General features: G+C 40.0%; 2 protein-coding genes across 3 annotated transcripts; both read left to right on the top strand.

Moving 5' to 3' along the window:
• The first annotated feature begins 4,385 nt into the window (after window positions 1-4,385).
• Window positions 4,386-21,285, top strand: MYOZ1 (myozenin 1). 2 transcript variants are annotated; one of them, XM_082486584.1, is made up of 6 exons: window positions 4,386-4,563; window positions 6,695-6,796; window positions 8,398-8,579; window positions 17,123-17,357; window positions 19,714-19,873; window positions 20,729-21,285. In XM_082486584.1, the coding sequence occupies exons 2-6, from the start codon at window positions 6,721-6,723 to the stop codon at window positions 20,958-20,960; spliced, it is 885 nt and encodes a 294-aa protein (XP_082342710.1). In that variant the 5' UTR covers window positions 4,386-4,563; window positions 6,695-6,720; the 3' UTR covers window positions 20,961-21,285. The 2 variants fall into 2 exon arrangements, with proteins under 2 accessions (XP_082342710.1, XP_082342711.1); XM_082486585.1 differs by lacking the exon at window positions 6,695-6,796.
• Window positions 21,286-80,251: 58,966 nt separating this feature from the next.
• USP54 (ubiquitin specific peptidase 54) lies at window positions 80,252-134,147 on the top strand (the record flags this gene model as incomplete). The annotated part of the gene is made up of 22 exons (XM_082486360.1): window positions 80,252-80,398; window positions 83,055-83,147; window positions 93,512-93,646; window positions 96,013-96,126; window positions 96,289-96,371; window positions 98,761-98,866; window positions 102,255-102,401; window positions 103,661-103,810; window positions 105,094-105,262; window positions 108,283-108,453; window positions 112,577-112,708; window positions 113,001-113,381; window positions 114,877-115,111; window positions 115,952-116,091; window positions 117,173-117,346; window positions 120,713-120,832; window positions 121,987-122,179; window positions 124,407-125,863; window positions 128,247-128,365; window positions 129,439-129,579; window positions 131,118-131,304; window positions 131,994-134,147. The coding sequence occupies 22 exons, from the start codon at window positions 80,252-80,254 to the stop codon at window positions 132,650-132,652; spliced, it is 5,253 nt and encodes a 1,750-aa protein (XP_082342486.1). The 3' UTR covers window positions 132,653-134,147.
• Between the last annotated feature and the right edge of the window lie 213 nt (window positions 134,148-134,360).

Here is a 134,360-nt window from a genome sequence, read left to right as displayed (position 1 = left end):
TATGAAATATTTTAAAATAACAAATATGATATATGATGTATTTCAAAATAAAAAAGAACCAGAAAAAAAGAAGCCAAATCAAGAGTTTTTCAACTTATTTTCAGAACAGATTGAAACATGTTGAAATCTGCTGCAGCACAGATCAGTCCTGGGCTACAGGGAAAAAGGGAGCAGGGTCAAGCTTTAATTCTTTACCTTTGGGAAAATAAAATGGTAAAGGCTATTTGCCAGACTGATACTGTTTGCCAGACTTCCACATGATCAAAATGTGCTCAGGAGGGAGCCCTACTGACGAACGACGGCTGTCTTAGCTACTGCTTATGTCCATCTAGCATTGTGTAATGAGGCAGATCTCATCTGCTGCTCTTGAAATGATTTTGCAGACATCAATAATTTCAAGTTAGACCATTTGAAATTAGATGAACAAGAATGTAGTGCAAAAATTAATTAATTTTGAAGATACAAGTCAGAGAAAGCAAAGGTCTGTGCAGGTTGTTCCTAAGGCCACTTAAGCAAACAGTATATTTGGAAAAAGGGAAGTGGTCACAGTAAGATGCAGACAGATCCTTCTGTGATTAAAACTCCTCCCTGAAGTGCTGAAATGTCCTACAGGCAGCACGTGTATTACCTCACTGACCTAAGTGGAAACTCCATGTACTCAAGCAAAGATTGAATTTAGCCACCAAACCTCACCACACTCCAGGTACATCCCACCCCCTGCAAACCAAAACTAAACCAGCTCATCAAGCAAGGTCTGTAATGATTTAAAACCTTGAGCATTGAGTAGCATGAGCAGGTAAGATAACAGTAAGAACCCTACATAACTTCCTATCATCTGTGCTGAGTGCATCATATTTACTTATGGCAGTTATGAGATTGGTACAATATTCCCAGCAGAAAAAGCCACTGAGCTGCTGAACCTGGCACCATGGCAGGTCACAAGTGAAGTCTCTGCTAGACCCACCATTGACTTTTCTAGACTAGTGAACTACACACTTCTACCTCTCAGGAGAAACTGTGCATAGAGAGGAGAAAGGAGCAGGATTTAGTTCTCAGCCTGGTAAATGAAAATGGAGACGTATGATTTTATTTGAAGGCAGAGTAGGAGGTGAGAATCCAGTTAAAGATGTGCCTTGGTGCATAAGTGTCAGACACAAGACTGCTTTATCCAAATCACCCTATAAATCCTGGTGGCATACTAATAGGATAAACCCTGTCTTACATTCCTTCTGAGTTCAAGGCTCGGGCTCTGTGCAGCACACTCCAGCTGTACTCTTAGATCTTGTGTCTCACCCAGTGTATGTATATATGCACATGCAGATGAAAATAACCTCTGGAGGATCACGGTTGCAAGGACATAACAGGACTTCACATAGCACTGAATGAGGGCTATGGATCATCTTTCAAAGTGGAGGTGGCCAAGGTCTCTTCAGAATTTGAGCCTGATGACAGCCACAGGCACAACAGCACTGAAAAACTTGGACAAGAGGCTGGTCAAAACCTTGGATTTTGCTACTGGAGTTTCTGAGGAGTCTGGTGATTGGTTGATGAACCTAAATACTACCCACCAGCATCTAGGGAATAAAGGAACCTCCCCATTTGATCATTTCAGCTTCCAGATACTATTTCTGAGCCCTGCATAATGATCCTACCCTGTACTCTTTACTCCTGGGTTACTTTCTTTCATAAGCCTGTTCAACCTGTCTTGTTTCTGGACTTCAAGGTCCTTAGCCTTGCCCCTAACCCTGCTTTCCTCTTGCCCTTTGGGCTGGGCATCCCCAGAGAAGTCTTGTCTCCTGAAGTTGGCTCACCCTGAATTGTTGTCAGTGCCTTGTTCCTGGTCCTAATTGCTGGGCATGCCTGCTCATAACCCAATTGAAATCCTTACACACCATGCTAGACATGCCTTCTTTTCATCTCCTTGCTATTGCTTTTCCCTATTCTCTCTTGAGTTTTCTAAGAGGGCTCACATCAGTTTTCTGCTCACCTCCAATTACCAGCTAGCCATGGGGCACTCTCTTCCCTTCCAGCAGCTGTGAACCTCTGGGGTGGGAAGAAGGGGAGCAGCAGGTCATGCTGGTGGCAGGGAAGAGCAACCACACACTTCCCTGCAACATCATCTTTTGGAGCTACACCATGCCTGAAAATCCAGCAGGTTTCCACATAATATCCATCTGGCACAAACTGTTCCCCTAAGGTGTAATTTGTGCTCAGAAAGGCACAGGAGATGACTGGAGAAATAATACAGCACCGATAAATTGGTCTGAAAACAACTGCTGAAAGCAAGTAGAGAGGAGGCAGAGTTCAGCATCACTCTAGTGACTGCAAGCAGATGCCATATAGTGGCAGCTGCATTTCTCAGCTTCTCACCCCATAATATAAATCACATTCATTTCTTAGATGATTATCAAAATGGAGATAGAAACTTCTTAAAATTAAGAGGTAACTGTACCTCATGCCTTTGGGAAAGGAGAGGCAAAGGGCTGCTGATTTTAAGCAATATAGCAGCACATTGTGTCTGTTCTCACTATGCCTCCCCCTACATGCCATCACCTTGTGACAGGCAATAGCTCCCTTAATAAATACGATTTAGAATGCAGGGAACTTGAATAGGAGAGCAGCACCTCAAAGAGCACAGCTGAACTTCACAGTAGGCACCATGGGCAAATGTCCAGCAGTGCTAAACCAATCCAAGAGAAATAAACATGATGAAAAAATACTCCTCTTTGTACAGCCTGCAGTGAGCAGGGCTTGGCTAACACCAAGAGACCTGTTCCTCTGTGGCCACCTGCACTTGCGCAAAGTGGGTGTGAAGTGTGGACAGATGGTTATTTGTCAGAGTAGTATTTGACACCCTCCAGCTTTGTGCAGATGTAAATGCCTTCACCAGGCGTGAAGCTCTGTGATGGTGCCCAGAGCAGGCAGTGGGTGTTTACAGTTCAATTGTGCTATCCCCTACACCTCTTTTACACTGGCACAGCCTGGGGGAGTTACTTCCAAATCACCATCATGGGAGTGTGGGGGCAGGATCTGGGCTGTCCAGCCCTCATGAATCACTCTGGCGTATCTGCTGAGCTCAGTGAAGGACACAGCACTCTTTTGGATACTGGAAAGCTTAGAGCATGGCGTTCCATTAGATGAAAATGAGGGAGAATAAGAGCTGTGCTATAGTCACAATGTAAGGTATACATAGTGGTTAGATGGAAGCAAGCAAGAAGAAAATGGGAAACTTTAGGCCAGGAGATTGCCATACATGCCCTGATTCCAAGCAGCATATAAAGGCTGATTATTGCTCATTAGGTATGTTACAGCACTCTTATACAGGATCTTCCAAACAGTTCTGGGAGTTACTGCTTTCTGCTTTCAACCCACTTATCACACTGGAAAATTTGGTGCAGGCAAAACCAACTGGAAAAAGGGAAAGTAACTGTCTCCTGATGTTCCTTTGTATCAACTTTGCTTGCAATTCTCTGTGTGACGGATTTTCTACTAAAATCACAGCTGTGTTTTGGGGGATTTTCTCCCATGAGACTTTAGGTTTATTCAGTGGACAACTTGATTTTGATCCAATGTGAAATAGGAAGACGATGTTTTCTGCAGGATTTCTGACTTACGTAGAAGCTGAAAGGTATGTGCATCTTTGAGTAATCCAGTAAAATAAGATATGTCCCCTTCATCCTAGAACTAGAACCCAACTGGGTATGGGGGAAAAAACAGGGAGAGTTGCCTCATAATGAACAGGGGCTAAAGAAGAATTTGTATGTACAAAGCTGCACCAAATGCTGGCAATCAACCACATATACGAATCAGGAAATTAGTATCCTTGCTATTTGATTCTGCTGGGTTTCCCCCACACTCTACACAGCTACTGCCTAGAACTCTGTAAATAGGTTTCCAGACCTTGTGGTTTTCCTACTACTTCTTGCTTCATGCATACAATTATTTTTTTTCTGTGCTTTCTGATGTATTATTTGAATGCCTGGCATTTTAGGAATTATATATGAGAGCCTAGAGGACACTGGGTTGAATGATGGAGTGAGGAGGGGGCAGAAGGAGGGTGTAAAACACAGCAAGACCCAAGAAAGCTTTTGAGGCATTACTGACAAACAGGGTATTGAGAAGGTTTTATGAATTGCATTAAAATGCAATAAGAGGAGGAAGGGGAACAGCATGTTGATTTGAACAGAGAGGAAGAAGTGAGGCACCTATGGAGTGCTTGGTCTTACTGGGAACCAAGACGGTGACTGCAGGAGGCCTGAGGAGCAACCTTTTCTTTTCCCCTCTCCTCGGGGCTGGTGGTGGTGCTATCTGAGACTCTGCCCTCTGGGCCATTGGCTATTAATAACCACAGGATGCCTGTGCGAGCAGCCTTCAGGAGTCAAATTCACAGCACTTCGCATCAGCACTTTGTGCTGGGCAGAGCTTGCCTGCGCCCAGGCACCCTGGGTGAGTGGGGCTGCTGGACAAGCCTCCCCAGCAGCACCCAGAGACGGGCTGGGAGGAAGCAGCCCACTGCCGAACTCTGGGGCAGCTGCGTGAGCTGGTCTGAGCTACAAGCCTGAGGTGAGTTGACTGGGCAGCAAAGTAGTTTAGAGCAGGTGCTGGAGAGGGTAAAGACTGGTGTAGTTTGCAGCCAAACCAAGGAGATGACTGCTGCAAAGACCGATGCAGAAAAAGGCAGAGAAATTGCATCAAGGGATAGAGCTCAGCAGAGAAAAGGATAATTGTGGCCCTGGCTTTATGTACAGGATAATGGGGAGGATAGGGACAAAGGCTCCAGCAGCCTCCCTGCGGTGGGGTGGCTGAAAGAGCAGTAGTGCCAGTGTAGCTCTGGACCCTGTCCATCGTGAAAGACTGCTGCCCCTTTCTTTACGCTAGACCAATTGCATGCAGCAGGTTTTCCACTCCCCAATCCTGCTGGATTAGTAAAGGCGGACAGCAGAATGAGACGGACTTGCCTTCACTGCTCCTTGGGAATGGGTGTGCTAGAGGAGCATGGTTCCCCACTAGGGCCAGCCCTTTCTGCCTTGACCCAGCGAGTCCATGTTTGGGGCATACAGATGATTTCCCTCTGTTTTGCTGGTCTTATGACCCATCAGATGGGCCATAACCTCCCACCCCCCCTGCTTCCTGGCAGCATTGCCCCTTTCCTGTCAAGCAGGGCCTGCTTCTTTTATATAGCCAAGCAGATGTCCAGCTGCTCGGGGAGAATGTGGAGTGCGTGCTTTATGGCTGCACCTGCTCACGCTTGCTTTAGGAATACACCAGGATGGGCTCTTTTATGATGTGAACTACACAGGCAGCATCTCAGTAAAAAGAAAAGCTTGAAAATCTGAAAGAAAAGCGAATCCAAAATAGTATCTGCCAATGCGATTAGAGCTGGTTTGCTGTGGATGGGCTTCTTTTAGCAGTTATCATCACATGAAAATCATGTTGCAAAAGGAGCAATGGTGCAATGAAACTGCAAAACGCATAGGAGATAAAAATGTCTTGATCACAACAAAGGTGGTGTACAAACTCCTAAAGCCAGCTATTTGCTTTCTAGTTTTAAAATATAACTTATAGTTCAATGTCTTCTGAAATTTTAAGCAACTAAAGTGCAAAGAAGCACAGGGACAGAGATGGTTAGTTATTGCTATTGCTGAAGACAATGGGTCTTTGCTCATTTTTCTTTGTATTGTATTGTATTACGTGAGGGTCTGTCCTCACCTATATGCTGTTGTTTGCGCATGAACAGTGTTGAAGTGAAGGCAAGACATTTGCCCTGCTTACATTTATGTGTGACAACCCCCAAGGACTCTGAGAAGCTGCCTGAAGTGGAATTGCTGAGATTTCTCCTAACATTCCCTGACTTTGCAGTACAGATCTCTCATCCTATCTGGGGACAGAGATGGGGAACACTGTACCAGAAGAAATCTCCCTCTTCACCCCACCCCCCACACCGATATGCGATAAGATCAATACATAAGATACAGGTGCAAGTGACTTCAAACAAATTGGGCAAACAACTTTTCCTTTAACAAGCTTGCACGTGCCTTCTTCTTCCAGCCCTTCTGTAACAAAACAGTAGCAGTCATAAAAGATGGAATTACTTAGGGTTTTGTTTCTTTTTTTTTCTGAACTTGCAGTCTAGTAGTTTTCTGAATACCTATTCTATTTCTAATAGGACTATCTAAATATCCAAACCAAAAGTGCACATTTTTCAAAATGCTCCCAAATAACTCATGGACAGACCCATAATCTTTATTAAAAAAAAAATTACAATCTAAAGATAACTGCATGGTATTATAGTGTGGTATGAGAGAACAAATTTTCAAACTGACATTCTGTTGCTGCAGCACAAGATGATAATAGAGTACCACAGTGGCACCCATAGGTGCTGGGAGAGTGCAATGTTGCAATTAAAATGCCTATTTTGGATGACAATGCTGTATGGCATCTTGCCAATGCTTCTGCTGTGATCTACGGCCATATTTTGTGCCATAAGGCTAAGTCCTCAGAGAACACCACAATGGCCTGCTGATAATATTCTGTATGGGATGATACCATTCACTAGCTCCTTCATGTGGAAAGGATAGAAAAGAACCTGTGTGTGAAATGAAGGCTGTGTATCTCTTAAATGTAGATGGCAACTAAAAAAAGAGCCAAGAAATACCTTTCCAGTGTTTCATTCTCCATTTCCTTGTGTGTTTAGAGCAAAGCAGAGAACCCTTTGTGGGAATGCCCCTTGCAGGGACTCCTGCTCCTGTTAAAAGGAAAAAGTCCACTAAACTCATTGGGAAGCTGACACACGAAGGTAAGATATGCAAAACTGCACACATGAGAATTGTTTGGATTTCAACCTGAATTTCAGCCTTTAAAATTTCACACCCTGTCTGACCGAACTCCCAGAGCAAGACATTCAGTGAACATACCAGGCGGCAGAGCCACAAATATTACTAAAGCTCAGCCTTCAACCACATCACATTTTCTGTCACTATTCAAAAGCATTGCACACACACTCAGGTCAAATGTTGACCTAGATTACACTTTGTAAACCCATATTCTCCTGCAGCATTAATTTGGATGCACACCAGAGTGAATGGAAAGAGAACATGATCTTTTATGGGTATCAATATTGCAGTGCCTAGTTATATTCTATGTTGTTCTTTCTCTTATAACCTTTGTCTCTAATCTGGTTTTCCTCTATGCGAGAGAATTCCTTTGATTCCAGCACTCATTAATTGAAAAAGTCTAAGTCTCTTAGAGGGGGTAATACAGCAGGAAGAATATAACTTGCAACACTACCTGTGTATTGGGTAGGGTGACTTTTAACTAAATGCGCCATCCTCGTTTTCTCTTTACTTTTGACAGCATGGGGAAGGTTTTTAGAGGTTTTGAAAAGTAGTAATTCAGTGCTGTCCCTTTCTTCAGCCCCCCAAAAGGGTACAGGTATATATTTTTCTGTTTGTCCCTAGTCCTTTATTCAAATAAACAAGTATGTAAAAATCTGATTTTCAGTGAAATGACATTTCCTCCTGTGCTATGAAATAGTGCTATATAAAATTGGCTTGTTACAAAAGATAATAATTTCTTCGGAGAATGTCTAATAAAATGAATGGGCTTATACCAATTTTATACCAGTTTAAGGATGGAGATGCATTCTCTGTTGTCAATGAGATGTAGAGGTGGGAAGTGATCTTAACCTTGCTTAATACAGAAAAAAGAAAGCTTATGAAAAGTTGCTTCTTTCTGAATGAAAAGCTTTAACTGCATTTCTGCAAGATTTTTACATTGAAAATGTTTGAATCCATTGCTTTGATGGAGAGTTGGTGCTACCAAATTAAATGGAAAAGGACTTATCGAGTAACCAGCATATTAAGACTTGAAGAGAACTTCAAGAATTTTTCCCTTTAAAAATTCTCCTTAAAACAAAAACCCAAAAAGATATGGTAACATTGAATCTTGTCATGGTTTCAGGGTAATGTTTAAACCAAAGCACGCCAAAGTTGTCTTTATTTACTATATGTCAGCCCAATCCCAAGAGTTGACTGCTCAACTCAATTCCAGAGGAGGGGACACGGGTGTAGGGCAGTAACCAGACAAGGCAGTGGTGCATTTTGAGGCAGTACTAAGGAATACTGCTGCACTGCTTGAGGTGCTTCAGATGTGGGACACATGCATCTAGCTCCACCCTTATGCAGCTCTTCCCTGTACAGGTTTGCTGTGGTTGCAATCCAGAGTAAATTCCACCCATCTATATCCAAAGCATCATCAATGTAAAAATTTGGTGCATAGGTTATTTCCTAGAAACTTAATTAAGAAGAGAATTTGGCAGCACTACTGATGCTGGGAAGCAATGGACAAGAGACTGGACCAAAGCACTTCCTAAAGCATCCCATTTTATATGCTTTGTAGTCATGCCACAAGAGGTGTCCAAGCTGAACTTGGGGAAGAAGATCAGCATCCCCAGAGATGTGATGCTAGAAGAGCTTTCTCTCCTCACTAACAAAGGATCCAAGATGTTCAAATTACGTCAGCTGAGGGTGGAGAAGTTCATTTATGAGAATAACCCTGATGCCTTCACCGACAATTCTGTGGTAAGTCATCAAAGATTAAAACTAAAAAGCTGCTCCATACACCCAGAGGAAACAGGAACAGAGTGTGCCCAAGCCCTCCTCTGTCTGTATGTGCATGGTTCGGGGGTAGGGTGGTGGGGATCTACTAGCAAAGAAGTGCAGGAAGAAGCCAAAATTACATAAACACACAAGTTTTATACCCTTTCAGCAGCACCCTTAGTTTCCTTTGGCAAATACTTGGTATCACACACGCAGAAGCATGAGAAAATTCAGTACTGAGTGACAAGGGAGGACTGCATGTTTGGCAGGTGTTCAGAGCTGTGCAGGGCAGGACTAATTGGTTTTGTACCCATTCAATTTCTTCATTGCAAGATGGAAATGATCCATCCAGGTCTGACTTCAGCTCGAGTAGGTGTGGTTCTATTTTAGCCTTGGATACACTTTTATGGTTCTGGCTGGACAGAGTCCTCTGCGCATTCTGCAAGAAGTTCCATAAATGAAAATTCAGACAGAAATCTCTAACCTGACACTGCAATATCTTCAGTTTATTTGCTAGAAGCTACATTTGTTTTATTCTAAAGTATTTTCCTATCAGATATGGTGTATAAATTCAGACATTCTTTCTTTTTTTCTTTTTCCTTTCCCATGAGTTAGTACTGTTATTTAATCTTTGAACTTCTCTCTACAGTTAGCTGCTGGTATAAAGTCTTCTGAACTTAAATTTTACAAGTGAAACTCTCCTTTTACATCATTGTCAGCAGTTCAGTGAAACAAATAGAAAATGTTTCAGGTTCATATGCATTTTGATGTAGCATCTCATCTTCTGATGTTCTTTAAAATTTATTTGGTGTCATTTTATCCCTTTATGGCATCTATTTTCCAGTCCAAGGTAATGCAAGCAAAATAATAAAAATCAAGCTGAAGAAAATGTTCTGACAAACAAAACCATGCTATTTTTTAGCCCTCTGATGTTTTCAAAAGCAGCAATAAGTAAAACTTTGTAGTTCACTTTTCAAAATGACAATTTGGGTAGCAGGATGTGGAAAGATGCATGAAAAAAAAAAAGTCATTAAAATTGCAACAGTAGGTCAGATTACACATCAGGGATGACAGACCAGAGATATGGCAAGCATATCCGGTGTTGTTAGACTTCAGGCAGTTTCTTAATCTCTTTTTGCTTTCGGTAGTTCATCTCTTCAGTGAGCTATATCCTAGAAAGGATGTGAGAATGAATGGTGTGTTGAACTTTGAACTCTTCAGATGAAAATCCTAGAGAAATGCAAGCTGTTTTTACAAATACTCAGCAATCTCAGGGCTCCTAAAACATATGAGAGCCAAGTTCATTTGTCAGAATCTGCTGCAGTGAGGAGGAGTAAGAAAACAATACGATGAGGGATTAAAAGGCTGAAGTCCAAACTTCCAAAAATTTGAGGGTGCCACTTAAGGGAGTCCAATCAAAGAAACACAAAGTGAGTGAGTTGTGACAAACTGACTCAAAAATGGACATGCACAGAGTCCCATCAAGACTGACATGACAAAGGCTTCTTTTTTGCTAGCTGTTTTTCCTACTTTGTTTATTCATCTGTGCCTGACTTTGACTCCATACCCTTTCTGTAGTGAATCTCTTCCTCTGTTCTGTAAGAACAACCCGTCTCCCAAGCTCTTTGAGCAAGACTGTAAGATACTGTGCTGTGGAGAAATGTATTTGTGGGTTAGACAAGACCCTAACAAGCCCAGGGTTTCTTTAAGGCTTTGCTATATGAGAACAATGGTGTGGTCCCCAAACAGCAGCTGGTACTCTGCTTTTAAATTCTCCATGATTCACTTCCAGGGCTATCTTTTCTCCACATTCATGGTACAGATAACAAATCTCCATTGGTCAGTGCAGGAAGACTTCAGTTTGCCGTAGAGCCCTCGCTCGGGGCCAGCTTAGCAGGATCACAAACGTAATTGTTACCATTTGCTGGCTGCCTTGTGGGCTCTGTGCAATGACCCTGCCATCTACTGCCTCCGTGGATAACTATTCTCATCACCACGGCCAGCACAAGTTAGCACCTTTGCTGGCAACCAGAGCAATGAGAAAAAAAGCTGAGTGATCGCAGCAACTGAGCCATACTCTTGGAGAGCTGGTGCTCTTGGGCAGGTAAAGGAAACAGATCTATGGCCTCACTGTTATCTTCCAAACCATCAGGACAGTGCCTGACCTTAGCACCAAATAACTTTCATCAAAAAGCTCTTTTGACTGCAATATTTGATTAGCTTTCTGTTCCTTTCCTTCTTGCTCCTGGCTCTGCTCAAAGGTGGATTCAGAAAAGAAGACTTAAACAAAAGGGAACTGTGGGAGGAATATAATGGGAGAGTAAAGAATTCCTACTGCTGCTTCCAGTTACTTCCCCCTCCCAGTTAATAGTAATGTCCTTTGTTTCCCATCCCAGAGAAGTCCTTGTGCCTTTAAGGCTGTGGGACAGAGAAAGGATTTAAAGCTGCTGGTGTGTTTTCTGGTTTTACATTATAGATTTCTTAACTGTCTTAGGATGTTCTCAGGACACACTTAGCAAAGCAGGGCAATAAAGTTCTGGGATGGAGTACAGATTGTTTCTTTCGCCCAAAAAAAGTTCAACAGCAAGGTAATGTAATATAAAAACACACAAAGAGAAAGGTTATTAAAAATAAATCCAAACCATATAAGGGGTCCCAGAATAGTCTGTGCTGTAGCCATAAACCTTCCACACAAGGGAGAAGATCTCAGCCAGTCACGTGTCATTGATCCACCCTCCTGCTTCTCTCCTCCTCCTTCTCCTCCAGCCGAACAGCCACACTTGACAATCAGATCACTCTCCTTCTGGAGAGTTTTCTCCTTGGTGGAGAAAACATATATTGTGTGTGCGTGAACGTCAGACAGCTCCATGCAAAAGTGAGAACATGCCACTGTCTCTATGCTCCACCCATCCAGTTAAAGGCAAACCCTCAGTTAAAAGGACTGACCATTCCCAACATGAGCAAAATGAAATGCACTACCTATTGTATAGCTGTTTTCAATACTGTGACCCTCTTCTCTTGCAAATATACAGTACAAGGCAATGTTTTTAGGGAGGGACGAGTTTGATACTTTCAGCACATTGATACCCTGCCAAACATGGAGGGTTCATGTGACATCCTCCTTGTTTGGTGCTGTGCTGGAGAAGCTGGGCTCTGCTGAGCTCTGTCTAGTAAATCAGAAGAAGGTTTTCTTCTCCTCGCCCCAGACTGTGCCACCCTGTCACAGGAACTGTGGTTCTCTCCATGTCTCAGAGGATATTATCAACCTCACTGTGGAGCTGCAAGATGCAAATTACTACTGACTAAAGACTATGATGAAATCCTATCTTGCTATGTGCTCTACTAGTGTAGCATCTGACCAACTATAGCATGAAGGAAATTACTACATTTATTTTTTTAATGGTGAAACTGAACCATGGGGTAGATTAATGAATCACCCAAAATCATAGGGAGGCTCTCAGTCTTATCTCTGGGTCTTCTAAATCCCACTTCACTGTTCAGCAATTAATAGATCAGCAGTTCACAGGCCTTTTCTCCACTTCATATTGCTAAATTTGTTTGGCCTCATACACATCAACATCACGTGAAACTGTGTTTCTTAGCCTTACAGCCCCACTCATTATTGCCCTAACTCATTTCAAAGTTGCACCTCCACTTTGGGAACCTCTTTGTAAGACCTTGTTGCTATCATCAGGTGGAAACTGAAAACACAACCATAGTTATGCTTTTTGGATGTTGCTGTTATGCTCCTTTTCTTCCAATGAGGATCCTTAAAAATAGGTTTTCTGCTAGTCAAAACCTGTGGCCTGATTTGGGTTACATGCAGTTTATAGAAAGACTTGAATTGCCTCTTTTTTCTTTCCTTTTTCTGTGTTACCTACCAGATCATAAATTAAAACCATTAGGAAGGTAGAATAACCAATATTTGAGTAGACAATTAGCAGCAGCAGCAGATCAAAAAAACCCAGACCCACAAACAAAAACCCCACCTTGATACTTTCTCAGACTCACCCACAAGTTAAAATAGTTTCCACATTCTGGCAAAGGAAAACATGCTGAATATGTGTTGGCAAGTAATTTCTGCTGGACTTCAGGTCTCTTCAGATAAGCCAAGACACCAACTGTGAAACAAAACATGAGAAGTGAAAAAGGGTTAGAGACTTGGATTACTGTTTTTCTGGATAATGGCAAGAGTTACCCTGTATTTCTTTTGCTGCTGAACAATGAGGAATAAGCAGAGGTGGCAGGAAGAAAATGGAAGTGGTTATGTTAAAAGTGGTATTGCCAAAAGTGGTGCTTTACAGCAGACAGAACAGACAAACAACCTGCCTCAGAGATCTTACATGTTAAATAGCCAGACATGACACAGTGTGTGAAGGAAAGCATAACCAATATTTGGTTTAATGCACAAGCATGCACTGATGGCTCTGTTTACCCCTTAATGTACTTAGAAGAATTCCAGTAAAGATTACTGGAGGTAGGTTTAAAGGGAAAATGTTAGGAAAAGCATTCTTTCTAGGAAGTCTGTGCTGCAGGGAATATTAAATCTCTTGAACGAACGTTAGAAGATAACCGCAAGCTGAGATACAAAAGAGTCCCAGGTTATGACCTAAGTGGAGTAAGCCAGATGAGATGTAACTTTTTTTTCTAACAAAATGAGCTTTGCTGTGTTGGATTTGGATTGTTGCAGAAGACCTAGAGATCCCAACTATACCCAAAGCTGTGTCAGAGTGAACATGAAGTCTGATGTCTTCTTACTCAAGAAGTGACTGATGTTGAAACAGCAGAATGACAGAGACGAAGGGCCTTTTATTTTCCACAGCAGTTTGTTGGGGCACTGTGCAAAAACTTTGAACTGAAATTCTGAAACTCGATTTCTTTCATCCGCAAAGAAAATGTGGCAAGGATGATATAAAATATGCAAATAAGATATAAATAATTTGGGGTAGTATTAGATAAAAATACCCATTACTTAGATCGGTAAATTCAGGCAGAGAAGCAAAAAATAATTTGTCTAAGATTAAATAGCAAGTCAGAAGTAGACCTGGAAATAGAAATCAAGAGCTTAACCTGCTGTGCTTCTTGGGGGAGCGTGTTTAAAAAAAAAATTAGCTTAAGACACTTTAACAGCTGAAGTTTCATCCTTTTTTTTTAAAGTGAATCATAGTTTTAAAGCTATGCAACTCCAAATTAAGGACCAAGGCACACATTTCAATAAAAACAGCAGGCAGTCTGTAAGACTCTCCACGCGTCTGAATTTTAAATCTCCCATGCCACCATTAAGGAGCATTTGACTGGCTGCCACTGAGAGGACGCAGTCACAGTAACTTCAGAAGTGTTAGTAACCACATAGGCATCAAACCTTTGGGAAGCTCTTTATCAGTGAGGTGGAAATAGAAACACATTTGGTGGCCTCAATCATTCTCTTTAGGGCACAGCAAGGAGCTGACAGGGAGCACACAGTGTTTCCTCCCGGGGACTGCCTGCAGTGACATCAGGGCCTTGAGATACTTAGAGATCTCAGTTCCATTAGTTGGATCATCTTTCATTATCTATTTTTCATGAGGGACATACAGTGGCTCTAGAGAGTTCAGAATTCATCCATGTAGGCACTCAGCCTGCAGGGTCAGACTCTTGCTAGCACTAAGGACTTCAAAGACCAATGAGGCCAATTTGTTTAGCAAACCCAGGGGACTACACACCAGATGAACTTGCCACAATTGTTCTCTTGTTAGAGTGGATTTAGGGACAGCCAGGGACTAACAACATCCACTACGTCCTGCAACACACAGACAGGGCGGACCCTACCAGGGAGGGACTTTGTGATCTGCCCCCAGAGCCAACAGGAGATGGTTATCAGCCTTCTCAATTGACACTCCTGAGCTTCTCTCCTGGGACTTCCACCCACAGGGTCAATCAATCCTAACCCAGAGGTCAGTTTTGTGATGTGAATATGCATATATGTAAAAGCTCCACATGCTGTTAGCAATGGCTGAAGATGCACTCCCCTCAAGTGTAAGCCATATTTCACTCCAAACATCCTGACCAGAGGCATGCTGTAAGTACCGGAGACAAAGCTGCACCAACCCAGCTTTGACTCTGCTGAGACTCCTGCTTGAGGCTGCCCTTCCTGAGCTCAGCACTCTTGGAATGAGCTCATTTGAGTACACCAAGGGTCAAGATTTCAAAAAGATGAATTTGCCTTTTCCGCCTTTTAATTTAAGACTATCTATTGTGGTGGCCAAAACTAAAGAAAATTATATTTTTATTCTAGCAGGTAAGTAGACCAGGGTATTGCACGGAAAATGGCCCTTTCCTATCTGAATGGAGATGTCTGCAGAATATAGGATGTTTTTCCAGTGGATCCATGAAGAATCATGAACTAGCCTGAGACCAATCAAACTAATTTCATTTGCAGCTAAATAAGATTTAGGTATGGCTTTCCTGAGGCAGACCTTGTGTTTCAGAGAAACATCTCTCCTGCTTAGTGGTAATACTGCAATTTAAAATAACACCAGATGACAATGATGCCCCTTCCTGGTCACATCAAATATTGCTGTACACAAAATTAAATCAGCCTTTACTGTAGCTCACATTATGCTGATGTTTTGTGACTTTTTTTTTTTTGCAGGAGAGTGCATGTAAGTAATCAGAGGAAAAGAGAAATAAGCATTTAATTCTCAGGAAGGGCACACAGCATGGGTGAAGCTTGAAGGAAAACAGATGCAAATCCTGTTTTGAAATTACTGAGCAAACCAGTAGAAGAATTAACCTTGCATATGTATTAACGTTTAGAGAATAACCTCATTCCGACCCCTAGCCCTCAAAATACCCTTTTTTCAGTTTGCCTTTTTACAGCTACATAGCTCCCACACATAATTGAACAGATTGCCCTGCTAGCTCCTCTGTACAGCTTAATGGTCACAATCCTCTCCCCTCTCAGTGCTTCCTGACATTCGGGGGAACATTATCTCCTCTGTTCCTAAAAAGGGAATTCCCTACAGCTAGGAGAAGGACAGACAGTCCCTAAAGGCCCTGGGGGCACCAGCTCTGCCACTTCAGCCTGCAGCTGGCTGCCTGCCTGGGTTGCAGCCTGGCGACCTGCTGTGAAACCCTGGACACTGTTGCTCGAGACATAGGGAGCGGAGGGTTAGATAATTCTGCCTTGAGCCTTGTGGGGTTTTCACTTCTCATCTATTTTTAGCTGACCGAACAGCTGGCCTTAGAAGCCTGTTTACAGCCTGGAAAGCTTCTTTTTGCTAAACTGTACTAGGTGTAAGAGCCCTGAGAAAGCCTTAACCCTTTGAGAGCCAGCCCTGAGGTTGGCACACTTGTCTCCCATTGACTGCCTGAGATGAATTTATACAAGCAGAATTGCAGCATGAGGAACCACAGATTCATTCACTTCAGCTGTATTTGTTACATCTTTGCACATCTATAGCCAATCCCCTAGTCCAACAGGAAAGACCACATCTGATATACAAGCCAGGTTACTTGTATTATACAGCTGTGTGGGCTGTAATACACAAGAGACACTTTTTTACATGTTAGGACTCAAGCTTTGATCAAGCTTTATGACCCATACATAAAACATTTTCCCAAACATATTCTATCAGTTTCTCTTCCACACAAATATTTATTAAAATTGCTGTGTGCAAAGACAGGACCTTGGGCGGGCACCACAGGGTCTATAAATCCTGCATGGACTGTTTGTTCTTTCACTGTGTACTGCAAGGATTGCGCCTTCAACTGGGATGGCCTGGAAAATAAGACCAACTTGATTTTACTGGTGGATACAGCTTGCTTTCTTGCCTTGTTGCTATTTAGGTTTGGTTTGTTAATGCACATATTGCTACAAACAAAACTCCTCCTTTTTGTCATTTTCATCTTGTGGTCTCCAGGAAGTCTTTCATGTTTTCCCAGACTGCTATCTCTTCAGTCTTTCTCAATGCAGACCTCCCCACGCAGACCTTCATATATGGAAAAGAGACATACAGGCAGTCATCTTTCAGGTTTTTATGTTGTCACAGGTACCCTACTGTTCTGGTGCCCTGTAACACTTAGCTCCCACACTGTAATCAAGCTGACTTTGCTGGGCTATCTTAACCTCGACATGAAACACTTCCTATTTCTTGTCCAGCTTGCTTTCCCACAGGTTAGCCAATGTATCTCTGTCTGGACCTTTACCTGCTCTGGCAAAAGCTGTATTCCTTTTCCATTCCTTCTGTATTTCATACTGATCACTGTTGGGGACAACACACAGATCCCTCTCTTCTCACCATAAATGACTATGAGGTGTCCATGAAAAGGTGTGCTTCCATTGCCCTTGCTGCTGTTCTACAACTGCTCCTATACTGAATGTACAGAATAACTCACACAAAGTTCTGCCGCTGGTTTTGTAACTGAGACATAAAACTGGTCACATCATGGTGACTCAGGAATTCACATTCTGGGACCCAGGCCTGCAAGTGTGAATGGACCATTTCCTGTCACAGGCATTCCTACTCTCTTTTCTTCTGCCCTAGGATCACTTTCAGAAGTTCATCCCACCAGGAGGACATTATGGGGAAGATGCTCATGGCTATGCCCATGGGCGGATGGTAGGAGGAGTGACAGCTGGGCAGCATGGCTCCAGCAAGCAGCAGTATCCCGCTGTTCCTCCTAGGCCTGGAAGCAAAGGAGGCCCTGGGGACAGTGAAGGGGAGCGTGCGGGGGAATCGGCTGGAAGTGGTGGAGAAGGAGGCGATGGTACTGAGAAAGGCAAGTATCTCTCTGCAAGAGCAAGAAATAGCTAAATTTATAAGAGCTCGTGCCAACCTTATGCTTAGGGACACGTAAATTAATTTGACTAAAACCTGGATTCTTCCAAACTAAGTTCCACTGCAAAGTGTAGAAAAGTTGAGCTGCCTTTATCTTGATAGTTTTGTTTGCATACTTCTATGTTGCTCAGTCACATGCAAGAACCAGAAATACCTGCCTTGGCTGGACCAAAGAAATGATAGGAAATTTAAGTACTGAGCTCTTAAGGTTGATACTGAAGTATGCGGTATGGCATACCCTTTCCTTTCAAAGGTTTCACGCTGACCACTACTGCAGATAATAGTATCGGCTCTTTAGTTCAGTAGCCTGACAAGACACATCAGTCTTGAGTATAACAGCCCTGATTTCAAATCAAAGTTTTCACCTTTCAACAACGCTTTTTGGATAATCTTCAGAAAGGAACAGCGATATTTCTAAAAGTTATCTGGTAATCACCACCAGTCTAGTGAAGCAATATCTTTACAAGTAAAAGTATTTTTCATTGAATTTAGTCCTTGTTTTATTTTATCCTCTGTTTAGTTTGGCCAGAAACCTCTAGAACCAAATCCCTTGTACACAAATTAGCAGGTAAAATCATTATTTTAACAGGCCCTATGAGATTTTACAACAAAAAGCAAATTTGCTTGGAAAACAGGAACGGCTGTTGTAAATTACCAAATGAGTGATTTGTAAAATCCAAGGGTTTTCATTTATGTTCTGGAAGAATGCGCATTTTATATGAAAATCAACTTTTATATTCTGGGCATTCCTGTGAAAAAGAAATCTGTGTAGACTCTCTGTCTTCTTATAGGAGATTTTTCTCCATTGTTATCCTATTTCTGTGTACTGGGAGGAGGAGGATTAACATCATCCCATAGCTTTTACTGCAGAGATGGATCCCAATTGCTTTTATTTTTCAACACTAGCAATCAATTTACTCCTAAACTACTTAGTTTAAGTCCTTCACACAGAAAGAGGAGGGCAGTTGTTTTTATTTTTTTAAAGAAAACAAGATTCTTGTACATGTCTACAATTCTCTGAAACCAGGAAAGCCCAGGATTTGGCCAGGTTTGAAGGAAATAATAAGCAAGACAATGAAAGAAGGTGTAATAAAGAAGAAAGTTTCAGATAAGAGTAATAGTGTTCATTCTTTGCCATTTACTTCAAAAGGATTTATGTTTTCTACACAAACTATAGCACCATGAAAGCACCAGATTGTCTAACTCCATTCATCTATCATTCCCATCTGCCCTAATCAAGGTTAGTAGAAGTCATTGCTCAGGAGTTTTAAGGTTTCTGAAGGTTGAGGTTGCTACATATCAATATACAACCAATGCTCTTATTAGCAAGGTGGTATTAGACACAACTGGAACAAAAAAAAAAAAGAAAAAAAAAGAAGAGGTCCACAGACTGAAAACCTCTGTCTAGGCTCATTTGCTTGTTGAGCAGCCAGAAGCTAACCTAAAATTTCTGGCAATCAAGTATCTGACTTAACAGCAAAGTGTAGCTCTGTCATTGACAGGATTTTAACTTCCAGAGAGATAGCCCATCATATTTTCAAACTAATTTTAGCCATCCTGAAATGTTTAAGCCAGACTTGTCTCTAACATCCTAGCTCAGGAGGGGGAAAATATGAATGTCTGTTCATGTAAACACGAAGAAAATGCCAACCTATAAAAATACTGAGACAAGAGAGATGGTAATTTTAGAACATTCAAGAATAGACTACTGAGGAAGATGTTAGTAAAGATGATTGTGGGTTGCCAAGACGCTGAAATATGATGGTTAAAGGTTTTTGGTCAGTCAGAGCTAACTTCAAAGTTTGAGCCTAGTTTTGGAGTTTACAGTCAGAGCTTTGTTTGTTGCATATGATGATGATGATGATGATGATGTTTATGTGGAGGGGTTACATCTGCTATGATCAGAGAGGGAAGAAAGAAATAAATTACGAAATTACCTTCCCCTGAGGTAGTGAAAGAGATGATGGGGTAAGGACATTGGTTCTTGGGGTAAGAGGTTTCTATTTGATTGACCAGAGAGAACAATGAAAAAATAGCTTTAAAATATATGCTCTAATGCAAATGCCTGGATGAGTGGCTCTTAGACTGTGGTACACCTGCTTTTGTAGGAAGGACGGAAGTAGCGTATGACAGTCTTCTTTAAGAGAAATCTAACCAGAAAATCTCAGACTTGATCTAGGAGTTACGGAATCTGGAAACCACACTGTTGTCTCAACTTCAGTAGCAGAATACAGAAAGCCAATGTATTTACAGTAAGTGTCATCTAACTAGAGTGTTCTACCTTCCTCTGTTTACAGATGGAAAGCCAGGAGGCAAAAAAATCACTATGTTTAAAACTTACATCTCCCCCTGGGAACGAGCAATGGGTATCAGCCCTGAGGACAAAAGTCAGTTCACCATTGACTTACTGTCATATAGCCCCAAAGCTGATTTCCCCCACTACAAGTCTTTTAACCGGTAAGTCTTCTTGAATATTCAATTCAGTTTATTCAGCATGAGAAATAACCCTGGCCATAGCCCTCCTGTCTTGTGCAATGTAAATAAGTTTTAGTTGCATGTCATGTTGCTTAGCACAGTCTCCTGTGGATAAAACATTTGGAGGCCTACAAAGAGATGATACATTAAGAGCTAGAGATTTTAATTCGGTTTATGGACAGAAAACCTACGCAGCAGGATAAGAGGACTTTAATCCAATTTCCCGTTCTTTCTCACCCCATTTGACTAGGGAGATTTAGCTTGCCACTGTTTATTACTGCAGCCATTTAAAGTTCAAGAGTGCAGGAAAAATATTTAACGATCAGAAGCCATATACTTCACAGAAGCCATATTCTTCAGATAAGAATCCGGATCTTCCTTCTTCTGATAAACACTGAAAGTTTTACAAATATTTCCAGGGTAGCAACAATTTTCTATTAACCTCTCTATACAATTTTGCCACTCATTTCCATAGCCTCAGGACATCAGTACCCAGGACAAACCCAAATCCCACTCATTTCTTCAATAACACAGCCCCTGCCTCCTACATGTACAGGGTACCAACAGGTGTGAAAGGTGTACAGTTTGATGGAGATCAATGCAACAGGGGTGAAGGAAGTACACAGGAGCAGGAGGGTGTGTGTGTGTTTTTAAATCTTTTTTAGTACTGTTGTGGTTTGGGCAACAGATACATATATGTTCTTGGGAAAGATTTGTTGGCCAGTCAGCTGCAACAGTGGTAAAATTTACAATCTCGATAACTCTGATTCTTTATTTTCTAAATCCCGTTGTTGACCTATGCTCTGTTTGTTAACTGCATGTATTCCCCTATGCCAGGACTGCCATGCCTTACGGGGGTTATGAGAAAGCAGCCAAACGGATGACCTTCAAAGTGCCTCAGTTTGATATTTGCCCTTTGCTTCCAGAATCTCTCATGATATATAATCAAAATTTCAGCAACAGACCCTCCTTCAACAGAACCCCAATACCTTGGATGCCTTCAGGAGACTCCTCCGAGTACCATACTGAGGTCAATGTGCCAAGGAGTGGTGAAACAGAAGAGCTGTAAATCCCCACTGCCAAGGCCTTCCTTTTTTCTCAGCCCTTTCTATTTGCAAGTTGATAGTAAGGAGCTGAAAGCGCAACTCTAGTTCTGTCAGCCCTATCTTTCTTTTCCCCTTAGCCCAGACAAGTTCCTAGCAGGTTCTAAACTTATCTTCACTGTGGTGTTAATCCATAGCAGAAACAGTTTGAGGGAAAGGAGCTTTTTATTCACCAGGGCATAAAAGGGCAAAACTAGGAAGTGATTTTCTGTTTAGCAATGCTAAATGCTGCCTGTCTGCTCTGTAATAGATCTGTTTTGTCATATATTAACAAGTAATAAAACACCAAAAGGAAGAAAAGCCTTTGTGTTTTCTCTTTTAAAAATGCTGCTGAATCAATTTGGGGATTAGCAATAACAAAAGTTTCAATCTCACATTAGGTGTTAGCAGGGGAAGTGAGATCAAGTGAGATAAGATAGATATACATCAAGGTGACTTGGATAAATACTTCAAAACTGATGGTTAAGAATGATGACTTTAAGAGGAAACGATACAGGTAATCATAACACCATCAGAGATAAAATAGCAAGTCAGCCTGTCAGTGTAACAGACAGATTAGAGTATTTCACTGTCACCTAAGATTCCCCGATTCTCCAGAATATAAAATAGGTGATAGCTTAACCAGTTTTTTTGTCCCCACTGAGAGACCAAGAAGGCAATAGGTCAGGAAGGAACAGAGGCACACCCAAGTGAGATGACTTGCTCATAATTACAGTGCAAGAAAGAAAAAGCTTTAATTACAACAAAAATAATTTGACACCTGCCGCTGTGCATTACCTAAGTGAACAGCATCAAAGTCTATTCTATTTCTGGTAACAGTTTTACCAATGCCGCACATATAGGAAGAAAGGCAGGCACTGTGGAAACCAATAAAGAACTTTATTTTTTCTACATGAAATACCTTCTGTTTCATGGACATTTGCACTCTGACACATAACATACAAGACTGCCATTGCACTACCATTCCCTAGCTCAGCCTGCATGGAGACTGGTTTGGAGTTCTCTGTCCTGGTGCCTTCTTTAGATCAACATTTCCTCTTATAAACAGGGCTAAACAGCTTATATACAGGGACAGCTTCCACTGAAGCACTTTTAATTTACAAGTTTTTCCTCCTTGTCTAGAAATCCCTGCAACCATATATTTCGTTGTTTGGATAGTTATGAGGTTGGCATTATTACAGTCCTCTAAAAGGCTAGTGCCAGGGCTACACTGAGATCTCTTAAAAATTGTGCTAATAATAACAAGCTGCAGAAGTAATGAATGTGTAGTTTCCTAACCTTTCTGCTGAAATGGCTAAAGAACTTTTATTATATGTCCTATTAAATGATTAAGAAGTATCCATTACTCAGTTTTGTGACTAAACTTAAAAACATTAAGGTAGTACTTTGATCTTCTGAAGAGCATTTCAACAAAAATGAAAAAGGTTGTCTTTTTTGACATGTTCCTACAAAGTATTTGAAGTTTGAGTTGAAAACAAATCCTCAGAAAAACTTATTTTGGATCTTAACTTAAAATGGATCCAGGAATTACTTGAAAAGACATTTCCCACACTGATTTCCTTTTACATAAATACATGCAAACTTCACTGGTGAAAGACATTTAAATGGGAAATTCTCACATACTACTAAACTATTAGTTTATTCCATATTTGATCTCTTTCTGGAGATAAGGTTGCCATGGGTTGTCCAACATTTTTAATAAGCCCAGCTTTTTCAACTGCATTGTAATTAAGGGGGAGGGATTTCTTTTCCTGTTTGAGAAGTATTATAACTGTATTACAAGAATTCAGGCTACAAAGAGAACGACAGAAGTTCAGAAAGACAGAGGAAATTTCAGAGAAAACCAGCAAAATATTTTCCCAACAAATATGGCATGTATTGTCTCCCCTTTTCTGAAAAGCATTTTAGACTCATGTAATAAAGAATTACATGATTTTTTTTACTGTGAAATACATGATGCTTTCATGGTAAACACGTCAAGAGCAGCAGAAACAAGACAGTTTGCTACCTGAATGCCATGGTCTATTTTCAGTAGCAGGTGTTCCAGATCAGGGGCCAGTTAAACATGTCAAGGTAGAGAGAGGGCTGGCTGCTCTGAGGAGGGATGAGCCCCAGGTAAGTCCAGCACAGGCAGTGCCCTCACCAACTAACACACAAGCCCACCAGTGCCCTCACCAACTAACACACAAGCCCACCACATCTGATCATGTCAGGCAGAGCTGAGCGCTGGTGACAGGGTCCATCACTCATACCAGACATGGTGAGGGGATAAATCAGGCAAGGGGCCTTCCAGGGAGTCTGGTCAGGAGCAACAGGAGACAGGGCCGGACACAAACTACACTGTGGGTCTAAAGTCCATCTAGGAGACAGGCTAGCTATAGCACAGGTCTCAGGTCCAGCCAGGAGACAAGTGTGCAGGCCAGCATCCCTACAACATAGCTCAGACAAGGGCCCCAGGCTCAGAACTGAGCTTCAATGGTGTTTCTGGGCCATAAGTGGAGTGAAGGTCCCAGGTGAGGCTGGTCGGAGCAACTAAGGGCTGTCGGTGCACACAGGGCAATGATACCAAAGTGTTTGGGAATTCCAATATAATCACAACAATCATTTGAGCTCTACTGAAGCATGGGGGGGAAAAAGGACTAAATAAAATAGGTCTTTAAACATGCAGGGAAAGGTAAGAAATACTGTGCAGAAATAGCACAGTGCTCTCTGGTGGTGTATTTTCAAAGTCCCCACGTACAAGGAAGGCAGCATCATTTAGCAAGTAGGTCAAAGGACTGGGTATATGCCCAAAGCTCTTGCTGGTTCATAATGTACTGTTGGACAAAAGTTTTTCTCTGTGAGCTCCATTATCCCAAACCGTAAACGGGGATAAAAAGTTGCAATGTGCTTGGAATTAGTATTGTATCATTGCAAATTATTAATAATATTGCTATAATCCATACTTGCAAGCTAAGAGGATCCTTCAGTTTTGGTAAATCTGCTTAATGAGGCATATAGCTATTCTTTTGCTGGTACAGTTTCAATCTCAAATCCTGTCAAGCAGGATTTATGTGCTTTTGTTTCTAGTACAAAATGGGAAATACAACACTACATTTTGTAGAACAATTCACACTATTATCTTGCTGTTTACATAGTTTAAAATACATGCTAGTTTAGTCATTATGCAAAGTAACATTAAAAGTGAGAAAAATCAGTAATCCAAATTCTGTCTCCAAAATAATTAATTTCAGTTAGGCTTGCAGCTACTGTAATCAGGGCAGAAGTTTGTCCAAAATGATCAAATATTTAAGAGGAAGTAAGTAACTGTTCCTGCTCTTTGTTTTCCTTGGGCTATGATGTAGACTCAGGAGAATCGCCTGTGTCAAAGAATTATTTATATTGGGAATAAGGGGATTTTATAAGATTTAATTATAGTGAATTTCCCCCACATACTAGGAGTCACAGAATGAAAACTCAGTCATCTGCCTTTAAGCAGGATCATCATAGTTAGAGATAAAAAAGAACTAACAAATCGTTCAGCCCATGCTCTTGTAAAGGCAGGCTACAGTTCCCTCATAGAGGATGTACTGGATATTAAGCTTATACTCCATGGAACAGCAGCCAAAAATGCATTTAATAGAGTGAGGCTATCCCATGAAAAACAGATTAGATAGAATTTTGTGACATTCAGATCTTTCATTCAGAACAAAAAGTTCTTATATTTTTAGTTATTTATAGTGTTATTTCTAGGAATATTTTACAGTTTCCAAGCTTTGAAATATTTCTCATGTAAGGCAATTTCTATGATTAAGAATCCAAGCCATACTGAAAATGTGTAAAAAATAGTGCCCACGTCTTAACATAAAAGAATGGTGTTGAAGTAATCTCAGCAACGCTGTCCATAAATATGGACTTACATGTTTTAAAATCTTGCCTGAAGTTATAGATGATGGCATAAATATCTGGCAGGTAGTAGCACAATTGGTATGCTTCTCTGTGTTGTGCAGATCTTCCACTTGACTGCAATGTACTCCCTAATCAAAGGGTTTGCATCACATAATTGTCTCTCTCATGTGAGCAGCTTGTCATTAGTGATGATGATGATATAATTCATACAACTAACATCTGGGTATTACATTTGATGTTGTTATTGACAGAGCATTAGAGGAGGTGGCTTTGTCATTAGACTTAGTGACTCTCTGAAATAAAATTTGGAAGAGTTTCAGGCTGTTAGGAGAATATGGGCTTTGTCTTGTTTGACTTTTTTGTTTAAATCATACTGTGAATACATAAAATGTATTCACTTCTCCTACAAAAGATGGCAGCCACCAAACAGCCAAGAGCCTGAGCACAATCGTTCTGCTATGGAGCAGAGGTCTGCATGTGGCTGTCTCTCCATGGGAAGCGCTGACTTGTGGAGCAAGGCTTGAACATTCACTGCACTGAGGTTTTAAATCCTGCCTAGCTTGTCAGCAAGTATATGTTCTCTTCCACAGAACACTGCCACAGGTGCGATCATCTGGCAAACACCCCACTTCCAACACTACCCCTTGGCACAACAAGCTGTTGTTAGCTCTTCTCTGGCAACTTACGCAGTCCACCGCTGCCCATCAGCAGTACACATGTCAATTCCTCTTGAAAGAGTATTAGGAAAGTTTGCAAACCAGCCTGCTGGCTCACAGCACATTAATACATTTATATGCAATCTCATCTATGCCCAAACCCTCAAATTACAGGTAACAAACCAGTTTAGACAAGTTCCCTATTCTGTCTTGGAGATGTGCCTGACCAGGACCACAGATAACCAAGCAGAATTTGCTGACACAGGCAGAAGCAAGATTGCACACATTTTGTGGAACCCTACAACTTTTGGGAACTGCTGAGTATATGGGATTTGAGACGCTATTAATTATATTCATGGCATCATGTATCTACTAGTAAAAGTCTCTTCACCTAATGCAATTAATTAGCAGTGCCTTTATGCCGTACCTCTTGCTTTCTATGTATTTAACACACAGTAAGTGTCATCTCTCTGATGATCATCGGCTTGCAGTACAGCTTACATGATGCTTTAATGAGCGCAAGTACTTGCTCAGATATATATTGTGTTAATTAACACACACAGTAAAGGAAAGAGAACTACATAAACCACTCTGAAGCAATGCTCTTCAACGCAACCTAACCTCCAGTCAGCTTAATAAACAAATTCTCAAATATAAACGCTTCCTTTAATTTTCAATTATACTTTTTAGAAAAATTATTTAAATCAAAAATTTTAATGAGCCTTTTCCAATTGTTTTTAAGAAAACCTGCAGGCTTGTTTGTTTGTTTGTTTTGACCTTTTGATTAACAACAAAAAAAACACTAAATATTTTGTGAAAAAAAAAATTTAGGTTTGTTTTCCATTTAAAGAAAATTCCATCTGATGTACTTTCAGAGAGAACTGACACAAATAAATTTGCAGACAGAGACCACCACCCTCAAAAAATAGGAAGAAGTTATAGATATAGCTCTAGCCAGAGTCATAATGAACATTTGCCTTTCAAAAACCCACAGTGAACAAATAAATGCATAAATAAGGCGGTATTAATTTATGACTAGAAGTTCTTCTTCTAGTGCCGAACCAAAATAGTTATTGTTCTTTGTTCATCTAACCAGGCTTACTGGAAACACTTATTTTTGGGAAATTTGGACAGGGAATGCACAACCATGCTACAAAAGGCTGACAAAGGTCTCAACTCTTCTCAGGCTCAGACATGAGCCAAGGGCAGCACCACTATTTTACCCCAGGTCCCTGTGTTTGTAGCTGAGGAGAAAAAAAACATAAAAGGAGGGCACTAACAACAGTGAAAAAGGCTAGCCACTAAGCAATGCTTTACTTGTACTCCAAACATTCCTCTACACAAAAGGGTAAATAAGGACTCTGCAGAATTCCCCTTGTTACTGAGGGAAGTTCCTGCCTTAAGCAACAATCTCATTATACATCATTCACTGCAGGGAAAACAAAGTGGCCACTGGAAGGAGGAACAAACAAATGAGAAACTTTCTGCTAGCCAGCCTAAGGACAACCTATGGGCCTTATCACACAGGACCTCTCCTGCTCACAGATGCTATACAAATTCAATTACACTGAAGAGCGCTTTGGTCAAACTCCACAGTGCCTGGCTCAGATGAGTAATTACTTCCATATTCTATTATAAAAACAGCCATACTTTAATGGGCCTGAAGCTAGCATGGATTCAGGGCTTCATTATCTCTACTATCTCTAAATGTTTCTCTTAATTATCTTTGGTCCCTAAGAGAGGCTTGAGGCCTGCCTCATTTGCTCTCTCTCCCAGTTTGATTGGCTTGATTCCCAAAGCAAAAGACTGAAATGGGATGGGAAGCCATAGCAAGTAAACAAGCATTCTTCCAAATGCACAAACTTTTTTTTTGTATCATTTTAGTGGTGTTAGAAATGCTATATTAACAGCAGCAGTACAAACAGTATTGCAGACACCTCTATATACAAACAGAATGCTTTAAGTGTTTGCTCTGGGCAGAACAAAAGGTAGTCCCAGTCCCTCAGGCATACTCTGTGCATCTGTTACACCACTGACAGTATACCTGAATTATCATAAATACATCTTTCAGATACAGAACATTATGCATCAACTTACTTATATGTAAACATGGGGTTCAACAACTGGATAAAAAGAACTTCCTCCACAACTTATGGAGTTGGTGGCACTCCTTTGAGGACTGTTACAAAAGACATATCTCTAACTGGGAACACTGAAATACAAGGGCAGAAAAGAAAGTGTATTAGCCCTCACATCTTCATTGTTCAGCCTGAGTAATTAATTACATTGTTTACCCAGGGCGCTAGCACTGAGATACCAGCTGCTTGTGGAAATGGCAGTCTCCCCAGTCATCTGCAGACTCTCGCTCTACATGCATGATCCTGAATTCATAGGAAGGGACCCCTTTATTTCAGTGGGCTTGAAAAGTGTTTCCTGGATATCATCACAAATCCTACTATGCCAGAGTTAATATGATTACCAGCAATCTGCACTGGTGACAGGAAAACCACATACTGCAATGTGCAGCTGATGCAATTCAGGGAATGTGAGCTTGCTATTAATTTTACGCATTGCCTAGTAGTCAGAAAAGCAAATGTAAGTTTGTAACAGATCTTATCCAAATTTTCCCAGATCTTGAGATGGTCTAATTCACACCTGAGATACTTGGACAGATGATGTTTAACTTATGATGTTATGGCTCTAACCTGTGAGGAAACCCAGCTCTCACATAAACTACTAGTAAACTTTGCTACACATTAACGTGTTGGACTGTTATTTGGCTCCAGTCATATCCCACAGCTATCACAGCTCATACTTTGCAATTGTTAGAAATTAGATACACTTTTGCAAGCACACCTATTCCTTTTCTGGCAAGAAAAGGCTATTTCTATCCAGGCAGCTCTATCCAGCAAGCTTTGCTGCACCGGCTTGAGGTGCTGAACCTGTGGTAAGCCGCTCCGGGCGAAGCAAGCCTCGGCACTGCCACCAGCGAGCGCCTTGTGAGGCCGGGCCGGGCTTCCGACCCGGCGACCTCCGACCCCCGAGCGCTGCCACCTCCGCAGAGCCAGGCGGTTCACCGGGATTCAGTCAGCCCCTCACACATCTGAAATTATTCGTAGCTACGGCCTGGCTTCGGGCCGGCTCTGGGGGAGAGCTCTACGGGCTGCCTCCCGACGAGGGGGTTGGTTAAACACAGCGGAGGACTCTCGCCTCTTCTGGGACGGGCCTAACCCGCTGTCCTCCGAAACGCCCCGACCCGGGGGAGGGCTGCCCTGGGCTGAGGGAATAAGAAATGGCGGTGATAAAACCGCGCCAGACCGAGCCGCACCGCGCTGGACTGCACTGGGCTCCCTCAGCCCTCTCGCGAGAGGCGGCGCCCGCCGCCGCCAGCGCAGCCCGCGGCTCTCGCGGGAAGATGGCGCCTCTCGCGAGAGGTGGCGGCCGCGGCTCCCCGTAGCTATAGCAGCGGGGGATGAGGGCGGCCGAGGGGAGGGGATGTTGCGCGCCGCGGCGGGACCCGACGCCGGCAGGTAGGGACTTACCGTACAACCGCCCTGGGGAGGGGCTGGCGCCCGTCGCCGTGTTCCTTCTCAGCGGAGTCCCGTTGCGACTGTCCAGAGCTGTCCTGACCCGGGCGGCAGCGGGGCCGTGGCTTTGGCTTCGGCTCCGGCGGCGGGGCGGGAGGAGTCGTTCCCCTCAGCGGCACGGGCGGGCTGGGTGAGGGGCCGAGGCAGCCCGTACCGCCGTGCCGGCAGCGGCCGCGTCCCCGCGGGGAGCGGCGGGAACTACAGATCCACCGCTCTAGGGAATACTTGAGGGTTTCTTTCCTCCTGTCCCGTCCCCTCAGGAAAACCCACCAACCCGACCGCTGACTGGTTGCTCCTTCCGTGGGCCTGGAGACCCGCCGGGGACTCTCGCAGCCCTGTAAAGCAGTGCAGCCCCGTGTGCCCGCACGGCCCGGCCCCGATCGCGCCAGCCCACGCGTGGGTAGGCTGCGGTCAGCGGGGCTGCGGCGCTGAGGCTGCCCCGGGGCACGGCCTCCGGCGTGGTTGTGAGCGGAGGGTCCCCCTGCCTGCCCAGAGCCGGTCGGCTTCGGGAGAGGGAGGGAGTGGCAGGTACGCGGAAAGGGACACTGGAGGCTAAAAGGGTCTCTTGTCAGCAGCGATCTTTGAAATTAGTATCGCTGACGTTGCGTTATGTTGGTTAATAACTCGGACATGATCAACTGCCATTAAAAGTTAAACTTGCATAGAAGCTGTTGGTTAGAAGGAGCTGCTCAGTTACAGTATGATATTTACTGTGTTGGTCCAAGGTAGGCAAAAGCATGTGCTTCCCCCCCCCCCCCCCCCCCCCCGCCTTTTAAAGAAAAGCAGGTTTGCTTTTCCAGGACCTGATTTTGCTTGAGACCCTTCGTTCAGTGGGAGGATTATGTGTGAGGATTCATGAGGATTACAGCTTTAAATAGAAACCATAACAATATACACCTTCTGCTTTCAAAAAGTTGCAGGCACAATGGCTTTCTGGTCTTTCAGCTGAGTGAAGTTGTTGTGAGTATTGTAGTGGCTGATGGTGTGTGTGAAAAGAATTCGAAGAGCTTTTCAGATTTCAGAACAGATTCTGAGTGCTATAATCCTGGAAAAAATATGCATGTGAAATGGGAGGGAAAATAGTTGTGTTAATTTCTCATGCAGTTTGAAAGAAATGTGTGTACTGAAAACAAACCTCTAAGCTTGTGCTACTCTTCAGACTTGGAAATCTATGACTGAAAGGTTTTGTGCTGCAGTATACTTGACATTGAATAGCAGTTTTGGAAAACAATAGCAACATAGATAGTCTTGTCTTTATTTCCAGAGGGAAAGAAAACTGGTGAGGTAATACATAACTTGAACATGACAGCTTTTAAAAATAATTACCCAAAATGTATTATGGGCTTAAAAAAATTTGAGTCTTTTGAAATCTGTTCGCATTTAGGAAGCGATAGAAGTAATGATAATTTCACTAGACAGGATACTCTTTAAATTCTATTCCAGTGCCTAATCAAGAGTATATCTAATCAAGTATGCTGCATATCATTCAGACTGAATTAAATAGGAGCCTTTTCTTTTTTTTTTTTTTTTTCTTCTCACCGGGGTGATGCCAGCCAGGAAGCCTTTTGCCACAGTGTTCTTGGGTTGAGGGGGAAGGTTGTGCTTGATTTGTCCAGTACAGACAAACTTACAGTTATCCCAGAGAAATTAGAAATTTTGCTTTCTGTATGCTAGTGACAGCTGTAAAATCATTTCAGTTCATTTCTTTCAATTATTGCAGGTAAAAATTATGTCAGTTCTTCTCTGTGTTCTGGGTTAACAGTCTATTTTGAGAATGTAGTCACAAGTTCATTAAAAAGGATAATGGGAATTTAAATCCTTCTTTATCCAGTCCTGGTGATGTTATTAGGCGCTAAGCCTTCTTACGTGAATTTTCATGGAGAGTACACAGAAGAGAAAGTGTGTTTATTTCCCAATCTGTAGAGCTTCAAAAACCTTGCTACCTAGAGATGAAAGAATAGTGGCAGAGCTCTTAGGTATCACATTATTGTAGTTATAGTAGGTTCTATCCACACTAATCAGAATTTAGCCTCCATTGTGCTTGTGTGCTCTATAAACATATTTATATAAAGAACAGTTGGAGCTATCCCGAATAACTTTGGTGCAACTATGAAAAATGCAGCAGGTGATACAAAAAGGAAACTGATGTAGGAGAATGAAAGAATAATAAAAAGTCACAGTTATTCTTTTAAATCTGCTTAACTTGCTGTTCAGAACCAATAAAAGTCTTACAATAAACATGCCTATTGGCACCTGTAGAACTTATCAGTCTTTTCATTTTTCCCATGCAACCTTCTAAAATTTAAATCCTTTACACATCCTTCAGTTTCCTAACATACGTTCCACCCACGTTTATTCAGTTTATTTTAATTTGTTCTGTGAAATATTCCACTTCTTTCCTTTGTCTAAATTTTGTCTTTTAATTTCTTTTTTTTCTATCTGTAGTGGCTGCAGTCACCATTCCAAAGTTATTGTGTATGTCTGTCACGGAAGGTCAAGGTCATTCCCTAGCACAGGTAGTCAGTGTTTGATGGCAGAGAGGAGCAGCAAGAAATCTTGTTACTGACTGACAGGGAATTTTGATCATCTTGCATGGATCTCTCTATTGTTCCTGTTAACCGCATGTTAAGTAACAGGCGGTCTTTAGTCGTTAAGATTTTGCCTTTATCTGTAGGCAGCCCCCTTCCCCCTTTTCCTAGGCTTGCACCCGGTATGGGAGACTGCTAGAAGGAACCACCTTCTGGCTGCAGCCCGGACACTTTCTAAGGCAAGTGACACAATATATAGGTCTCTTACCATGTCTTTTGACACACAAGTTTACCATGCAGTTTATTCCTCCTTTTCTGTACGTTATGTCACTTGATGCACGGGGTTTCCTCTTCTGTGACCTGAGAAAGTTAAAAAGTTTGGGTGGATCTCACCAATCAGTGTCTGTGGGACACAGGACTGGTGTTTGGATAAACTAGGGTATCACTTGGCTATGCTCCTTTGATTTTATAGCAATAAAATACCTGCCAGCTCAATCGTTCAGCTTGCTGAACTTACGTGCAATCATTCAGTTGGGAAGTTAACCTGTTGTGGCTTTCCTAAAGTTACAGTAAGTGTTCTATTTCTGTAGTTGTTGGAAAAGGAAGGAAAAACTTCAGTATGTTATCAACACCTTAGTAAAACCCAAGAAACCTGCAAGGAAGGCAGGCGGCTGTTACTTAAGTTATTTTTTCCACACTTCCCAAACCATGACAGTGAGTTGTATGTATTCTGTTATATTCTTAAATGTTAGAAGTCATGTTTTGTGTTGACAGAATGTAAAACTTTCAGTAGTTTTTGTTTTCTAGTGCCGTAAATATGTGAAGTAAAGGTGATCTTAAATATGCTATTAAAACTTGGTGTCTGTATTCACTTCTGTAGCAGTTATAACTTGGTAAAATGGAGAACTGTGGTACCTGCAGAATATTTGCTGTGATTGTTGCCAAACTATTAAGAGGCAACGGAAGAGGTTAGACTTATGGTTTTGAGGCTTGAAACCATTTTTGTTCAAATTATGAAAGCATGCAGACTGTTATGTGCTGTTATGGACTAATCTGTACATTTTCTGTCTAACATTTATGAAGAAATACTGTAAAAACATGACTTCTGTAGTCATTCATAGTAACTTGTAAATAAATCCGTTTCTGAGTGAAACACATCTGCAGGGAATACAATTCTTAAGTGTTGCTGCTACAAGTGTTGTTTAAACATTTTGGCTACAAATATATCAGAAGAAAATGGATATTAAATTTTAAATTCCTTTTATAGAGCACTGTGACAATTTGCTTCAAAACCTGCAGCCTTATGAAATGCATCTTTGAACAAGATATCCAAAGAAATCTTTAAGCAGCACTGTGAAATTTCAGTTTTAAAACCTGCATATTGGTGTCTCTTCTTTCTTCTCTTCTTTCTTTAGTAATAAAAAATCTGAAAGCTTTGTACTGGTACAGAAGTAATTATAATCTGAGAGGTGGAAGTAATCTTTATGCACAGAATGATGTGCTGTGCTACTGGTGATGCAATTTTCACTGTTCCTCTGGCACTGTCACTAGGTCCTGGTCTGGAGATGGCGCCCGAGGAGGAAGAGATTACTTCTGTCTCAGTTCAATTTTTTGTTACTTTGCTCAGGTGAAGTTGTTTTCAGGAATGCAAATTGTGATGGTGAATTTTGAGTTTGATGGGAACTGGACTGAGCCTGACAAATCAATTTGCAAAGGCCAGAGCTGTCAGATGATAATAGCTTGCCTTCATTACCAACCAGTTTAGATGTGAACCAATGACCTAGAGGTGAAAAGCTCAGTATTGCATTACCAATCCTCTGATCTATCCATATGTTCTCTTGCTTAAAGTCCCTGTAGTCCTCTTAAACAGAACATGCAGTAAATATTGAGCATCATTTGCACTTGTAAATACTAGAACAGTGTCCATTCCAATTGTCTGCTGTGCCTTTGAGGACACTGAAGTTAAATATAGCAACAATTTCTTACACTCTCTGGCTTTCCATGAGAAACCCTCATACAAATCCAACCATATGGCAAAACCCAGCATTATCTTAAAACCATTAACGAAGAACCTATTGCTACCATTAACAGGAACATGAATCCACAGCTCGAAGTAGCATACTGGGAGTTATTAATAACCTCAGGCTGCTGCTAAGAAAATGAACTTAAATGAAATATCATTAGGCACTGAGTCATCCCACCAACACTTCTGGTTTGTATTTATCTATGGAAGCCTTTTCAGAGTATATTATCATTATTGCACGTCTACTTCATTTGCTCTTCATTGAGTATCTTCATTGTGCTCAATGCTGTAAAAACATGATGGAAAATTATTTCCATGGATTTCATAAATTAGATTCAACAAAATATTTGAAATACGCAGATAGGAGCGCCTAATCCATTTTCCCATTCATTCTGAGGTAGGATGTTTCTAGGCAACCTACTTAGCAGGAGGAGGTCAAGAAATGTAAATACTTGTCCAAGTTATTCTCAGTTTGTAAGGCTATTAAAACAAGTTACTGTCTGCAGGTCATAGTTTCTGTGAGCTGCAGAAATAACAAAATTTGTATTTGTATGTATTTGGATTGTCTTTTTATCCCCTTATTCCTTCTCCTCCAATCCTTGATCCCATTCTCCTCCATAACAAGGGACAGTGCTGTTGATAGTCTGTACTGATTGCCAAATCAAATATATGAGAGATGAATTTTCCTACTTCCCCCTCACTAAAAGTGCAAATTGGATATTTTTCCTCTACCTGACTATCAATTTTCATGTAGTCTGTAGGAACAATTCTTTTTGAGATCTCTGTTTTTATTTCAGAATGTTGGAAATTGGCCAACTGATTCAAAAGGTGTTGGAAGAAAACTGATTTTGGTCAGATGCTTCTGCGGGCAATAAAAATAATTTGCTGCCTAGTTACTAATGAAATGAGGCTTATGATCATGTTGTCTGATGTATCCTCCATTCCATTTGTTTTCTCCCCCTTTTTCAGTTAGAGCATCCCACTTAGAGCAGTATCTTCCTTTTTAGCACAGCATTTCTACTATACAGGATGTGATCCGTATCTGTTTTGTCATTTTTTCCTCACTCCTTTGATTGCACTGCACTAATTTCCCAGTGGTTCTGTCATTAAAAGCAAAATGTCTGAATTCTTGGGGTTTTTTTTGAGAATTAGAGAAATCAGTTTTTAAAAACTCATAGATATAAATTGTTAATGTTTCCTTTCTTTTCCTTTTGAACATCTCTCCAAGCCTGAAACGATACCATTTTATGTTGCAGATAAGATTTCACTGAATTGTGATTGGCTGTAAAAGTGTGACAGGAGATGAACCCTGGTGATCTTTTGCTTAATTATTTTGCAATAGGTCCTGACTTGTTACATTCTGCTGTAGTTGATTTGATGTGTGGATTTGGTCAAGCTTGCAGTCCTTAAATTTGAAGGCTAGAAGCCTGGCTTTTGGAATTGCTTTCCCCTGTCGTCTTTTACAGCTCCAAAAATTCAGACAGTTAAAGCTCAGATGCTTTCCTATCCTGTTTAAATCGGAACAGTTAATGCAGGTTTATTGTACACACCTATTTTTAAAATGTAGTCAAGCTTACAAAATGGTATAAACACTTCTTGGCACAAAGGTAGTTTTTTATGAGTATGTACACTGCAAATAAGCAGTAAGTAATTGCTGGTTCAAAGGTCAATGACGCTAAAGGCAGAAGTAGGTAGGGTGAACTGTAATAATGATCGCATATAATGTCTTGTGTAGAATTCTTTTTTATGGTAGTTTGTCTCACTACAATTTATCACAGTATCACAGTATGCTAGGGATTGGAAGGGACCTCAAAAGATCATCTAGTCCAATCCCCCTGTCGGAGCAGGAACACCTAGATGAGGTTGCACAGGAAGGCGTCCAGGCGAGTTTTGAATGTCTCCAGAGAAGGAGACTCCGCAACCTCCCTGGGCAGCCTGTTCCAGTGCTCTGTCACCCTCACTGAGAAGAAGTTTCTTCTCAAATTTAAGTGGAACCTCTTGTGTTCCAGCTTGAATCCATTACCCCTTGTCCTATCACTGGTCGCTACTGAGAAGAGCCTGGCTCCATCCTCATGACATTCCCCCTTTATATATTTATAAACGCTAATAAGATCACCCCTCAGTCTCCTCTTCTCCAAACTAAAGAGACCCAGCTCCCTCAGTCTTTCCTCATAAGGGAGATGCAGAAGTACACACTGTATACTGTGTGTGTGGGAAACAGTTTGCATATGAGAAGCCTGTAGGGAACCAAGGGGAAATAAGCTTTTTTTTTTGCCTTTTTTTTTTCTTCTGTCTGCATGAAACTTGTTTTAGCATTTTACACTCTTGAGTAAAGACCAGCTAGCTTGTTCATTTCTAATAGTTGGTAAAATGTAAATCAGTATTTGTAGTAGATAATGTTTGGTGCATGTAATTCTTATGTTTTTATTTTTAAAAAATGGTATGTGATTTATTACATTTTGATTTTTGAAAATAATGAATGGACTAAAAATATGTAAGAGTGATTCAGACGTGGGAGACTGTTTGAAGAGGAGGAATCTTCTGTAAGTATTTCCACAAAATGTTAAAATGAATGTATTCTGGGAAATAGTTAGTCAGTAAAGTGTGTCACAAAGCAGAGGATAGCAAAAGACTATTCCCAGTAGAATGAACTTATAAATGGATCAATAAACAACAGCTAATGCATCTCAGCACATTGGTACATGAGCTGTACTGTGACATAGAAACAGGTTAATGTCCTCTCTAGGTCTGCATGTTATTCAAGAAAATAGGTCATGGTGAGGGAAAGGGAGGGGAAAATAAAAAAAAAAGTGTTAGTTTTATACTTTGCCCGTGCCCTAAAACTTTTTCCATTATACTGTACCTGAGGCATGCTTAATAAATAGACAGCAAAGCTTCATGAAACTTGTGATTAGTAAACTGCAGTATTCTCTGTGATGTCTATTATGGACATTGTTATGCAGAGCAAATCTATACAGTACTGCTGTTGTAATAGATGATATCTGGGGTGTTTATATAAATATTTTTGAATTATGTTAAAAAAGGCATCACCAACAAAAACTTTAGGGTCCTTTGATTATGGATGCCTCATAGATTTTAATTTTAGATTTATTTATTTTTCTCAAAGAGAACCAGGAAAGAATGCGGCAGTGTAAGCTGCAAGATGAACAACAGTTTTCACTGAAAGTGCTGGTTTTAAGGTGCTTCTAATTTGTTTAAATTCTTGAAGCTAGACAACTTCCACGCATTTTTCAGGAAAGCTTTTTAAAACATTGGTTTAGACGTTTCTCTTGAAATGCAGTTTCACGAGAGGATGGGCAAGGAGAGAATATAACTTTCCTGTTAGCAAAAAGGTATTTATATAATCTTTTTCTAGATAGCTGGATTTAAGACTGTTGGTTTGATATGGAAATAGCAATCTTTTGAGAAGAAATATCATCTGTTGTGCAAATGTATTTTCTTAAAGGGCTCTTCCTTTTTGGGAGAGAGAGAAAGGTAGTTTAATTATTTTAGTAATGTATTTCTTCAATAAGTCCATTTACTGTTGTTAATAATTATAGCAGTCATATTCAGCAGTATAATTATCACATAAATTAAGCTCTTTACCATTTCTCTGTTGTGTTTTTCTATGTTCAATTTTTGCTTCTGATGGGTTCTCCTCTGCCTGTTGGTCGGGTATCGCAGCTGCAGCCTGCAAGGATACCTGGGCAATTCCACTGTATTCGATTCTCGCTTGGTAGGAACCAGCAGTGTTCACAGACAGAAGATGGTAGAGTCTTGTCATCTCTACCAGAAGAGAGAGCTTCTCGGGCTTAAGAGTGACATTTTCAAGTTGAAGTTGAAGTTGCTTTTTCTGACTGTGTAGCTCCGGGAATGTTTCTATACAGAAGCAGCAGTACTAGCAAGATCTTATTTTTCAGGATTATTCTGCAAAGAAATATGTGAGGTTTGGGGAGAGAAAGTGTGGAAAATGTATGACTGTTGCAGTGTTGTGCCCAACTGAATTGCTTAATTCTGCTGTGAAAAATATTACTTCAAGCGGCAATTACAAAATTATATTGCTTTTTTTCCTCTGATAAGGAGTGTATGTACTGTTTGTACAGGAGTTAGGATTGATATGTCATTTATCAATAAATTTTAACCCTTGAGATATTTTATCTCATTTATGCATAGTAAATAATAATAAAATAAAATAAAAATGTTTGAACAAGAATCCAAAGCCTAAAATAAAGTTTCTAATTAATCCTAAACTCTGTAAACATCTTTGGATATTTTTTTATTTGAATTTTCACAGCAGAAAACATTAAATACTCATTTGCTTTAGTATTGTTTTATTTCAAATTTAGCTGTCTCAGGCAGGTCTGAAAATGGTTATGCTAGCTGTAGTGCTTCTTTCCTCATGTTTCTGTCCTCCCACTTTATTTTGATGGTATCAGTAAAAAATTGCAACAATATTCCAGGTTCTTCCTGGATTTCTCTTCCTCTTCTTATTCCAGCTTGTCTGGAATTCATTTGAGTAATGACATGAATGCTAAATGCCAAGGGCCCATATTGTTATCCAAAGATGTGAATGAATTATGATATTCATCTTGGCTGTAATTGCAAACAGCCCTGAGTATTAATAGCACTCAAATTTCGATAATTACTTCAATGGAAATGCTGTTCTTGAGGTGAACTGTGAGAATTTTCAGTGGCAATTCCTTGTTTTCCACATAGTAGATTTTCACTACTTCTTTATGATGCTGGCCTATTGAGCTGATATGGAAGTGCCAATAAGTCTGTGTTTTTATACAGGACATAATGTCTTTGTCTGTCCAGTCATACTAATGTCCTCATTTGGTTTGTGAAAATCACTCATAAGCAATAGGAACTTTCATCAGTAAGCATGTGAAGTATGTTACGAATTTATGGACATAAATTAAAATAAGAAAGGTTCCAAGTGGTTGTAAGGAAGACTTTTTTCCTCCATCAGGACAGTCGTGCATTTGAATGAGAGGCTGTACAGCCTCCATCCTTAGAGGATTTTAAGACCCAAATGGATGAAGCCCTGAGCAACCTGATCTGACCTCTTGGTCATGCTTTGAGCATGAGGTTAGACTGGTAACCTCCTCTGGGGTTCTTTCTAGCCTCAGCTATTCTGTGATTCCGAGTTACTTGTTGATCACAGTCATCTTCAGCATTCTTTGTTCTTAACTGCATGAGCTGATCATTTGGAGCGCTCAGTAAATTCCTTCAGTAAAAGTGGCATCACATGAGACTGAAGAATTAGAGGCATCAGCTGTGGAAGAAGAGGAGTGCTGAGAAATTGTCCATCTGTCCTGAGAAGTGGCTGAGGCCAGATTAACTCCTACTTTGAAGAATATTTCTGTGAGGATTTAATGTAGATCAAGCCATTTTCCTAAGAGGACTTAACCAAACTATGAAATACTGTGTTGCAGGTTTTAATAAATTATGGAGGAACTTGACTAAGTAAACACTAATTTTTGAACAAGTAGAGGATTCTGACGCATATTACAAAATATTCAGAACAAATTCTAGCTATTGGTCTGGCATAGCATAACTTAGATATAATGCATACAAGAAGAATTAGAGCAAGGGAGCCAGCATGTTTTTTCTCCTAATAAAACTGAGACAAAACTTCAGACCTACCAGATGAGTTTAGCATGGCTTTTACACAAGGAGGTCATCAAGGCAATGTATAATGTGCCTGTTGCTGAGCTTGTTGCTTCAACTAAACTTTTTTTTCTTGTATTTTTTTTTCTGTTGTTACTGATATAAACAAAGAGAGAAAGCAGCCAAAAATAAATTTTATTTAATTGTAATCAGCTGTTAAGCAGAGTGAACTGCATGAACGTTTTTAAAAGAATAGCATTGTTCATTACTTTTTAGTCTTTTAGAAGAAAGAAAAGATGCATTTGGATTAAAAGAAAAATCTCTTCAGGAGAATTTTTTTGAGACTATAAAAATATCTTTTTGTCTTAAGCATCAGAGTGATGTCATGAGAAAGGAAAAATATAGAAAATGTAATAACTAATGCCTTTATTGTATAATTAGTATATTTTTATGAAGAGGTTAATACCTGATTAAAGTTACAATGGGGAGGAAGAAATCTTATCTTTCTAGTAGTAGTATTTTTTTGATGAAGCTGGTCCTAGACTTAACTGAGGTCGGTTTTGTTTTAAATACCCATTTTACATTTCAGTGTTATCCTTTGGTGTTGGACGAAGATCAAATAGTTGATTTTTGTTTACGTATTTTTTTTTAAGGACAGCTTCAGGTTCTGGGCCTGACTGCTGCAGCAGGGCTGCTGGTGCTGCATAGTGGTGTTCTGCATGGCCGCTCCAGTTTGCCAGATTACTTTGATATGAGGTAGGTGCTGGCGATGCTTTCCAGTGTGAATGCCAAAGTGAGATCCAGCTGCTTGTTTTGGACTGCACACAGTTGGTAACAACTGAAAAGCAGTTCAAGAAATAGCTTGCCCCTCACTTTCCCCCGCAATGATCTTATATCTGTCCTCCCCCATGATGACTGTAGGCAATAAATAGAATTTTAGCACATAAATTAATGTTTGAATTTTCCTTTCTCTGCCCGTTCCCATTATTTAGGTGTGTAGTCATGCAGTTTTAATTCTGCCAACATTCTTTGTTCTTTAAAAAAACAAAACAAAAAAAGCCCGAATGACTACTGAATACAGAGGAAAGCGATGTCAAATGAAATGAAGGGTCTTCCACTCCCCCCCTTTTTATGAGGATTAACCTGTTTGGTTAGTGTGGGTTTTTTAATTTGTTTATATTTTCTTTGTCAAAGTGGGGAAATATTGCCTTACCAAAGGAATTTCTGTTGACTGATAATATTATCACATTAATCAGAAGCAGTGGTGATTTTGAGTCCATTAAGCACTGCTGAAGGCCAACTCTGGGCTGCTGAAAAGAGGTTGTGGAAAAGCTGTTGACCTTCAGGAGGGTGATAAACCCTCAGTCCCTTTTAATGAAAGCCAGGATTCTTACCTTATCATCCATAGGTGCCCTAGCTCAGGACATCATGAAGGCTCTCAGTCACTAGTTCTGTCTTTAATAGTGCTGTCCTTAATCCTTCATCTCACAAGCAGTTTATCTCCTCGGAAGGAAAAGAAATAGTAGCACAATATACTCCTTGAACAAAAAGTATGTTTGCAACAGTAGCTGATGTGTAGGACTTTCCATTACCCTACGGAGGATTTCTCTTCTGTCTGTGCACTTCTGTAAAACCATTCTTTGTGGTTTTCCAATCAGCTTTCACAGAGGATTTTATTATTGATCTTGTAAAAGCATAATAGTACTAATGGAGCACTACAGGTATCGGTCTAGACAAAGTCAATCACTTGAATTCTGGCTTTTGAAACATGGACACTTGTAACTTTCTGTATTAGTAGGAACTTCCTGGAAACGCTAATGGTCAAACAGGTGTATGCATCAATTTCTTTTCTCCTATTTGGGCTTTACAAAATAAATGACACACCTGTGAAGTCTAATTACTTAATAGTTTCTTCAAGTGTTCAGCAATGTTTGCAGGCTATAATTATCCAAATGACTTTAGAGAGGGGAACATGATAATCTTTTGCTTCAATAGCATTCACTTAAATGTCTTGATTTCTGAATTTGGGGGCAGACGGGGAAGCATGTGTATGTGTTTGGCTGTCATCTGCATATTCCTTGGGAGATGCAATGCCAAGTCCAGTACCTTCCTCTAAGCTTCCTTGGACTTAATGTCACAACTTGTTTATCTACTTGTCCTGCTGGCAGTGGTTGAGATCATTGAAATCATGGTTTTGAAAACTGGAAGTTGGAATAAGAAAACTATATCACTGCCAAAAATCCATTTGACATTTTTATTAAAAAGAACCTATCTTCCTGGAGGAAATACCGTAATCTTTGTGTACTTTCAAGGCAAAATCGCTTTGGAGATTCTTTAATCATTAGGGAAATTTTTTCTCTGTTGCATTTTATCAACGCATACTGGTACTGTGGAAATTATTTGGAATTTAGACTACGATAATGTAGAGCAACATTTGTCTTCTTTTTAATGATGTCTGTTCTCCTGCTTTCACAGCTAGAGTAACCTCTCTCTTGCAGACAGAATTTTCTCCCAGGAGAGAGTTTCTATGACTTTGGTGGCTGCTGCCAACCTGGGGTTGGATATACAGACATTTTTACAGCTGGAATCAGTCCCGTTTTCTTATGCTGTTTAAATTTCAGCCTTGTGAGTCTTTTGTTCCCATTGAATGAAGTAACAGGAAAATATGTTTGCTGGTACCTTCAGACTGTTAGGCAAAGTATTAGAATGCTTTTTTGAAATGGTGTAAATTTGTAAGATGTACTAATAAAAAGCAACGATATATATTTTGTAAGTAATTGGGAAATGAATTGATGTGCCTTGCATATTTACAGTTATGCTAGATCTGCCTCTTTATGAAGTCCAGTGGCATTGCTCGCTTACTCAGCTCTTTCAGATCCTTTGCAGTAAGGAGAAAAAAAATACCTGAGTATAATGTAGAAGAACTTGAGTCTGCTGTTTTGGTTTCAAACATTTGTGAGCCCTGATACTGATTATTACTGATTATAATTGCTTATTACATTGGGTCTTCCTGGCCATCTCAGTGAAAAACATGAGAGCTACCATGCTGAGTTAGACCGAGAATCTGCTTAGCCCAGTTTCTTATTCTGGTCATAATAGGTGAGGGGGTGCTGTGTTTGGCATTCCTCTCCATTTTATATTTCTGAATCTTTTTACTTTTCCCACCCCATTATTTAAGTTGGTTGCTCCCCAGAATCACTTGTTTTTTCAGCTTTATGGGATTTGCTCCTCCTCCTTGCCCTCAATTTTATGGGCAGGGTTGTAGGTGGTCATTCTTTCAGTTTAGGCTTATACCTGTTGCTACCGGGGTTCACGTATTTGAAGTTACTATCATACCTCCTTTATTGTCTTTCTGTGTTGGTAGACTGGTACTTGACAACAGGGAGAATGGTTAATAAAGGAAAGAACTTTGCTCGGTGCCCCTCTCTGGTTGCCTCATTTAAAATTTATTCTTCGAGTCGACTTTTTGTTATTCTTTGTCCCCAGCGATGAATTGGTAATTAGCTGTCTTTGGTTTTATGGCTTTTTATTTGTTCCATGTTGGTTTTTTGTTTATGTGGTCTCTTTGTTTGGTGTGGGTTTTAGCGTTTGTTTCTTTTATTAATTATTTTGATTTTTTAGGAAGGGCTTTTGGCTAGGGTCACATCGTTTCTATTGGTCAAGCAGTGTGAACTGTGGCCTAAGAAAATGCGTAGAGAAAGACTATGAAAAAAGAAGGCAGGTCTAAAACGGGTCTTCCCTTGCTTGTTTATTATCTTTCCAACTGTCAGTGGTTTAGGGGTATCCTGAACTGGATCTAGATAATAATCTGTATCAACCTGTCCTCTGTTAATGTCTAGTCTTTTTGAACCAAATTGTATTTTGACATAGGCAACATTCTGTGGTATTCCACAGTTCATGTCATGTATAGCAAATTTGTATCTCTATATTCGTTTTTAAAACTGTTGCCTCATAATTTCTTTTCTTTCCAGATTATAGTGTTGTGAAATAATGCATAATCACTTGTGATATAAAGACCTCTATTGCAGTCCCCTTGTTCTCTTCCTGACTATCTACTCTCCTTCTCTTCTTTTGCTATATCTTTTGTGTTCTACCTTCAAATTTCAGGGATGTGGTGGCAGGAATTATATATAATAGTCAAGCTTTAGAAGCACAATGGATTTACACATAAAATATTTGTTAATTTTATGTGCCTTAGGAAGATCTCAGTGAAGTCTATGTACAGGATCATGTGGTCTACAGTCCTCCATACAAATTTTTAACGCTTTTATCCAAAGTGTTTGACTGCAGCTTTGCTCTTTGGGGGGGGCTTTAGCCCTTGCTGGGAGTATATTTGTGTTTAATGATCCCACTGTGTTGTATGCAATTGCACAGCTTTTTAGGTTGCTTGTGGAAGGCGTTTTTAGTGAGACAACATGTTGTCTCATCTTCTTCTGTCTTTGCCCTGGCTCTAGACTAATTCTCGCTGTGCCAAATTAAGCAGGGATAACAAACATCTGTGTCTGCAGAAGTAATAATGTTGGCAAAAGTTATGTCTACTCAGTAAAATATCAGCATGTTTTTAAACAGAGCTATGGACATGATCTAATTTTAAAAAAATGTAATCAGTTTAAACTTTGCTGTTTCAAAGTAGCCACTTTTTAAGTTGCAAAACTGTTGACCCATCAAACGGGAAGTAAATGTAAAGGAGAGAAGGCTGGTGGGCTCAGTTTATTGGTAAATACTTAAGAAAGGAATAAGCACAACGTTTTTGCTTCAATAATGTCTTTGGGTTTAGCTAGTCCATTCAAATAATAACCATTGGTGGGCTGATACTATGGAAAAGATGACAGTGCTTAAAATTTTAAGGGAACGAGAACTGGGCCACTACAGCATTAGTTTCCACTGGGTATTTATTACATGAGCCTCCATTCCAGCCTTTCCTGTCAAATTGTATGTAGCTGTTACCCAGGCTTAGATGTGTTGGAATCAGGGTCAGCTGCTTTATATGGCACCACTCCTTTGCTTGTGATGATTGTCCAGAAACAAGGCTTCCTCTGACAGGCCAGGGGCTGATGATTTATTTCTTGTCTTTGCTGGGTATGCAGGCACTATTCCTTCTACTGTTTGAAGATTTGAATTAACCTAGATGAACTCAGTTCTCAGCATGTTTTTCACCTTTTTTTTTTTTTTTTTTTTTTAACCAGAATTCTGTTTTGAGCCTTTCAGTCCAGAGATTTCAACAAATTTACTTCGACATGGTATCATAAGTAGCTAGTATGGATGGGCACAGAGGCTTGGCTTGTCAGAGGATGTTAGTGTAGAACTGGGAATAGAATTTGGGTGTTCTGGCTGTTCCAGTGCTGTCACATCCCCAGTTCAGTCAGAACAGGAACCAGATCTTTTGCTGTCTGTCTTCTTACAGAAATAGTTCTAAAATCTGTTAACTACTTCTGAGGGGAGAGTTCTTGGAGGATATGCAAAGTAGCATAATGAAACTACATTACAATGAATTCTTATGAGTTAGCAGATGATTTTGCTAATGTAACTTGTGTGCGTATATATACCCATGAGAGAGACATCAGATATAATTCAGACGCTCACCTGCATAGTTCAGCCTTTCTCTGGACATAGATTAATCAGCAGTAATTATTTCTTGTTATGGGTCTTGACGATATAGACAGGATGCGACTGAGCTTACAGCTAAAACTAAGCATAAACAAGCATTGTGAATACAGACTGTACTGATGATTAAAATTCTGCTAGAGAATTGTTAAACTAAACACGTATTTGGATTGAATTCCAGTATGGTTGCGAATAGAGCATAGAAGCTAATCATGTAGCAGATAGTGAACTAGATATGAGAAAGTTCTTAGTTCTTTCCAAGTTTAAAGGTAATATTAGCAGCCTGCATCAATGTCATTTTTTTGTATCGATGGAAATAGCTGACATATGAAGAAGCAGTGCAAATCACATCTGCAAGGTATGCCTCTTACCATGTTAATTTTCTTAAACATATTAAGTTACTGAGCTCTGAGTTGAAATGATTATGTTATGGGAACTATAGTAATTAATCTACTTCATGTAAAAGAAAATCAAACACAGTTCTTTAATGTCTCTTTCAAAATGTACTGAATGACAACCCACTTCAAATTGGCCAGTAAAATGCTAATAGTGATTAGTATTAGTGTTCAGTATTGCTAAGAGGATCAATAAAAAGAATGGTAACATTTGTAACATTCTTACTAGTTTCAAAAACATTAATATTTTTTAAAGTGTGCCTGTAGCAAGAAACAAACAAACAAACAAAAAATCCCAAATCCCACCAGTTGAAGCCTGAATATTTGTCCTTGTAAATTACTTTGCCTCATCAGGAAAAATGTGGTAAACTGTAAATTAGTGACTGAGCAGTTGCAACATAAATTTTCTTTTGTTAGTATATTGTCTGAGATTTCCCTTGAGTGTATATAGTTAATTCACTAGTGGTTTATAGTAACATGTTTTGCTCCTCAGGGTAATTGGACTAGAAGTGCATTAGTCAGTTAATGCAGTTCAGCTGATGGTCACTATCTTGTTAAGTCATGATAAATCAGTGTTTTAGCTGTCTCCTTCTGTGGTAGATGATGCAGGGTATGTCTGGAATGGTATGTTTTTTCTTCAAAAATGTTAGTATTTGTATTATTAACTAGATGAAGTCAGATACTCCCCAAAAGCTAAGTATTAATTTACCATCTGAGCCTACAGCAGTAGTATTTTCATTCTTTTTCTTCTTATGTTAAACTTGTTAGATTTTGCTTTGCTATTTATAAAGTATTGTCATAAAATTATACAATGTGTCAGATGAATTTTGGATAATCTTAGGGGAACTAATTAATCTTAAAAATACTTTTGCATCCTAACTATCCATTTTTATTAATTTACAATTGTATTACAGTATTCCACTTCTTTTTGGTCTCTGGTTTTTATGGCAAGATGATGAGATTTCTTCAATAAAGGGAAGGGCTAGAAGGCTATGATTATGCTTAGTGTATGCAGAAGATAACAAACAGTTTTCAGTTTTGTGTAATCATTGTATAATTCTTGTGAAAAGGAAATAAACTAGTTGGGTGCATGGAGAATACCCTACAATACACCTAAGAAAAGTTAGGCATTAGTTACCTGGCAAAAATCAGCAGAGCTGCACTAGAGCTGCTGATGTCTTTAAACTTTTTTTTCTTCCTGCTCTTTGTTGCTATTTTGAAATAATGAAATCAAATGTTTACATCTTAAACTGCCACATATGCATGTACTATAATAAGAGTCTATTATTATGTAGTTTAATTTTGGGCAATGACAGCAAGTAACTAACATTTCTAAATGAAGTGGTGCAACAATGTGGGAATGTACAAAAGAGTCGCTGGTTTTGTGCACGGTGCTATCAGAGCAAATACAGTGTGAGAGCCAGAGTATCTACAGGATCATCTGTGTCGGGTTTAATCCCATTTTTATCTGCAATCCCTTATTCAGTATATGCCCATGAGTATGTGAACAAAGTACACAGCCCCCCCCCCCCCCCCCCATCCAACCCTGTTCTGTCTGCCTAGCTGAGTGTACAGAGACAGATTTCATAATTGACACAGAAGCAACGGTAATATGCTGCAAATGATCTGCTACTTGGTCTTCCCTAGCTGGTGTGATTGCAAGTCTGGTTCTGTTCGTGTTACTGTCTTATTGCAGATCCCCTCTGTCTTGCCGTTGAACTAGAAATGGCCACCCCCTTTAGCAGTACCCCTTCCTTCTCCTGGGGCCTTGTCTTGACCTTTCCGGGAGGGCTGCACAGCCTGCAGCCACCACTGCAGCCCCGCTGAGCTGTCCTCACCCCAGTGTGCCAGTATATACATGGTGCTCTAATGTGGGGGTTTTGATAGGCAGCACAATTTTGTAGATGTACTTGAAATACTATGAAAATATCCTCAAAACATTAGCAGAAGAGGAATATAAGTGAGCAGCAGTTAACACAAGAAGGAGATAAAAAGCAGAGAGGATGTCTAAGATGGATGGCAAATCTGAAGCAAGCCTTTTGCATGCTTCTTAGTACTTGGGTAGGTTATTTATTAGGCTGGACCTGATGAAAGTCATCCTTTCACATGTTAAAGAAAAAAAAAAGTGGCCAAAGCTATCTCAGTACCACTAGCTGCTATTTGAGATGCTGGAAGACTTGAAAATTAAAAGGAGAGGTGGGGGGAAAGGAGCCAAGAAATTATTGACCATTCCTCTCATCTTCCACATTTCAAACAAATTCTTGCACAAAGTATAAGCCTCTGGGAGACAGTAAGAGCATGAGTCACAACCACCATGAATTTAGGAATAGATAGTCATGCCAGTTTAATTTTCTTCCGTAACATGACAATAAGGCCTGTGAATTGACAAGAAAAGTGTGAATGTTAATATTTTCATGTTAGTGAATTCTTTGGCACTGTTTCATGTGATAATCTTACAAACAAGTGAAGAAACATGGCCTGAAAGAAACTATTGTAGAGTAGGAGCAAGACTGGTTGGATGACTGTGCCTAGTGGGTGGTAATTAATGATTGTCTGTCAAAATGAAATGGTTGTATTGAATGTGGATCTGCCACGGTCTGTTGGGTCCGTATTCGTTCAGCTTCACTTCAATCTTTTTGTTAATGACCTTGATGATAGCATAGAGAATGTGTTTACAAAATTGATTCACTAAAAATGCCCCCAAAACTTGGAGGGAATGTGTATACATAGGACACAAGTTTAAGAGCACAAAGTTATTATGAGAAAATCTTAGGAGATAAATATGGACAGATTGAAGTTCTACACTTAACAGAAATCATGAAATACAAAAATACAGGGTAGGGAACAAGTAATTAGGTGACAATTCTCTAGAATTCCTAACATTGTAAAAGGGCAAACGTTATATCGGGAGGGATAAAAATGTGAGTATAGGCTGTAAAACATATAGGACAATCTTTTTTTATCTATGGGTAGATTCTCAGTTGAAGTGTTGCATCTGGTTAGGGCAGATAACCCAAGAAAACACAGCTCAGCTGAACACAGGCTGGAAAAAGAGTAATCAAATAATTTGACGTCTAGAAAATGGGGCCTAATAGGAAAGACTGAAATAATTTGAACTGGGGAGAGGGGGGAACATGCAAGCCCCAAAAATTGAACTGGAGGACATAAGCGTGTGTGTATGTAGTAGGCTATTTCAAGAAGGTAGGAAGCTGTCAAGTGTAAGGCTCGTCCGTGAGAGGTAGGGCATGACAAGTGATCTTAAATTGTTGCAAAAAATGCAGATTAGGTCTTGGACAAGGAACAAAGGAGCAGTTCCTGAGATAATTGGCTGTCATTTCTCATAAGGTATTTTATTTATTTAGCTGCATTTTGAATAACAACATTATTTTAAGACTGATGAACAGTATGTATAGACTTTTTGGAATGTTACTGATTAAAAAAGGAACTGTTTGTACATGGAGACAATTTACCCCGAGAGAGTATACACTAGACAAAATGATGATGCAGACAGCCTCTGTATTGCCAGTCCTTCCACTTCTAACATCCTCTAACTCAGTAGCCTTCATCTTGTTTTTGTTAGTACCTCACCACATAAGTACTAGGTATACCAGGCAAGATTTTCAGCTCTCTTTTCCTACTTAATGCCCTCGACAAGCCTGTTGATAGTCAACTTCTATTTCTGTTTCATTTTCATAATGACTTTGGTTGTCAGTCCAGCACTTTGGGGACTCAACATATTATTATCATAAGAAAACAAGGAGTATACTGTAGGTAATTGTTTTGTTTATAAAATCTTTCCCAATTTCCATTGTGTGTTTCTCCACTGTGAAATGAGTGCAGCCTCAGTTACCTGAGGCTGTAACGTGTTGTTAGCATAGTCCCTATTTGCATTGTTATACCCTAGAACACACGTCTTTAATCATTGCAGTTGGAAATTACCTTGCTTAGCAATTTTAGTTTCTCTTTTCTCAAAGAGAAATAAGTGATTGCATGAGTCAAAGCCACCAGTCTGTGTACAGCGTAGCCAGCCAAACCTGAATTCTGTGCCTGAGAGTGGAATTTGTCACAGCTTCAAGCACTTGTTCATGGGGCTTTTTGTTTAAGTAAATGTGAAGGAAATTCCATTATTTCAGTATACCTTCTTTCTAATAATGTATTGTGACCTGCTTCCAATTTACATTTTTTTGCCTTCTTTTTTTTTCCTTTTTTTTTTCTTTTAATTATTTTTTTTTATTTATTACTTCTTTGCCATTTTGAGATGTTTATGTGAGGAAGTTCTGACAGCTGGATGATAGGTGGTGAGCAGCCTTTAAACGCAGGGCAGATGTCTGATGTGGAAAATTTAGGGGTCCAACACCTTGCAGGGAAACACTCTGGAGTTTTTGTGCATAACATAGAAAGGATCAGGGTGATTTGAAAGATATATTTGTTATTGATTTGGGTATGAGGGGATGACTTGAACTCCTCTCTCTTCTGCTAGATCACTGGTTGCTCTTGTCCTACTATTTTGCTTCTCCATCCCACAGTGAATTTGGGCTAAATTCTGTAAATTCTAATGTTTTTCCTTCATCACATACCTTGCTTTCCTAGCTGGATGGTCATGTTCATATTATCTGCAAGGCAATTTATTGCTGACATTGATTATTTAAAAGTTGATCATTAGCTTTCAAATTTCCAGACAATACTTGTGGGAGAACTTACAGGTTTGTGCTTGTTCAGGCTCTGGTCAAATTTCAGTGGTATTCTTTTTAACCATCAGAGCCAGAAATGCTTGCTTTTAAATTGAAATTTTAAAGCTAGCTGAATGAACCTTGCAGATGATATAGATATTTAGAATAAATAGGAAGACCCTTACTGTAGTGGAATGCAAAGTAACACAGTTTATTGCCGATGAATACTTGGTGATAAAATAGTCTTTGAAAAATATGCCAAAAATGCCAAGTCTCTGAGAGAATGCCAATAGCATGTGCCACTGGAATTGGAAGGATGAGACTACTACGTAGGAGGAATGTATAATAAAGACATACCATAGTATAGAAGTTGCAAGATGTTGCAACCTCATCAACCAGCTCTAAGCGGTATTGATGCTTCTGGGTGTGCAAGGCAAAAACAGCATTTGGTGCAATTCAAATGATGTAGTTGAGAACGCCTGGGGTTTGGGAGTGCTGGGATGCTGCTGAGCTGAGTGCTGAGCTCATGCCAGCCCTCCAGGTTAGGGCGATAGAGCTGCTTTTCCCCTGCGTAGCTTGGTAGCAATGAAATCTACAGCAGCAGAAGGCTGTTGGTCAATGGATAATTTAATGTTTTATCTTACCTATTATTTTTGAAAGCCATAGGTAGGTCAGAAATCTCATGGCTTTATTTTTTTCTTAAAGAGCTGGAATGGGGCTGTCTTAAATAATTTAGTTTTTCATGGAACTGGACTTTTACCTTGCTTAGCTGCACATGAAAATCTGACGAAGCAAATAACAGCTGTCTTATTGCTTATGGTTGCACTTTCTGTGTGTGACTTAATGAAGATAATAATTAACTTACTCTTGACCAACAAATTTACTTTTGCTTTGCTTTAATTCCATAAAGGAAGGGTGGCTCTCACCATGGAATGCTGGGTGAGGCTGTTGGATGTCCTTTTAAAGTATCTAGTATTTGTCTGTCTCTGTTGAATGACATCATTAAGATACATAATAGAAGCTTTATGTATAAGCATAAGTTGGTGTGGTGCTATGAAGATTCTGTTAGCAGAATTACAATCCGAACTTGCAATTTAGTGATGTCTCAAAAAGCCTAAAGTTTGCGTAGCAGGTTTCAGGAAGCGGAGGAAGGTCCATTCTTAACACAGCACTGGGTGCTGATATACTTCCAAAACTGGATGTGTCTAATTCTTCTGTGTCTTCTAATTCTCCAGTCCTTTCCGCTTTCTTGAGCGCAGACCACCATGCTAAACTGTACTACTCTCTTACTCTTCAGCAGTATTTCGATGCAAGATTTTTTTTATGTGCCTAAACATGGACTATGAGACAGATACACCCACTTTCACTGTAAAGTGAAGTTTGAACTGTCTCCTTGCAATAGAAGTAAATGAAGGTTGTCCTATGTTAGAAACTTGGTAGCTAAGTGCTCTTAAATGACGCTGAATTTTATTTAGGCTACTGAAATGCGGAAAAAAAATCCAGTGGTCTTTACATAAAATAAGGTTAAGAAGCGATTTTGTTGTGCTTTCACTATGCAAAACGGAACTGAGCTGTAGTTTTATGGTCTGTAGTATTCAACATTGCCAGTGGATCGCTACATAGGATGGTAATATGTGTAAATATGTAGGTTTAATTTAATAGTTGGTTCTAGGGGAAGGCAACAGGAAGGCAACACAATAGTCTGGATAAGCAGTAGGGCTGCAAACACGCTACAGACAATAGTCAATCTGTCAGCTGTGAAGAGCCGACTTCCAGGCTCCAACTGAAGTTGCACAGCCGCCTCTGTCAGGGTGGGAGCTCAGTGATCAAAAGGGCACCAAACCGGATGGGTAACAATCAACTGAAGGATTTATTTTTTTTAATGTGACATTTTAAAATTATTAAAATTATTTTTATTGAGGGAAAAGTGTATTTGAGTGTATTTAAATTCCACATTTAATACTATCAATAGTTAAGATAATCTGTTCTAAATATACTTCAAAATGAAATCCCACTGCTTGTTTGCCACTAAAATTTTAGCAAATGAGATGCTGAATTGAAACTAGCACTAATGAACTGACAATCCAGCTTTTGACAATAAGTGTTTTTTTAATTATAGTGTAGATATAACTGTTTTGATTGTTCCACGCTGTTTCTCAGCTTAGAATGAAAGATGAAAAAGCAAGAAACTTTATCTTTTAATGTTTGCTTAATAGCCTAGAGAGCTGAGAGGACGAGATCCCCTAGTTCTCAAAGCGTTTAGCATTGGTGCTTACCATCAATATCAATTTAATTCAGATTACTCTAAAACCTTTTTTTTTAAAGTACTTAAAATAATGTCAGATAACTTCTGTCCACATACAGTTTGAGATTAGTATGAATGTGAAATTCTATTTTAGAAAACATGCCATATCGCATTCAGCATTTTCTGAAAGATAGTCCTGATTATTTGGTATAGTAATCTTTGGTAACTACCCTCAGTAAAGCAGAAACACGGATCTTACAAATACTCAGAACATGAGGGGAAAAAAAAGGGTCTAAACATGAAGAAAATGTTTTTAGACATATGAATGCCTTAAAATGTCAGAGGAAAAAAAAAACGCATAATCCCTATAGGAGAAAATGAGAGTTGCATATAATTCAGGTATTTTAATAAATGTATCTCTTATGGTATCTTCCTTATTACCAAAGCAGGAAGCAAAATTTTGTGCATGGGGCTATAATATATTGTGTTAAAGCATAACTCAGCCTGTTCCTATATGCAAACCAAAATGCTGTCTTTTGTCTTCTGCTCTAAATGCTGCACTTCCGAAGGCCAACACTGTTTTTGATGAGTGCTGGTGTAATTGGTGGCGGAAGCCGTAGATAGAAACTCATAAAAAGGGGGACTTCTGCAGAATCAAATAACTGTTTGGAAATATCTATTGAAGGTTAAGTAAAACCTTTGTGATATTAGTTGGACAATGAGCAACACTTTCCTCAATTATGATTTCAACTTTGATACCTAAAAGTAAGAACTATCACTGAAAGCACAGATTTGAACTGGGAAAGTAAGTATCATTTGTCGATGTTTTACAGATGAGGAATTGGAGCAGACAGAGATGAACTGATTTGCATGATGTTGCCCTGAAAGTTGGAGGACGTGTCGACAGAAAGTGGTGACTTTATGCTAACAGTAGTGAAAGAAATAAAAAAGTGCCTGTGTGGCTGCAGCTTGGGAATTCCCAGCAACCTCCCTGAGGTTTAAGTGAGGCTGATGTGTTTTCATGACTGGGTATATAGCAATACAGTGTTTTATGTATGGATTAAATACAAACAAGGGAGATGACACAGTATAGGAACTACTGTCTTTCTATTCAAATTTGCTTCATGAATAGGAAATTTTAGTGTTTGTAGCTTGCATTTAATTCTTCTCTCTTCCGCATTTTATGTTATTTGCCCAGCTGAGTGGAAGTGATGCAGATACTGATTTAAAGGTCTCTTGCCCTCCGGCGAATTTCCTTAGTGGAGGGGATCACTGAGCAGGGTAAGAGGACAATTGGGTTTGATTAGGGAAGGGGATAGTGATAATGGTTTGATTTGTCCCAGTTACATTTTGTGTGGGTCTTGTTTGCCAGGCGTTGATGATACAAACTAAACGGTTATTGGTTTTGTGCCACGTTAAGTTGGTTGGTTTCTTCTGGCGGCAATACAGTGTCTGACACTACAGTAGTTGTTGTTGGTCTGTAGGTGCCCCTGGGAAGGGGCAAGCCTCCCTTCGCCGATGGGCAAACTGGCACTGCGGTTTTGGGGTGAAAGCGGAAAGCTGTGCCCTTCAGGTGCTTAAGAACCGCTGCCATTTGGATTGGTGGATGGCAAGCGTGCCAGAGAGGGATGTCCCGCTGTGTCGCGGGCCCTCTCAAAGAGAAGAGCAGCGAAAAGAAGGGGGAAGTATGCTGCTAAAATCCACTGGGAGAGTGGTTTGCTTACCCAAGTTATTTACGTAAGCAGCACCCCCGAGATGATTTTCTCCGGGGAGGAGGGCGGCGAGGGTCCAGCGGCGCTGTCACGACAGGCCCTGGCGCCGAGGGCCGAGTGCTGAAGGGTCTCCCCGCGCTTCCAACAGGTGGAGGCGAGGCGCCGAAAGGCCTCGGGCAGCACACGCGTGGCCCTCAGCTTCCAACCTGGCGGGCTCGGGGGGTTACCTGAGCGCCACCATCTCCCTTACGCCCGCTCCTGGCCGGCGACCTTCCCCGCGGAGGCGGCGGCCTCTCCGCCCCGGCCCCGCCGCTGCCCCTTTAAGGCCCGACCTGACCGGGGATCAGGTGCGCGGCCGGAGCGGTGACGTCATGGTGCCGGAGGCGGGGCCCCGGCTCCCGCTCCCGCGCTGCCCGCGCCGCGGGACGGGGTGGCGGCGGCGGCTGCTGCGCACGTGTGTGCGGGGCGGATCCGGCGCTCTCCGGGTGAGTGTGGCGGGGCCCCGCGGGCGCCGCGGGAGGTGGCGGCGCGGAGCGGGACGGGGAGCGGCGGGTGGGCAAGGCGTGTTACAGGCAGCCGGATGCTGGTGCCGGGAGAGGCGGGGGGGTGGAAGGCGGCTCAATGCGGGTCCGTTGCAGCAGGTGTCGGTTTGTTCTGTGCTATGCTGGCTGCTGTACGAGCGGATGACAGGTTTTCTGCTTCGGCAAACTACACTGGAAAAATGTACAGGCTGTTTAATTCTTTGCAAACGTCATTTTTAGCTTTTTTGTATAGACATACACGATGTTATACGCTTTGTTTGTATTTACTTGTTTAAACTGTTGCTGAGGTAGTAGATGAACACCAGATACAGCCATAGTTGTTTCTATTTCTCATGGTGATGAATTGTGCTGTGTACCTCCTGTCCTTGGCAGAAGGTGTTACGTTAAATTTAAATCATGATACTTGGCTAAATCAAGGCAGTTCAGAACACTGGAGTTTGGCATACGGGGGGGATGTAAGGTGTCTTACAGCAGCTCTCCCTCCGTTGCCGATGGTAAGATTATAGCCCCTCTGTATGGAAAAGAGTACTGACCATGCCCATTGCCAGCTAGGTGGGAATGTGCCAGCCCATATGGAATTTACGCCACTTAAATATTCATGTGCACAGGAATTACATTTGCTAGTTCTGATGAAGAAAGGCAAAATATTGATTATGGCTTTCGTTGTGGGTTTTGGTTTTTTTTTTGTTGGTTGGTTTTGTTTTGGGTGTTTTTTTTTTAATAAAGGTAGAGGAGGCATTGAAACCTTTCTTTGAACATTCATTTAATCTCCTTGATAAATAGGCTTTTATATTTGCAGTTCTAATTTCTGCCCTAGTGCATTCAGTTTTCACCAGATAAGTTAAAATTGGCAGAAATAAATAATGGAAAAAAACTCCCTGCTCAAGAGAATTATCACATGAAGATAAAGTTGGCAGGAGGGCCTCTGTCATTTTTTGGGTAGCAGAAGGACGTGACAAAGTAAAGCAAGGCTTTATCTAGGAAGGTCTCTCTGGTATTCTTATGCTAAGAATGTAGGCTAAGACTTCCCTTTGAAGTCTTGAATTGGAAAGACCCATCTCTACCACATCTACTTTCTGCGTTAGATTCCAAAGCAGATTTAGTCTCTAAATCTACAGAGCAGGATTCTGGAGTAACTCATTAAAATAAAGAAAAATACTTTTTTGTATAGCCATATGTATTTGTTATGATATGTGCTATTTTTAGTTTTGAATGCACACCTATGAATCCATCTTTCTGCAGGTTTCTTTTTTATCTGTTGCCTTCATAGTGTTTCAATCTAATCAGTATGCAATGGATGATGTTTTTACTCTCTAAATTTAGCTGCTGATGTTCTACAGTACTTGGTATTCTGTGTTGCTCTTTGTGGTGGGCATCCTGCATGGATAAATGGGCCGCAACAGACTTTGTCCTGGAATATGCATTGTCCCAGTTGACTTTGGGGTCAGTGGGCTTTTTTTTAAGGGGTAAGGTGTGTTAATCTAGTGTCTTTTAAGACCAATGGAGTCTTTGTATTTAGGTATATTAATGTATTCTTGTGCTTTGTGTGTGTCTTGCACATGGGAGAGAGGACCCTCTGAGTGAATGTCACATTGCTGTAGTGTTTAATTGGTACTATTTTTTTTGCATACTTATTCAGAGAGTGCTGGTGTTCTGTCAGAAGCAGATTTGTAGTGCAAAGGGTTGATGCAGCTTTAGGACGCCAGGCTAAGGTGAACAAGTAATCCAGGACATAGTAGGATTAGGCTACAGGGTGAAATCTGGTCAATTACTTTTCTACCTGAAAAATCTCTTTAACTGCTAAGTATATTTTTTCATTACAGCGCCTATTACTGTGATGGATGTGACTTTCCATAGATTTTTGGTGAGCAGCTCATTGTTTCCTCTGGAAGACATGAGCTATCTCTTACCCTCCTTGTTGATATTTTAGCATCTCAAGCCAATTTAATTTCACTGGCTGTGAAACAAACGATAACCCTCATGTGTGATTGTATATACTATTGAAATGTCACTGGATTTTAAGCATCTGCAACAGCTTTTGTAGGTGCATGCAGTTTTAAGAAATAGTGGCTATTCTAATGAAATTATTAGAAAACATTTCAAGGTGGAAAGAAAGATAACTTAAGAAATGCTGTTACTTCCCCTCTTCTAATGGCAGATTTTCATAGAGGATTTACTTATTTTAATTTGCAATTCATAATTGTTTTAAAATATTGATATCCTACGCCCCCCCTGTGATTGGGGTGATTCCTGGAATCACCTGTGTCACTGACTTTTGTTTTCAGCTGTACAATATCATGGTATGGATTAAATGCTCTTGGGAGTTCTATGCTACACATCCTGACTGCATGTCAGTCTGCCAAAGTTCAATCATAGGACAAATACTAAAAATAAGACCCAACAGAAAAGAATTAGTGCAGGAAATTTAAAATGGTGTAAGATAAAATGTTATGAGTCTCATTACCTTCTCTATAACTGTGGCTATGTGATCTTGTTAAATTAAGTGATACACAAGTAAATTAATAAAGCTGAAGAACTAGAATATCAAAGGGAACAAATGGACAGGTAGGGAGAACTTTTTTGTAAGCTTACTTTCATTTTGGTTTCACGCTGATGTACATTAGTTTCCAAAGTGAATCTTCCACCTCCAACCTGTCATCTCCTTTTTTTTTTTTTTTATGTCAGATAAGAGACTGAAAAGTATCAGTTTTATTTGATGCAGGCCGATGAAGCAATCTTGCATAATCTTCTTTCTCAAGACTTTCTTGCAAGCCTTTTGTCAAGAACCGCGGTATTGCTAAGATCCTTATGTGCCAAGGTTTACAGGTTGGATACCATAATTTAGGGTCACAAAATTATGTAAAGTCTTGATGATAGTGGAAAAAGTGGATATGGATTTCTTACTCCAGTTACGCTGGTCCAATGCCATGTGTGTGCTTTGCATGGGAAAAGTTATTTTCTGATTCCCAATTTAGTCAAACTGTAAATTAATTCCTGAGTGTCTCAGGGTCATATTTAAACCACAGGAAACTCCTTTTCCTACAGGGAAACAAATTTTGTGCCATGCCTTTTAGGGCATAAAACAGTGTGTGTCTGCCCTGCACAGGTGATGGGAGACTTCTCTGTGGCTTTAGACATGGCATGGCATCACACTCTTTCAAACAATGTGCTTGTGCTTTGACCAAGAAATTTAGTTTAGTGATTTGTTTGATTTGCCACACAGGCATCTGTAGCTTGGTGTGTTACTTGTAGTCAAGAAGACCTTTCACCATCTTTTTTTGATGGGATATTTATAAAATGTTCTTTTGGCTTTGGTCTGCACACTGATGTAGAAGTCACAAAAAGCAGGACAGATTAAGTGCAGTGCAATGTGTTTCGCAGTCACTGGGAGTAAGTATACAACATAATTGCTTTTCTTGGTTTTGTTTTGGTTTTAGGAGTGTAGTAGTAACAAGAAATGCAGTTATTTGTGGTATTTGTGGGAGTATCTCTTTGGTAAAGAGTGGTGTTTTGGTTCCTGCTTGTGTTTGGTAACCTTTAAACCCTGGCTGTTTTGTAGACTCCCAGACCTCCCAGTGAATCGGGTAAAACTAGTTTGAAGCACCGGGTTAGAGTTTCTAGGTGTAAAAAGTCAAACTGCTAGCAGGATGTGTTCATAATGATGTGCTTGGGTTACTAATGCTTTCTTTTTCTCCCAGTATTTCTTTTTTTGTTTTGAGTCATCTGCCAAGAGTTTCAATGAGGAGTGCTCTGCCTTGTAGTCCATACACATAAGAAACCTGAAAGACAGCTTTTTCAGTTAAGTGGAAAATATTGAGTGTCTATACAAACTGTTTGTATATACAAACTGTTTTTACTCTTAAAGTTGTAAATGAGCCAGATTCATTTGTCAAACCATGAGATTTGGAAATGGAATTGTGGCGATAGTGCCCTTGATAGCAGAGAACTGGACTTTATATACTAAGGAATCCTTTCCACTTCTCTGCTCCTAAGCTTATTTTTAAAGCTAGTTGAGATTTTGGTTTAGACTACAGGCCGCAGCTTCTCAAATAATTTAACTGGTACTACCGCCCCAAGTCACCCTACACAACAAATACTTGTGGGGCTACCTAGGGAACATTGAGGAACAGATCTGACTTCAAACTACCCTGGCCTGTCTCTCCACCTGGTCACTGTTTACCCTCACCAGGTTGTCTCTGTGGCCACTTGAATGCTTGTGTTGCCATATTGGAAAGAGCTGTGCAAAGACGAGAATGAGCAATTGGGAGGCTGAAGGAAAGTGGAGAGCATAAAAACTGTCCTCACATTAGCCAGTCTCTGAATAGTCTGGAAAAGTATTTCTGATTCTCTGTTGATAATTGCCAAAACACCAGTATGTTTGGTTATTCTTTAGAAATATTGAGAAGTGGCAAAGAAAGCTTTTTTGCTTGTCTTTTAATTTATGAGCTACTTGAATAGCTCTAGGTAACCCAATTTTAGTAAAAAAAAAATAGCTCAGATGGTAAGGGAGAACACAGTATTGATTTTTATCGGTTTTCATTATATGGGTCTATTCAGCTTTAAGGCTGTGTCCACTCTACCAAAGCAGGCTGTGTCGACAAAGTAAAATCAAGATTTTGCTGTGGTTTCTCCCCACCCCGACAGTATTTAAACAGTTGTCTTGCCATGTGGAGAAGGTCAGCTGAGTACAGCATATGTGTTTGCCTAATATGTTTGAACACATTGCCCTAAAGTTTGTTAGACTGTTGTTAGATTTTTGTTGGCTTTTTTCCCTCCTCTTGAAAAATGCACTGCTGATGTGGGAACACGAGCTCCTCTTCAACCCGCCCTCTCCACCCCCCTCCAAAAAAAAGAAATTGTTGATGGTCACTGCTTTGTATCCACTTCACAGAGTTAACTTTTTTGACCTCAAAGGTTTTCAATGCAGAGGCCAAACATCTGTTTTCAGACTTCTTAAAAGTCCAGGGGAATGCATATGGTAAGTTAAAAAGTAATGTCCTAGAAGAATGCACTTGCTTAAAACAAAGAGGCTAGAAAAGATTAACCAGGGATTTTAATTCGCAGCAGTTGTTTTGAACTGGTCTTTCCTGGAGCGCGGCGTGATGTTAACCTAACACAGTTTTGCTGTGGCTGCTTCAGGAAAGGGCTGGGCGGATTGCTGGGTCTCGGCTGGGTGCTGCTGCTCTCTCTGTGCTCGGCTGTGGGATGTGTCTGCTCTCGGTTGAAGTGGCTCATGCAACTGGCTTGCAGCTCAACGGAATACTCGGAAGCAGTGGGAGCATGAGGCTAGGGAAAGTAAACAGACCTACACGGTCTGGTGTTTCCCACAGTTAAATGAAACCACACCTTTAGTTCGTGTTACCGATTGCTACACAGACTGACTCGCTGACTGCAGATGGAGGGGCAGCTTTGTTATCTGGGTAAGAGAATCTAACTTCAGGCCACTGTCAAGAGGCATTGCTCACCGGGCCTGCCTTTCTGAATCCTGAGTGAGCTAGGCAATGAAAAAACCCTATCATTTTTATTTCCACTGGTAGAGTTGTTCTTTGCTGACTTACCACCCTATACTAGCTCGTTGTGCAGACTGCCCCATGTTAGCATAAGGTGAGCAGAAGTGGCACGTGATGGTGAACGGGTCCACCCTGGTAGCAGCTGTCAGGTTGGCATAGCTGTATCATAAAACATACTAAGTACCTGTGCAAAGAATTAGTGCATCTACATGGTATCTTGGCTTTGGTGGCAAAGCTCGTAGAAGCAGCTCCCATACCCATTGTAGTTTGCTAGTCTGTGTTTTGCCAGTTAAAACTGCTTACTGCAGGACTGCTCTGTATGAAATTATAAAAACAGCCCCCTTCATACTTTTTTTTTGGTTATTTTTAACCCAGATTGTTTTCAGTTTGTAATGTGGTCCTACAGAGGCTGCCATCTGCAGAAGAGAGCATCAGATGAGAACAGGAATGAGTGATCTGTGAAAGGTGGGCAGGAACTTCTGCAACCAGCTTCTTTGTTGAAGCCAGTCAAGAAACTACATCTTCACCATGGAGCACTTATTCCTGACAAACTTCTCCATGCAGATAAACATGGTATTTAAACTATACTAAATGTGCTGACATTTACAGCTCTATGCGTAGGAGTGCTGTGATGGAGGATTATTTGAAGGTGAAGGGAAGGGCTAGCATAGCCTTTGCTGGGTAGGAAGCTACATGATCTGCAGCAGCAAAAGAAAACTGAAAACATATGACTCTAAAGACATTGGGAAAAGAACTGTTTCCAGTATTGAAGGAATGGTTATTGCAGCTCTGTCATCTATACTATGTTTCTTCAAATTTTTTTTAACTTATGCTTTTGTCATTTTCTTAGACAATCTCTCTTTGTCTTAGACAATCTGTCTTTATCTTGCCAACCACGAACGTATGCTGTAGGCATACATACTTCTAATAGATAGGGTTGTCTGCAAATACATTTGCTTCTCAGATTGCTGATTTCTGAACCAAAGCAGAAAAGCAAGGAAGAGCGAGCGAGAGAGAGAGAGATTCCAGGCTTGTTTCTGTTGCTTTATCTTGCCTGGTTTTCCTGCCTCATTTCAGTCTGAGGCAGCTCTATGGATGGCTGTATAATTGCTAACATTGCTATCAGGTCCTAGTAGCCCTAGGGGCTGCAGTACTTGACCAGAGCTGTTTGAGGGTTGCTGTGCTGTCCTAATTTAGGTGAAATGTCAGAAGAGTGGAAACGCTCTTTCTTTCTTCTCTCTTCCTGTTCTGTGCGGTAATTGCTCTGAATTCTTTCTTAGTTTGGTGGCAGTGAGTCAGATGCTTCAGTGGTGCGTTTGGCAAAGCTCGCTTTTGTAAGTGCACCGGTGCTGTTGTGCTCTGGCTGGGGACAAGTCCCCTCACTTCTGTTTGGGGCATGGGTTTGGCTTGCTGTCTGAACTGTTTGACTGGCAGCAGCGGGGAGTGAAGTCTTATTTTCTGTCTGATGCAGAGGGATGTGTTTTACTACTAAAACGCTTACCTGTCTTTTGCTGCTGTATGATTTTAAAAAGTTTTAATTTTATGTGTGATGGAAGCAGAACTGCTTTAAAGAGAGCTTCTAGAAATAATTTTTATGCTTTCTTCACGCACTGAAGTATTGAAGAACTGATATTGTTTAGACAGGTAACTGTTAGTCTCTACTATCCACGTGCTTAGGGACTGTGTAGAGTGGTGTCAAAGCAGGTATTTGCAGACATCCACAATTTGATCCATACTTGTAGCAGTTACTCAAGTATGTGTGGTCACCTGAAGTATGTAGCAAAAAGCTGAGAGAGTTCTGAAATGATGTAATCTGAGGCTGAAGCAAAGAGGAATTTGTAACCATCAGCGCTACAAAACTCATGGCATTATTTGTTTAGGTGCTTCTGCCATTTTGTGAGTGTTGGCCCATACCCCCTCAGCAAGGAAATCAGTGGAGTCACAGGAGCATCTATGTGGTCTTTGTGTCTGAGGAGGAAAGGAGAATGCTTGGTCCTTTGGAATGAGGAGGCGGAAGGGAGCATAGAGACTAGTGTTTTCTCTGCAAGGGTGCTTGCCAACCTTGGGTCATTGAGCCCTGGACATAATGCTGCTTGAACAAATGGACTTGGTAACACTTGGTAAGACTTGTACAGATATTTGAAAGGAAACGTGCAGATCCAAGTAATGGTGTGAGACACCTGGAAGATTCGGTCACTCTTTCTGGATGATAAAAATAAAGATTGGCATATTGCTTTTGCCTGAAAAGGTCTGTTGGTATTGGAAACTGTGCTTTTAAGTGGTCTGGCTTCCTTGAAACAAGCTGTTTGAGGGAAGAGTGCTACGGAGTTAACACCCTGTTCTAACCACACACAGCTGTGGAACAGGTTTTGAGCCAAACATGCTTACTGAACATTGCATGGTTTTTGTTCACGATGATGCCACTATTAGTATACTTCACAAAATTATTTTATTTGAAATTTGGACACATAAATCTAAATCTTAAAAAAAAAAGTATGTAGAAGTATCACAAGGTAAAACACTGCTTAGAATATTGTGCCTTTACTATCTTTTTTCCTTTCTTGTTCTAACTCCTCTTTTTGTCTCATCAAAACTCAATCATTATGGAAACAAGTATTTAAAACTTGGCTCAGACCCTTCTATCCTGCATGACTGGATTGTTCTTGAGGCAAACTGATTTAATTGTATTCCAACTGCTTCCCTTTTGCATTGTTTGTTTCTATTAGGTAAATGGTCCCGGTGGGGATAGTATCTTCGATACCTTGTATGGTCCAAAGTGTTATTATATTTCAGTCTTGTTCTGTTTGTTAGTATTATATTGTGCTAGGTCAGAAAGACAATGGTGTGCATTGTTTTTTGTAACATAACCAAAGTTTTCTTTAAAGTTATTTTAGTTTTGGATATACAGTAACACTCCCTGTCTGTGCTGTGAATGTGACCATGTTAGAAGAACAAATTGATGCTGAATGCAGATGGCACCAGTGTCCTGGAGCTGTACTGTAAGAGTGTCTGGGAATAATAATGTAGTAATGCTGCTTCTGAGCTTAAATAACTGAGCTTATGGGAGGTTTTGGGGGTAGGAAGCTGTTTTTCTGAACAAGCTTCTTTTTTCCTTGATCAGTATCACTGGCTTTGAACCACAGGGGATGGTTCCAGGAATTGTCCTGCAATAATTGTTCTTTGAAAAACCGCTTTTAAATTTGCATTGCAACCACGGGGCTCTAAACCGAGGGATCAAAACTGAAGCCATCTTTTGTGTCCTTTGCATTTTCTTCTGTTAAATAGCTACATGTCACTCCTGGTTATCAACCCCTGCTGTGAGAAAGCATCTTTCGTGTTTAACTAAACGGTTTGCGGGAACCTCTCCAGTTCACTTGTGGCACTGAGGGGAGCCCTGCCTTGCGCCGACGGGCTGCTGCTGCAGTCATCCCTTACGGCCCCGTCTGCCCCTCCTCTGCCCCCGGTCTGGTCTCTTTTTATAAAAGGGTTTGGTAAACCTTCCTCCCTCTTGCCTGGCCCTGTTTCCTAAGGGAATTGTCGGTGAGCGGGGCCGGGCCTCTGGCCTTATCTCTGTTGTCAGAGCTGCCCGCCTGGTAGGTGGCAGAGGGGGCAAGGCTTTTCAAATGAGACTTTCCTGTGCTGAGGGAGGCCCTTGGTTTTTTTGTTTTAACAGCTTCCTATTGTTTGAAACAGCAGGTTGTCCCCTCCCATGCTATTCTAGCTCTTTCCGCCTCCCTTAAATAGTTTTTCCATGTAAGTATTACTCAGAGCAGTCGCTCTAGCAGCGAGTCCTCAGAGAGTTTTCCCTCTGATCTCCAGCTTTTGCTGCAATAGCAGTGTGGACCTCACGCAATAGAAAGTGGCTTCTGAAGGTAGGTCTTTCTGACTTTTAAATCTGTTGTTTAAATTCAGTGCCACCACTGCTGTGACATGACTTTTTTTTGATTGAATCCAAGTTGTCACAGGAATTCTCTCCTAGACAAGATTCTGAAAGGTAGAAAATGTTGCTTTTCAATTGCATTGTCTTTGTTTCTAAGACGCAAAGACAGAGGATCGCTTCTGTTTGTTAGAAGTTTGCTTTTCAATATTCTAGTCCTGCAGTTTAATGCTGTTTTGTATATGTATGTTTTATTTATGTTCTGCTATCTGTGTGAAAGGCACTTTCTAAGCTGTAAGCTGCCTCTGGTCTACCATATCATAGCTGCTTCTGGCTAATAGGATCCATGATAAATTTGACAATGAAGCCAGTCAGAATCTCTTCTCACCTTAACATTTGCCACAGCTGGAAAGGATGTTGGCAGTTCATTTCCCGTTTTTGTTATTTTACAATATAACTCTTAGCTAGTCAGAAGCTCTCAGGACTTTTTTGACAGTTTAAATGTGGTTTTGCTTCCCTCTACTTGTTGAATTCTGTGTTAGAAAGTTGATAATGAATTGAGGTATTAAATACATGTAGAGCTTTTATTATTTTAATGCGTTGATTTGTGAAAGTCAACTTGCTTTGGCTGGTTTCCCAATCCCCTGCCTTCTGTAAAGTGTCTTGTTTCCAAAATAAATAGTAATTATCCTGTGAATTTTGGAAGTCTACCACTACTGTTCCATACTTCTCACTGCTTCAGCTTAGTATGAAGTACATCTTTGTGTAAGTTGTAGATTTGAAAAAAGCCACAAACTATTTTCATACATTTGGTGATACTAAGCAGAGGCTTTAATACCACAAAATGATAAATCTGGTTCTAGAGTTTGTCACCAGAGGGGAGGGCAAAAATAGTCTGTGTATCACTTCCACTGCTCATCATTCAGTATAATAAACACATTCTGCCTGTTCAAATGCATTCCAGATTTTTTTTTTAAGGAATAACTTCTTTGTAATCCCAGTGTGTTTTTGGCTGCCTCAGACACTGATCATAGTCTGCCAAGGCAGGGCTCAGCTGATCCACACCTGGAAGAGGAAGTCCTGCTCTTGTTGCCCTGGCTGTAACTTTTTGATGAGTTGATTCAGCTCACTAAACCAGTGGGAAATAAAGCAAGCCTCTCTCCTCTTCCTATCCCCACAAAAGTGCTAATTTTGTGAGCTGAATTTGTGCCTGTGAGCCAAAGGGCAGAAGTGTTAACTGCTTGCCCCAGAGCACTCGGGTGGAGAGAGCAGAGTGCCCTCATCCCTATTTTGGTGACCGTGTGACTTTTGGGTTAATTTGTCCATATAGGAAGGTCACTCTCAGGCATACCCTGTCTGAAGTGATGGGTCCTTCTTCTAGTACATTGTATTTGGTGAGAGTTAGAGAAGCCTTAAGCTTTTTTTTGCCCTTTTTTTTTTTTTTTTTTAAACTGGCAGTTCAAGAAGCCTCTGGCTTTTCTTTGACAAATGGAGAAGCATTGTGGTGGGCATACAGGGGTTTATGTTCCTATGTAATGTAGTTACACCTATAGGTTACAGTCAGTAATCTCAGAGTTTTAGGTGTCTTAAAAACCCAAACAGGCTGATTCTGGGTTAGAGTGTTCCCCATCCAAGGCCAAAGAAACATGAGAAACAGCCAGAGGAGCGAAGGAAGCAGACTGTGGTGGCTGTCACGATGAACAATGGTTTTGGCACACCTGCTGCCTTGCTGCTGAGCTTCTCTGTGCTTGGCAGGAAAGCAGTGATTTGGAGGATAACCAGATAGTTTTGTAGATGTTTTTGGTATGTTTCCATCTTCTCTGAGGGAGAGAAAACAGAAGCACTTGCTTTATAATGTAACTAATGGCTGGTGAAGGCTGGCACCATCAACTTTTGGGGCAGGATTTAATAACGCACTTACAAATGGCAAAGTCAATATTATGCTAGACCCGAGGGCCCTTAGAGGAGAATGCAGGGAGACTGACATATCACAGGAAGGCAGAATAGTGGGATAGAGTCAAAGCAATGTGTTAAAGAAAATTATGCTTATACTAGCCTTCTGAATAGATATAAACATATTTATATACTTTTATTCAAGAAAAAGTTTTTCTATTAATCAAGAAGCAAAATGAGGAGAGCTGGAACAAGCGCATTTGTAGGAAGGTTCTGCAGTACAACACTTGCTGTATTTCAACTCCAGCAAGAGCCAAGTGATGTTAATCAGTTGCTGTTTCTCCTGGGAGTTGCCATGGATGTAAGCTGCAAGACAAGATTACTATTCCCAAAGAACAGTGTGTCACAGCCATGTAATTTCATCCATTTTCCAGTTGCATCTTTTCAGGTTCTGATGTTTTGGATCATAATAATAATCTTTTTAACTGATGTATTAGTATTTATGGATTTCCACAAGTTTTCTATAAGTTTCTAGTGTACTTGATTTTACAGAGGATGTGTGTTACTATTGCTATCCTAACTGGTGAGTACCTGGGTCACCAGAGTATATTGGAGTGGAGAATTTGGGATGACTGGGAAAAAATGAGAATGCTAAAAAGCCAGAGAAATTTCCTTCTAGTCTAGTGAAGAAAATATATCTAATACTGCACATTTTGGCTCAAGCTCAGAGGAGTTTAGCTTCAAATGGAGTGACTTCAGTTCTGATTGACCAGAAATATAAGATTTTTCCAGGTTAGCCACTTGGTTGCACATGTGCACATACACACACATGTATGATTTATTTTATTTTCTTAATCACAGAGGAAGGACTCTTAATCTGGATGGAATAGCCTTATTTTTTCCTGTCTCCCTTACAGGTGTATTATAAGGAAGTGTTATATGTTGTAATGCTGGTTAAGCAATAGATAATAATAATAGTAACAGTGCATCTGAATGCTTTCTTCTAGGATTGAAGGAAAATTTTGTAATTGATTTCTCAACAAAGCATTTATTGTGGTGTAACAAGCTGACTGAAAATACCATCGTGATGTGGTAACCATTCTTGATAAGGATAGCTTTTACAGATGTTGCTTTCCCAGATGTCAGGTGATTGTTCCTTGAAGGTTGGTTGTTCTGAGGTAGAGGACTTTTAAAGAGGACAGTGTTTGCTTTTGTCCTTCTGTTGCTTTGCTGGTGTCCTGGATCTCCACCTGTTTCTGTACCAAGTTGCTAATCTTCCTCAGACCCTCTTCAGTCAAATGTAAGAGTTATGTGCCTTCAGCAGCTTTTTGTGTCGGCAGAGTATTGTCTTGGTAATTCTGGGGAAAACAAGTTACATTTGTACAGTGTTACAATACTTGAACGTGCGAGCCTGGAGCAGTGACCAGCTCCAGGTAGCGCTGGTGTGTGGGCAGCCGTGTAATCTGGACCAGGGGCTGTGGGAAGAACCAAGGCTTGGAGACTGTTGTGGATTGCCATGGCAGGATATGGAGTCCTCCACAGGTTTGAGGTGGAAGTGTCTAACCCTTCTCCTGTGGTGAGCTCCCAAAAGACTGAAATAATTTTAACATGAAAAAAGCCAAATTTTATTTAAATAAGTATCACAAATTTTGCTTTTTTAAAAGAGAAAATCCCAAAGAACTAGGGAAGACAAAATGGAAATAAGGTTGTGTGCAACATTCCTGTAGCCTGTCTCTGCTTCCCAGCCTGTCAGTCACAGAGTGGCCCCACATGTCTACCAGAAATTTTGTGACATGTCTAAGGCCAGCAGTACCCTGCAGTCCCTGGAGCCCTCTGCTTTGGGCACCTTTGATACCTCCCCGAGGGGGACAGGGCAGGATGTGCTGTACCCCTGCCCTCAGGGGTGCTACATGGCACAGCCACACTCTTAGAGGATCACGCACATGATTACAAGCCAGAAACCAAACACTTACGTAAACGATATCATCCTGAGACCCAGTTATGTCCCCTTTCCCTGCTGGGTGCGATGGAGCGGAAGAACCCCTAGAGCCGTTGTCATCTCTTGCCCAAGACCTTTTCCCTAAAGCTTCTCTGTGCTCCAGCCCCAGCCCTGAGGCACTCTGCTTAAAGGGGTGAGACATGTCAATTTAGGCTGGGCACTTTCCTCTACAGGACAGGGGGGAAGATGAGCCGAGTGCACAGAATATGACATACTAGTTTAGGTTGCTGTGCTTTCTAAATTTCATGTGTTCTGGTTGGGACTGAGCTGTGTAATTCCTTTTGCTTACCCTTGCAGTGCTCCTGGGAGTCAGTGTGGGAAAGGAATGTGGTTTCTGCCAAGACGCACGTTGTCTTTAGTTTCACAAGTGGTTTCGGCCATCGGTGCAGGATCAGATTTGGGAGAGTAACAGACGTAGCTGCTTGCTTATCAAGCTCAGACCCGCAACAGCATTGAAACACTTGAACCACTGCTGAAAGAAATTAAATCTCTGAAGTAAGCACCCTTTTATTTACAGTCCAGGCTTAAATCCTATTGTCTGAAGTTGAGAAAGGCTGCTGTTTTCTCTAGCTGCTCTTTCAGTGTAAGACTGAGTGGCTTTAACATTTATTGTTGGCTGGGTACTTTGCGGTGCTGTCAGGCCAGGCCTCATTTTTGTATATGGGGGCATGTGTACATACCCTCAAACTTGCTCTTTTTTGTTCTGTTTTACAATAATAACAACAAAAAGTTTTATTGAGGGTGTTTTGCTCTCCACATGTACCAGTTGGTTAAATGTATTATAACTTCCCTGGGCACCCACAGAATTTTGTTTCAATTTCGTATTTAACAGGTGTCTTCCAGTTTCTAAGAGAGGAACTCTTGTGAACTACCTCTTCATGCTCTTTTTCTGCCAGTGAACGACCCACAAATATTGTGGAAAGGCTCCTTTCATGGTATATATCTCCTCTGGAGCACTTCCTGGGTTTTTTGTAGGGAGCTTCTGGTGCCACTCAGTAGTGTCACTTCATCGCCAGGCAGAGAAAAAATAAATCAAAGCTGTTGACATCATTCTTCTTTTTCTTACCCCAACACCCAACTGGTCTGTTCAGCTTGTATTATACTGCATTTGCACAGCTTCTGCTTCTGTGACCCATTAGGACAGAGCCTGCTTGTGCTTAACAAGAGTCTCTTTCATGCTTTGTGGATCTCTCCAGGCCACAGCAGGACACAAAATAATCCCTTTTGCATTTGGTAGTTTCACAGTATTTTTCTGGTGAAGATGAAATAACCTTTCTGAATGAAAACAATAACATCATCTCCATAAGCCTGGTTTTGATACGAGGTAGTTGTATCATTGTTTCTGCATTTTATAGAATCAACAGCAGGTTTGTTTTTTTTTCCCAGCAGATCACAAGATTTTAAGATACTAAAATCTCTAAGGAAAGAGTTGTATAAGTTTTAAAAATCAGTATGGAAGTAGTTCCTTATGGTAGCATCTGGTCAGACTTACATAAACAGTCTATTTGGATTGTAACTTCGAAATTTGATTCAAAGAGGCCAGAGTTTTCTGAAAGTTCATATGCAAATCTTATGGCTTCCCCTTACTTTTAGTTCTAACATAAAATGAAAGATCTGTATTTTAGAAGACTTGTTTATAGGATACAATCTGCTTTGAACACATGAAACTTCCATCTGTGTATACTGTGTGTATTCCGTAATGTTTTATGTCCTGAAATTTATTTCTGACAAATATACTGTATACGAAAATCAAAGAAAGTACCTTTTGCCTGTTTTAGCCATCTACTTCGAATTTCACACAGTCAAATAGGTTGAACTGGATTTGAGGCTTTTTTTTTTTTTTTACAACTACTTGATAAAAAGATATAAGTGTTTTTTTGTTCTCCAAAATATTTATTCTAGTAAATCTTTCAGAATGTCTTATACCAGAAGAATTTAAGCAGAGTAAATTGTTAGGGGCTTCTCAATGAAAGTCAGATTTCAGGTAGCGGAGGTAGCTGCACATCTGTCATACAAGGGCTCCTTGCCTGGGTCTGCAGGAATCATTACATGACCTTGCCTGTATTTGATGTTTAGCTGTGAGTTCAGGACTGTTGTGCGTTCAGTTGTCATTACCCTCTTTAAAACACAGAGCGCCATGCAAAATGGCCACTTACTTTATAAAAACATATGATGGATTGGGGCAGCAGCTGAGGAGAGGCGCAGTATATCCATGGCTGTCCGCTCACCCAGCAATGGCCCAGTTGGCCGGCTTTGGTCTCGGGGTGCAGGAGCCACAGGGAAGCCGTGGCAGCATATTAGGAACGCTTTATTTGCTAGTGGGAGACAAAAGCACCATGTGCAGGTGTGGGTTGTAAAGTTTTGAGGTTTGGTCATGGCTATTTACTTCCTATTTAAAAAAGGAGGAAAAAAAAAAGTGCCCTCATCTGCTTGCACGGAGAGTCTTTTCCTTTGTAATTTCCCTAAATGCATTGTTCAGATGTTTTGTTCTGCTGGTCTCCTCAATGCATAGAAAACAAGAAATCAGGCTTTGAGTTCTAATCCCCCTGCTCATGCTTACCTGTTCCAGGTTGTTGTTGAGGTGTTTGGTATCGTGGTATGTTTCCCCTAACCTGTTTATTTGTTTTACTCTTCCCATATACTGTTAACTGCTGTTGGATAGGAATGTTTTGATTTAGTAAGCTTTTTCTTGTGGTATGTGCAAGTGGTTTTCCTACTTGGGTTCTTAAGTCTGCAGTGAGTTTTGTGGGAAAATCCTTCTGTATACAAAGCCAAATGAAGCAAAAATGAGTTTTCCTGTTCTTGTTAGTTATGCTTATTCCTCTAAAACTAAATAATAATGATCTTAAACCCAAGTTGAGATTATTAAGTGCTTATGCATGTGTGTGCACACTCGTGATTCTGCTGAAGTGTTATTTATAGTTATACAGCACAGATGACTGCTTAGAAAGAGAAGAATAATCAGCATGTTGTGAATGCTGGCTGCGTGGTTTTATATTTTTGTGTAGAAGTATTAATCTCTATAATGTTCTGGGGTGCAGCAGAACTCCTGCTTGTCAGTTTTAGCAAGGCAGGAAAAAAAGATGTAAGCATTTAATACTGGGACCCAGTGCAGGCAGCTTGAACTGCTGCTTGCTCTTTACTCTCTCTGCCTATGCTTTGTTTGTGTGAGTTCCTCTATACTGCTTTAGTTTTGTGCCTTGGTATGTTATTAGTCTGGCAAGAATGTGTTATAAGCCATCTTGATATGTGGTAATGGTGGTATAGATGAAACACAAAATACAGGGAATTAATAGTTTGAGAATAAGCTATAACTGTTGTTTTAATACCAAATACTATTCCGAGCTAAGAAAAAAGAGGGAGGGAATAAATGTTTTATGGTACTATCAAATATATTGTCTGGCCCCAGCTGTTGATCACAAGGAAGGTGGGAATTGTGTCTGCCCACCCCCTGTGGAGGTTTTTCACTAGCCAGAGGTATCAAAAAGTGTGCCTGTGTTGAGGAAACTGATTTCTGCCCTAGGTGTTGTCTTTCCCCTTGGGCACTACCTGGAGAGAACAGTGCATTGCAGTATTTGACTTTGAGATTCTTAACACATCACCAGAAAGACTTATTTTCCACCCAAAGGCTGTCCATCTGTTTGGTCGAAGTCTGTTGCTACTCTCTCTGTGTTGCTGCTTTTGCTTAGTCTGCATTCTTTCCTTCAAAAATGAAGTACTAATGGTGCTGGAGTTCTGTTTGCTTGTTTTCCTGCAAAATCCATTTCTTGCTTACCTATGGTTTTTATTCTGTGTGGATTCAGGTGTATTAACACATTCAGTTTTTTCAAACTTTACTGAAATCAAGGTATAATGAAATAGTTTAATGAAACAAAGGGGTTTGTGGTGCTGTAATGTGAGCAGCATAGGATTTGGGAGTTGATTGCTACTGACTTCTGTTTTAAGGAAGAAAAGGGGTATGAAGATTGACAGGAGATTTCATAGTTAGAACAAGATAGCTGTTATAAAAGAGAAAGAATTTTTCTGTTCAACAGTGAATGGCTGCAAGGTCAGGAAAAGAATGACAGCAGGATTTTAGGATTTAAAAAGTTGTCAGTCATTAAGCTTTATGTTGCTGAATACTTTTGACTACTTCTGAAAGCTACTAGGGACTCTTCAGTCATTGTTGGGCTGGAATTTGTAAGCCAAAATAGAAAACTTGTTTTCTTGGGTCAGTGGAATTATTGGGAGAGAGATGAGATTATTTTCTTGAGAATAAGATGCCACAGGAAAAAAGGGCCTTGAAATCTTGATGCAATAGCTGATGGCTGTAAAATATAGACATTTGCAATGAAAAAGTTTGTTTATATATGGAGATTGAATCAAATACTGAATTCATCTTGAAGCTCCCCTTTGGAGAGCTAAGGTGAAGATTTGGAAAGGGAATAACTGGCAGCAGGAGGCTGGCTGAGCGTTTGCTAGAATCAAACCAGAACTTTCCATTTCACCATATGGTTGACAGCTGCCCTGTTCCTATTTGTTGTGATTTTCTGTGTTACACAGGATTGATTCGTGGTGTTTAACTGCTTTTGAGCACTTGCATAACATTTGAAGCTGCAGTCTTTTCCCCATTTATCTGAACTCCACAAGTTCAATATGGAGTGGGATGAAAAGCTGTTTTCACCCCACCCTTCCTCCTTGTGGAATGTCCAGCACCAAGCCTAGGGGTAAGTAGGGTGTGTTTTAGGTACAGGCTTAGGAGAATAAACTTAGATTTCATGTAGAAAGTAATACAAAACTTTAGGATAAGTGCTCTGGAAATCCAGGTGTGCTAAGTTGCAGGCTTTTATTATCAGCTGGGCAACTGTGAAGGGGAGATCTGAAGGGAGTGCAAATTGGTTTGAAATGGTTTGAATTTACTTCAGGCTGGGCAGACATTTTTGATTTTATATATATTCCTTCACTCTTCAACTGTCAAAGAAAAGTTGTTGAGATAACAGATCCTTTGGGCTGTGTAACAGAAAGGGGGGCAGCTGTTTTGGGAGGATTTCGGAAGTAGGACACAAAGCTGTGGGCTCATCTGTCTCTGTTCCCTGTAACCTCCACAGCAAATGCCTGTGCTGAAAGTACCGTGATGCATGAGATCAGTGGTTATTAATACCATGTTTTTGATAGGAGTAGAAGTTTTATCTGGGGAGTGAAGTGTGTTTTGGCAATAAGCCCTGCACAAAGTAAATAACGTGGCCTTTGCATCTCTAGTTCTGACCTCATCTCTCTCATTGTTTGTCTTCAAACAGAAGCCCTTTAGTACTTGATTATCCCACATTGTGCTCTTATAAATTGCAGTCTCTAAGAAGAGATGCATTCCTCCAGAAACTTCTAGATCAACTTGCAGGTTAAGTTATTTTTGATCAGAAAATTCTGTAAGGCACACTTTTCCACTATTTTGAACAAAAGTCTGTATGGTTGTAAGTTTGCACAGAAGCATTTATCAGCTGATGCCCTTCTGTCAGGAAGGGCTGCAGAAATGACTGCTAAGACTGTAACCTGCAAACCAGAGAAGCACCTGCAGGCAGTCAGGAAGAAGCGGACAAGTTCCTCTTGAGCTCAAATAGGTATAAATTTCCAGCCTTCCACCATCACTGAACCTTCTGCAGTTCAAAGCTTTCTGCTGCCTTTTTTTTTTTTAATTTTTTTTTACTGTGAGAGATGCTCTTTAAATAGATTCGGCTGACTGTCAGGCTTAAAATCAAATGATTCAGATTAGGTAAGTGTTTGCAAGATTTCATTACAGTCTTTTGGGAGACAGTCCACTCTAGTTTTATAAAACCCACAAGTATTTTGGATGATGAAGTTGGAGAACTGCTTGCTGTAAAGAATATCTTCCTGCAGTATAAAGCTATACTTGACCCCAGCAGCTTGCAGAGTCTCACTTTGGGCTGTTTCTGCAGAACACGGTCTCCCCATGCCCCTTGTTGGTCTGAGCAGTTAACAGGAACATAGAGTGGGTTTGTTTTTCATGAGTTATTTGTTGGTTTGACAAGTTGGTATAAAAACATTCTTTCTTCATAGAAAACTTGTTCAGTTTTCTCCCTCCAATCCCTGTAGAAGCAGTAAGCTGTGTACTAGTTCAGAAGTGCCAACGCTGCCACTTTGGGGAGCCATATTCCCAAGAGGCAATTTGGCCTATCAGTATCCTGCCTACAGTTTCTTCTAGTGGTTGGTAGACTGTACAAACACAGTGGTAGTGACTGAAATTACTGCAATTTTAGTCAAGGGTGTGCGTTATCCCAGTTTTCTGTCTAGTCCCTTCAGTTTTGGTTTCCATTATCTTGAGGTGGTTTCTCAGAAATGGCTTTCATTGTGTCTTCTGGGAAACTTGTAGTGTTTGTCAGAGGCTTGCTGTACCCTTACTCTCTAAAAAAAGTACATCTGTGGATTTTGGGAAACTCTGGTTTTGATCTTCGCTCCAAGATCATTTTGATGGCCTTTACTAGAAACTTTTATCCTAACGTTTGGATGGTTACTTTTGCATCAGGTAAGTGGAAACATTTCCCTGGTGTCTAAAAGACCATTTATCATAACCTTATGCAAACTGGGTATATTTTCTAACATGGTTCTGGAGAGTTAGCCCAAGGTCGCTGATACTCACAGCTTTGTCATAACTTTGCAACACTTCACAGACTAGGAATTTTGCAATAGCAGGATGAAGGATAAGGAAGACCAGTATGAGTCTGTCGTGGGCATCAGCGGCGCTGTCAGGTGCTGTCAGTTCCTGGTTCCACCCGGTAGGCACAAGTAGCACAGAGCTGGGTAATTACATTGTTCCTTTAAGAGGAAGAGTGACACATGTGTTTAAGCTTGACAGCAGAAGCATCACAGGCTCTTTCCCCCCCCTCTTTCTCCCAGCATAGCAATCAAGACTGAAAAAATGCATGCATAAAGCAGAAAGTTGTTTTTTTTTTTTTCTCTATTGTCCCATTTGCACTATCAAAAAAATGTTGGAGATAGAGATGAAATGAAATAACTCTACTGTTTTGTAGTTACAGTGTATCATCTGGGTGCACAAAGAAATCTGCTCAGTGTTTCTGGCTAGCTAGCTAAGAATCTCAAAATGAGGAGACATCCTCAAGAGGAGGAGGTCATCCCCTCTTTGGTTGTGTGGCAGCTGACTTCTGTCAGGGATGTTTACTTTAAGGTCACTGCCCTGTTCACTCTTTTCTACATCCAGCCTCATGGTTGTTTGGCAATGGGAACTTTTTATGTCCCTCTATTTTATTTCATCACCTTCAAGATTAAATTTAGACTGGCTGGCAAAGTTGGCTATCCCTTGGGATGTTTAAACTGTAAATGAAGGTCTTAATATTGATAGCTCTGCAGTTAAATACAATTTAATCAAAGCAGGACTTAGCAAATACTTTCATTGTTTCAACTACATGGAGAAAGTATGTTCTCAAGCCTCTAGTTGTGAAAACTTTTTCCTTCTAGCTGAGAACAGCTGTGGGATCAGTCAATGGGATCGTTCCTGTGCGTCTTCACCAAAGGAGCAACCCTGCTGGGAACAATTTGGGTGAAAACGTTCACCAAAATCCATTGTCTTGGACAATTCTTTCTTCTTTTTTGTTATGCAAAATATTTAAATAAGGGATTTAAATGTCATTTCTCGTCTGTTTAGGCTTTCAGATGTCGTGGCATGTGAAAGGACAATTTGCCCTCAATGCCATTAATCTACTCTGTACCACCAGAAAAGGTGGTAGGATCTTGGGGTGGGGGGGTTTCTTAACTAGAAACACATACATTCACACATTGAAGCATTTACTTTGTTCTGTGTTTTGAAAGTTTATTCAGAAATACAAGTAACGAAAAATAAATTCTGGACCTCTGCTCTTACTTAACTGTGATAAATACTCAATTGGCAGTTTCAGCCATACCTAGTGCTAAATGGAAGCATCTCCTTTCCTAAATGGGTTGTTTTAATTCAGTCATGTGCCTGGAATGGTTCATTAAGCAATAGCCTAAAATGTTCAGAGAGACACGAGACTGTAGTAAGAGAAGAGTGCTACAATTTCTTTTTTTTCCCCTTAAAATGAACAGTGATACTGGGACCTCACCAGAGAACGAAGGATGCAACTTGAGATGTTATGCTTCTATGGGATTGGTTTAGCAAGTGAATATGAGAATGAACAGGGACTTGAACTCTTTTGTGGTACACGTCTTATAGAGTGCTGTGCTCTGCTGGCCTGAGAACAGACTCGGGTTTATTCAGGCCAGAAGTATGTGCTGAACCATGGCCAGCTTTGCTCTGGGGTTGTATTGCTGGAGATGTGATGGGAGTGGTGCCTCGTGCCCTTCACTTGTCTCCTGAGCCTACCGCTGTGGCTGAGAGCCCTCCGTCCTTCCCAAAGTAAGCTGTGCCAAACAGCATGAATTCAAGGGAAGATCTATAATAGTGGAGTTCCTTTTTTTTATTATATACTCTTCATATATTTTTTACATATATTATTTACTTTTTATTATAACATTTATGTAACATTATTATAAGGCTGTGCAACTTTTCAGAGATATAGTTAGCTTTTTAATCACGCTGGCTAGATTAATTTTGTGCCTTATTCCCATGACTAGTGTTCTTAATATGATAAACAAAATTCAAGTACCTTTAAAGTTTTTAGGCTTTCTGCCTCAGTTCATTATGCCTCTAAGATAACGTTTTGAGTAATGAACCAAGAGCATCATTTATGCTCTTTGTTTTGGCACTCCTCCTATTTTGGTCATATTTCTGTATTAGTAGAATTTCCAGCAATGAGAATCCTGTCTCTCTTCTAGAAGAACAGTTTTCTCAGGTCTGATAATACCTTTCCCTTTTACTTCAGGCTCAGTTTTCTGGAGTCGTGCAAAGATGCCACTGGGACATACAGTAGCTACAGCTTTTGAATCTGTCATCTAGAGTGGGTTTTGTGGGTTTTTGTTCATTTTTGTCATTGTTTTTTTTTTGTTTTGTGTGTGTTTGGTTTTGTGGTTTTGGTTGTTGTTGTTTTTTTTTTTTAGTACAAGAATTGTGTGGAGCTGCAGTTGTTGTCTCTTAACATTAAAACGCTACAGAAGTCTGGGAAGCTCCATCAGCAATTCAGTTGTAGTATTTTCCTTGCACTATAAAAAAGCTGTTGGCTTTTATGTGTTCTTAATAGGGATGCAAACTTTCTCTAAAACCTCTTTAATCAGAAACAATATATGAAAGTATTTTCTTCTCATTTAACTATGTAATTCTCTGAAGCTTGTGGCATATATCATCAAAGTGTTATCATGTTTCATTTTGGAAAATAAATTTGGTTTTTCTTTAGTTCTCAGGTTAGGACTGTTTACAAGCTAACACAGTGTCTCAGAGAAGTAGCATGCTTGGAGAACACCTACATCTGTTGACATGCTTGTGCAGCAATAGCTTTCCTCTTCCCTGCTGTTTTCTTAGCAATTGTATTTTGGGTGTTTAAAGTATGGGAGGGTTGGCTTTTTTTCTACTGATGGTTCATCAGTCATGGTGGAAACGAAACAGGATATTTTAATATCGATTAAAAAAAAATCCTTTTTTCCTGCTTGCTTTCTGTTACCTTTTTTATGGTAGAGCAGAAGCTAAGTGGGTCTGTAAATAATCCATGTAAATACTGTCTTACATATATTTCAGATTAATTAGGATTCCATTTTGTAGCTATTATACAATGTTGCTACGTTTTTAGAGGTTGGCAAAGTGTAAAGCTGCCATTTCTCTCCAGAGGTCTGGTTTTGTCATAACTGGTAGGTAACCAGCTCAAGCGTTTTCTGCTTGTTCTTAGCTCTGCAAAGGCCATATAGCCAAATGAGCAAACCAAGTTCACTCCTGTGAATGTGTGATAAAAAGTCAGTTCTACTAAGCCTGTGCAAATGCGGTGCAGGTAGTAAGTTTGCACAGTTAGTGCGAGAGTCCTGGCCAACTTGCAATAGTTTTGCTGCAGTGAACTACAAAGCCTCTGATCTGATTCTGATTCCATAGAAAAAATGTATTCACTTTGTTATAACTGAGCCAGCTTGGCTCAAAAAGTACTTAAAGTTTTATAGCCCATTGTGAGAGCAGAATCTTGTTTTGAACTTAGTCTACTGTATAGCTGCTGCTCACAGCTGTGCATCTTGGGGGCACATTTTGGATTGTATTTTCCATCTTTTCGAAGGTGCTGTGGAAAGTAGAAGACAGAGTGCTTGGCTCAGGGGTTTTTTGTGAGTTAGCACAGGGTCTGCTTGCCTCAGCTCATTCCACGCAGCGTTCTGCTCCGTCTCTGCAGTGCAGGCTTAGCCACTGCACCTATTGCAAGTGGTGTTGGTTTACAGAAATCCTTAAATTGTTGCTTGAAACTGAATTACCTCACACAGTATGGTTGGCTCATGGTTCATTAAGGGATTGAGCAAAGAAAGGGGGCTGACGCTGAAATTGCTTTGAAATGAATCCTGTATACGTTCAGCGCTCAGGAATGTTGCGCGACGGGCATGGTAATGGTCTGTGTCTGCAGGCTTGCAAGCACATCTGAAAATTTTGCATGGCACACTGGCAACCAAGAAGAATATTCATCTGTACATAGAGATTTTCCTGCCTTACAGCAATGCTGAGACTTCATTAATATTTGTAGAATTAGTTTAGTAGAAGTACAAACAAAATATTACTAGAAGGGAATGGGTTAGGCTGCTCTAACACATTTGCAGATGCTGAGGAAGTTCTTTCTGTGTTTTGAAAGGAGATGAAGTATTTATAATAGTGTGGAAGGTGAAAAACGTGCCTTCACAGATACCCAGGATATCTTTGTAAGGAATTATTCTCTTAGTTAAGTTTTGCTGTTGCACAAACATCTATTTTGTATGTCTATTTCATAGTGGCTTCATGCTTCATTCTTCAGAACATGTGGAATAGTCATCTTGCTTCTGCCAGCCATAATAGGCACATTCAATTCTTTTTGTGTGTATAAAAAAAATGGGATAACCCTAAATGTCATTGGGAATGTCCCTGGAAAATATTATACAATTGTCTGTATGTATAGGTGGGCTACACTTGTGATAAGTTTAAAAAAAATGTTTTGCCGTGAATCTTGTAGTTCCTGTTTCTAGGAATTTCTTAGATGAAATTCTTTTTTACATTTCCTGTGGGATGAGGGCAAAAGTGAACTTGTGGTGGGAAGAGCAGTTTCTATTGAATGATTCTTTCAGCTTCTTCATAAGCATCAGTGTCTTTTGGAAAACATTGTATATCCTGTCTACCTAAATTAGGTAACTTTTTATTGAGATACACGTAGTTTCTGATTGAGAAAATTTGGAGACACTTCTGGAGAGAGCTGTGGGCTCTTGAGTCAGGGGAGAGCCTTGAGCCTTTGTCTTCACCATCCAAGTTCAGTGCAAAATCCCAGTTCTAGGGTAGGTAAGGTGCTAGCATGTATTCACAGAATCACAAGTCCTCTTACTACTGTTTCAATGACTAGGATATCTTAAAGAAGTTTAACACTTCAGGATTCTAAAGATTAAGTATGAAAACTGCCATGGCATTCACGTGAATGTTGTGTTTTATTTTTTTGATCCAACTTCCTCCTTTAACACTTCCAACATACTTCAGCCCTCTTGCTCTTACGTACTTTTCTCAGCATTCTCTCTTCTTTTACATGTTATTTTATTTTTTGGGTGGAGGGAGGTTTATATTTTTTGCTTTGTCTCAAGATTCAGTGTATTGTGGGAGGTGAGGCAACACTGGTCTTGGCAGAACACCACAAAACCAAGAGAGTAATTAAATGACGCAAGCCTTTGATTATTTTTCTCTCTCAAGCTTTCTGGCACGGCTGGGCATTCCGATTGCAAAAGGAGGATCAGGAGAAGAAACTCCTAAAGATCGCACGCAGAATTAGAAGAACTGTATTGGAGTCTTTTTGCTGCTTTAAAGCTCTTCACTCTCAAGTCCTGAAGTTACTTCTTTTTCCCCTGTGAAGATGACGTCTCTTTCATCACCCAAGATAGATGGTACTGAAAAGGAGCTGTCAAGGTTTTATTTTGGTTTTGGTTTCTCTGTTCTTTTACTAATTGGATTTTTCCCATCTTCTGCAGGAGGATTATAAAAGGATTAGAGAAGCTGGTTTTTGGGGGGGTGTGAGAGGTAGCTGTTGTTTTTCTGCTCTCGATTCTGGGACCTCCTTAATTTGCCATTGTTCCCTGAAGTCACTGCCTGTTTGGGAAAGGGAGAAGCAGCATAACAAATGAACTTGCACGACCATGGATTCCTTACCTTTGCGAACTTTGTATGTGGCTGCTTGTAAAAGAGGTTTTTGCATACATAAGCATCAAATGAAGAATAGCATCCTGGGCTGGATTTAAAAGAAGCAAACGTTTGTGTCCTTTGAAAGGATAAATTCTGTATAAACTATAATTTAAAGAAGATTGTATGTTGTTCCAGTTCTGAATTTTGGTGAAAGAAAAGAAGTGTCTGTTCAAGCCAAATATTCTGCCAGCCTAAACCTGCATATTCTACAAAAACGAAGAAGATGTCTTGGAAAAGAAATTACTTTTCTGTGGGTCGGGGGAATGTACAAGGCATGTTTACTCCACGAAATACAACCTCTATAGCACCCAGTAAAGGTCTCAGCAATGAACCAGGACAGAACAGTTGCTTCCTGAATAGTGCGTTACAGGTAAGAGCACATAACAAAAAATGTTTCTGCATTTGTCCTCTGTCTGTTGCAGTATTTTCTTAGGCTTTACTATGCAACAAATACAGCCAGGCTTGACTACATAATTGTTTGTGGGTCTAGATAGAATAAAGCTATGTTTGAAAATGTAGATTAGTTGAGTTATAGAACAACTTTTTAATTTTCAGGTTTTCCTGGTGAAATTGACAGCATTTACATAGTCATCACTTAGTGTACCTGAATCTCTTGTTTGTGTAAACTTGTAATACGTCAACCAAATATGAAAATACAGGTAGAAAATTTGTTTTAAAATAATAGAATATTGCATAGCTTGCAGTATGTCAACTCCTTAAAAGTAAATTTAACTTTTTTGATGAACCAGTCAAATTCAAGGGTTGATAATACCTTTAAAAGATCCTTTTTATGTAGTCCAGTTTTCTTAACTGCTGTTTTGTAGCTTAGTTTAGATGATTGAGTCTTTACCTTTTCATTTAGAAGAAAAACCTTTTCCTGTGTCAAAATTTAGTGGAGTGGTGTGGCTGCTATACTGGTATTGTCACCATTTAGATGTTTTGAATGTCTGACATTTGAGATTCAGTCCATCTGGCTGCAGGGTTTAAAACCCTTTCTCCACCCTTTCCTTCCCTTCATATGACTTGTCTGTGTAGCACAGACTGTCACTGTTCTTGTTGGGTTTTGTTTTGTTTTTTTTCCCATGGGCACGATTAGGTTCTCAACTAACTTCAGGCTTCAAGAAACCCCTGTGATGCAAATAATACAAATAGAAACACCAGTGACCCTCAATAGGCTTAATATGTCACGAAATACGGGACTTGGATACAAAGGGAATTTATTATAAGAAAAGTGGGGTTTCCAGTCATGTACCGTATTAATTGCTTCTGTTGAGTGGTAAGGTGTAATCACTGACTGCCTCCTAGTACTGAGTTACTGAACCTAGGTCGGAACTAAGTAGAACCTAACATCAGGTACATGCCATACAGGAAGATGAAAGCCTACGACCTTTAGTCTTCTACATAAACTGTTTTCTTCTAAAGCTCAAGAGAGACAGGATACCAAAAATATTTACAGTCAAAGCTGAATTTAAGAAAAAACAAGATGGTAATAATCTCATAAAATATATAGTTTGGGGGGGTTTTATCTCAATTTTTTTAACATTCAGTGTTAGTCTGAGAGGCTCTTGAATGTTTGTTGTTCCTTACTATTAAGTATTTCGATAAACATTCAAGATAAACTCCAAAGGGAATTACATTGAAAAATTGGACTCGTTCCTAAATGTGTTTTGGTTTGTTTTTTTTTTTGTCCTTTTGTGAATTCTGCAGAAGTTCTTCAGGAATTCTGTGTGTAATCAGATGGTTCTAAGGCTTATGTTGCCTCCCAGGCCCTTAAGTATAGGGAGAGTTTGAGTATAAACACAGACATAAAAATTCTGAAGTTTGGGGAAACTTTACAGATTACATATTCAATAAATGTGGTTTTAAATATAATTTTAGGTAACATTTGTGTGCTATGGTTTAGTTTTTAGCACTTTTTTCAGAGTGCTAAATTTCTTTCTATTCAGTTGCTCTGGACAGATTAATCAGAAATAAGAAGTTCGGTCCCTCTGTGTATGCTAACGAAGCATTAGCCAGTCAGATACCAGCCTGGACCTTGCTGCTGTGTCCAGAATCTGGCAGGATGCGATTTAGGTCAGGACTTCTTTCAGTGCAAGCTTCTGTCTCCTGAAAGGCTGGTGGCTCTGAGGCTCACGGGAAAGACCAGTTATTGTTAGTTGAGGATGAAATAGGCAGCAGCAACCACATATATATACAAGGAGCTGACTGTGAAACACCTCTGAGATCGGTATTGTTGCTATTTTACAGATATGAATTTGGATAACTGCCCAAGGTTGCACAGATTTAGTGGTAAAAATTAAGAATAAAACTTGGTGCTGTTACAGCAAACACGTTGCCTGTTGCTGTTGCTAGCAGAACATAAAAAGCCTTCTTGCTTTTATATGCTGTGACCATACGAGGTCACATACCTGGTATTGCCACCATACCTGTCCTGAGAGAAAAGTATTAACTGCCCACACAGGTTAGGGTTAAAAATCTGCCAGTAATAGCGGCATGTAAGCACACTTACTAATGATAATATTGGGCATAACGGTTTTTAGTAATTTATTGTTTTGACTTGCAAGAACTTGTTAATGTATATGCTGCTGGTGCTCCATTTTTCCAGCGGTTAGGCTTTCTGCTCAGAACAAGGAGGCTGCCTCGGAGGTGGAAGGACAGGCGAGTTTTGGCCCCAGTGGTCAGTAGGGTGTCCTTGGCAGCATGGGGGAGCAGTCAGGGCAAGTGCTGTTTAAGTTGGCAATGTCACATGGACAAAGAATAGAGTTTTTTAATCTGAAAAGCACATGGCAAGAAATTCAGAGGGATGTCCTACTGTAAATTAGTGTATGTGAATGCTATAGCTGAGGAAGAAAGATGAAAATGTCACCTTGCAGTAAGATAAAAGGCATGCCATTTAGAAGTGATGTTCACTGGCATTAGTGTACTTCTGGGATTATTTTTAGCATGTGGAACTTTATTCAGAGCTTTATGTAGTATTTTATTTTATATCTTCATAAAATTGGCTGTGCCCCTTTTTTGTGTTTCAGGTTCTGTGGCACCTGGATATTTTTCGCCGCAGTTTCCGGCAAATCACAACGCACAAATGTATGGGCGATTCTTGCATCTTCTGTGCTCTTAAGGTAAAAGTTGGAAATAAATTAAAAACAATTTTGTAAAAATTTGAACAGAAATATTTCCAATATGTATAATCAAACTTGCATCTGCAAATTTGTGAGAACAAAGGTAAATCTGATAGATACTGGCCCAAGACACTCATAGCACTGTTTTTAAAATATGTTCAAGCCAATTAATTGTGAAAATGCTGTAGGTAAAGTTTCCGATACAAGGACTCTTATCAATGTAGTGTAGATCATTGTGAGCTTCCATGTTGTTTGAAAGATTAGTTCAGCCAGTAAAACATCAGTTTGCTTTGTTTTTCCTAGTTTATCATTTGGTTTATAAATATCATACTGCATATTGTTAGTATGCTCTTCAGAAGTTACCTTTCCTTCACAGCTGCTTTAAATGTCAGTATGGAGAAGGCCATTTAGCTTTAAGCCTTTCTGTTCAAAAGGGTTGATTATGTAAGATTAAAAGGTATTTTCTACTGTAAATATTGATGTCTGCATTATATGGCTCAGCTCTCTGTGGACTCTGTTTTAAAAAACATCAATTCTGTCTGTGGATGCAGATACAATAACTGACTGTCGTAGATGCTGCCTGGACAGCAAGATCTGGATGCTAGCTCTGATTCTGAGTATGGTTATGTGCTTGAGTAAATTGTGCGATCCTACATCTCCATTTGTCTCTACCCATTAATTTTTAGCGCTTCTGGTTTTTTGTGCCCTCCTTTCTAAGCTTTGCTACTTCAAACCCACGGCTCTCTCTAACCTTGTGGGAAAAATAGACATGATGCAAACACAGTGAAAATACCAGCTTTAATCTTCCTGAGCAGAGAATTTTTTTCTGAGATTGGGACCGAAACATTTTCTTTGATCACAAATGGGTTGTAAAATCCAACTAAATATTTAAATTCATTGTGGGAGAATTTATTGTGTCATGAATTCTGTGTGCAGTAATGAAAAGGACAGACAGCATGTTTTATAAATATGGCAAAATAGAGAGTGCAAGGTTTAAATTAAGACCATTTGAAGTTCACAGGCAGTTTTTGTAGTATAATAGCTGTCTTGCTACTTTTAAGTGACTTTACAGGTGCTCTGGTAGGGACAGGCTTGAAATGAGTTATCTAGTGAGTTGTTGGACTGTTGTTGAGGGGTTTTCCCTTGCAAAAGAACAGCAAAGAGGAGGCTATTACAGCATGAAAGAAGATAAGTAATTTCCTTCTGAAGGGAAATTTGTCTCAAGACATATCTGTTGAAATGATGAGACAGGATGATATTTACAGCAGTGTCATCAGAAGAAGGTATAACAGTGGGTTAGGAGCAAGATAGCACATCCAAAGTGAGAAATGCAGCTATACAGACAAATAAAAGATGGAGTATTAAATATATCCTCTTCCTTATAGGGAAGTGGCAAGACTTAGGTGTGATCTGGGTTTTGAGTTCAGTGGGATAAATAATTGGAAGCTAATTCTTGGATCGTACCCTCGAGTATTGCCAAGTGATTGTTGGCATTCTTTGGTAGCTGAAATGAGGACAGAAAGAAAGGGATTTAGAAAATTACCATGAGTGTAAGCTTTTGCTGTTCTGGGGTTTAACCTAACAGCAAGATACGGCAAGGAAATACCAGATCGGACAGGTTCTGCCATTTGAATGAAGGGAGACTGGAGTCTGAGGCATAGTTGAGAGGTTTTAGTATAAAGACAGTAGTTAAGTCTTTTTTCTGAATGAGAGTACTGAAAAGGAGGAGGGGGAGAAAATGTTATAGGAGAAAGGAGAGGATGAACCTTTTGGAAGTGGAACTCTAGACAAAGATGCATCTGGATTAGCAGTACCAGTATGAGAGGGGAAGGTGCTACAGTAAGACAGATGACAGGATCCCTGGAATATATGTATTAAAAGCAGACATCGGGTTGAAGAGTGTTCAGTTTTGTTGATAAAATCCTGCTTTTGATGTCTTGCTGAAGTGTGCAGTCTGCTATTATAAACTTGGAAGTGACAGGGAGAGTGGCAGAATTCACAAATTGTATGCCTGCAGCCATATGCTTATTTTTTTTAAATTAAGCAGCCTTTGAAAAAAATTGCTGCTCTCTCTTCTTGCTCCCAGATAGCTGCAAGGATTTTTCTGTTTGTTTCCTATCTGAAGTTCTTACCAATGCCATGCTCAGCCAGAAGGTGTTACAACCCTTAGTTTCCAACAAAGCTATAATGTTGCACCAAATCCTCAAGAACTTTTGAACATTTTAGAAAATTTGCATCTGTTTGTGTGCAGAATTACTATAGTTCACAAAACGTGCAATGAAAAACTCTGAAGAAATGCATAAACAAGTAAAGAGTTATCTGGACAAGTATTTCTGAACATGAGCAGTAACCAATGCTTGACAAAGTAAATAAGTTAATTCCAACTGGCTTTAATCCAAACCGAAATGTTAGTGTGTTCTCTATCTACACTCTGTTCTTCATGGGAAATTTCAGTGTGTTCTACCCAAGCCTATTCCAGAACCTTCAGAAAGCTTGCAGATATCTATTGTAAAACTATACAAGAGAAAAAATATGTAGAAATCTGTTTGTTAGAATTTGTAGAACTGTTTTGCTGCTGGTTCCCTTAAGTGCATAAAGCACCTCACAGTTTTATGTTTTTGTCTGGGTGATGTCATGACAAGTTTCCACCTTTATTAACTTGTGTAAAATGTTGATGTGTGTACATAAATATTTGAAAATTTTCCCCCATTTTTTTATGTTGTTATCAAGTCAAATAATACCTTAAAGGTGAGTAATAAAGGGTGTTGCTTAACGCGAAGTGAAATTGGGGATGCAAACCTCCCCTCATCCCCCCTAAAAAAACCCAAACACCAGAACCATAGGCTGTTTTGCTTGCATGCAACTGAAAAGGCAGGGACACTAAGTGATAAAGGCATGCAAGAAGGATAGCCCCAAACCATGGGGATGATCACATTGATCTTCATAACTCCTTAAGCAGGCAGTGGGGGAGGTGGGGGGGGGGGAAGGCTGTTTAAGGTGTTTACTTGTTCTCTGCTGCCCTCTGGATCAGTGTTCTCAAACTGCTCTTTCTCTTCCTCCTGTCTGTCTGTCTGGCACATACTATGTGTGAACTTCTATAAGACAAATGGGATAATGTGCTTAGTATGGACCTAATACTGCAAGCATCACCAAGAGCATGTTTCGTGTCCCAGTGCAGCAGGATCATCCCTTCCCTTCCGTGCTCATCTCTTCCCCTGCCCCAGCCCTCCCGTCTGCTCTGGAAGCCTTTAAGTGTTGTCCTGCCAGGGTAATGCCAGCTTAGTCTCCAGGTCTTTGACATCCTCTTTCTCTTGAATCTTGCCTTAGGCTTTGCTAAGATGAGGGAGAAGATATGGCTGGATCCAGTGGGAACCCAAGAATTTGGAGCTCTGTACCATTCGAAAATCTCCCATTAGGGTCTGGGGAGAGGTAATTAGCCTTGCATGCTGTCAGGTGGATCTGCCCGAAATACCTGTCCAGACCAAACAAGGAGGAGGCAGGACATGTTTGCTCTTCTTCAAAGCGTGCTGGCATGTTCAGATTCCAGCCTGGCCTGGGAAAGGAGCAATCCTTGGGGGGAAGAGTCTACATCGTGCCGCCCCCTCCACTCCAGCTTCCCTTCACAGGGTACCTGATACCTCCTGTGTTGTGCAGGGAGGGTTTGTGCTCTTCCCCTACTTTGAACCATTGCTCTAAAGGCGACATTCTCTTCCCACTGACTTTAGAGGAAGATAGTCTTCACTAAGCTAAATTTAGCCTTTGAATAACACCAAAGAAGTTGTATTTTTTCCACACTTTCTTGGCTTGCTGCAACTGTTTCTGGGGATTATGATGTCATGCACAGTATTTACTGTAAATGGTCAGCTAGCTCTGTAAATATTATTTGTAATTTTAAATTATTTTTTATAAAATGAAGGATCCCAGGACAGTGATGTCATACCTGATACAAAATAACATTTTATTTTTGTACAACATTGAAGACATCTATTGCACAAATACTTGAAGTGTTTTTAAAACTTGCCTTGCTACCTGGCTATGTTTATGTGGCTACAAAATGAACCTTGACATTATTCCAGACATAAGTTTGCTGGTTATTTTGAAGGAACCTTGCATCAACAGCTATAAAAAGACAAGGACGAGCTGCAGAGTCTGTGCTGGAATCCCAAACACAGTTCCTTAAGATGTGGCATTATTTAAGTGTTTTTTTTCAGTATGCAAGCTGTCCTTACCGCTATGTGGTTTGCCTGCCTGGAACAGCTTTTTGATTTATTATTAATGTTGAAGTCTACTGTGTTCTGTTTTATTTTCCTTTTTCTAGAGCATGACTTTGCTTTGGTGTTTGTTTATCACAGCTGGAAGAGTGCAGGAAGGGGGAAATCCGTCCACTGTACTGAGCATGCCACAGAGAGTTTGTTCTCCTTCCAGGGATTGTACTGGGAGCTCCATAGTGCCAGGATATAGGACAGAGTGTTTTTTGTAGTTTGCAAAGAAGAATGCTCTATTGATTGATAAATTCCAGTAGGGCTGGTCTTTTCTGCAGTTCAGTCATGTGCAACAAAAGCAGGAAGAATGTGAATTTTCTGTGCAGAAATGATGTTGTTTTCTAAGGTGAAAACTGAGAACAATAGGGTATTAAAAGGCTTTAAAGAAGTAGGAAGACTAAAGACGACTAGAGTTCATGGTTCTGATTAGCCACTTGATTGAAATGCAGGGATTTGTTATGAAAAGTTCATTATATGGTTCAAACAGTAATAGGTTGATTGCAAAGAAAGGGTTTCATCCTCTTCTTTTGTGCTTTTTTCCAAGTTAGTATAGTATTTCAGGGTAAAGCAGTAGTAAAAATATATAAAATAATTACTTTTATTCTTTAAACTTTTTTTTTTTCAGTTGGCACTTTCAGTTAACTGCCTGACAAATAAAGTAGCAGCAAGTACAGTTTCCTGAGTTAATAAACTGGTTATTGAAGCTTCCAAATAATAGCTGCCACCTTTGGTCTTGATCAAGCAGTTAATAATTGTCACCCAGTTGATGTGGACACTCTGTGATTTGGATTTCTTTTCCTGATGCGCTCCTAAGCAAAATTCATGGAAAGTATGTTTTTATTTGATTTTGGTAGTAGCCGGGATGCCTGACTTTACGGTCTATATTAGAGACCTTATGTTAATATTTAGGGCACAGTGCAAGTAAAGATGGAAGAGAGACTGTCAAAGGAATAATGGAAATCTAGGTTGATTGTCATCAGACTTGGAGGTTTGGAAAGAGATCCAAAGACACAAAACCAAATAGAGCTAGAAATATTTGCACCCTTGAAGGTGAATATAAAATGAAGAAATATGGGGAAGAAAGTGAGCTAGTGGCAGTACTGTGGGTGGAGGCTGATGTGGTTGGATGAGAGAAAAGTGATTTTAGCAGCCAGAATTTTTACTGAAACAGGTTGTTTTATAGAGTAAGGGTCTGCATCAGGATAAGAGTGTGGTGTCATGGGTGAGAGATAGGTACTGTAGACGAGAAAAAGAAGTTCATTGAATGGAATAGAGTAAGAAGGTATGCTGTTGAAATGGAGGAAAAAGTTAAAAAAAAAAAAAAAAACAAAACAAAAACAAAACAAAACAAAAAAACACAAACCCCAAACACCAAACTGTCACAAGTGAGTGACAGCATGAATAGTATTGATACATTGAGCAGTGAGAGAAGGGTGAGAATTGGCCATGGTAATATTATAGCTTTTGCTAAAAGGCATAAACTGTTAATGTAGGGGGATTTGGGGAGCACATTGGGGGAGAACATTGTTTTGTTCTTTGAAAGAAATACCACACCGCCAGAGCTGCAGCAATATACCCATCCAGAAGGAACTTCTGCACAGTGCTGGAAGGGAATAAGTAGTTCTCAGAAAGCTGCCAAGGACAGAACTCAAATTTACAGTACATGGACACTGATCTGATTAAGTAGCTGTTGCCTGTTGTCTTCAGCCATCAATTTATTCTTATGCCAGCCTGCTTCTACATGCTTGATTAAAAAGTCATATGTGCACGTATATCAAGTCTGGGATTTGTTTCATCAGTATGGTTAGATACACATTGCAGATGTCAATTTACCCCAAATAAATGGAGTACTTCTTTCCTAGGGAAAAAATAGATTCCAAACACTGTTAGAGATAATTTGGAGCAGATCTTGTAAACTACAGAGGGATTCACAAATATTTCGTTTTTCCGAATCTTTAACATTTAAAAGAACTCTAAAATGTCAATCCCATGAATTACCTCAAAGAATAATTACTATTTTTATTCTCTGACCAAATGAAGAACAACTTGATTTATGATCGTGCATGTGAATTTTAGCATTCTGAAATAGAAAGCCAGGTTTTAACTTGAATAGCTGCATGATAAAGGTTTCTATTCTTAAACCTTAGGTTATTTTCCTTTGAAGCTTTAGAAAGCTTATGTTGATTCCCCACACTTATTTACACAGATTATTTTGGGTGACCACTGACTCTGCAAGCCTTTGTTCTAATGTATGCCAGAAGCACACACCTGTAGTAGAAAGGACATGAAGCTTCCAGTTACAAAACTGGGAAAAAGCGTTTTAAATGGTAATAATCTAAGTGAGGCCCTACAGTAGATTGCCTGGGATGTTTAGGGAATTTCCAGATTTGGATGCTTTTGAGAGCAAGCTGGTGAAAGATCAAGTATGTAATTGTAGTTGATCTTGACTTAGTGCTTGGGGAAGGACTAGCTGCAACTAGATGGACTTTGGCAATTTATTCCTCTTAAAGAACACTTGTGCTTCCTAGTTCTGCTGTCTCTGCTACTCTTTCCAGACCTTTGAAGATCTGTAGGGAAGGAGTTATGGAGGGCTTTTTTTTTTTTTTTTTTTTTTTTTTTTTTTTTGTTGTTGTACAGACCTCAGGAATGCAGTGTAACCAGAAGGCATACTTCCTCTCTGAAAAATCCCTTGCTCATGCTATTCTCTGTCTTGGCTTGTAGACTTACCAACATGCCAAGAATAGGTCATCAGTACAGAATTCAAAGTACCGCTGCTAATTCAGTATTAGTAAGTGCTCAGGTTTTATGTTAAGCTAATATATGTTGGGGTTTTTTTGGTTCTGCATCCTTGATTTTAGGTACTGAAAACTGGTAAAATAGGAGAGACTTCCCTTGTTCATGAAGCTTTTAGCAGTGTCTTTTCATATTGTTGCTGCTGTTAGGGATAACACTCATTTGTTTTGGAATGTAGTCATTGAGAGAGGTTGTCAGTGTGGTGAAATGGAGTTTTCACTTTCTTCAAACTGAGGTGAAGAAGTTTTTGAAAGACAACAACAAAGTTTGAATGTTTCATATGTAAAGTTCTCATTAAGTTCCAGAAGCACTTGGAGAAAAGGTGTCATAAAAACTCCTGGGGCAGAATGAGCAGGGCTTTCCTGGTCTGCGCCCAGCTGGCTTTCAGATCTGTATATGGAATAAATATGCTGGTGATTAACAGTATCACTCAAGGGCAAGACCTGAAATTAAGGAGAGAGATCTGACTTAGATAACTTAAAGTGATGAAACTGCAGGAAATGCCACACCTGTCCATCTAAGGCTGAGAGACAAGAAAGACTTGTTCTGAAGGTGAGCAAAGAACCTATCTTGAAAAAAAAAAAAATAAGGAAAAGGGGAACAATCCCACGCCTCTAAAAAAAGAAATAATAAAAAAAACAAAACCCCAACCCCCACCCCCAAAACCCTGACCAAAACTCAGTGAAAACCAAACCCTCCTGAGTTCAAAGTGCTTTTTGATTCCATTTGAGGTGTTTTGGGGACTTCTTAAAAGCACTGTCCTCCAATGTGCTCTAAACTGCACTGTGCAATGACATGGTAAGATTTGATCTTTATTAGATTAAAATGCAATTACTCACTGGTTTTGGGACTTTTTTCCCTCGTAATCTAAATAAGTCTATAACATTGTGTACTATGTCACTACAAATTCTATGAAGCATTCTTGTATATAATAGTAGGATCTTTTACTCCTTGATTTTACATACTAGAGTTCTTCACTGAATTCTTTGATGTTACTGAATTACTTCTATTCTCTGGTTGTGGTAACAGATTTCACAGTTTTCTGCTGTTTAATGAAAGTTTTTTTCATTTCAATTTTGAAGGCTGTAATTATTTTGTGATGCAAAAAACAACAACCAAAAAAAGCAGGATCTTGTGAAAAGCGGTTGCTTATAATCACTAGGATCACTTTTTCCTTACTGGGTCTCTTTATTTTAACCAGTAGGTATGTTACAGCTAAAAGTAAAGTATACTGTTTAAGATGGAAATTCAAAATAAGAGTTTTGGTTTGCTTGCTTGCTTGTGCTTTTACCTAGTTTGGAACCTGCATTGATTCTCCTCCCCAGCAAGAGAGCAGAGCCATTTCAGAGCTCTCATTGAAGTAAATCTGGTCCTGTCCACCAGTTCCCTACAGTGAGGTTGCATGCCAGTTGTTAGGCCAGTGCCTCAGCTTCAAGATCTATGTAGTGGGGTTGATGATAACCAGAATAAACACATTTCTAAAGCACAGTCATTAATATTTTCAGGTGCTCTTAAATTATTTAAAGTGCTGAAGCAGGATGGAATTATGTTTCACTGCCTTTTTTTTTTGAGGTCCAGTGAAAGGAGAAAATTTACTAATGAAACATGAAACTTGCTCTGTTATCAGAGTGACAGAAATTGGAATCAAGGTTGTTAAGTACAGAGACTTGGTCATTCTTTCCATTTTTATGTATGTATGTATGTATATATAAAAGGTAACGGAGGAGAGGTATTGTCTGTAATTCATGAAGTGTGAGGCTTACTGCCTCACCATCAGGACTACCAAAATAAAAATAGCAGTAAAGAATGATGGGCATTTTAGATCTGTATTAGATAATATGTCAACTCCTAGGGCCAGAAATGGCAGGAGCACGGAGGTTGGTTTGCTGGCTGTGCTGTGACAGCTGTCTTCTGCACTACTTCAGCTTCTTCAAAGCAGCTGAGATTGTACAGTTTGGCAAACCTTATCCCAGTTTACCTGCTCGTTTTCTAATAGGAAACAAATAAGAATAGTTAAAGGAGAGAAAGATATAGATTATTTATTTCCAATTAATATAGATCCTAAGTATACTGGAGAGAAGCTTTCTGTAATTAAGGGAGAAAGTGGTACAGGAATCAACATCGCTACAGATTCTCGGTATAGATTTGAAACAAAACCAAACTGGCAAACCAGTTTGAGGCTGGCTTTCTCCTTGTTTGACTAAGTTTAGAAGTCAGAAAAGCCAAGTGGTGCAAAATTGAAGATGATCCGTTTTTTCTCTTGCAGTAAGAATGAAGCTTTAGGGAAATTGTGAGGAAAGTTTTATAGGGAAGGACAAGCAGAATTTTGAGATTGACACTGATGGAGATGGTTGCTTGTCATATGAAATGAGGTAGAAAGTGGAGCAGAATTGGTGATGGAGACAGAATGGTCTTGTATGAAAATAAGGGCTAGAATTTTCTACTTAAACTGAGGATCTTGCATACAGAATTATGTTCCTCTTTTTGTAGGGGGACACAATGAAAGTTAAATAACTGTTCGGAAGATCTTTTGGATGTCTTGCATATACACACACACAAAATAAAAGTGGGGGTTTAATCAGTTGGGAATATATACTGAACTTCCATGAATATAACCCACACTTCAAACAATAATACATCTTTATAGAACTACTTGTCCTTGCAGATGATTACCCAGATGACCTGTGAGTTACAGTTATGAAAATGCAGGTTCATGGCCATACATAGGAACTGCTGTTCATGTTGTGCCTTTTCCCTCCTGTGTGCTAACCCCAAAATCATCTAATTCTTACCCACTTCTTGGAATTACTGGGAGGTAAATTTCTTAGAGTGCAAGCAGCAGGTTGTGGCTGTTTAGGGGCTAAGACATTTGGGAAGAGTTGCTTGAAAGAGGAAAGAAGGTGTAAGACGAAAGTTACAGAGGTGGGAATGAAAAAGTAAGCTGGACAGGTAGAAATAGGAATAAGAAGTGAGAAAGTTTTGGTGTACATTGTATTTGGTTCAGGAATCAAATTTGGAGGAAGATCCAAGGGAGGTTGACACTAAGGGACATTTACCCCTAAGCTCCCCTCACCCCTCCCCCCCCAATGTGTGAAAGGAAAGGAATGAATACACAAAGGTGGATATGATTTCAAAGGAGGAACTTCTGGGATTTTCTCTTGTGGTCCCTGTACAATACAAATGTCTGTGTGTTGTTTGATCAAAGTGAGTTAAAGGTTGTTTGTTTTTTGGTTTTGTTTTTTTTTTCAGATAACTTGGGTAATGTTTTGAAAATACAGTAGCTTAACTGTCTTTTTGTTTTCTTGCTAGAGTATCTTCAACCAGTTTCAATGTAGCAGTGAGAAGGTACTGCCTTCCGATGCCCTGCGCACCGCTCTTGCAAAGACATTTCAGGATGAGCAACGCTTCCAGCTGGGCATCATGGATGATGCTGCTGAATGTTTTGTGAGTGTAACTGAAAGATGGTTTGACAGGTGTAGATGCGAACCCCCACTACGTCTTGTTTGTTTGTTTTTCATTTCTCCCCGAATTCCAACAGACCTTGGATGTGTGGCCTCAAAAAGCCCACAGAGAGATCCCCAAGCTTGAAGTAATCCAATGGGGAACTGGTGTTTGGTTTGAGAGTCATCACTAATGATTTTGAAATGGAAACATCAATGTTATCCATTTTTACAGTTGCTTTTGCATATGTAAAGCTTGCAATCTCAAGTGTGTCTAGGATATGAATTGTAAAAAAAATTGCACTGCAAGAATTATCCAGGATTCTAGTTTTAAGGATCACCTCAAAAGGGTGAAAGGACATCTTGTTTGCCAGTTATTCCAAAATCGTGTTTTCACAAGCTCTAGTTAAGGGAAAGTAAAGATACATAAATAAACCAAACACAACCCAACACAGTTGTTTATGTTTGTACGTTGAGGTAAGCAACAGTAAAATGGATCATCTCCAAATATTTCTGTTGCTGTATTTGTAATCCATCTGACAATCTTTTTTTTTTTTTTTTTTTAGGCTGGTAATCTCACCAGTGTGGTTGGGAGATGGCTTTTATACAAACCTTGCATCCCTAGGTTTACCTTGCATCCCTAGGTTTACCCACCTTCTTTCTTTTTATATTCAAATTCTTTCCTTGGCATCCATTATGTTAAGGTTTTATTCTTACCCATATTTCCTCCTTTTCCTTCTTTAGTCTACTAAATTTCTTTAACTTAATGAGGAGATATTTTTGTCTTGCTGACCCATTGGCTGCTCCCCTCTTTGGAAATGATGGTGTCTGTAGGGTGTCACAAGTGTATCTGTATCCTATGTATGTTTGTGCTTTGGTTAATAATCTTTGTTAACAACCAAGCCTACTTGGTTGTTAAAAAAGATTATTAACCAAAGTACAAACGTACTGTATTTACTACTGGAAGGTAAAGCTTCTCCCAGGTCAAGCACCTATCAGAGTGGAGTCCTCTTTATATGTTAAATCTTTCATTTCCTATACCTACCTAATTTGACACTTGCACTGTAAGAGATCATAGAAGTAGGATAAATGCATATAGCTATTGTGGCTCTCCTAAACTAAGAGGACTGACAATGGGCTTATGATAACCCAAAGTATCCTGTGTTTGTGGAATACTAATATAGCAAAATAGTACAGTTTAATGAGCTTGCTTAAAATGGAAGTAGATCATACCAATAAAGCCTCAAAGTGAAATAAATTACCGGCCTACAGAGGACCCCCTGTAGGCACAGTTATGTGAAATCTTTATATGCAGTCCAGCACTTGAACAGAGTTCTGTATGTAGAAGAACACGGGAACTTTTGATTTAGTTTCTTCCTTCATAAAGCTGATCTAAATAGCCCATCTAACACTGCTGTGGGAGTCCCCACAAGCAGGTTTGTTAGGTTAACCGTACTGGCACAGGGACAGTTACAATGGGTACAAGTTCCTTTTTGAGGTTAAGCTTTAAGGCAGAGATAATTCCATAGCTTTTCACTTAGTTAACCTTTTCAGCCCTGAAGGCAGAGATTTAATTTAAATGGCAGAAGAGCTTAGATTGTAAAGTTCAAGGGAAATTGTATGAATTGTCAGAACTATTTTGCTGAATAATTAAATTTGACCTGCTTATTGCTGGCCTATAAACCATCCAGACAGCTCATAGTGGTAGTGAAAAGTGTACTGCTGGAAGAGTTGTCAGTAGACTTCTAGCACCCCCAGATTAATGTTGGCAACGGTGGGAGGAGAGGAGGTCTTAGGACAAGAACTCCTGGGAACTTGAAAAGAGATGGAGTTGCGTGAAATAATATCTAGAAAATGTTCATGCTTTTGTTTCATGCAGAATTTCATCTGCCTCTCCGTTTATTAGTTCTCCCCCTTTTTGATAGAATGTAGCTTATTTGCCATATTTCAAAGCCCTTGTGGAATATAGAAATTGCTTTGGGTTACTTTTTGTTGATGAGAAGTTAGTGGCAACCCAGTAATTTTAAAACCACTTAGCTGCTGTGCCTGTTACATTTTGTCATATCTGTTGATGCTTGAGAATTGGACAGAATAATCAGTGACAGAATCTTTAGCTGTTCTACTGAATATAATAAATGCTTACCTGACATAGCACTTCAAATCAGAAGTGGTAGCCATTTTCTTCTATATCAAAGAAATGCCAACTTCTTTGTTTACTAAGGAACTTTCAGAAATTTGCAGGAGGCTTTTGTCTGTGTAACACCTATAATGTTACTGCATCTGACATGCTTTTGTGATTTATATTTTAACTTTTGTCTACATTTGAAATGATGTAATGCTTTTTTTGCCTTTTCTTCTCTCTTTGGCTAGGAAAACCTGTTAATGCGAATTCACTTCCACATTGCAGATGAGACAAAGGAAGACATTTGTACTGCACCACATTGTGTTTCCCATCAGAAGTTTGCTATGACCTTGTTTGAACAGGTGAGGTAACAATACATGCTTTATACAAAGTCACCAGTTCTCAAGTTTCAAATTTTCATTTCTAAGACATGCATTGCCATGGTAAAAAAGATATAAGTAGAAGTTTTGCTGTGGAAGTGCCTATTTAATCTTGTCAATGTATTACGTTTTCTTTCTCTTTAGTGTGTTTGTACCAGCTGTGGTGCCACCTCTGACCCATTACCTTTCATCCAGATGGTACATTATATTTCAACAACTTCGCTCTGGTGAGTTGATTTTTACTGGGAACAGGAATTCTCTTTTTTTTATACTGGTATTGCAGTTTGATCTTTACCTTCACAAGATTAAATGTGCAGAACATGGTTTATTCAAAGTTGGTGGAGCTTTGATAACTACGATGAAGAACATGAGGATTTAGTGGAGCAGAAGATACCAGTTTAGGCATGGATCAGTGTGTCTACTTGTTTATGATTCTGAATCTGACGACTATAGTGGCAAGGACTTGTGTACATTTTGAAAGACCTTAATATGTGAGCAGGTGAGTTAAGAAGCAAGATAAGAAAAATAAAAAATAACTTATGCTGGAAGGGACCTTTGGACCCCATCTTCCTGTTCAAGGTAGGGCTAACTTCAAAGCTAGATCAGGCTGCTTAGGGTTTTGTACAGATGAGTTTTGAAAACGTTCAGGGACAGAAATTCCATGACTACTTCTGGGCTTGCCTGTTCCTGTTCCAGTGCTTAACCACTCATTGTGATTTTTTTTTTTTTTTCCCCCTTATATCCAGTCAGAATTTCCCTTTCTGCATCTTTTGCCTCTTGTCCTTTCTCTGCTTGCCTTTGCAAAGAGTCTGGCCTATGTTCAGTTTCTCTTCCAGCTTTCTGTGATGTTGCTCCTCAGCCATTCAGTGCCCAGGCAGTACTGCTGCACGGAGTGTGCTCTGTCTGAGGTGCAAGACTTTGTATTTTCCTTTACTGAATTTCATGAGGTTCCTGTCAGTTTGTGCCTCCAACCTGTCAAGATCCTTCTGGATGGCAGCAGTCCCTTTCTGTATATTGACTGCTTCATCTGGTTTGGTGTCGTCTGTAAACTTGATGTGGGTTTATTCTGATTCATCATCCAGGTTGTTAATGAATGTGTTAAATAGCATCAGCCCCACTATTAAGCCCTGAGCAACACAACTCTTAACTGACTGCTGGTTGTGTTTTGATCCTCCGAGCCTGAAGGTCCAGTTAGGTTTTTGTTTGCATTGTATTCTATCTGGGCACTCCAATTTGGCCACAAGAGTGCTGTAGATGACTTGGAAACCTTGCTAGAGACCAGATGATATTTACTGCTCTCACCTCCTCAACAGAACCCATCATTTTATGATAGGAGATAATCAAGTAGGTAAGGCATAGTATGCCCTTGGTAAATCCATGCTGGATGCTCTGGCTCACCTTCTTGTCCTTCATATGCCTAGAGATGGTTTCCAGGGGATTTTGTCTGCCATCACCTTAAGTACTGGAGCGAGACTGACCAGCCTGTAGTTCCTCAAATCCTCTTTCTTGGATGGATGTAGCTCTTGCTTTCTCTAGTTATTGGGGAACTCCCTTGGTCACCATGACCTTTCATTAAAGGCAATGGTGCACAAAGCAATAGCTCGAGCTCTGTAGCAGTTCATTTGAACAGAATGCTAGAGGAGAAAAGTCCGTCTTTTCTTTTAGTAGGTGGCTGCTTAGGTAAAAGCTGTTTAAATCTGATCGAGGCAGGAGTCTGTTACTCACTTCTGTCTTGAAATTTCGATTAGGATCAAAACCTCTCTTTGTTTCCTGTCCTGCATGTGAGATATGTAGTTACAGAGTCTGAAAAACTGTCATGAAAACTGCTAGTTGCTCTTCTCATGCAAATCTGTTAAAAGCTACCACTTCACCAGTGTATCAGGAGTATGGCAAAGCATTCCCCCTTGTGTCTTCTACCTGCTATTCCATCGAGCTGTAGTTTTTCTTTAGGTTACCAGCAGACACTGTGTATCAGAATACTATTTATTAGAAAAACAGGAAAATAATTATCTAAATGGTATTTAATATTTTATATGAAATATCTCAATAAATCTTAAGTCACACATTATTTTCAAAACACCAGTAAACAGTTATATACTTACCTCTTAAACCATTTTAAGCTTGAACATGTTTTGAGCACTAGTACTCTCGGATACTTACTGTCATCTTTTTTTCGACTTGGACAGCGAAATCAATTGGGTGCCGTGGTATTTTTTGTCTATAGTTTTGTTATTAAGGATGTGCTTTACTGTGCTACTTTACTAGGGTTGTGGTTACTGCAGGAAAGCATTTGGAAGCAAATATTTCATTTTGAAATCAAGTATTTATCAAAATGCTAAAGCTTACTTTTAAGACGTAAATCTTAAGCCAAACTAGAAACTGTTTCTGTTTAAGTATTACTTGTTTTCTTTAAGGAATATTATCATGGACAGTGTAGTAATTCACACTTAATAATTATGTGATTTTTTTCTGTACTGCAATCTTAAATATAAAAAGTGTTGTGTATTTTAAGATTCTTTTCATAAAATTTCAGGGAAATGTATACTTATGTAATGTGGCTTTGTGTTTTTATTTTAATAATAAACTTTTGTTTTCCGTGCTTTCTATATACTGAAGCAATCAAGCTATTTGTATGCTGGAGAGACGAGAGAAACCCACTCCAGATATGTTTGGAGAGCTACTACAGAATGCCAGCACTATGGGAGACCTGCGAAACTGTCCAGTTAGTATCCTTAGTTTCGCTTTTTGAGGGCGGAACAGGCTTCTGTCCTAGAAGAGGTTTAGTAGATAACATTGATGTGTACCCGTAACTCACGAGCATTTTCAAGGTTTAGCTCATCATAATGATGAAAAGGATAGGTAAGAGAATTTTCTTTGGGTTTGAATTCAGGACCTGTCAGTTATTCAATGAAGGAAGGGGAAAAACTGCAGATGTTGAGTGTTTCTTTGACCAGACATAAATAGTGAGACCAGGAATAGGCATAGTGTTTGGATGGGAACTGAAAATTAATGTTTCGGAGAGTTAGAAACCACAAAAAACGGTGATGAGGGGGAATAAATTGGAAGTGCTTACGTTGCTCCCAGGGAGTGGCCAGACAATCCATTCCTGTTCAAGCCTGTGTTGCTGCTAGAAGTATGTGTCATACGTTTGCTGTTCAGCATCACTGAGGGTTGGTGAGGACTCCCAACACCAGCTGCAATCATGCTGCTTTTATCCTGTGCTGAAAGTTCTGGGAGCTTACCTAAAGAAATGGAAATGACAAAGAATTTGGAGGCTGAATCTTTTTATAGGAAATTTCTGAATGTTGACAGTGGTTTTAATTAGCTAGGCTTTTTAGAATAGTGTTTCCACAGTTCATCCCAGTTTCTCTGGTGATTGTTTCTATTGAGAGTACTGTGCTTCCTCTGTAATAATAGCATGAGAAAATAATTACTTATTTCTTGTAAAATCTTTTCAGCAGTACCACGCTATGGCACAGATAGCAGAACTTTTGGTACCAGTCACTGTAATCACATGTACAAGATCGGTTGTTTTGCCTAGATAAGCTCCATTCAACTTCATTACTACCTTTGAGTTTGAATAAATTGAACTGTTGATCAAACTGCTTTACCTGCATCATACAGCCAAAGTGTTGGTCATAGGGAAGGAGAAAAGGACTGCTGTTTCCCACTGACAGTGAAGGGCTTATAGGCTCCACAGTGTGTCTGCAAGAGCTACACCAGAGGCAGGAATCATCACACAAAATTTGACGGAGTATTGGTTTGGTTTTCTGAGTGAAGTTTGCTGTTCAGAGTGTGGGAGAGATTGACCAGAAAGTGTAGGCTGTAGTTGTTGTGAGTGACGACTGGTGTTTAACCACTTTAAAAAAATTACTGCATGTGTCCAGTTGATAGTCACAGGCTGCTATTCTTAAAAATGTTCTATTCTGCTCTGCCGTAAAGGCCTGACAGAATTCAGATGAATTAAGTCCATGTATCAATTGGGTTAAGAAAAACAATTTTTTTTCCTGTAAATATAATTTTTTTTTTTTTTTTTTTTTTTTTGTTAAGTCACAAGGGCTTGATTTCTAAAGTAAGAGTTTGGTAGCTTGTTCTACCTTTTAATTTGAATATGTCTAGATCCAGGGCTTTAGATAAATATGCAAGAAGAGTTATCATCAAACTTTTTTACATATTGATTAATAGGTAGAGCAGGAAACAGCTGCATAATTGCTGCTTCACTTAATGCTACCGTTAGATGCCTCACCAGTCCTCAGTGAAGCAACACAGGCTCTTAACAGGAATGTCTTGTGTGCCTGTTCCCTGGGGATAGTGTAAGTATTTCCATTTTATCCACCCCACTTTCTGTAACTTGTAACTCTGAAACACTCACTTTTAGTCTCCATTGAAACATTGTTTTCTTTTTTTTTTTTGATATTGGCAAATAGTCACTCACCTATCTGAGTAAAAGAAATGAAGATACCATATTGTTGTTTAAAGGATTCTTATGAGTCCAGCTATTTAATAACCAAAACATGAAAAATTTAATAGAAAGACATTCTTTGTCAGGGTAAACTGCTATTTAACTGTGAAATAATCAGTTGGATAAAATTGCTTGCTATTGCTTGCTGCCCCTTTCTTTATCTATTTGGGAAATTTTTCTATTGAGGCTTAGCTAATGGTGGCCTAAAAGTCATGCAAAGGAAGTTTTATCAGGATGCCATATTCCCTCTGTCTTGCAGAAAATGCTGATGTTAGCTAGCTGAAGCAAAGATAGCAATTTGAGAGTAAATAGGTTTGTTGTGAGGTAATCCACAGGAATGCTTATACTTTGAATGACCCTTGCAAAATACAAGTAAATATAGTGATCTTAATATTAAAAACTTCATATCTACATTTAAACATCACAGTCCTCTATCTGTAAAAAAAAAAAAAAAAATAATCTGTCTTCATTGCCTTGTTGTTAAGCTTGTTTTTTTCTGGTTTTTGAATTTATTATTTTTGTCTCTCATTGATAATTGGGACTGAAATTCTTGTTAATTTACTAGATTGCTCTGGGGAAGAAATGCTTTATGATCTCTTCCCTGGTTGTAGTCTCTGAAATGATTATATCCAATTGTGAAACTGGTCTCTGTAGAGATGAGAAACTATTCTCAGTATAAAAATGTTTTTGTTTTTGTTTTTGTTTTTTTTTCTGTAATCTTCAAGAGGTACCTTTGTGACCTGCCACAGGGGGGAAGTGAGTGTTGCAAAGGGACTTTGTCATAGTTGTGTGTCCCCCCTCGTCCTCGCCCCAAAGGAAGATAATGCACTGTTTGCTAAAATTACAGTGATAATCTCTAAGTTTAGGTGGTGAACTTTTTCCATGATGCTTTAAAGATGCCCACAATTCCAACAGGTGATATATTGGAAGGATCACTGAGAAATGGCTTAGCTCACAAGCAAGCCTGTCTCTGAGAAGTACTCTGGCCTAGAGAGTGAGGGGGAACTGGCCAGTCAACAAGCACTAGTAGTTATTTAAAAAAGAAAAAATGGAAGGGGAAGGGAAACAGGAAATAAGACATGAAGAACCGCTATGTGTTAGTAAAGCACATCTTACTCTCCTGATGTTCCAGCTGCTGCTCTCATATTCATATGAATACTGACCTAACTATCCTGTCTAAGATGAGATGCTTGAGGTATCTTGTAGAGCAACCACCCAATTTTTTCTGACACTGTCATGTAAATCATCAGTCTCTGTAAATACGATTTTTAATCTGAGATTCTGATGAAAAGAAAGTGAGCTTTCTCTCCAATTCCTAAGAATGTTTTGGGGATCTTTCATGTGGGCTTGCCTATGTTTTTTTAAATAAGCCTACTTTCGCATTATACCTTTTACTCATCAATAACTGTATGAGGAAGAATCAGCAGTGTTCACTTTAAAGCTTGTGAGTACCAGATAGTCTTGATAATGCTTCTCATCTGTGATGTAAGCAGCTCATATCTTGACACTGAGCATATTATATCTGCTGTGTTTCACCACCACCTCCTTGGAAGCTGTACTTTTGAAACTTACGCTTGTTAGTGCCTTGCCCTAGCATTATAATAAGACTAGGATTATATTCAGTGTTTTGTTTTATTTAAATCCTCAGAGTAACTGTGGGGAAAAGATCCGTATTCGTCGTGTGCTGATGAACTCTCCGCAGATCATCACCATTGGCTTGGTTTGGGACTCGGACCATTCTGATCTGGCTGAAGATGTGATTCACAGTCTGGGCACTTGCCTTAAACTGGGAGATGTGAGGTTTTTGTATTTTGGCACCACCTACAAATGCAGTCTTTCTTATGGTAGTCTATAATAGCAAACTGAGAAAAATAAAAAGTCGCCACCTTTACCTTTTCCACTTCTGTAGATAGAAGAATAGATCCAAGGATCTGACCTGTTTCTGAATGCTTCATAAAACCTCTGAAAGTACTAGTGTAACTGCATATTCTCGAATTTCTGAAATGACTGAAAATTAAAAATTATTCCAGAAAACAAAGCTTGTCTGAAACAAAAACATATTTTCAAGTGCAAGGAAATTTTGGATTGGGGTTTGTGCCATTTCTATGAAAATACATGTGTACTCTTCAATTTGAAGAACAAAGTTTATTTCTTTTTCTTTTGAGGGCAAAATGTGGTTTAGGGGGGGAGTGTTGACTTCTTTAAATCCTTTTCTCATTGAAGTGTGTGGTCATAACACTTAAGAGTTATAAATAACTGAGCAGTCTCTGAGAGATGGTGGCTGGCACTGTGTGATTGAATGATAGATTAAATTAAATAGTGTTTGGCACCTAGAGGTTTGTCCCCTAGAGGATTCACTTATTCTACATTAGCTGATGCTTTAGAGCTGAATTATTGGTGTACCAAATTATAGCTGTCTCTTATTGTAGCATTGAGGTATTACATTAAAATAATTCATATATATATACACAAAGATATATATATAAAAATACATTGGCCAATACACAGTATACCAAAATTAGTGCAAGTTAATGGAAATGTGGTTATGAAACAGTATGGTCCTTGCACAGCAAAGCAGTAATGCACTAAAAAATGAGTCCTGTGCATTAAGTGAAATATGGTCAATTAAATAGTCAGAAAACATTTTTTCCTGTGTGCTGAATTCTTTTGACCTACTAATGTCTTCGGTTCATCTTTTATGTGACGTTGTCATAAATTTGTCTTTGCTTAAGTCAGAATAAATGCCAGCTGTTCACTGTCAGATCCCCTTTGTTGCCACAAAGCAGAGGATTGAATGTTTTAAACAGTATTAGATATAATCAGCAAGCATGACACAGAGAATACAAATCTTCAGAATAGAACCACACTTCAAATTCTGAAAAGTTGTTATATCATTGTTGTAAATGTCTTCCTTAAAGTACAGCCATAGTCTCCAGGACTGACTCTCTTCTTGAGCATTTAGTGAGTTGTTCTATGTCACTGGGTTTGCTTAAAAATTGTGTGAAATTCTGGGCACTTTATTAATTTTTCCTTTCATTTTTACCTCCCTTGAAGCTCTTCTTCAGAGTAACTGATGACAAAGCGAAACACTCAGAGCTGTATTTGGTGGGAATGATCTGTTACTATGGAAAACACTATTCTACCTTCTTCTTCCAAACTAAAATCCGCAAGTGGATGTACTTTGATGATGCTCATGTCAAAGAGGTGAGAAAATAATGTTTAGAAAAATGTTAGAAGTTTGTTAGCTACTTGTGTGTAGGTCCGTACTGTTTTCTACAGATTTTGAGAAATTTTGGCTATTTTTCCACTCAAGATCCAAAACTCTGTTGCTCCTTTTTCTGAGCAAAGTAAAATAAAGCATTCTCAAAAAAGCATCTCAGAAGCCCTGTTCTTAGTTCTGTGCTGTTGGCTGCCAGTCTTGCTTTTACGTTTTTGTTTGAAAACCCACAGTTTACTTGTGCACACAGCTAATATACATCTCTTTCCCTTGCTGACAAGTGGTATAGCTGTTTAGTGCCTGCCTTTTGGGATCTTTGTTGAAGTATCTAGATGCCAGTCTTCCCTAGTGGTTGCTGCCAACAACAGATTTTCCGCTGCTTCTGTGCATATTTTTTTTTTTTTTTTTTTTTTTTTTTTTTTTTAGCCTTTTCACCAAGCATGAGGTCCTTGACATTAAAGATACCAGTGCTGGGATCTTGGCACACCGTTGTTACATCCCATGAGTTTGTTTGGCATTATTTCACACCAGAGAGGAAAATTTTCTCCTGTAGTCATGCCAAGCACAATCTCAAAGGGAAAACTCTAATCCTTGCATTTGTTCACAGTCACATTTCTCTGCAGCAAAACTTTGCCAAGGATAGGTACTGCAGTGCTTTAGTAGAACACTCGTGTGGGGAGCAAATTTATTGGAATAGATGTTCAGTGTATTAGGTGAAACATGTATTAGTACATGGGGAAGATTTTTGAGATTAGTATAATTATATGAATTATTGCCTGGCCTGTCAGAGTGCTTGCAGAGGTTCTGTAACAGCGGAAATACTCACACACCGAAGTGGTTAGCTTTGGCTTGAATTTGCTGTCATGCTGTTGATGTCTTTTGTTGTCCATTTTGTTTGTGCTGATGGATGGGTTAAGAAATTTTGTTAACAATTTTTTTTTCACTGATGCAAAGTTAGAACATTTCAGAGGGTGAAAAGCTTGTTTATGGAAAAAAATAGTCTGAAAGGGAAAGATTATTTTTGTAGGATTATTTTTAGCAGAAAATGTAATTTTTTTAGCCATAAGATGGTGAATACCTTGATTTTAGTTGGGTTGCTTCCAGAGCTTTCTTGATGAGTCCAGTTCAATGCCAGATATAGGAGTTAAAGAATGTCAGTGGAAAATCATACTCTGAAACAAGTACGAGGGGAAAAATGGAGCTTATCATAGAAAATGATGACAGAAAATCTTTTTGTGCATTTTTTTTTTTATTGTTGTTGTTAATTCAGATTGGTCCAAAATGGAAAGATGTTGTGACAAAGTGCATTAAGGGCCACTATCAGCCTTTGCTGCTGCTGTATGCAGATCCAAGAGGAACTCCAGTGTCCACACAAGACTTGCCCCCTCAAGTGGATTTGCAGCAATATAGCAGGACTTGCTATGATAGTGAAGACTCGGGTAAGGAGTCTGGACGATATGCCTTATACCTTTGTGCTGTAATGCTGCATGTGAAAAGTTTTCCTTCTGTTTTGGATCTGTTTTTGTTAGCAGGTGTCTTTGTTGCTTGTTAAAGTTGATCTAAAAGTCTGAAAAGGGCGTCCAGTGTTTCATCTTTGAACCTCTCTCTCGGTCCAAGACTCTGTTGATTGTTTGGATAATAATCTTTTCCAAAATGTTTTGGAGAAAGAAACTGTAAAAAAAAAATAAAAAATGAAGGACTGTTGTGGTGTGAAAGTAGAGAGGAACAATAACTGATGACTTCAATGGCTGTGTTCATAAGTCCATCAGCAGTTTTAACAGGAAGGGAAGGAGACCAGAGATGCACGAACACATAAAAATTAAAGGAAGCTGCAGAATTAAACTCAGGAGGGAAGTTATGGAAAAGAAATATTAAGGAAATGTCATAAATTAGTCCTTTGCTAGGTTGATGAAGGGATGTGGGGGAGGGGGGAAGAAATACCGTTTTATTGGGGGGGGGGGGAGAAGAAAAAGAGGCAGAAACAGTGCAGCTTATCTTCAGCCTTTGGCTTGTCTTTTACTCACATCATTGGGGGTTGAAGCCTCATTTAAAGATGAATAAATAAATTCTGAGGAAGAGATGCAATTGCAATCCAGGTAGAGTGAAAATAAAAACTGGGTCTAAGTTTATATTGTAATGGCTTTGTAAAAGAAGATAGTTTCTATTTTTGGCTGTTTGCAGACAACATCCTGAATTAGAGATGGATTTATAAGTTGCCAAAAACAGCACGGCAAGACTAAAATCGGAAATACAACCTTTCTTCCAGGATTTTAGCCTATTTATACAACTGTAGTTCCAAGAATATTTTACGGTTTTCCTGGCCAATAGCTAACTTTGTGCTTCCTGGTCAATGAATCTGTAGAGAACATCTGCTGTCTCCTTATTTATGTGTTGACAATCTACCGGTAATGAAATAAAACTCCCAACTCCTCTTAAAAATAAATGCAAATAAAACCACTGGTAAGACGACCTTCGCTTCTCACTTGACAAGACGCCTTGCAATTTATAAACTTATCTTCCTGTTCTGAAAAAAACAGGAAGTCTGGAGGAGGGAGAGGAGGGCCTTTAGTGCTATATATCAGTTGTGAGCAGGTCTTCAAGCTTCAGGTCAATATATGCTGTAAATTTGCCTTGCTGTTCTGCTGGTTGATCTTCAGGAAATACATAGATAACCCTTCTGCTTGTTGTCTCTGCAGTATCTAATATTATTGTGTTCTAAAATGATTTCAGGAAGGTGAATACAAATATATAAAAATATAAAACACCTATATATATAAACTATATATTTTTATATATAAACTATATATATATATAAAGGTGTTTCCTTTCATATAAAATGGAGAAGGCTATAGTGAGTAACCTGCTCTTTCATTTCAAAACATTTGGTGAGTCCTCAAGGCTTACTCCTGTAGTCTGCAGTTTTCAACATTGATAGGAAGCTTATGAGAGAATGCGTGACATACTGGAGGTTGAAGTACCAGGAGAAATCATACCCTACACATTTTACTGTCAAATAGAAGTGAATTATTTTGTAGTCTTGTTAATACCCAGAGTTTTCTACCCTCCATATACCTTTTTCAGAATGGCTTTTTTGTCTGTGTAACTACAGCTTCTTCTGGATTCCTCAGTGTTATCAGATATCCACAGCCCATAATTCAGAAATGAACAGAAATTACTTATTTTTAAGTTGTTAATCACAATATTGTACCTGAACTTTTGTCAAGGGAATCTGATAAATACATCTAATCACATCAAGATCTGATACTACAAACTATGGAGGAAAGGTTGTCAAAGATGCTGGTGTGAAATGTTGTGAAACTAAATGCAAACAACTCCTCCTAATTTTCTGTTGAATACATACTTGAGTTTACAAATTGTTTTGTACTACTCAGTTCTACAGCACTGATTCCTGTTGCCTACATTCACCTTTCTTTCTGTGCCTGTCATCTCCGTTAACAGCTGTATTCTATATTTCTTTAGACCAATAAGACTTTTAACCCGTAAGGAGGTGGGGGGAAGTTTCTGAGTCCAGAAGTTGTTAGGCATCCTTAAATAAGGTATCAACTAGAGGACTTGCTCTCACTGAAAACGTGACATGCCCTCAGGCTGAGTTTGCAATTAAACATAAGAATGACTTTCTTGAATTTCTTCTTTCTTCTTTAATTTCTCCACTGAGAAAGGAGTATGAAATGGATATCCTGTATATTCGGGAGTGTATAAATCACATACATAAAATGGCCAACAGTCTTTAAACTGTTCAGATTTTTACTTTTATGTACTGAAAGTGGTGGGAGGAGGTTGTCCTTTTCTCCTCTTTTAATGGGTTTAGGAATTACTGCACTGAAGTTGAATCATGATGTTTCATCCTTTTAAGTATCCTGCTTGTGCTGGGGATCAGTGCTAACTTCTTGACAAGGAGCGGGTTACTTTGCTTTAGATAATACAATTTCAGTATAAAGTTTTACTATATAAGCTTTTGATTCATAATAGATGAAACGTGTTAATTGTTATAACTTGTGATGTTCTTGTTACCCTTATTAATATTTTGTACTTGACTAATTTTTTAACTTTGACTTCCCCTGAAGCGTGGTATTTCATATTTTAGTTACACTTGACAGTGTCAAAAATTAATGAAGAATAATTTCAGTGTGGTACTAATGTGTACTTTCAGTCCAATGGATGTAGTTTAATTTTGCATAATAAAAGGATTTAATAAGTTTGGAGTTATTGAAGGGAAAGAAATAAAGGTTTGCAGAAGGAATGACGCGCTCTCCTCCTTTCCAAAGGAGAGGACCTTTCCCATAAGCTCTGGCATCCTTGAATCTGAGTTTGTATGTTTGGTACTGTGTTTTTCTGTTAACTTCTGTGCAGTTACCTCTGTTTTCTTTTTTTGCCTCTCCTGACTTTTATAGTAGCCCCAAAAGATTGAAATTTGACATTTGCTTCCTTCCTTCCCTAGGCAGAGAACCTTCCATCTCAAGTGATACCAGGACAGATTCCTCTACAGACAGCTATCCTTATAAACAGGCACACTATGAGTCTGTGGTCAGTCATTTCTCCTCTGACTCGCAGGGGACGGTCATCTACAATGTGGAGAATGATGCAGCTTCACAAAGCAGCAGGGACACAGGTAGCATACCATTATATCTGTGTGATCGTTGTCATTAAATATGATGACTGCAGTGGATTCCAGTGAAAAATCTCTATATATGCAACCTATAACAGAATAGTGAACAGTGTTTAGTATCCTAAATGTTTTTGGTTTGTAGTGAACATTCACAAAATGTAGTGGCATTCACAAAAAATAAGCACAATTTTAAATGTCTTGTTGGCTTCTATAGGCTTGTGTCTAGCCAGACAAACATTTACAGACATGTTTTCTGTTATCCATAATCCTACCTGCTCTCTTTGTTGTATAATTCTGTAAGTTGGAGTCTGTACAGTTCCATTGTACGGTTTGGTAAGTGTTTTGTGTACTACTTACTCATCTACAGGCAGTTACTTCATTTCAGGAGTTGCAGCTGTCTGGGAAAGGCTCTTTCATCACCAGAATCTCTCATACTTGGGCACTAAGGACTGTCTGTGTAAGTGGGTGCTGGTAGTATTTAGTGAATTGGGGAGGAGCATTAGATGATTTCCTGCCTGTGCCATGGAAGCACGTTAAGTGAGAATCTGCAATGAGAAGACAATCTGTATATGTGTTCCTTTAGGCAGCTGAACAGTCTGCCTGAACACTCTTTAGTTGAAAAGAGGTTAACTGGAAGTCTGAAAGCTTACGTCTCCTCTATTATTCATGCCCAGTGACCCTAGTTAGCCTGTTTCTGCATACATAACTTCTAACATCACTTCTGAAAAAGTAGTGCATGAGTTAAGATCAGACTTCTGGAGCATCAGAAATACGGTCTGCTAAGTCTCTTTGAAAAGTTACTTGATTGTTCCTTGAATAGACCTCCTAAGAAGACATAAGAGTTGAATCAGCAACTGTTTGTTGCACCAGAGTGTCAACAGCTATAATACCACTTTGTCCTTTTAGTTGCAAAATAGTTGCTCTCCTGTATTATGACAATATATGTGTGTTTAGTTCATTTGAAACAGTCTATGGTACAAATGTTTTTCACATCAAAATCCAGAAAAAATGGTTTGAGTTGTTTTTCTTTAGTACTCCTTGGATCTTCATCAGAGGTCCAAGTAACTGTAATACATGGTTTTAGATAGCCCGACAGTACTTGTAATGTTTTAGCAAATACTTAAGGCTGTAGGTTCCAGTCTTAGTCCTAGGTAGAGTGTGAGAAAGAAGGAAAAGTTGGAGCAGAATTTGAGTGATGAGGAAAGAAAATTTATGTTGATCTTCAGAGGACAGAGAAGACAAAATTGAAAGTGCTAGTGGAATATTGGTGATATAGGTGATATAGTCTGCAAAAGTGGCACAGTTTATTGGATTAGGTTCCTCCCCGCAAAATTTATGGTGCAGAAGTCAGCAGAAAAGAGAGGATAGGGGGATGGTTGCAAACACGTAAGCATGAAGTTCAGCATGTAACCTTTTGTTCTGTCATTTTTAGTGACTTTGTCCTTTTCTTTTTCTTTCTTCTCCTACTGATTCTATCCTATGTCATTTCCTTCAGCTTAGCCCATCTCACCACCTAAATTCAGTTGTCCTCATCTTCCCTGATTCAGCCTTAGCTGTAGTCAGTCTGTCTCGTTAGCTAGCCACCTGTCTGGGCATTTCCCCTTCTTTTTACCTACCCAAAACCTTTCCAAAAAAGTCAGTCTGCCAACTCGTACAACTGCTCAGTCATCAAATGCTGATCCGTGGGGCTATAAAGAAGCCATCCACATTGACCTGTCAACTGAATCGTTCTGGGCAAGAGCAGGATTCTTCATTTAATGGCCATTTACCCACTACTCCAGCCCAGAAAATTATGGACCCTATCCCACATCGTCCTCCAGGGAAGGACCACCATTGGGTTGTATGACCTCAGGCACCCGGGTACTTCAGAATGGGGGCATGAAGAGTGGCTGCAGAAGCCCTCTTGCTCCTACCAACCTGTGCTGCTGAGAAAAATGTGCGTATTCTGGCTGCCCTATTTATGCAACTGAGATTTCAGCGGGAGGGAGTAGGGGGCATTCTGTCTTTAACCTGTTTGATTTCATTCTCTTATCTAACGTTTCTTAGACACACACACAACCCCTACAAAACCAAACTTTTTCTTTGAATATCATTGTTTGCTTATGAAGCCATCCCACCTCTGGAAGATGAGGTATTCAAGTGATACACTCAGCAAGGGACACCTTTTAAGCATGTGATTGGGCATTCATACAGAAATCCTTGCTTGTTATTTTGGTGAATTAAAAAAAAAAAAAAAGTAGTGTATAAAATATTGGCTAATATTCTTGGGATTGTAATTCCTATAGTCATGCATTATGTTGGATTTAGTATTTGTTCCAGAAGGTTCAAGTAAAGACAAGAAAGCCTATAGGATGCAAACTTTTGAATCTTGGCATCTCTTCCATGGCTATTAAATTTCCAGTGACAGGAGAATAAAATTTGTGATTTGCGAAAGGAGGAGAAAATATTCATGCAAAGCTAGCAGCCTTCATTCTACAAGGTTGTTGGGCTCTAATTAGTCTATGCAGACCCTAAGCTAGCTCCAGTGGTGCTAAATATCTTTAAATAGTTTCTGTTACAGTACTTAAAGGATGCTAACCAAGCACCCCCTATCAGATTGAAAGAACTTTGGGGGGGAGGAGAATGTTAAACTAGAGAAGCTGTACACCCTGAAGTGAAACATAATCCTCTTCTATCTTGAGGGGAGCCGCTACAAGGTGTAAGATAATACTGTTCTTTCAGTCCCTAAAAGATGTGTGACAGTCCATGCTGTGAAGGAAAAATAAAATTCTCACAAAGCACTGACTCGCACTCAGTCACCTAAATGTTGCACATCTATCTTCACTGCAGATATTTCTCTTATTTTCTTAGTTTCTTTCCTTTTATATAATCTGCTTGTTTCCGAAGAATTTGGCTACAAAATCACTCTCCCCTTTGCAAATGAATAGAAATGAGAGTCTTGTGTAGCTTGCTTTTTGTTGTTTGGATTCCTTCCCTCTCATTTATTGTAGTGTCTTTGTAGCAATTGTAGTTGAAGTGAATTATTTTTTCAACAGTTGAAGGTACAATTTTATGAGTAACATCTGCTTTAAATGTTGCTGATTTTTATGTTAACGTCTAGAGAAGAGGGAAGGCTCAGAACACCCAGCTATGTGATCTGGGGGCTGTTAACCAACTTTTGGGTAGTAGGGATTTTCCTTTCCTATCATCCTATGCAAGGTGAAAGTTGGTGATGATAAAGGCCAGAGAAAAGTCTTTGTAGCTTATTCATAAATTCCCTTCTTATCCTGCATCTCTGCTTGGGACTACTCACGTGAGTAAAGCCATGCGTGTGTTTGTGCTTGCAGGTTTAGGATTGTGAATGTGTGAGAACCATAAAATTAAGAAAAGGCAATACAGAAAACTTGTGATGTCAAATACTCTTAATTCACATTTGATGTGAAGAAATGGGGAATGAATTGTGTGCAAGAGAAAATATTAGCACTCAGACACATGAGCTGTAGTAAGGGAACGTTTTTGTGTGTCAGCTGATCCATGTTGATGGTTTATGTGTATGCTCTTAGCTTGTGGCAGATGTGAATTAGCTGGCTTAGCCCTTGAGAGTCAACTGAGGCTTCTTCACTGTAGACTAAGCTAACTCAGATTACTTAGTATTTGCTACAGGCAACGAGAGTGCAGATGGATAGTTAGTGCAGAGCAGCTGATGATGTGCAGTAATTTATTATTACATGGTAACTCGTTCATGTGTTTGAGTCTTCAACAGAGTAATGTCAAGCAAGCTGTCCTCAGGAGTTTGGTGATCATGGCTCTTAAAACTGAAAAAGTATTCAGACAGCAAGCAAGTTGTGTCTTTAGACTATTAGAAGACAAGGCAGAATCAACTTTTTCCTCTCCCTGTGGATGAACTCGCACTAACCAGAGTCCTCGGAGGGGCTGTATTGCTCTTTTCTGACCTTAAAAATGGAACACCATCCCCTCCCCAAGGCAAAACCAAAAACTTTTGGATACAGAAACTTACCCAAACCTGCCAGTTAGCGTTGGAGCATCTGCAGCTCCTAAGGAAAGGGAGAGCCCTACTGCTCATAGCACACAGAACACTCAATCCGAAGGCTGTTGTCATCTCTACTGTGTTCTTCTGTCCTTCTAGGGCACTTGACTGACAGTGAGTGCAATCAGAGGCATGTTTCCAAAAAGGGCTCGCTGACAGACCGCAAGAGGAGTTCTAGCCGGTCTCGGCGAAAAGGAGATGAGGTTCAGTCATCAGGATACCATAGTGAAGGCAAGAGATGTTCCTTTATTTCAATTATCAGTATCTCCTTCTGCATGTTTTTAAGGTCCTCAGTGCGTACATACATTTCCCTCCTTGTTTTTTACATTTGCGTCTGTATTTTATCCTGTCTTTGTTTTTTTTTGTGTGTTTGGGGGTGTTGGTTGAGATTTTTTTTATTTTGCTGGGGGGGTATCTTGTTTTGGTTTTTACTTTTCAAAGTCTGCATGAAGATGATGCAAGTAAGGCTGCTAGTTTAATATGAAGTTATTTTTGTGGCTTTTGCTGTCTCTGTAAACTGCAGGAGAAACCTTGAAGGAGAAACAAGCCCCCAGAACTGCCCCCAAACCATCCAGCAGCACCAGCAGGCTGAGGGAATTTAAAGAGACAGTGAGCAATATGATCCACAGCAGACCACAGCAGATTTCTCAAACCATCCAGAATTCCCCTCGTGGAGGGAGTAGTGTGGATCAGGCAGAAACACGACCCTCAAAAAGCTTGTCTGCACACTCTCGAGACTGGGAAGTGGAGAGTACCAGTAGTGAGTCTAAATCCAGTTCGTCTAGCAGGTACCGGCCAACCTGGAGACCTAAAAGAGAGTCTCTGAATATAGACAGCATCTTCAGTAAAGACAAGAGGAAACATTGTGGCTACACTCAGCTTAGCCCCTTCTCTGAAGAAACAGGTAAGAGTTTGAGAAGAAAGATTTATTTCAGAATGTGTGGAATTTATAATACTCTGCTATCCAGTTTTGTTTAAGTAAAGTAGGACAGTGAAATTTGGAATGTGGCATTTAGGTCAGCGGTGAGTCGTATCCTTGAAGACTGGATTTTGTGTGGGTATTCATGTTGCGTGTATGATACTTCTCTTTGCTTTCCGTGTGCTAAATTTCACGTGTAAGGAAATAATAAGGGAAACGCTACTGTCTGCGCTGCTTAAATGAACACAGGGCTAGACTGCTAAGTATCTGGAAGTTCATCCCTTGGAATGGCTTTTTGTGTTGGTCTGCTTTTTTCTCTGGCTCATGATATGAGCCACTATGGTGTGGCGAGTACCTCATATATCGGTGCTGAATTCTTGTTGCGAGGTTAAGAGCCTGGCAGCCAGTGATGATTTATCTGGGACCATTTTACACCATAGCAACTATGCAACTTGTACATAGAGACTTTGTCCTCAGCTTTGCTGTTTTTGAAGGTAATAAACTTTGTTGAAAAACAACTTCGGGTATCTTTTGTTGCCCCTGCCCCAGCCCCCTGCTGCCTTTTCCCCAGTCTGCAAATGAATGTAACAGGTATTTTGTTCCCCATCAAGAGGAGGGTACTCCTGAAGCTGTAAAGGGTGTGGAGAAAAGATGTTTACCAGTTCTTGGGTTTTATGCTATTTTGCTGCTGGAGCTGCTGTGCTCCCATCTCACAGTGCCTGAAGGACAGTGTGTGGATGAGAAGGAAGAGTTTTGTGTGATTAGCAGTAGAGTTGTGGTTAACGGGGATGCTGTTGTAGAAACTTGGGGGCCTGGAGGGGGGGCACATGGATAAATGACACCAACTAGAAGGAGGTAAAGGTTACAGAGAATTGGGAAGCATAAGGAAATATATGTAGGGAAGGTGAGGGGAGAAGAAAAGACAGCTCCAGGGAAGGAAGCAAGGGGAGCGAACAAGAGGCAAGTGGGAAGACACAGTGAAAAAAAAAAAAAAAAAAAAAAGAAAAAGTGTTTTCCTGTCTTCTGCGAACTAATGTTATATAACCTTCATCACATTGTAAATGGCAAAATAAACAATGTAAAAGTGCAGCATCTGAAGTAGATATGGCAGAGTACAATAATAAATATAAACTGGAAATACAGTTGGGGATGCTGTAAAATGATCTTGCACAAATACTAATTGTGATGAGGAGGAAGGGATTTTCTTCCCAGACTTGATTGTTACCTGGGGGGAATATGGTAAGTTATACTAAGGGAGAGAGATTTAAAAATAAGTTTGTTGAATAGATAATTGCTTAATATTACTAGGAATGCTGTAAAAGTACTGGGTGATTTTTCTGCTTAATATTGCTAGTTTTACCCTAAATTGAAGGCAGCGCTTCTGATTTAAGCGTGGCTGAGAAGCTAATATATGTATAGATGATTTGCTGGTATTGAAGCTTGGGTCTTCTACCAAGCTTACATACTTTTGTCTTGACAGGTAAAGAGCTTATTGAGAATGAGGTGAAGGAACACGCTGTTCCAGAAACAAGATCAAGCCAATCAAATGTCAGACACAAGCGTGGTGTGCTAGGCCGGGGCACCCAGCATCATATGGTGGATCAACATCCTCATCTAATACAGAGGATGGAGTCTGGCTATGAAAGCAGTGAACGCAACAGCAACAGCCCAGTTAGTCTGGACATGCCCTTGTCTGAAAGCTCAAGCACCCACAGGTAGATTTCAACAAACTTCTTAATTTTTTTGAGTGATTGAAGTCTTGATTTCTTTTTTGTAGTTACATAAGGGCATAGAACATTTTTTAAAAAAATGCAGAATGGCACTTCAGGCTTGTAATACAGGTTTACTGGGGCAGGGGAGAAATAGAAAGGAAATGGGAATCTGAGTGAGTTTGATTCCTTTTCTTGGCAGTATATTGGTAGCTTACTACTAGTGAGAAGGAAAACAAACAGGGTTCAGTTGAATGAGAAATTTGACTAAAGTGATGCATCTGAAATAGTCATACCCTTAGTCTATGATTTTAAAAACTCAACTATATCAAATTTCGTGCTTGTCCTTTGAACAGTTCATAGACCTTTTGGTTTCAGTTAAACCATTGCTTTGTACAAAATGAGAGATCAAATAAATCTTTGACATTTTCAGTTTGAGAGGTTTGTTAAAGTTTTGCAAGACACTTGCAATATTTATATGCAAAAGTAAATAGACAGCACTATGTGTTTCTCTCCTTGGCGTAGGAAGCTTCAGGCAGTCACAAACTGAGACTGTTTATGGCCAGAATAGATTTTCAGCTGTAGGAATCTGTTGAGAGCAGCTATCAGACCATGGTTTCAATATACATCGCATACTGTTATGGAGGGGAATAGAATTATTGTCCTCTTCCTTGTTAACTTTCTCTTTCCTTGTTTCTCCCACAATTTTCTTATGGTAGATTTTTTTTTTTAAATGAAATTAAAATGCAAGTAAATATTTATGTGATGATTAAAAAAAAAAGTTAGATATAATTTCTCCTGGAGAGATTAGTAAAACGGTAAACTATAATTGCTCTCTTCTTGGAGGGATGTTCATATGAAGCGAGCAGGTGGATTGGTTCCTGCCTGGCGTAACATCCCAAAGTCTCACAGTAGCAGCATCTTGGAAGTGGAGTCTACTGCATCAATTGGGAGCTGGGCAAAGAGCACGCACACTATTGGAAATGGTAAGATACACCTCTTTGGTAGCAGTGGTTTTACAAGGTAAATTGTATTGAAGTTGTTCTTTACTTCCTGGATCTTCACAGTGAAATTATGAGGAAAGGGAAACCAAACATTGAGGAATACAACACAGTTTTACAAGGTATAATTTATAAGATTTATCAAAGGGGATTGCAAAAAACTTTGTTGGAATATTCCTTTGAGCAGGTTGCTCTGGCATCTTTTTTGAGTATTGACTTAATTGATAAAGATATTTTTCTTACTCTTTCCCATAACTGAGCATTCTGCCATCAGTGGAAAACACCTTCGCAAGCATAACTCATAATAACTTAGTGGGATTGACAAGTCCTGAAAACAAGCTCATAATGTTAGACGAAATTCAAAATTGTCAGAAATGTGAATGGATATTTACAAGATGTTTGAGCTAAGGCTGAACTTTTCTGCAGATGCGCATTCTGATTATGTATCATTCTGAGCAAATATTTTATTCTAGAGAATGTCTGGGGAAGGGAAAGGGAGGAGGGGAGACACTTTTTCAATACACGTCATAGTTGATTGATTTCTGTTGTGTTGACTAGGATATTGATATGCTTTATTTTCCTCCCATTTTCATCTGCTTGTGCAGTTAGATGAAAAGCATCTCAGTTGGAATCCATTTTACTTGCTAAAGCTAATGATCTGGCTAATTTGACATAGCATTATTTACAAATTATAAGCACAGTAAGAATCTTCAGGATTTTCAGCATCAGCTTAGGGTTATCGCTTCCAACGACTTTCTCTGTTCTGTTTTCTGTTTCTTGGGTCAGTGAATCCAGGGGTGGGCCGTGCTGCAGGGGAGCTTGAAGCAATACTGCAGCATTTCTGCCAATCACTGACACAGAGAAGGCAATTAGAAACCAAATTGCTTGGGAAGGGTTCTAAAAATAAAATTTAACAAAGCAAAATTCATGATCTGAGCTTCTGTGGTCTTTGCTTTATTTTCTAATGTTAATTGTATTCTCCATTAATATTTCTTTGTCTTTTAAGGGATACTTTAAAAGATTTTACTATCAAAAAAGTTCCTTTTTTTTTTTTTTTCTTTTGAAGGTGGGGAGGTGTTTGTCCCTTCAAAGAGTGAACTGGATGAATTGCAAGAGGAGGTGGCAAGGAGAGCACGTGAACAAGAACTACGCAGAAAAAGAGAAAAGGAAATGGAGGCAGCAATGGGTTTTAATCCCCGTCCCAGCAGGTTCATGGATCTAGATGAACTTCAGAATCAGGGTAACTTTTTCGACGCAGTATATTTTGCACGATTGTAGTGCTGGAGTTTTTTGAACCTTTGAACTTAATTTTCTATTGTAAGTCTCTCTCTCTTCCCCTCCATTACAATTTTGTACCTTTGGTTAGTGAAGGACCGTCAATTTCAAACGTGTAGGATGTGAAAAAATTGTTTGGTATTTTGACGAAATTCCTTCTTAAATGAGACAACAAAGTAATGCAGAGGTGTTTTTAATATATTCACACCTTTCCATTTTTATGGTGATATGTACCATTACTAGTATTGATATCTAGATTTACCTATAAGACTTCAACCAACAGCTTGAAATGAGCAGGGCTGTTTGTACCTTTCGGATGCCTCAGGTCCACCCTCAGCATAGTTTGTTCATTTACGCCACTGTTTTGTTTCTGATTGTTTCTGGTAGCATCACTGCCTTAAGCAATTCTGCTTGTTCCCGTCCTTGTACTTTCCACTATTCCTCCCTGTCCAGCTGTGCAGCCACAGCACAGGGGTCGGAACAAGTACTGTGGCAGGCTTAAGCTGGATCTAATTGAAAATCTAAGCTGGGTTTAGCTTATGTATCTTTTTCTAAGGAAAAAAAAAATATTGAAAACAAAAATTTAAAAAACCAAATACCAAGTTTGATTTGTCTTTTCCATGACTCCTCGTGTTTCTGGCAGCAGAAGAGGTTTAATTGGAAGGATGGAGCTGCAGCAGAGTGAACTTGGTGACAGGATTCACATGTAGCATCTTTGTTCAGCCAGTAAGGGGAGACAGAGAGACAGTAGGATGAAGCGCACTGCTCCAGTCAATAATGAAGCCTGATAGAGCCTTTAAGTGGGGGTTTGTTGGTGGGTCAGCAGAGCCAAGGAAGGTGTAGTGAAGACCTAGGATCTGCTCCCACAAATGCATGCATGACTGGGGCAAACCCACTGTGGCCTCCTGTGTTGCCAGGCCTCCTGGCATCCCCATGCTGCCTGCTCAAACCTGTTGCAGATAAGAGTTGAGATGTTGGTTTGCTGCTACAGGGCAGAGAGGAAGAGAGGGGCACCCCACAGCAGTGCCAGCTCAGGTCACAATACAGCCAGTGCTCTGCAGCCTACAGCAATGCCAGCTGCTCCGCAGTCAGAATGTCACTGTGCCAATGGCAGCTGAAAAATACGATCTCTGTGAGAATGTCTGACTCTGGGAATGTTTTCATAATTTTTGCTGACCATCAGTGAGCCACTTAGTTATCCTTTACAGTCCTGCTGTGACCTGCCAGTAACCAGGTAAAAAATTCTGATGTACCAGAGTAGATGGGTATCTGTTTTTATTAGTATCGGTGTTTACTCTTCTAATATAAATGTTAATGATGTAAAAATTGAAAAGTAAACCTCTATCATTGAGCCCGAGGATGCTGTCTTCTCTGCTTCTCCTGCCCGAAAGAAAATAGCATATTCTCCAAGACGTTACCCCTCTTTGATCTCTTGTATTAGTTGGTAGAAGCAAAAAATGTTTAGCTCTTCCTTCTTAAAAAGAAAGTAAACTAGAATAATGCTTAATCAAAAGACTTCAGTAGAGTGTTTGAGGAGTTTACAGGCATTGACTTGAGATCTGGGAAAGCTTCTGTTTATTCCTTTTAAGCCTTTCCCTACCCCAGTCATAGAAGTAATAGCTTAACATTAACAGACTGCTTGACTGCCTGGAAGGTTTGCTTGTACGCAGAACTCCCGAACACTTGTGACTCATTTTCCCCTCAAGTAAACTGCTAAATTCATGCAAAGAAAGCTAACTTTAGTATACTGGCCTTGATTACAAGCATCAGTAGTCTTGATTTTGAAATGGAATGTGCTGCTTGATTAACTCGCTACTCTCACAACTCTCACTTCTCTGTGCAGTACTGGCTTTTCATGAGTTCTTCGGGGTTTATGGTAGAAGAGAGTTTGTGTTTGCATTTGTGCACGAGGGTGTTGGGGAAGCAGGCCAGGGCAGAGTGTATGTTATGCAAGTTGAGAAAACATAACTTATTGTTGGCTGATAAAGATGCTCATGTTCTCTACCACAATGACAGAGATAGTTCACTAAAAAAAATAACCATCCCTCAACAAAACAAAGAGAAGTTTTATTTTGTTTTCCCTGCCTCATTTGGAGACTTTATTATGGCGTACAAGTATCTAAAGGGTGGGTTGAAGGAGGATGGAGCCAGGCTCTTTTCAATGGTTCCAAGTGACAGGACGAGGGGCAATGGGCACAAGTTAGTACACAGGAAGTTCCATTCAAATACACGGAACACTTCTTTACGGTGAGGGTGACAGAGCACTGGCACAGGCTGCCCAGGGAGGTTGTGGAGTCCCCTTCTCTGGAGATTTTCAAGACCCGCCTGGATGCAGTCCTGAGTAATGTGCTCTGGGCAATCCTGCTTTAGCAGGGGAGTTGGACTAGATGACCTCTAGAGGTCCCTTCCAACTCTGAAAATTCTGTGTGATTCTGTGATTTGAATGTGTACATTTTAGTGCATAACTTGCATAAGGCCTAATAAGTGACACCAGATTGTTTGGGCATCTCCTACCTCAGAACTAGATGTTCTGATGCCAGGACACCAGTTTCATCTTTCTCTTTTGTGTCCAAAGATGATTTATCCTTCTCCAATGCTGTTTTTTAAATTGTTGCAAAAAGAATTCTTGACAATTGTCCCTTTCTTCTCAGCTTCTTACACCTGTGTTTTTCCTCCTAAAGCTGCAAGACCATTGGGTTTTCATATTCCATTTGTCTCTCTCAACAGTTGAGTGTATAAACACACATTTGTAGAAGTATTTTGTGCAGGCATTTACACTGGCACTCAAATCTGAGTTTTGTTCCCCAGACATCTGAGTAGTTTCAGTTTGTTTCCATTTTGTATGGAAGTAATTACCTATCTGAAGAAGAGACAGATGATTTTGGCAGGGGACTTAACTCTACTTTCCTTGTAGACAGCCCTTACCTGCTATATTTCTTCTACTGATATATTTTGGTTTAGATTTAATTCTAAATTTAGATTAATTCCTACTTGACAGAGGTCATCTGAACTGTCTCTGTAATATGTCTATACCATCTTTTGTACTGATTTAGACTGTTGAAAATAATGTAATAAGCCAGTACAACACTCTCAAGTAAACTGAATTGAGGGGAAGATTCTGGTTCACATTATTTTACCGTGTGGATGTCAAGCATATCAGGGTGCTCAAGTTGTACCTTCTGCTTAGGGAAGGTTAGGTGGTGCGGTCTGGGATATGTGCAGCCTCTGCGAGACTCCATATGTGGAAGAATTTGGCAGTCACGAATGGGATGAGGGTAAGTGAGAGTTCTGCAATGAATGAAACCAAAATGAAGGGTGCTGCCCATTGCAGGGAGGAGTGATGGCTTTGAGAAGTCGATGCAGGAGGCAGACTCAATCTTTGAAGAGTCGCTGAATCAGGAGCAGAAGGGGGATTGTGCTGCAGCTTTGGCTCTCTGTAACGAAGCTATATGTAAGTAACTCTAACTGCCTGAGCTATTGCGCTTTTTGACAATGTACTAATATAATAGTAAAAAGTGTGAAACATTGAATCATGTTAAATGGTCAGGTAGTAATATGGGGATCCAGCTGGTCCTTAGGAGTGTGCAGGGAGATAGAATCTTTCCTTTTTACAAGCATTCCCTTTTGGGGGTTTTAGTCCTATTCCTCTTCATCTCTGTTTTTTTTTTTTTTCACGTTTCCATCCATTTTTGTTGTTCTCTCCAGCACTATAGCAGTAACAGCACTGGGGTGCTGATATGCCGTTTTCGCTGCTAAATGGTGCGTTTCAGCAAGCACCTAGGAGGTAACTCCCCCTGCCACTTGGTCTTCAATTAACAATTTTTGCCCATCCTCAGGCCAAATTGCAAAGGGCATTAAGCTCCTCGTGGAGGGTGTAGCATAGGAAGAAAATGGTAGCCCGCTCCTGAGTCCTCTGGATTAACAGAAATGAGCTATGCTGTACCTGATTTTCATGAATTAAAAAGCATTAGGACATTGAAGTGCTTAAATGCATTGTGACCTTTGAGAATGTGTGCTATGTGATTTCATTTTATTTTCAGTCTTTTTCCATTATGACTGGCTGGCTGTCTCACCCCATGCTCCCCTCTGTCTGTATAGAATGGCTGCAGACAGAGTGGGTAGCTCCTGTGCATTTGCATTTAGAAATTGGCTCTTAGGGACTGCAGAATAAGGGGCACAGCATGCAGCTGTTGTGAAGCTAATAAGCTTCCATTCCAGCAAGGCAGATGCTGAATCTCAAATCCCAACTGGGTATTCCCGCACATAAAGGGAGTCCCAGGTGTGAAGGGTACGGGAGAAGGGTAGATGAAAGAATGAAGCATCAATATGGTAGGGTTGGAAAGAGCCTGTATGAAGGGGATGAGAAGTTGGGCTAAAACATGGATCGTCTTTTTTTTTTTTTACTTTATTTTGGTTTAGTTTCAATTAACGTGTTTGGACACCTGGCTAAGCTGAATGTGCATTAATGGAAACAATAGCATCCTTGTGAACTCTTTTGTGGCAGTATTTGCATGGTCCATGTTTTATGTTCTTGCTGCATTTTTTTTTTTCAATTTTATTCCTTTTTTCTGTTTGTTTTCTGCTATGTTTTCTTTTGCATTTTAGCTAAACTAAGACTTGCCATGCATGATGCCAGCGCTAGCACTCACAGCAGAGCCCTAGTCGATAAGAAGCTGCAAATCAGTATCCGAAAAGCCCGGAGCCTCCAGGATCGCATGCAGCACCAACAGCCATCGCAGCCGCAGCCGCCGCCAACCTGCCACCCACCACAGGGCGGCACCGTGGCCCAGTCTACAAGGTAGTCCAAGTATATCACCTAGACCCAGATCTGAGCTGCATCTATGAGCAGCGCAGTCTGGAAAGAAGTAGCAAACTATATATATTCCCCTGGATAGTCCAAATCCTACAGTGTTACTCCCTATTTCTTTCTTCTTGAGGTTAAATCCTATTATAAGATGGTCAAGTACTCCCTTCCCCTCCCCATGTCTTTGTAGAATAGTTCAATGTGCACGTGTTCAAAATGTGATCTGTGACAGAGAATTGTAGCAGTCAGTGCCTGGCAGCATCATTGTTTTATGTACCGAGGGAAAGAATGCAATAGACAATAACCTGGCTAAAATGGGAATGTGTGTTAGGATGAAACATGCAACTGTTTATAATCAGGAGCAGTTTCAGGACTCAGTAAAAGAGTTTACTACAGTAAAAATTTTGCTATAATTGCTTTTATGTTGGGAACAGCAACCAGTGTGTTAGCGGTCTGTAGTTTGGAAAGTGTCAAGTACACTGATCTTTTCTTTCTAGTCCACTTCTCTTGTGGTGCACTGGTACAACTCTTGGATCCAGATCCAGATCCTGATCCTGTCACCTTGACTACTCTCCCTGACGCTGTATCATTCATTTTCTTTCTGTGCTTCCCAGCATCTTGTAGCCTGGCTTAGCAGCCTCTTCAGTGTCTCTTCATGATTCTTTCTTCCATACTGACTTTAACTGTAGCATAATTAACCCTCTGCTGTAACTGATCCTTTCTTCCTACCCTCTTTAGCATGCAGCTTAATCCTTCTTTCTTCCCATGCCATTCCCTCCTAGCACTAGACCATCCCTATCCAATTTCTAGGCTGTTTCTTGAACTGTTACTTTTCTTTCCCCTCCCGTTTCTTACGTGCTGTATTACCAGAAGCTTAGCTGAAATCTCAGATGAGAATCCTTTTTCTTTTCCTTTTTTTAAAATGCCACATACAGCTATATACTAAAACTCAGCTAATTTGCACACCTACCAGGCTATAGTTCATAATGTTCTTTTCTTTTCCTGCAGTAGCTGAATTATATGTAATGAGGGCTGATCTTTTTGTCAATCAGGGGTCCATTATATCCTCTTTTACAGGAGAAATGCAGAGCCCCAATTATGCATTTTGGCAGATTCTAAGAAAATGAAAGAAAGGAACTTTCTAAAACTAATTTTGTTAATGTTGAACTTGCTCACTGCTCCTCTGCGAAAAGAACATTACTCTTGCAAAAAGTTATATCCAACCAAATGTTAATATTGCAGCCGGTAAAAAGAATCTATTCATAGCCAAATTTTTGTATTCTTGCTTTGATATAAATAACATTGTAGACAGTGCAAAGTTTGCGATTTTTCACAGGCAAGGTCATTCTGCTACACATATCAACTATGTCTTCCTAATAACTTTCATCCTATGCATCTCAAGGATGGAATAAAGCAATGATGTTACAGTTTCCTTAAGTTCTCTGTTGGAGCTGTTTGTAGCCTATCGTTTTCTCACAGGCCTATGGACTTGGTACTGTTTTTTCTGTCTGCATGTTAAAATTCTAACTAAATGCAGAAAAATGCCAAGGACATGTATGACCCAAGGATGTAATTGTCTTGCATTGGTACATAAAAGATTACAAATTTTTTTTAGAAGTATAGCTAAAATACATTATAAAATAATATTTATGTATTAAGCTTTAACTTTATTTACTGTGTTGGAAAATATCTCAAAGATCAGAATACAAAGATGATACAAGAGAAGTTTCAACCTGTTCCTTCCATTTGTCAAGTCATTAAGTTGCCTGGAGAAAGTGGACCTTATGGAAATACTGTCAGCTCAGGTTCAGATCATGAATGTGTCCAAAGTATTTTCAAAAATATCTAAGGTGTTAATGTTGGAAACAGTTGTTTTATTTTATATAAATGCTATTTTTACTAGTCTTACAGTTATCCCTATCCACACACTTAGTCTGCTGAGCCTAGATGCTGTACAAGCATACTCTGTATAGAGCAGAACTATAGCAAAACACTCTTAAAAATATGAAATGGATTCAGTAGATCAGTTATAGGAGGAAATCAAGGTTGGAAGCAAAGGACCAACGTGTATGTATCTACTGAATTAATGCAAAGTCTTCATCAGAATACAGTTAGTGAAGAAAAGTGTGTTGAGGTATATGTCACCTAGTACAAGTTCTATACCCTGGGGTAAGCATAAGCAATGACTACTGCTAATCATTTACCCTTCTGTGTGTTTTAGTGAACAGACTGGCCCGCTCCAAGTACTGCTGAGCCAGGAGGTACCACTGGAACCCAACAAAGAAGTGGAATTTGGGTCCAGTTCTTTCTTCCACCCACCTGCTTCCTGCCATGAATTGCACTCATCATTATATCCAGAGTCTTCCTCCTTGCCCCCTTCTGAAAGCAATCCATCCAACAAGATCTCTCCAAACTTCCAGTCTGCTTCAGCTGATTTTCATGACCAAGTTCCCTCTTTTCCCTATAGGCAAGGGTTGGCAGAGAGGTCTGCAAGAACTGAGAATGATGCCCACCATAGTGTGGAATTTGCTGACACCACAGCCACAGGGCCAAAAGACTATAGGGAATGCTGTAGTAACAGCAAGTTAGAAGAGGTTCATAACATAACGCCTGTTCTCACACCTCAGTACAAATCCAAGGCTAACACAGTAAACTCTGGGTCCTTGCCTACACTGTTTCCCTGTCCACATCCACCACAAGCAGCATCTCCTGAGAAGGACAGCCAGCACAGTCCTTGTTCCAAACTTGCAAGCTCTCCAGTGCGGCCCAGCATTGATCATTTAGGGGTCTATCATGCAATGACCCCTGCAACTTCATCCCCTACACGGCAGTGCTCCTTGGATCCTTTGCAGAAAACAAATAAGTACTCCAGAACAAACAGCCATGAGATTTTATTACCCTCACAGGATGAATATGGCACAGCAGAAGGTTGCAAATCTGAGGCTTTTAGTACAAAGGGACATGTTCGCTCCTTGGCAGAGCAATTTCAGAAAATGCATGCAGTCTCCCAGAGTAAAGGTACTCATGAAAAAGGCTGGATTGCTGCAGTGTGTCAGGATGAGAAGTCTCCAAAGTTAACACAAAAATCTTTCATCAACCCTTCATCCTCTGGTTACAGACAGCTAATCCACCAAAACCAAGAGAACAAAAACCAGTCTTCTGAAAAAATACACTCAACTGTGGATATTAGGGACAGGGTAGTTTCTTTGGAGGGTTTTGGTGCCCAACATGTTGCTTCTAAGAGTATTTGTTCTCACAGTGAAGAGCTGTGTAGAAGAGGTGGACAGAATATAGCAGACCCTGCACCCTACCTGGAAAGGCACTGTCATGATGGAGGAATGAAACAGGTGGATGATGGAGCTACTAGTAGCATGGTTGCCTCTATGCCTGTGGACCGTTGGGTGGATAACGTTACTAGGTATTACAGTTCTCAGAAGGCTAATAAGAATACTGAATGGCTTCCTGTACCTGGGAGGAGTCCACCCCTTTCTGATCAGAGAGCAGTTGGAGATGACTTGAGCAGGATCCCAGTACATCTGCATCCACAGTGGAATCAAGACACAGAACAGGAGCTCTCAGAACTGGAATCCCTCTATCAGACTAGTCTGCAGGCATCTCAGGCCACTAGGCCTTTCTTGGGAAGACAGGACAGTGCTAGGTATCCATTTGACCAATCAGGTAAGAATGATGCAGCAATTTTTCTTGGTTGACCTGCCTGTGTACTCCAATATAGGCGAAGGTATGTTTTCTAGTCGATTTAGTTAAATGGGCATGAATTTGTGCACAGGTGCAGAAAGATTCAGGTTGTGGACTCTGAAAACATTCTAACTATACAGGTAGAGAAGCAGTGTGATAGCACTGCCTGGGGAGGCTGCACAGTAGCTGTTGGTCTTGGCAAACGGAGAGCAACATCTGTTAAGAGTAACATAGAAATAAGGGATCCTGTTTTCAAGTAGGGAGCTAGCGGTTTAGATCAGGCTGTTGAGTTTTGCTGTTTGAAAGTCCTACATCACCTCTGGAATTTATTAAACTGTTTCTATGCCTGAAGTTGATGTTCTCCATATTTGTGAATTTTAACTGATTGTATTGTATTTGAGAATTTAGTCTGTACCTGGTTGAGAGGAATAACTTTTAAAAGTGTTTCCAGATCTGTAAGAGTTGAACTTGTGTTTTGCTAAGGACTGCCTGCTTTAAATTGTGGAAAATTACTTGTGAAAGCAGCCCTGGCGGTACATGATCTGCATGAAGATCCTTGAGACCTTGTGGATTAGTTGGTGCCAAAAGAAAATGAACAGATTCTGTTGCTGTTGGTGAGATCATCCAGCTGTTGCTGGAGACATTCAATTAGAGTCTGATGACAGCAGTCTGGCTCCGCTTAAGCTGATCTAATCTCCTGCCTGAGATAGGGCAACCTTGATTTTCTGCTTAGCACAAGTGGAGCAAATGTCTTTGTAATCCATGTCATAGCATTAGAGCTGTGAATTTTCTGGTTAAATATGAAGCAGACTGAAACTTGATGGTTACCAAAGTGAGATAGATATATATATGTGTGTGTGTGTGTGTGTGTGAGATATATATTGCACTACATACACAAGACAGGTTTTCCCCTGCCCTGCAGCCATGGAGGTGAAGCCTCTGTTGTTCCTGACAAATCAAGCCTGGCTGCGACCAGAGTAAATACTGCAGTAAACTCTTGAACAGTTTTTTATTCAACAGCTCGTTTCCTATGAAACTCTCTTGTCTTGCAGTCCACAGGCAGACCAGGTGACACATCCAAAGGTGGCCATTTCCCATTTGTTGTCCTTCTGGTTTTCTTTCAGTTAGATAAGATCTGGCCTCAACCTTGCAGATACTCTCTTGCATGGGCTTGAATCAGAAGGTCTTATGTGTTCCTACTTAGCATACGGATTTTGGAAGCTCTTTCTGGAAATCTAACAGGATAAAGCCTAGTTAGTGTTAGCTGGACCTCCAGAGTTCTGTCATCAAATGCCCTGTTTCTTATGCTGACACTTTTCTTGCCTATTTTCCCGCTACATTTGAGGGATGTGAGATATGGATATTCTTACAAAGTGAAGTTTGTGTTTGAGATCTTTACTTCTGGTTTGCTGTGACTTTCAGATGTTTCTTCCTAAGTTCTGTAAATTCTGTATAAAAACAAAAAGTTTGAACCAGTGAATCTACTGTGATGAACTTGATGAAAATCACCTGAGTGGGTCTAGGACAGCTCTTTCTCAGTTTTAACTTGGATTATGTATTCTTTTTCAAATATTTAGCTTAGTTTAAGCTTTCTGCCCCATATCAACTAGTTTTGTCAGACCTTTGCATTCACACTCATAGTGAAAATGCCTCTGTTTCATTACTGGAGCTTTACAACAGAGATTAAAGCAAAGACTTTATCCTCCAAATGCCACCTCAATGCAGAAAATGCGTTGTTATCAGCACATCACTCTTCTTCATTTATAGAGAGATTCCCTGTGACCATTTCTATTAGGCCATTGATCTGCCTGTCTATTTTGTGAGAAATGTTAGGATTATAACTGTTTGGGGATCACGCTGAAGGGAAGTAATTGTAGCAATCCTAGTTAAAAATAACACTTAACTATTTAACCAGCACAACAAATGGCTGACAAACTAGCAGTGAGTGGGAACAAGCAGGTGAACGTGTGGGGAACTTAATGAGTCCTGTTTATCCGAAGTAACTTTAGGTAAGTTGCTCCTGGTAGCTGCTTTTCTATCCCTTTAGGCCCCCTAAACGGTCTCACCTCTGTATCAAACAAGTACTGGTGTGTAGTTAAATCATTTAAATCTTAAATAGTTCAATTAACCGTTCCCCAGAAGCCTGCAAAAGGGCAAGTGAAGCAGGCTTGAGTACACCGATAGACTGCGTCCCCTTGAAATGTTGGGAGTTAGCTTATGTTTCAACGTTCAAAGGATCTCTGATGACTTCTTGTTCTGTGTGTATAGTCTGTCTGTCTTTGCTGGAGTCAGACCTAAGATAGTCAGAAATGTGCCATTACGTGCAATCAAACGTGGAATTTAATGACAGTGTTTTCCTTCCCAGTCTCTGCGAACCTGAATGTGAAGAAGCTGCATGCTACAGCTGGCATGGGTCTCTCGAAAACCCCAACAGCAGAGATCGAGCGCAGTCTGTGTGGATCCGCTGTCTCTTCTGTCTCCAAGGTGACTAGTTTTTACTTAAGATGTGCTAGAGGGGGAAGAGCTTGGCCTCTGCAAGTGAAAGAATTTACAATGGGAGAAGTAGAATATATTATGGAAAAGGTACTGGGGTCATTGGCACTAGCGTCAGAGAGAATTTTAAGTGCAGTCAAGCTCAGGATTAATTAGCTAAGAAAATGAGTGACTACATGCAGCTTGCATGCAATCAAATTATCTAAGCTCTGACTCTGAGGAACATATCCCTGGAAACTTCAAGATCTCATCTCTTTGAACATACTGACAAGAACTGCCTTGCATCGCAACTTGTAACTGCTTTTTGATGTTATCACTTGCAGGAACACAGACTTTTTTATTTTCAATTGTGTCACTACATATCTTGAAAGTAGGGGATAATTTGGTATTTGCTACAGTTGGTAGTTGATCACCTCAGGGTGGGAGAAGATGCTTTTTCTTTTTTTTTTCTGGGGAAAAGCTGTTTAAATAACTGGCATTTACATTTCAGTCCCTGTACATGAAAACATAGAAGTATTGTCAAGGGGAAATGACATTTCCTATAGTACTTCCATACTTATTAAAGGGAGCCTAAATGGTCTTGCTTATATAGAACAGAGGAAAAGAAAGAAGGAATAAACATTCTACTTGCTAACATTTTCGGTTATGAGAAGACTGTAGTACTTTATCATAGGATGGCTGTCAGCTGCAGCCATGATTATCTCTACAGGGGCAGCGATGCCTGTAGCAGCAGTCAGTCCTTTAGGTAGACTCATCCCAGTAGAGACTTCTTGTCCTGGCTTTAGATATTTATAAAAGAATGAATCTCACTTAGACAAATCAATGAGTGTGTATTTACTAAACAAAGACTATAAGGAGTAATATTTTTAATCACCAGATCCAAACAGACCCATTTGCTTTAAGTTTCCAAGGTAGTACCTGAATGAAGGATTTAAAAAAATAAAAGGTCATGGACTTGCATTGAAATATAGTGTGTTTGATTTGTATTGATCTCTTTCCTATAATTATTATCCCAAGTTGATATTATGGAGAGCCTTTTCTGAAATGTGTGATGTTGTCTGCAGGTCACGTATACCAGAGAACATAGCAGGGAACCAGGAGAGGAGGAAATGTACAGTGCAGAGAATTTCCGTCGCATTGCTCGCAGTCTCAGTGGAACAGTCATCTCAAACAGAGAAGAGACTTTGGTCTCTTCTCACAGTTTTGTAAGTAGAATGATGTGCAGCTTTCCAAAGAGCCATTGTCTGTGCGTAGGGTTGCTGTTTTCTCAGTCTGCATTTAGTAGTTAACAAACAAGGCAGCAGACAACTGAATAATAAGCCACGATGAAAGCTTGTCTTTGTGAATTTTTGTTCTCCTTTTGGAACAAGAATGAGTTTTTATTTAAAAGTAACAAAGCCATCTTCTTCAGGAGTCATTGCAGAGTAGTACCTGCTGCAGCTGGTAATCATGTGAGCTAATATTACTAGTCAGTATACAAAGACATGCAGTATAAACGTTTTCTTCAGTTGACTTAGAGTATTTTCAAGAAAGCTTCACCTATAATTTTAAAAAGACACGACTAACTGTGTGAAGTTTTCTGCTCTCTTGTGGGTATATCCAGCAAGTAGCATTTTTACAGAGTAAAAGTAAGCACAAAGGGGAGACAATTCAAGTCTTGGTACATAAGATGCAGCCAGTTACATACAGGAAGTACCTAAAAATATGGAGATTGATTTCCACCACCACCCCGCCCCCCTTTGTTATCTCTGTTAAGTAGTTTTAGGAGCAAGTTAAAGCTGCCAGTGAGGGGGGGGAAAAAGTAACATGTTGTTGTTTGTGTTTAGCAACATAGCCAGATATAATGTAAAGGTTTGGCTTGGACTGAATTTTTTGCAACCCGTGCTTAAGTTTTGATTTGAAACCAAACTGCATAATAAGTGTAGAAGCGTCAGTTGCAAAATCAGTTATTTAGACTGATTGGTCTGATTCTGTCTTTCTGCTGTGTACCATAAGCTAAGAATATGTCAACTTCTGAATATTTGCTCTTCGGCGTGCTTCAGTTGAGGGCTTTAACCATACCTGGAGGTGCTGGCAGAAGCAATTAAAAACCTCTAGCTAGCTGTCCAAGACCCCCCTGTCTGCTGAAGGTTTTTATCCCCACAACAGAAGCAGCTGACAGGATGGCTGTCTGTCACCACTCTTTAAGTTAGTCACTGGGCTCAAGTCTGTGATGGTTTGTTATCGTGCCATTCAGCCATCCGTGCTTTGGGGTAGGTACCTCCTAATAGAGGGAAATGGTACAGCACTGGTAAATACTTCAGCTGCAACAGGTGAATCTGTTCGTAGTCTGGAATCGGAGCTTTCAGTAAAGCCTGCTAGAAAATAGGAAGGAAGGATCAGCAATACTTTTCTTTATTTCGTGGCTTGTGTAGCATGGTGGTTCCAATGCTGACTGGGCTGCCATCGTTCTGTGGATTCAGTTTGTGACACACCTCCACGGGTGGTTTGTGTTTGTTTTGGCTTTTCCTCCTTGGTATATTTCCAGCCAAATGATCCTCCTAAGTAGCCCACCACTGCAGAAAGGGCCTTACTGGACTGATGCAGTTTTTATTTGTATTTCTTTTTCACGTACAGATGCATGTTTTTGTTCCGGTGACTCATCCCTTTCCTCAGATCAACACCATCTTTGCTTGATTCAACCCAACTCTGTGTTTACTCATCATTTTATGTTCTTTTCTTCTCCTTTCTCATTTTATAAAAGGAAGCACCAAATACGAGGAAAATACCAGTGGACACCAGCCACCGTTCTTCCAGCTCCACTTCCCTTCCTTTCCCCCATGATCCTCCTGTGTTTCCCTTTGATCCCCAGCACAACCCAAACCAGGTGCAGCACCTACCCCATGATGTACTGATGCCCAGCATGGTGGGCAAGGCACGTAAACCGTCAGGTAATCACAGGACTTTTCATCCTCCTTCGTGATCAGAAATGTCGCTGAAATACAACTCTTCAGGTCTTGTCTTTCATAATGATGTTTCACCATCTGCCTGAATTCTTCCAGAAATCTGGAAGGATGAATCACATTCTCTTTGTTCTTCTCTGCCCTTTTGAGTTGTTCTGCAATTCTGTGCTAAGTGAACATAAAAAAAGGGAATAATCTTTATGGAAGCATTATAATGATTTTATATAAAATCATATCCACTTTTTTGTAAGGTATTTTCTGTAGTGTAAGAGTAGCAGTAAGACCCACCACCTTGTTGTCATGTATGAGTACTTCCACAAGCTACTCATTCCAGCGAAGCACACATGTAATTGTGCCAACAGAAATAACTAATTCCTGGATGAGAATTATTTTCCCTGTGACAGCCATCAAAACCAGTTTGATCTGCCAGCCTTGAAATACTTTGTTGGTCTCTTCCTTGATGACACAAGGGTTATTAAAGAAATCTGAAGTCTGTGACAGCAGCTGTGGTAGGATAAGGAGGAAATGCAGTGAGGAAAGTGAATTGCATGTCAACCAGTAACTGGCTGTATTGGGGATTTTGTTTTTCTTCTGTCACTTGTTGGCCACAGCTGGAAGTTCTGAAACGATGAACCAAAAAATATAACTAAGCAAACCTTTTTCTTCCCCCCCCCCAGGAGATCAGAAGAACATCATCCAGAAACTTTTGGTTGTGCCTGACAGGGGTGAAGCTTTCCAAGGTGAAGACTACCCAGGTGTGGCACTGAGCTACGGGAGTCTCCCTTGTGCACCCAAAGGCACCCTCTCCCAGGGGCAAAAGCCTCTTGTTAATCTGCATTTAGGAGGTGGAGCATCAAGTGTCTCTGGCCATTGGCTGAACACAAGCTACCCTGCCAGGCACACAGCCACGTTACCAGATAAACGAACGATGCTCACGGGCAAACGTGCTGGACAGCCAGGCAAGAGTTTACAGGAAGGCTTCCCCCAGCTGCCTTCACAACATCAAATGCGTGAATCCTACACCATTGGTTGCAGGCCACCAGCCAGCACAGACTGCAGCACTTTAAGGATACCACATGAGCCTTCTTGGGATCCCGGTGCCTCTCAAGGTTGTCCTGTGCCCCCTTCTTGTGTTAAGGCCCCGGGTCCAAGGAGAGTTGATATGCCGCCAGAAGAAGACTGGCGACAGAACAGCTACACCCCTCAGCCTGGCAGAAGGCGAATGCTGCCAATGCATGTGATGGATGGGATGTTTTCTTCTGCTTCAGAGGCACACAGAAGTATGCTGGCTCGAGCAGCAGCAGCTACTGGCACCATGCAAAATAATGGCTGGTGAGATCCCGTCCACTCCATGTGCCCTATTAAACTGCTCTGCGAACAGACTACAGCTGTTGCCAGAGCATGGATTACATGGAAACAGGAAACTCTTTCAATCAGTATCTGTGCCAGTTTTGTCTTAAAATGTAGCTATACAGTATGTGGAAACTAATTGCACTGTATTTCATTTCTGACACTACTGAACTGCTGTCTGGATGGGGAATCTTAGCTATTCTAGTCCTGGCCTCTCCTAGCAAAAAAGTGCTATAGGAATGGTAAGCTTCAGGGGCATTGGTTTACGGGTAAGTTCAGAAGTATGCGCGTGTTTTGAAGGAAGATGGCCGCTAACAAAAGGACATTTTTAAGGACTGTTTTTCATGAAATGTAGCTTTGGTAAATTCTTCACGTAAAAAAACAATCCTTTTGTTTTCCTCTCCTTCTCTCCTGTTCCTTCGTAGGGGAAAAAAAAACTGACCCACCTTCCAGGTTCCAGTAAATCTGCACTTGGCAGGCTGGCAGTTAGTAAAGCAAACCCAATTTTCAGTGTGCTGAGATCTTGGGCAGAGATCGCAGCTGTAGTTGCTGCTGAGGAAGTGGCAGGGAGACATTGTTCATTCGTAAACCAGAATTTTCCCCACTTCCTTAAGGCAAACTAACAATGCTTCAAACAGAAAAGACTGTTAATGCTGCACGCTTAATTACACCAATGTAAACACAGAATAAGTTTAACTATTTTAGTGTCAAACATACTTGCTTTTGTAAGTATTTTTCAAATAAATCTATGAAAATAGTTCTATTTACCTGTCTGTGTATGAGCTTTCTTTGCTATTTGGCTTTACTCATCAGTTGGCCTGAAACTGCCGATTTATTGTCTTATGCGCTAACAAACATGAGTAAATTGTTTATTCTCGTTCATTAACAAAGTTTATGTAATAAATACATATAGTTAGTTAGATTGGAGGATGTGTCTAATTTTGTCCCTGCATTTCATGTGTTTCAGCACTACTCTCTGCTTAACTTTCCCCTCATAATGGACAGTAATTAGCAGTGTCCTTTGAAAAGTATTTTGAGACTTTGTTGGAAGGAAAACTAGAGAATTTGTGCAAGATGATGGTGTATGCAGAGAGGACTCTTACACAAAACAGTCATTAGAAATGACTGGTGAAGTGAGAAGTGTGATTTTAATAAGAGTTGCATTCCTCCTCTTGCAAATGCTTTCAGGTGTGGTGGTTACAAATTGCTTAAAAATGTGGAGGGTTCTGTTACATGCTTATATGGAGAGTAGGACTGCAGCTGGGGTGTTTGTAGCCCAAGCAGGCAGCGGAAGGTCGAGGCTGCCCTCTAGTGCGTGGTACTCCGTGCTAATCTGCTCTCGCTGTTGCTCTAGGTGAGCGTCTTCGTTTTAATTTCGTGGTTTGCACCTCAGTGCCTGATGGAATTTCATCAGGTTTTGCTGTTTAGTCTGAGATGGAGTCTCATTCATTTTAATAAATGTAATTTCTCAGTTTCTTGTTTCTAAATAATTGCTATTGTGTCTGTTATTGTCACAATCTTGTATAACTACATCATTCTAAATTTTTTACATTTGGGATTACGTTGCATGCTTCTTTGTACTTAACTGCCCCCACTAGCTGTGATTACCAGAACAAAGCACTCGCTTCTTCCACCTGCCCATTCCAAAAAAGCCCTACTGACTTTTGACATTTTCACATAACGATTTTGTCGAT

This window comes from Vanellus vanellus (genome assembly GCF_965231255.1).
Source record: "Vanellus vanellus genome assembly, chromosome: 7".
Lineage (NCBI taxonomy): Eukaryota > Metazoa > Chordata > Aves > Charadriiformes > Charadriidae > Vanellus > Vanellus vanellus.
This window is presented reverse-complemented; position numbering and strand designations above follow the sequence as displayed.

Bases quoted from the DNA above. Each gene is read 5' to 3' on its own strand.
- MYOZ1 (XM_082486584.1), top strand. From the start codon at position 6,721: ATGCCCCTTGCAGGGACTCCTGCTCCTGTTAAAAGGAAAAAGTCCACT. The intron at 8,580-17,122 runs GTAAGTCATCAA...CTTCTGCCCTAG, and splicing joins CCTTCACCGACAATTCTGTG to GATCACTTTCAGAAGTTCAT. The intron at 17,358-19,713 runs GCAAGTATCTCT...CTCTGTTTACAG, and splicing joins AGGCGATGGTACTGAGAAAG to ATGGAAAGCCAGGAGGCAAA.